General features: G+C 35.2%; 1 protein-coding gene across 1 annotated transcript; it reads right to left on the bottom strand.

The window, feature by feature from the left end:
• Positions 1-55,460: 55,460 nt before the first annotated feature.
• Positions 55,461-117,455, bottom strand: TECRL (trans-2,3-enoyl-CoA reductase like). Its single transcript, XM_016202978.2, has 12 exons — positions 117,222-117,455; positions 95,991-96,042; positions 79,176-79,220; positions 75,035-75,138; positions 69,460-69,575; positions 64,801-64,906; positions 63,329-63,401; positions 62,926-62,969; positions 59,736-59,793; positions 57,149-57,234; positions 56,567-56,612; positions 55,461-55,588 (listed from the first exon to the last, which is right to left on the bottom strand). Exons 1-12 carry the CDS (start codon positions 117,453-117,455, stop codon positions 55,461-55,463), a joined length of 1,092 nt encoding a protein of 363 aa, XP_016058464.1.
• Between the last annotated feature and the right edge of the window lie 26,724 nt (positions 117,456-144,179).

Raw genomic sequence — 144,179 nt, 5'->3', positions numbered from 1 at the left:
TGTATCTGTTAGGGAATTCAATCCAGGTTAGTCTTATTTTTCTCTGTGGGTTTGCCTTTTGCCACATATGTGGTATTTTTAAACTCCGCAGGGAAGAAATAGAGTGAGAATTATAGCTGCTTAGAAATTCCTGCCACCCAGCCTTCCGATACCTTAAATTACATGTGATAACTCTTTCCTCTGAGTATATATATATCTTTCCCTATGATTTTATGCTTCTGGAAATAGTACATTAACTTATCAATTGAGAATATATATGTATGTTGTGTTTAAGAATGTATATATGTAAAGAAAATTTTCTTATTTTTAATGCAGTAACATTAAATAATGAACCTCCAATTCCAACATATTTTATTCAAGGTATTATTTATTAAATTTATCTTATTATTTGTAAATATCATTGTCCCTATCCAATATGGAAAATTTAGTGTTGTACATAATTGTTTTCTAGTTACAAGTTTACTTATAAGTATATAACATTATTATATTAATTACTATCGATATATCCTCATTTTAATGTATCCCATGTATAAGAATCTATGCCTAGTCATAAAACTATTGATTTTAGATATCAATAATAGGTAGTATCCACATCTCTTGTGTAGAATGTTATATATTTACAATTACTATGGATTGGGGTGGATTTTATAATCCCTCCTGGATAATGAGTGTATTTTACTCCAAATCTAAATATTTACACATTTCTGATATTTCAAATCACATAGCTCCAAGTCAGGCCAGTCCTCTCTAAAAGAAACCTATCAGAATAATAAAGACAGTCCATACAATTAGACCCCAAATGCCATTTGCCTGACTGTAGCTTGCAGTGACTTAAGCATGACCCATAATTACCTTTGTTTCAAAAGACCACACTTCCAAAATAGAGCTCACTAATGATTTAGTCTAACCTCTGGAAAATCCATATTTTTTCTAATGATCCTTAGAGCTACTGACTATTTGCATTGAATTTGTAGTTCAAATAACTTTCAGGGCAGTGGCAAGGTGTTCAGGAAATGGGCCAAGTTTCAGGCACAGTGAGTGTTCAGATGGTGTCAAACAATCTGCTCCTGCTCGGTGCCTCAGTGGGGCAGGACTCACATGCCACACCTGCCTCCCCCCGTTTGGAGTGAGTCCAGACTCTTACCCAGCCTCGCTCACTTTTTGCTGCCTCTTGAAGATGCTCGGGAGGCCCCATGTCAGGAGTGGTACTTGGTCTTTGCCTTCTTCCTTCTTTTAGTTCCTGCTTAAGTCTCACTTTTCTCAGGAACGTATCCTGGACCACTCTGTGCAAAAGAGGAGCCTATGCTTTGTTTTGTTTTTTGTATGAAACCTTTATCTTGACTTTTTTTATTTTTTAAATTTTATTTATCTTTATTGTTGAAAGTATTACAGATGGCCAAGAGACATATAAAAAAATGCTCAAAGTCACTAATCGTCAGAGAGATGCAAATTAAAACCACAATGAGGTTTTAATCACACCTGTCAGAATGGCTCCATCAACAAATCAACAAACAAGTGCTGGTGAGGCTGGAAAGGGGACCCTAGTGCACTGCTGGTGGGAATGCAGACTGGGGCAGCCACTGTGGAAAGCAGTATGGAGGTTCCTCAAAAGATTAAAAATGGAGCTGCCATTTGACCCAGTGATTCCACTCCTAGGAATATATCCTAAGAATCCCAAAACACCAGTCACAAAGAACTTATGCACCCCAATGTTCATAGCAGCACAGTTTACAATAGCTAAGATCTGGAAACAGCCCAAGTGCCCATCAGTAGATGAGTGGATAAAAAAGCTGTGGGACATTCACACCATGGAATACTATGCAGCTGTGAAGAAGAAGGAGCTCGTACCCTTTGGGGCAGCATGGAGGGACCTGGAGAAAATTATGCCAAGTGAAATAAGCCAGGCAGAGAAAGACAAACATCACATGATCTCATTTATATGTGGAACCTAAAGAACAAAATAAACTGATGAACAAAATAGATCCAGAGACAAAGAAGCATGGAACAGACTGACGAATCTCAGAGGGAAGGCGGGGGTGGGTGGTTGAGTGGAAAGAGATTAACCAAAGAATTTAAATGCATATATGCATAACCCATGGACACAGACAATAGTGGGGTAAGGTGGGGGATGAGGGTGGGGAGGAGGGGTCAATGGGGAAAAAAAGAGGACATCTGTAATACTTTCAACAATAAAGATAAATTTAAAAAAATACAAAGAAGCATATGATATCGTATTATTTCTCTGGACACAAAAAGATCCACATTCTAAATCTGACAAGCTCAGGGGAAACCTGCCTGATGGGCTCGACAAACTCAGTGATCGAAAATAATCATAGGATGGTCTGAACATAACATTTCCTAACTAAAATTGAGTCATAGTGGCTAGGCCTGTAGCATCCTTGACAAAGGTCAGTCTTTACCTTCACTGAGCCTGTCTATTGTCTTTTTGCACCTAAGGTAACGTACCTTTGGAATGTCAGAGTAATCCCTTCTTTCTAGACCCTTCAGGGTACACCCACTGCCCTAGAGCAGGAGAGCATAGAACCCCCTCATTGCTATTTTGTTCCCCTAATACTGTCTCTATCTGCTGTAAATGTTGATTATTAACTCTCCTGTACCCACCAATGTAGAAGAAGTACACGTCTCTGTGTTAATCTTCATCCGATCTCAAGGATTCCCCCACTTCGCTTTCTCCCACCTCCCTAATTTACCACCAGTGAGTTTCACGCGACCCCCCCTACTTCTTCTCCTTTGATTCTAATGTATAAAATAAACTGTAAAGCTCCCATTCTCCAGAGCATTTTTTCAATCCGTTGAGATTTTGCTTCCTGACTTTGACCCTAGTAAACTCATAAAAATTCTCTACAGGTTTAAATATTTCTTATCCTGACATTTCTGAGTTGCTTTGGAAGAAGAAACAAAATTTTTTTTGTTTTAAGTGTACAATTCTATAATACATCATCCATATATTCCATTGTATGTTTAGATATAATTTTGTTAACAAATGTCACTCCAATAAATTTAATTTAAAAAAGAAAAAGTAACAGGCCTTTTTTTTTTTTTTTTTTTTATGAGCTTACAAAGTAGCAAGTAATATGTTTTGCAATTACTTGGCAGCAAAATATAATCATTGACTGATAGAATGAAAATCTTTTAAAAAAATGAATAGTTAAATCAATCCATTATACTTGTATTGGGCTATTTATAGAGTAACCTTCAATACTTAAAATGGTTTTTAAGGCGGTCAGGGCACATGCCCAGGTTTCTGGCTCGATTTCCAGTCAGAAGCATGCAGGAGGCAGCCGATCCATGACTCTCTCATCACTGATGTTTCTCAATCTCCCTCTCTCTGAAATCGATAAGGATAAATTTTAAAAAAAGTGTTGCTATCTACAGGAAAATTTGTGGTTAATTTATTTAAATATCTTCATTTACCAATTCATTTGACTAAATGTTTAGCGGATGTATATCGTTTTTGGTTTTGTTGACGGTGTAATAAATTGAAAAGTTATTTATACTAGTGTAATTTTTTTTATTTGCTAGAGAATATTTTCTATATCAAGAGCTTTCAAGAAGAAACTAAATTGCAAAAAATATTACCATCATTTAATACTATATTTGTATGTTAAAAAGCAATGAAAACAATATGTTACTAGAATTGGCATTTTCATCAAAATGTTTAAAGGTCTTAGTCAAATGTGTAGCTCATTAAGAACTTGGAAGAGGCTTTTGATATTTAGCTGAGAATCCAAATATTTAAATATATTTAGAGTGTGTTGTTGGAGCTAAAACAAGTTAAATTTGAGAAAAAGCGACTGATTATTTACATTTTTTAATTGTTACAAATGTTTTCTACCACTAGCTTTTTATTAACAAATAAAAATATAGCACTTAATTTATTGCCACACTCCAGACTTTACCTATGTTACTTAAGTTTAACTTCAATTGATACAATATTTGAATAAGCTTTAGGTTTTTACTAGCTCAGAGCTCATTTGCATGGCACTTTGCAGCACAAAATGCCATTTATATTCCAGTCAAAGCCAGATGCTTACATACATATTTTAGAATTGTAATGTGATGTGATTATAACCAAATAATGTTTTATTGAACCAAAATCATATTCAAAACATTACTTGCAAACAGAATTACTTTAGTAAAGTTAATGACTTTTTACCTAACAAGCCAAAATGTAGTGTGACTATTTAATATGTGCGCAGTTTTACAGAAAAGCACTGTCACTTGAACGAAAATGCTGTTACATAGGGAGGATATTTCTAGAATCAGAAAGCAGTAGGCTTAGACTTACAAATCTGACATCTGTCTTGTTCTGTAATAGTTTCCTGAGGTCATTGGTCAGTCCTGAAGTCAGGCAGCTTTCATTCACTTAACCTATGTGAATATTTGGTTCTTTCCTTTTTAGGTTTGTGGGGACAAATATTGTTATTTGTTCACCTCAAACTGATCTAAGTAAAATGGGACTGTATTAGACCTGTGCCCCACATTGCATTAATTATTTAGTGCTTACAGCAAGCCTAGTATATTTTCAAGAACTTTACATATATTAATTCAATCCATCTTTACAATTACCTTCTGCTGAGTTAAGTAAGCTACTCAAGGTCGTATTGCTTGGGAATGACAAGACTGGGATAGTAACCCAGTCAGCCTGTCTCCAAGAACTTTTCTTTAGTTTAGCCACTGCTCCATATGTCTCAAGGCTTTCTTGGATTCACTGGTTTGACGTAAGTGTTAAAGACAAAGAAAGAATAAAGTAGATGTACACTAATCACACCCTTCCCATCATATTCGTATTAACTGTGCTTTTTGTTTCATATGAAAGTCAAATTCGTCATTTGAGCAAGTTGACTTGGTATCTCAGCGACTAGCATTCCTGTCAGAAGTTTTCCTCTGTATGGGGAAGTTATAGGCACTTCTGTTTACAGCTTGTTATGAATATTCCGAAACACTCTACTTAAATCTTACATTACAAATTAATTATAGAATTAAATTACTCTGAATATCTTTCTGGTAGAAGAAAATTAGAAAATGAAAACTACTTTCTATATTTGTCTCATAGCATCTTCTCATAAATATTCTAAAAATGAGACTCACATTACTGTTGAAACTTTCACCTGTGTCTGTGAGTGTGTCACATAACATTATATCTATTCAAATGTAAGAAAATATTTAAGTGTTTCCTGACTGTTACTCATTGGTTTGCAATCTAGGATTGTACTGGTCATATCTCCAGCAACCAAATTCCTCTATCATTACACATTGCCTGCCGGCATAAGCATTAATCTTTAAAACAGTGACAATTTAACTGGTAGAATATTAGTGTCTTAATACAGGATATCTACTCAATATTGGAGTTCAATTTCCATACTCTTCTAAAATCCAACAGATGATTCTAGTGTACAGGTAGGACAGAGAACCATTACTGTTTTGGGAGGAGTTAAAAAAAATATTTGAGACTACATGTCCTGAAAGAAAAGGTTTATGGAGCCATCTGCTTGCTAGAGAAAGGATCAGGCCCCGGGGCATGCAGCCTAAACACCAGCAGTAGAGCTAAATGGAGAAGACAAATACATCTGCTGTCCTATGGTTGATGGAGCTCTTTTATACAATGAATAAAGATGTAAGACTTTTTTGAAAGAATTTACATTGACTATAAATAAGGGGTTGGGGGCGGTTTGAATGGGTGAAGGTTCTGGGGTAGGTGAGAAGTCCCTAAGAGGAAACACTCATTACTTCTAGATGGGTTGTGGGCAACAGCCCGGAAAGTTCATGCATAAGCCAGATGTGGTGGCATCTGGAATTTGGTTATGCTTTTAGATAATTGTTAAAATAGCTGCCTGAAAGTTGATTCGGTTTCAACACACATTCAGTAACGTGGGAAGTCTTTTGTTGGTTTCAGCCTGCAGCTCTGTTACCTGATTAACTCCTCTTGTCTCCTTTTCACCCTCTGGCCTGCTGGAATTTAATTTAGGACATCTCAAAGATTCTTCTTTTTGGTCAAAGGCTAACATCTGGTACGGTTCTTCTGGATTAAGTTTTAATGTTCTATTTACAAGGCTGTCACTATTAAAAAATACAGGATTTGTATGATCCTCAGTGTGCATTACTTACAGGATCCTTCATATCTCCACACCCTTCTCCTTAATTTTTGTCTCCATTTCACAGCTCTCATAAACTTTTGTCACTGCTATTTTTAGAATACATTGTGCTACCACCAAACCTGGCTGCCCTCCATCTTTGCATTTTTTTCCCTTTCCTGAAAGCTGCAGTCCAAAATATATTTTAATAATGAAGTTAAAATCTATATATGGATTGAGGAAATAGAATTTTAGCACAATGCAAAACAGCAACAGCGGCCACCTACAATACATGTTCAGAAACACATAGTTATTTTCTGTATATATGTTTTGCTTTTCTTAATGAAATTCTTAATGGTACCAGGAGAAGGTCTAAGGACATTCGTAACTGTTCAGAACCTCCCCCACCTTCTGTCTGAGTTGCATTGCACGGATGGAACAGTAGATCAATCTAAGAATGGATGTAGTTTTTCACTTTTCACTGAATACTTTATATTTTGACAGATAAAATGAATCATCATATGTAAAACATTTTCTATTATATTTTGAAATTCATAACTTAAATTTATTTTTATAATTAAGATTTTGTAAGGTGAATAGCATAAGGTGATAATGAAATATAATATTTTTTATATTCCGTTGTATGCAACTGGCTAACATCAGGATTCCTTAGTACATAGATGGGTAAAAGAGAGAACTGGGAATTAGTGAGAGTTATTTTTTAAAGTATTTAGATGACATAAAATTTAAAAGGGATTAATTTGAGAAACATATTTAACATAGTAAATTAGTCAGCATTTAAAGTTTTTATTGCTTTTTCTTCAAAGACGAGTGTTTAATATATTTGAAGTCTCTAAATCAGCATCTCCAAATGCAATTTGGTGAATTATAATTAAATTGAACTTTAATGATTATAATATAATATAAGGGCTATGACTGATGTAAAATCCAATGATTTAGGCCAAGACCAAACAGTAGGAAAAAGGAAATATATATTGAATAAATTATAAAACAATTTATTGAGACGGATGGTGCCCAGCAAGATAAAATAAACCTGTGTCCTTAAAGTATTAATGAGTCATTTACTATGTTAATTACTCAGTGTGAAGTTCAGCTTCCAGTGGCCTCCTCATTCTAACAGGAGGACGGTATCTTTGTGGAAGTACTATGCTTGAGCAGTAAGTTTACATTTTTTAAATTTCTGGGGGAAAAGAAACAAGATACTTTTTATTGACTGTGATTCATGTCAGTTCTTCCCGTTTTGCTGTTCTTATTCTTTATTTGTAATGACACTTAATTTTCAATTAACTCAGTCAAAAGCCAAAGTAATAACAGATTTTATGAAAAAAATCTTTAAGGGAACTTGGTAAGGACAGTCCAAGCCACTACAAGGAAGCAAATTAAAGCTTTCAAAGCCACTCGAGATCCTCTCTCACGACCTATTTTTTGTAGACTGTGTCTCTCGGAGCTGAAGTTTATGGTGTGTGTTTCAGATCAAGCATCTTTTCGTTATTAAAATGAAAGACAAGGCGAGTAAAATGACAAAGAATAACGCCGCGTCCGAAGCTAAGCCAGGCCTCAGGCAGGCTATGGCTCTGCACACATGACAGTTATCCGCAGGCCGCGAGCAGAGCCGGACGGTGAGCCAGGGACCAGCCTTTGGCCCCGTCGACGCACCGAGTGTTTTCCTACCTGAATTATGCAATGGCGATGGAATGGCCAATTATTAGAAAATAACATCATTTCAATATTTTTAACTTTTCTCAACAGCTCTTTGAAGATTAGCTTCTGGAAGAAACAGACAAATCCACACCCGAGCGTGGGAAGAGCGGGGGAGTTGCTGGGTGGCGTGGGAAGCTAAGCCAAGCCTCAGGCAGGCTATGACTCTGCACACATGACAGTTATCCGCAGGGCCCCGAGCAGAGCTGGACGGTGCTCCCGGCGCCCCACTTCGGCTCAGTGATTTTTCTTCTGAATCAGAATCTAAAATGCTTGGCTTTGATGGACAGTCCTTAAACTATAGTTCCATATGTCAGTCCTCCGGTAGGAAGGAAAACTGAGGAATGGATTGCTTTGTTTTGTTTTTATTTTGACTCTACATGTCAGAATTGAAGTTAAAATGCAAGAAACCGTTAACGCTTGGAAATGAAGGTGTTCAAAATATTTTAGACTGCTACAGACGGGAAGCATCCACTTCTGGATGCCCTTTAGGAGGAAAAATTAACATAGACTTTAACGTACATTCAGTTCTTAAATGATTCTGAGGAACAAAAGCAAAACTATCACATTCTTTCTAAAATTAATACATTGGGGCTATGGCTATGGTGAGCCCTGAGAGAGGTGCCTAGCGTACAAAATTTGAAGGTGCTGTCGTTCTGTAAGAATGAGCCTGAGCCTTCCCAACTTTTCAAGTTGCAAATACAATATATCTGGACTATATTTTATTCTTGGTTAGACAAATCATTGCCAGGATAGTCTATTAACTATGAAATAAATTGCAGAATTCACCACAACTAAGACAGCCTGTACTGTATGGAACAGGGAGAAAATAGAAAATAGAAAAGTTGAATTGTGAATATAATAATAAAAAGCAATAGCAGAAGAAAACACTACAGCTCTAGTTTTTGTCTCTGCATTTGATCATGAGAAAGCACTTGAGTGTCTGACTTCTTTCCTCCCCCTACCCATCCCTTGCTTCTTTGATCTCAGCTTGCACTTCCTTCCTGGTGGCAAAGATGAGAAATACTTTTCTAGAATAAGCATGTATCCCAAGAGGAACATTTGCTGTAACCTCAGTAATGATAGGTGCCAAGCACTCTATTAAGGTATTAGAATAGTTTATACTTTCTGGGAAGATTTTCTCTGCAACCCTAGGTGTCAGATTGAATATGGTGAAAGAAAGATTAGGTAACCAAGCCCTTGACACTGAGGTAACATTTTTTCATGAGCCCTTTAGCTAAGTCAGAAAAAGCTAGGATGAATCTGACATGTTTTCTACAATGGTGCTCTTTTATTTTCTCCTTAGTTGCATAGATCTGCTAGGACCTTATAAACTGGTTTGGGATGCAACAAATAACCAACTATTACTGGAATGCCTTGAGAGTAAACCGCTTCACTTACCTCTTCTAACCCTACCACCCAATCTGGCAGGCATACCATCTGGCCTCTGGTTGCTAAGTGCTTCTATCTGGCCTTTCCCCTACATTTGGGGGTCCCAATTCTAAGACAGAATCTCCCATTAACATCCCTAGCTTACTGAAGATAGTACAGAGGTTTTTCTGGGTGGTTGTTTTCCTCACCAATGCCCTTGATTTGGTGAAGGGAACATTTTCTGGTGCTTCTACAGAAGGCTAATTAAAAAATAGTGAATGGTTCATACATGATATTTTTTCTACCTATATGTCTCTTGGTGCTCAATTATTTGTTTATATCATCTCAATTTATAGACTAAGCCAACACTAAGTGTCAGTTGCCATCTAATGATTGAACAAACCATTACTGTGATTCTCAGTGATTCTTTTTTTTTAAATTTATCTTTATTGTTGAAAGTATTACAGATGTCTCCTTTTTTCCCCCATTGACGCCCTCCACCCCACTGCACCCCCAGGCCTTCACCAAACTATTACCTGTGTCTATGGGTTATGCATATATGCATATAAATTCTTTGGTTAATTACCCCCGCCCCCCCCCGCCCCCCCCGAGATTTGTCAGTCTGTTTCATGCTTCTAGGTCTCTGGATCTATTTCGTTCATCTGATTCTAACTAGTGTGTTTAACTCAGATTTCCTGGTTAAGTGCATACATCTAGCATAAGTTTTTGTATTATACCTTTATCATAATTTAGTACTTTATAGAACATCAGTCTTATTTTCCCCTACATCTGCTTATAACTACAAAATAAATTTTATTATTTCAGGCAGTCCTAGAGATTGTATGCTTTTGGAATCTCCTTTGATACAACAATAAAAAATTATAGAGTTGAATTTTTCTTCTTTATGCTTAACATGAGTCAACCAACTCATTTCTTCTTATAAACTTCATAATTATAATCATAATTTATAACAGCAAATTTTCATTCTATGAAATAAATTGCCTTGCCTTCAATATACGCATCGGTATAGGTGACCCTTTATCTGTGAAAATTTAAAACAGATGAAAACTTAAGACATGCCTTAGCTGCTGTGAGTTCCACCCTCTCATGCTAACGTGGGTGCAAGTGCTTCTAAAGCTAGTCAGGTTTCTATTTTTCTTAAAGGTTTGTTTGAAACCTGTCCTGGCTAAATTGTTTATTTATCAACACAATTAGTTTCGGGTACTAAAATTCAGTGGAGATATTTTGAACAGGAAGAAATTTTCTTAAAGGAGATTTAGAGAAATAAGCAAACAAACAAAGCTCACAGACTTTTTGGCTTAAAAAGAACAGGTCCTGCCCGGGTTTCTAGTAGCAATGTCCAGCCAGAACTCCACTGAACACTGTCCTGCTAACGGCTGAGCTCTGTCCGCCAGAGCCCTCCCGCCCTAACCAGGGTCAGGTCAGGGCTACTCCCTCTCCAAGCGAGAACTGCGTTTCTCTGACTGTTACTCGGGTGGTTACCTTATTCCATCCACGCTGCCTTCTTCTGAAACAAAGCCTCAGACTCATGGTGACAGAGCCTGTTAAAAGAATTTGTAGAGCAGTAGATAACAAGCACTAACTACTCCCATCAAACAGTAATCAATCAATACTTACAGAATTGTATACTTGCACAAGCATTATACAATACTTGTTTTCATTTCCAAGTTAAATAAACATAACACATTTTTTTCTGTGTCCAGGAGAGGAGACAGCAGTCTGCCTGTTTGCCCCGACAGTTAACACGCTTTAGGGGTGTGGGCTCTGGAGGCAGGCGCAGCACACGAGCGCGGAGCACGGAGCAGCTTCCATGAGCTTGAGATAAATTACCAGGACTGTGTAGGTGTGACTGGGTAAATATATACCTATATATTTATTTCCTTTTATTGTCTGGTATCATACTGCGGTTATAGCTTCAGACTTCCAAACCGAGAGGGGGAAAAAGGAAAACAGTGGAGTTTGGAGCTCTCTTCAACATCTCCTTTGCTATAAGTTTAGTGTGAAATGAAACACTTCCAAATACTACGGGTTGTGTTAGTGTGCCAGGGCTGCCATATTAAATGCCACAAACTGGGTGGTTTAGACAACAACGCAACTATGTTTTCCTCACGCTGCAGGCCAGACGTGCAACACCGCGCCGGGCGGCTTCGGCTTCCCTTGGGGGCTCTCCTCGCTCTGCAGACGGCTCCTCCTCGCCGCCTTCACCTGGCCTCTCCTCTGCACACGTCAATCCCGTTGTCACTTCTTTTTCATGTAAATGTACCGGTCACATTGGATTCGGGCCTCTCCTTTATTACCTCATTGAACATTATTTACCTCTTTAGAGGCCCTGTTTCCAATTACAGACATTCTGTGGTGCTGGGAATTAAGACTTCTGCATATGAATTTGAAGGGAGCACCATTTATTCCGTAATACTTGTGATCTGGCCCTGCGTGCCTGGGAAAGCTGGAAATGAGTGGAATGGTTTTAACGATTTTCTTTACAGATAGAAAATGGGTGGTTCTTCTGGAAACACTCTTTAAAGTGTCCTGAACTAACTGGTAAGCGTTCTTTTAAGCTAGTGCCTTTTCCTCCTTTATCAGGTATAAATGTAGATGAAATGACGGAGCTCAAAGACCATCTTTTGTGCAAGAACAAGATACTATTTGAGGTTGGAGTCACAAGCTCAGGATGGGCAATACGTTGCTTAAGGCAGTGCACATCAATTCCAGGTTGCCTACCCCTGGACTTATTTTACACAAAGGGCGGGAAAAAGCATAAATTTTTAAGACAGAGATTTCCACATAGTTGTTGTGGAGGCTGGATGAAATTTCTAAATGTTACTTCTCTTAAAAAATGGACACAACATCTACATTTAGAGTGAAACTGGTGGCTGTGTTTTTAGTGTTTTAATTTTTTTCTTCCCTCTTTTCCTTCTTACGTTGAAAGTGGAAACAAATATCAGAGCAATTCTTATTTCATTTTCTTTTCCCTTTCCATCTTAAACTTTAATTGTAATCCAATATATATAATAAGAGTTATTAATAACTTTTTAATTCCTTTTGTCTAAAAGATGAAATGAAAAAAATGTGTTTATAAATTTAATTTCAATGACCAGCCAAGTTATCGAACTTATTGGAGCTTGTGCTTTCAATGAAGTACAAAGTCTCCCTCAAGAAAAATAGTCCGATCAAAAGCAGTGACCAGTTGACATTATCAAGAGCAAATAAATTTTAATTATACAAGTATTTACAAGAATTTAGACCATATTTAGCTTATTCATTCCCTCTCTCTCCCTCTTTTCCTCCCCCCCCCCATCTCATCCAACTCTTACAAGAGTTTTAATCCTCTCTGTAGCAGTAAATACCTAGAATGTAAAAGAGTTGGAAAATCCCTCTTCATTTCTTGGTGCCTTCTTAGATTCTCTTAACCCATTCGGGGCTTCCTTATCTTTATTCAGAGATTTTTAAGGGTTACAAATGCTCCATGCAAAGTAGAAATGCCTGAAGCTTGTTAAAATAACTTACACATTTTACCAGGACTTTTTTTGTTGTTGTTAATTGAGTTAGGGTGACTTTTATTTCCTAGGACTAAAAGGGCTTGATCATTTGAAGTATTTTATTTACAAGAGTCAGTTTTGTTGAGCTGTTATTTATTCAGAACGCAGATGAGTTTAGCCTGCATGCGATAAACTACCGCAGTGGCTCATTAATCCAAACGGATGCCACGGCCAGGCTAGCCTTTTGAAGCAGCTAGGGCCGACCATATACGTAAAAAAAGGAAGTTTCGTGCAACAACTGGACTGTATTGTGGAGGGTCTTGTCCCTGGTACAGATAAGACGGTGTCTAAGATAAAAGTGCTCCAATGAAAGTCACAGAAAACCAGTATGCTCAGGTTAACGAATATGTTGTTTGAATAGATTTAGGACTGCCAAGGGAGGCAATTATTATGCTAGATAATTCCAAGTTATCAACAACACAGGAAACTTACGCATTTTAACCAAGTAATAAACATGCCAGAAAAGCAATTATTTTCCAGGCATGCCCTCTTAGGAATAAAATTTTTTATGTGAATATCGTCAGACATAATTGCAAAGGTTATGACTTTTAATTTGAATGAAACTACCTGTTTAAGTTACATGAACAAAAACACAGCCTTGAATATGGACATAAAAGTATACTAAAAAGACCTTATCTGAATATAGATAGACTGAAAAGCAAGCGGAATAGCCATGTATGTTTATACTGTACTTAACACTTATGTGCACATATGCTCAATGCATATACACATATACACTCATGAACATATGTATACTTCTAGTCCCATATCTTCCTTACTTTCATCTGATTCAATGCATATTATGATAATAGTCAATATAAAATAAGACAAAAATATATAATATTTTATAATTATAATTGATACATGCCATGTAACTATTTCCTCTTAAAAATATAAAATATTCAATTCATTCTTGTAGTTCTAGCTCTACTCTTATTATCTGTACAAAAATAGAGGTTCACTATAAACCAGTGCCACAATATGTAAGAATATCCCACAAGAGAGAATCATCAGGTTTTCCTCAAGCACTCAAATATTGGTTCTTTAATTAAAATTAGATATATACATCTTATAATTATTTCTCTTTCAGTTATGGTTCAATCTCTGAAAATTTCACAAGATTCCAGAATATATTCCACCAATGAGAGGCATTAACAAAAACATTAGAAGGGAGAAGAAAAGCAAATGCCATTCTTGCTTATGTACATATGACAGGCAGGTGCATGGGCCGTAGGTCCTGGCAGAAATATGGTTTTGCCAGTGACTTATGTACATCTATTGAAATACTCCTGCTGATGTTTCAGGGACCTGAGAAAACCAATGGCTACTTCCAGAGATAACTGAAATATTCTGACCTTCACAAAACTACTGGCAGATTTCACTGACTTTTGCTTCTTTGGCTTTTCCAATGGTTTTGTAAGAGTTCTGTTTCTAAATTTCTTTATCAAATTCCTTCCTGCTTGGTTTAAGAATTTTGTTTTCTTGAACAAAGCAGGCCTTATAGAAAAGTTATAAATTCAAAGTAAATAGCTATAACAAAGTTATAAAAATACTATATTTTAATTTCTGATTGGTATCCCCAGGAATGTCATGCTCTATTTCACATCTCAAACCATATAATTGGGCTACAAGTAAGTAAATATGCTCATAATTGCTGTCTGAATAAATATATATATATTCCTGTCTTTGAAATAATATTACTAATTATATACATATACAGAGTGTCCCAAAAATGTATACACACTTTAACAGCTGATGGCCCAATTTTAAAAATGAAATGTAATTTAATGAGCATTACCTTTATAATTATTCCAAGTGTATGTATACATTTTCTAGGACACCCTATACACTAGTTTAAGAACATGAATTACTGCCATTTCTAGAAAATTAACATTAGGAAATTATCTTTTCTAACAATTCTATTTCCTTTAATTCACAAGTGGCCTTACTTAGAATTTTTTAAATTTTTATTTTGTTTGTTTCAATTTCCCAAATAAAGAAAATTTTAGTCATTATTTTATTACTTTTATTGCATAATGCACATTCAATATCCATAGTCATTCTATCGTCTATCTCATTCCAAACACCGACAATGTTTGCAATAATAATTTTAGTACTGTTTATTAGGTTTTTGAAAAAAGTTTCTCCATTATATTTTCTACTTTAAACTCAAGGAAAAAATAAGTAAAATTAAAAAAACCCTAAACATTAAAATAAGTGATTACACATTTATAATCATTAATCTGCATTATTGTTTTTCTAAATTTGTTCCAAAATTTTAAATCATGCCTTGACATTGTTCAATTTTATGATTTAGAATTAGGGTGCACTTTAAATTATTCACTTTGCATCTCAAAGAGATTTAATAATTATTTAGAAATATGATATTCATGAAGAAAAATTGTGGGTTCAGAGAAGTTCAATAATTTGGGACAGAGGAGTATTTAATAATTCCGGTCTCTCAAATGGCAGTTCAATATGCTTTTCCCACACTTTAACATACCATTTTGTAACACATGAAATGTGTGGCCTAACACACAAAGTGAATTGTTCTTGAGTCAATTATTTTTCCTTTGACATTTTTATAAGATTTCAGGGTAATATGTAAATGTTGACTACTTAAAGAACTTAAATATATTCTCCTTGTTAATTCCAAAATGGTGCATCATCAGTTTCTCTATGTGAACATTAAATGTTGAGTTGTATCTATAGCTCACACAACTAAATTTTATGATCAGGTGATGAAGTATTATTTGCAGATAAATATTAAAATACTAGTGAAACAGTTTTCCTTGTGAAATGTTAAAAAAAATAGAATGCTCTTGTTGTCCATAGGCACGGACCCTACTGAAAATCAGCCAAGCAAAGAATAAATCGAGTTTTAATTGGAAATACTTGATCTGATTCCCGGGGAAAATTAGAACAATGAAGGACTCGTACATTTCGATCACTAAGGAAAGCTCTGCAGCTGCCACTTGAAAATATTTGGCACTTGAAAATTTGTATATTACAATAGAAAGAATGGTCAAAATGAGTTCATATTAAAGAAATATAATGTGTAATGTAATTGACCATGATCAATCCCATATTTTAGGAATTTAGATACTGAAGCGGATTTTAAGAAGCAGTTAAAATTAGTTATTATCCAAGAGAGTTAGAATGTTGGACTACTAACATATTGAACATTGATACTAAATACAGAAAGAAGCTTTGTTCTGCCCCTGAAATTTGGGACAGATTTTATAATGACAATTATTCGTTAACTATGGTTTTGTTTTTATAGTCCATTGGAAATCTCTCTCTCATTTATTCAGGAATTTGTTGAATACTAATATATGTCAGATACATTTTGTAGGCACTGGTGACACAGCTTGTATTCAAGAGAGGCAAAAAATAAAAAATAGAAAAGAAGCAAAATAAGTCAATTACAAGATAGGTCAGAATATGACTGTGAACATAGAGGAAAATAAAAGAAGGAGGAGGAATGAGGATTGCCACATTAAATGAGTTAGAGAAGTCCTCAGGGAGGTGACATTTGCTCAAAGATGTATATTTTGCCAAGAATAAACCATGAAAAGACCCAGTGTAACTATCTATTAGACAAAAGTCCTGTAAAAATGAAAAGCCCTGTGACAGTACTAGGCCCAGGGTGATCAAGGAACAACCAATGGCCAGTCTGGCTGGAGCTGGCACAGAAGGAAGCTTTTGGGGACAGTCTCTGCTTGACCTTTAATTTGAGTATCATAAACCCGTACTCTCTGACTTGCATTCCCTAAGTGATTTCACTTAATAAATTGTCCTTAAATACCACATATATACCAATACATCTAAAATGTATAAATCCAGCTCTAATATACCCTCTAACAATAGATAAAACAACAAACACAAAACACAAGGAGTCATTTTTGGTTTATCTCCTTCTGCTGCATTGACCTAGAACAAAGGCATTCCCACAGCAGTAAGAACCCCTCTCATCCTGACTTCAGTTCCTAAATACCTTTCCACCCAAAGGAGTTAAGTACTTTGGAGGCAAAGACAATTCTAAGGCTAGGAAAAGAAAAATACAAAATGAAATTGCAATATATATGGCCATAAAACTAAGATATGCTCAAGAATAATGAAAGCATTAAAAAAAAAAAAAAAAAAAAGGAGCCAACTTGAAGGAACTAACCAAAGCAGGCACATTTTGAGTAGCTAAAAACTAATGCCAGTAAGGTACTAGTATTATATTCTTTATATTCTAATAAATAATGTAAATATGCACAGTCTGAATTTATAGAAAGTAGAAAGGAAGAAAGAAAAAAAGAAGGAAAAAGAGAAGACCCAAAATATATTTTTTCTCTAGCAGAATACAAAATAATAAATGTAGAAAAATCCTAAATTTTGAAAATTGGTAAAGTTAGCAAAAGATGATTCAAGCAAGAATCATCAGTTGATGCTAAAATAGTAGGTAGACAAGGGAGGAAGAAGAGATGGCAGAATTTCAAATTATCTTCCCAGGAAACTCTTTGAATTAATTACAAAGGGGAAGAGGGTAACTTTTCAGTGGAGAATTAGTATAAATACCACTGCAGCCAAACTTCACCAATAATGGAACAAACGGAATTATGTGTTCCCTGATGCAGTTCACTGAGAAGGAAGAAATGCTATTCATTGTAATATTTCTGTCACATATGAATGGCTTCAACTTAATCATGACAAAACAGCAGGAAAATCTATATGGAAGGCCATACTACAAAACATATTTCCTGTTGTTCTAGAAAATGTTAACAATGAAAAACAGACTGGAGAAAAATTTTAGATAAAAGGAGACTTAAGTGAAACAATAATTAAATGTAAAGAGATATCCTGGATTGGATTCTGGGTCAGGTAATTGATGTCATAAAGATGTTATTGGACACTTGGTAAAATTAGAATATGGATTATAACATAGTTTCAGGGCCAATCATTGAAAATAACAAAACAAAATGCCTTCATAATAATAAAAATATAACCACAAATATTAAACAGACTATATACCAAATGTTGTACAATAAAAATGTATAATTTACAAAAACATAATATAGGTTCAGGAAAAGCAAGCTGAAATGAAAGATCTTTTTATTTCAAGTTTAAAAGCTTAAAAATAATTGCTAATGACTGTCCACTACTGCCAAATACTGTGTTGGATTCTGAGGATTCAAAGAATAAAGTACTGTTTGTGGCTTTCAGCACTTAAGGAGGAATTAACTTCTCTACTTTCCAAGATATTATTATGGAGATCTTAGAGATATATATAGATATAGATATAGATATAGATATAGATATAGATATAGATATAGATATAGATATAGATATAGATATAGATATAGATATATAGATATATATGTATTTAAATATATCTTTATTGATTTCAGAGAAAGGAAAGGAGAGGGAGAGAGAGAGATAGAAACATAAATGATGAGAGAGTCATTGATCGAGCCCACAACCCGGGCCTGTGCCCTGACCAGGAATCGAACCCCGATCGCCTGGATCCCAGGTTGGCTCTCAACCGCTGAGCCATGCCCGGCCGGGCTAGATATATTTTTTAAATGTGCTACTATAGCTGAGATAATATCATTCATTTATTGTTGGCTGATTAGAAAATACAGGGGTGGGTAAAAGTGGATTAATAATTTTCACAATATTAATAAATAATAATATATGGATAAACTGTGTTCTGCATACTCATAACTGTAAATCTACTTTTGCCCACCCCTGTACTGTGAAGAATTGGAAAGAACTAATTGGTAATGATGATTTTTATATTTGCAAACTCCTCCCACTCTCGAGCAGAGTGTGTCATAGCCCACTGGCGCACGATTGTACACACTGAGGAGAGTGTACTTGCACGTGGTTACAGAGGACATCCCGTTGTGAGGATGGGGTTTATTTAAAAGGGTACCAAGGTAGCTTAAAATCATTGCAACCTACGTTAGCCAGGCCGTTTAATGCCAGATTACAAGTCAATTGTTACTAATTTTTCTTTGTTTGTTTTGGCAATTACAATAGCTTGCTGTTTCAATATGTGATGAGATTTTGAGGAAATTTTTTCCAAAAAATATTTAGTATTCTTTTGGAAGTATTTAAATACATTCACAGTCAAAAGAAATATTTGAATGCCTCAGAAGTTCTGCTCAGGACAAAGTTGTTAAAGGAAGATTGATGTACATATTTGTGCAAATGTGGGAACCACAGTAGGACCATAATGATTTCTCTTCTTAAAAATGTTAGCAACAGCCCTGCACTTCCCTCCAGGAAAGAAAAGTCTCTCTGGTGTCTCCAAGAGTGACATTCCTCTATATCTTTCTCTTAGTGGGAAGTGTTAGCACATGAAACGGTCCTAAGGGGAAGAAAGAGAGCTGTGGTTTTAATATTATCTTACCACCCTTCATCCTAAAAATCTTCAATATGTAAGATAGTGTTTTACATGATCAGTCTTGGAATAAATCACAATATTAGATCATTGAGGCATTATTCCAGCAATTATGTAGAACTCTCCTAGAAAGTCTATTGCTCTACGATTAGATGGACTTGCTCTGTGTGACTTGTGGTTACTAGGGCTGGTAAAGCGAACCTCTTTAGAGGGTAATGATCAGACCAGATTGTATTAAAAAAGCAAATTAGGTGCGATGTTGTAGGAAACAGGAACATTTTGTAAATTTCTAAACAGAATAAGGAGGGGGTTCACCCTTCACCGTTTTATTTGAGCCATGGGGTATTTTGACACCTTTCTACCATCTTCAATTTTTATTTTCAAATCAAAGGTAAAATATAGAGCTCATTAAAAAACAACCACCACCACTTTGCCTCGAAGCACCACACAGGGACTTGCCCACGTCAAATCCAGGGCCAATAGTTGAAAATAATACAACAAAATGCTTTCACAATAATAAGAAATATAACTACAGGTATTAGAATTCTCTCAAAAAACCCCCATAAGAATGTTTATATTATTATCACAATTTTTCAGTGAGGAGAGAACAGTTCATGTATTATAGGCAAATCACCACATTTCATTCCGGGGTTGATATTTAATTTCAGGTTTTTCCAATGCCAGGTCCACAGAGTTTATTTTTAATATCATTATGCTTCTTACAGTGCAGGCAAAATGTAAAAATGGAGTTTCTGCAGAACTCCAGAAAATAAAACTTTTACAATATTAAAATAAATAATCCCTATGTATAAGAACATATTTATTTGGTTTAGTGGCCATCTATTGCAACTTAGACACCATTCAGAGAACTTAGAGTCAGAGATTAGTAGAGGCAATGGAATTCATTACAGTAATTGTGATGTAAAGACTATTATTTTAGCCACAGAGGCATGCCACCTTGCTTATGTGCAGTGATTCCCTTGTAGTTAATCTCATGAGGCAAAATTTCCAGAAGCACCGTCACAGATCATCTTATTTTAAACCAAGGGTGCCTTTTGCACCTTGGCTTAAGCTCCCTGACAATGCTTTTGTTTGGATTTAACTCCTGAACCGCCAAGGATGCTCTTGATGTGAAAGTTTCTCAGGAGCCAGAGTTAATTCTTATAATGTTGTTATAAATATATGAAATAAAATAATTTATAAATGACTAACACTAAACCAAGATACTATCAGCTTAAGCCACTTAATATTTTAAAGAACACACTAGGAAGATTATGAGAAAAACTGAGTGTTGAGCACAATTTATTTAAGTAAATATAAAAAACAAAACCTGTAGTCCTGGAAGTCTGTAGTGCCCCAAATGCACTTTAACTAACCTAGAGTGAGGGATCAACTCTTTAATGCAAATGTTTCTCTAGATTCTGACTTTCAGCATATGGAATTTATGGAAATAACTCTACTCAGAAAACCCAGAATATTTCAAAGACCGGTATTGGCAGAAGTGCTACCAGTCTGCTATAAAAGAGATTGAGTTTGCTTGATATATAAAAATGTCTCTGGGATGTGGATTACAGCACAGGGAGTACAGTCAATAATATCATAATAGCTATGTATGGGGCCAGGCGGGTAGCTGAAGGATTGCGGGAGCCCCTTTGTAAACTCTATGATTTTCTGGCCACTATGCTGTACATCTGAATGGTATTGAAATAGTATTGAACGTAGACTCTAATTGAAAACAAAATATATATCTGGGCACCCAAGTTTCCACAAACAGAAATCAAGCTATTCGTTTGTTTATATGCCTCAAAGAAAGGTGTATTTTCAATGCTCACTTATGTTGCCAATAAGGTCAACAGAAAAAGAAGGGCAGGGCAATGTTCTGGAGAGCTACGCACTCAAGAACTAGGGCCAGCATCTGCTACTACCTTCCATATTTCCTTTTATTAGTGGAAGTATTTACTGTGATTATTCAATTATATTCCTGGTTAGCTGAATGTGTATAGCTGTGTGGGGTGTAAGGGGACAAGAGTGGAAGGGTGGAGCCAAAATATTTGTCTTTTTAATTTATAGGCCTCTAAATAGTGTGCAATCACATCTGGATTATAAAATGTAGATTATAAAATCCTAGTAGTTGATTTTAGGTGGTGATTAGATGAGACATTTGAGATGAAGTCTTGGATGAAAGTAAATATACATTTAGGTAGAGAGAAGAGAATATCATGAATAAGAGAGCACAATGTGGTAGATCCGATTACTCTTCAACAAATATTCACTCACTCTTCCAATACCTCCCTCTAAGAAGCAGATACTTCCCTGCCCCTTTGATGCTGGGCTTAGCCATGTGATATTAGTGGGCATAAGATGAGCAGGTTCTTGTGAACCTGAGTGGTCTCTACTCATGTATATTTACCTTTCAGAATGGAGAAAACATAGATGCTATGTCCAATGACCATGGGAGACATGTGAGCATACTTAGAGCACAATCCAAGCCCAATATGGAGATTCCAATCTGTAGCCTATATAAACGCACTCCCATCAAACCTGCATATATTTGAGGGACATTATTATTATTACAACAAATGATACACAACAAATAATTATTGTTGTATGCCCCGAAAATGTGCCAAAGTTGGCTGATGTGCCATATAACACTCATACCTTACCCAGCCTGAGACTACAGAAGGGAGGGATACCTTCAAATTTAAACACATATATCTGTAGCTCCCTTATACTCACCCAAAACATTAGTTCTTGATAAAGTGCCTCTCAGACATTTATGGATTTCCACATTACCAAACATGTGCTCTCAACAACCTATGGCCCAGTCAAATACTGAACTACTCTTCAAGCACAGTTTCCTACTGGGTACATTTGCTGCACTATTGTCCTTCTCAAGTCATTTGCAGGTCATATCATGTCACTCAGCAGTCACAAATTTCTGACGGAAAAAGCTGGGGTCTATAGATGTTAAAACTGCAGGTGGTCGTTTAAAAAAAGTGGTGGGGGGAGAGCACCTCTATTTGCTTCTATTATACACACGCGAAGGAAGATTGAAACAGTTATGTCTCTGGCAAAGTCTTTCATATTTAGCAAAACATACATTTAATATTTGCTTTTGTTTTGGCTTTGTTTTATTTTGTTTCTTGTATAGTTTCCTTTTCAGATACTCAGGCCTGTGTACCACAGAGACTTGACTAGTAGAAAAATGTTCCTTTTCAAAAACAGTTCTAAAACTAATCCTTCACTTTAAAATCACATCCATTGCCTGATTCTCTCTTTCCTTAAAATAATTTGTTTCAGCAGGGCAGAAAGACTCCTAAACTTTTATATATTTGATTGTGTGAAGTCTGAAGAGCTCCCAAATGCCCTTATGTTTTTCTTATAGTTTCTACTTACTTATAAAGCACTTTTGTAAACACAGTGTGATAATAATTGAAGCATTTCATTTATTCTCCATGTCAATAATCCCCAATGTTTCACTTAACTTTTTATTCATAAATAATTCAATGAAAACTTAGACCTTAACTTCTGTCCAAATGATCATATATTTAAAATATGCAAACTTTAGTTTAATAAAACTGTATAACACAGTGCTAATTAAATATAATAATTTATATTTAAGAAATAATTATTAATTTATAATAATCATAGTATTTTATTTTTTCTCACCTAAGTTAGAATCAACACATTTTCTGACACATCCATGAATGGGCAAGTCTAATGTTAACTAAACATAATTTTTTGTTTCTGTTCATTTATTGATTAGTTAACACAGAATGCTTGTAAATGACCTGAATGGCAAAGTCATATTTTTAAACCATCTGTGGTCTATTATGAATGTTTAAACAAATGAAAGAAATGCTGTTATTTAACTGCATTTCCCTTGATGCTTACATTGAAAAGGGGGAAATGAGTTTTCTTGGCAATTTATTATTGGAGATAGTATTGCTAGTTATTTAGTAGCAAAAATACTTTTGAATTTCTCATAATACAGTCTGTTCAGTGTTTAGGGAAAAAATGCTCCGCATTATTTAGATTTACTTGTTATTCAAGTCTTGACTGTGTTCCTGTATACGTCCTATGAAAATCATGTAATTTTTCTCTATTTCTAGTTTAGATTTGTATGGCAATAGACCTTGATGAGGAAATAATGATAATAAAATAGCAGAGGCATTTACATTTGCTTTTTAATCATTCTGCTCTGTTTCTGTGAATTCAGCTTCTTAAGATTTTGCACATAAATGAGATAATACAGTATTTTTCTTTCTCTGGTTTATTTCACTTAGCATAATGCCCTCAAGGTCCATCAATGTTGTCACAAATGAAAGTATTTCCTTCTTTTTATGACTGAATAATATTCCATTATATAATATGAAATAGATACATAGAGACATAGGTGGCTATGAATGAAATTTATGTATATATAAATTTATATGTATAATTATATACATAATATATATTATATATATAATTTCCATTGGTCTGTCAGTGGAAACTTAGGTTGTTTGTATATCTTGGATATTGTGAATAATGCTGCAATTAACATGAGAATACAGATATTATATTAAGATTTCAATTTCACTTCCTTAGGAGAAGTGGTCTACTTTTTGCATTAGATCTTTAGTATATTAATCATAGTTGTTTTAAATTTCTGGTCTAAAAATTCCAACATTTCTGCCATGTCTGGTTCTGATGACTGTTTTATCTCTTCCAATTTTGTGTCTTGCCTTTCAGCATGCCTTGTAATTTTTTTCTTGATAACCAACATGACATACTGGTTAAAAAAACAAACTAGCAAACAAACCTGTAAATCGGCCTTTGCAACGCAGCGGCAAGGTGGGGAGGAGAGCTGTGTAGCCTGACTCAGCCTTTCAGTGAGCCTCAGGACTGCACCCTGCAAGTGTTTCTCTTCTTGTTTTCCGCTTCCCTTAGGTGGGACAGGATGGCAGAGCCTACTGCAGTTGTTTAATTCTCTCCCCCACCCAGGTCAATTAGGCTCTGATCATAGCTGGCAGGTCCGCCCGCGGTGAATTAGTTTCCCCTGGGGTTAATTAGCCCTTGTTAAGAACAGAGTGGTCCAGTGGAATTCAGGAGGGCTCCTCCCCTTCTCCCTGGAGGAGTCAGGAGGGAGGTTTCCTCACCAGCGGCAAACTGGTGAAGCTCCTGGACATGAAGTTCCAAGTATTGTGGGGGCCCCTCTGTGACTGGGTCCCCCGGAGTCTTTAGACTCAGAATTGCCAGCACCGAGCCCCCAGCAATTCAATTACAGTCCAGATTTCCCCTCCCCAGCACTTGCTCTCCTGGGGTTTTCAGCTTTTGAGTGTGCGCAGGTAAGCCGCGACTCCCTGCATTCACTTGTCTGTCTCTCTAGTCTTCAGGGTAGCAGTTTGCCTTGTGTCCTTCCTTCTCTTATGGATTTAAGAAGAGCTGTGAATTTTTCAGTCTGTTCAGCTTTTTATTGTTATAATGGACTGATGATTTGCAAGCTCCTTACCTATAGAACCAGAAACCAGAAGTTCTTTATCCTTTGATTCTATTCTCTGTGAGTTCTCAAATGAATATTTCAGCACTTCTATTATTTTTTTAAATATATTTTATTGATTTCAGAGAGAGGAAGGGAGAGGGAGAGAGATGGAAACATCAACGATGAGAGAGTCATTGATCAGCTGCTTCCTGCATGTCCGTGCTGGGGATTGGCCTGCAGCCGGGACATGTGCCCTGACCGGGAATCAAACCGAGTTCTCCTGGATCCTAATTGATGCTTAACTGCTAAGCCGTGCCGGCTGGGCTCTATTGTTTTTTAAATAATAATGTTTTAAATCCCTGGGGTATATGTTTGAAATTACTTTTGTTTTATTGCTTTTCCACTTTGTACTAGTATCATTTCTTGAATAAAGTGTGTGTTTTTCTGATTTCTTTATGAAATGAAAACAGTTTTATTAAAATTCTACTTGTTTATTCTCCTTGAGTTGTTTATATCTTGAGTTTTAAAGTTATAGATTTATTTTTCAATGTTTAATCAAAAGCTTTCTTAAAATATGTGGTTACCTCTGTCTGAGGTCTTAATTTTTTTGTTAGAGAGTAAAAAGTTGATTGGAAATTTTATGTGCATAGAATTTGGTTGCCAAGCCCAGCCAGGCGTGGCTCAGCAGTTAAGCATCGACCTAGGATCCAGGTGATCGGGGTTCGATTCCCGGTCAGGGCACATGCCCGGGTTGTGGGCTCGAGGCAGCTGATCAATGACTCTCTCATCATTGATGTTTCTATCTCTCCCTCTCCTTTCCTCTCTCTAAAATCAATAAAGATATATTTTAAAAAAAAAAGAATTTGGTTGCCAAGATGCAGGCCTCACCCCCGGATGATGCCGCTGGCCACTATTGGAAAGCGGGTGTCTGTTTCTTGTGCTGACCACTTCCTCTGGGAGCAGAGAGGACTCTTTCAAACTCCTTCCCGGACAGCAAAAGCCTGGCTACCGTTATTCCCAAATGACCACCTAGAGAAGTGTTTGGTATATGTTTTCTTATAGTCTTCCTGTTTTTAAGTAGCATCTCCATTTGCAGCTTGCCTGGTAACCAGACACCCTCAGGTTCAATCATTCCAGAAACCTGTAATAGTCAGGCAGTGTGAGATTGAGGAGGGGTTTTGGGGAACCTCCTGGAAAAATAAGTTTGGAGAGGGAATGAAGGCGCATCTAAGAAATCCTTATTCAGATTTTATCCAGTCCTCCTTGTTTTTTTCAGCCCAGCCAGGAAAACCACCTGAGATGAGCTCAGTGCCTCAAGTTCCTGAGCTTTTGGAGGCTCTGCAGGGCTAAGTTGCTCGCTTCATGTTCCCTCTCTCTGCAGACTTGGTTTTGGTTATACTCAACTAAGCCTTAAATCTGTCGATTTGTTCGTTTCTACAGGGAGAGTGTTTTCTTTCGGGGTTCCCACACAGTGGAACCTAAGACAAGGACGTGCTTCCAAGTATTTTATCTGGAAGGCAGCTTCTGGAAGCAAGGCTGAGAACGGGGAGAGGGGACAGGTGGGGAGGTGACGCTCATCCCGCCGGCAAGTGTAGGGTGGTGGAGGCTCGTGTCAGCTGGACACCTGCCGGGCATCTTGACACCTGCAGAGTCGCTAAGGTTTCTGCTTAAAGGAGAACCCGGAGGGAACAGAACACGGGCACCGGGCACCCGCCTAATGGCAGGACAGCCCGGCTGGGGGGTCGGTTGGGAGGAGCACCGTCCTGTACCCCAACAGGCTGTGGGTTTGATTCTCAGTCAAGGCACATTCCTAGGCTGCAGGTTCGAGTCCCTGGTGGGAGGCAACCAATGGATGTTTCTCACCCTCTCTCTCCCCCCCCCTTTCTCTCCTCTCCAAAAAAAAAAAAAAAGTCAGTAGAAACATATCCTCAGGTGAGGAAAAAAAGAAAACAATACACGGAAAAACAGCCAGATATAACCTTCACTAAACTTGAAAATTTAATGAGACGGAATAAAAAGTTCAGAAACTAATTTTATAGACATATATAAACATAATGTATGTATTTCATCAAGTTGTCATTTCAAAATGCAGAGCTCAGTGTGTTCTTTAAGAAATATTCACCCCACACTTTATCCTAGGAGGTATTAAACTTATCCAAAAGTGTAATTTCATAATATGAATATTGTATGAAGTAACTATATTAAATGCCCTGCTGCTCAATTGATTTCACAGATTTACTTATAAAATGTTCCTTTTTTAAAAAGTAAATATAAAATGAGTTTGCAGTTTAGATACTTCTAATATGAATTCCTTTTTATCATTCTTCCTTCATATCTATTTTTTTGCCTAAGTCAAAAGCATATACATAAAAAATGCTAAAATAAATAAACAATGAATTTTTATGGATATAAAAACTAGGTGTTCAGGGACAGAAAAGTATTTTGTAGTTTATTTTATGCTGTGGACTGTGGCAGGCTTAAATTTTAAATATTTTATACTTTAAGTATTCATTTCTGTACAGCCAAGGAAAAGCTGAGGATGGAGTAAATATATTTATTCACCAAGTTCACCAATAATAAATAATGTATGTTGTGGACTAACTTTAAAAACTGTCCAAATGCATCAGACAAGGGGACAAGCATCCCTGTGTGACCTGCATATTGTTTAGAAACTAATTTAACCCTAAGATTTCATTTTCCTTTATCCCATTAGGATCCAATGATTTACATTTTCAAATAATAAATATTGTTATTCTTTAAAAACAGTTCCACCCTTCAGCCACTGAGTAAAATTATCCAAGTTCACAGTTAGATACTTTATGCATATATTTTCAAATTCTTTTGCAGTGATTCTTGTAGTGGTTACATGAGATTACTTTAGCTGCTTTTGATACCTTAATATACATATTTTCAATTTCTATAAAATGATATTTGTGAAAAAGTGTATCCAAGTATGAACTTTGTATTCATAGCTATGGGTTTGTTCCATTCAATGTTTAAAATAATTTAATAAGCATGTATCATTCATGTTTAAGTAATTATATATAGTATACATTAATTATTATAATAGCTGCAAAATATTAAGTTCTGTAGCAATTTCATATTGTTTAAGAAATAAGTACTTGCCTGGGGTGTTTGCTTTAGATACATAGAATGTAGTTTTGTATGCTTCCGTGACTACATTTTTATACATTTTTTTTTCTTGATGACATATTACAGATCTGATAATTAATTGACCATTTATCACTTATATCACATTTTCTTTCAGTTCAGAATTTATATATTTGTAAATAATTTAGTCATAATATGTCAGATTGAATTCCTTCTGGCATTGACAGTGTGCTATCTTCTTTGTTCAGTTCGGCTTTCACTGAGAAAGACTGAACAAGGACAGACAAAACGAATTATATATAATTTAAAATTATATATATATAATATTCCCCGAAAAGGTGTACACACACTTTGAATAATTATAAAGGCAGTGTTAATTAAAATACATTTCATTTTCAAAATTGAGCTATCAGCTGTTAAAGCGTGTGCACATTTTTTTGGGGCACCATGTATATCTAACTATAGGGAGATATCATTTCAATTTTTTCCCTCAGAAGGATGTGACTGTATTTTTGTATTCTTTTCCTAATCCAAAGAAAAAAACTCTTTAAAGGAGTGATTTTAAAAATATAACAGTAACAATAATAATAGGAATGTGAGGAGTTGATAGTAATCGTGTGGTCTCACCAGTGCGTAAGGTTCATCCTGCTGGTGTTGGTCTCTACTTTGTGGCCCCTGCTTGTTATTTAGCCATTTCTTTTCTTGGGTTTTATCAAATTGAGTGAAGGAAAAACAAGGATATCATTTTCCTCCCAATGTGGCCACGTCATTCATTAGCAAGACTGGAACCACACAGGAGTAAATATGATGATACGGACAGACTGACATCAGCAGAGACTTCACTGATGCAATAATTAGGTGCAGACATCCATTTGCTTACAATATTGATATTTTTATTTTCTTCTGCAGCGTTTGTTGAAGAAGAATCTCAACAACTATAACACGCAAAAATTTCTCCCGGTGAGTAGCTAATAAATCAATACAGTGGCAAATGGGCTCTTTTCACAGTTGACCTCAAGTAAAACCTCACATTTTTCTGGTTGGAGATTTCTAAATAAGTAAATAATATTTCACCCGATGGTCTTGTTCTGCAATTTGAGTTACTGCAAATTCTTGGTAGAGTTACTATTTCAGAAGCAGACAGGCATTTGAATGCTACTTAATTTACATAAAACATCCCTTATATATTATTGTTAGTTCATGCTTAGTTTTGTCAAGCAATCAGTTCAGGTAAAATCTTCCTTTTTAATACAAATAAGTCATCCCAAACATGTTATTTTTTTATTTTTCTTTACTCTAACGATGCATGTTATTATAGCATAACTAATGACTCTGATAGCTATAATTTATTCATTTCTCCTGTTTTGGTATCATGAAGATAAATTATTTGCCACTATTTAGAATATATGTGACAAATACCATTGTTGTTTGCACACTATTAATTCCTTTTCTTCTGCATTCAATCTTTGTTTATAAAGAAAGGAAAGGCATGATTCATATTGTGCTAAATGTTAATGACATGAGAATTTATTTCAAAATATAAGAAATATGGGAAAGATTGTTAGACGGAAGCTGTGCATTTCAGGATGGGCAGGATGATAGCAAAGAAGTGAGGGAAAATATTAAGGTGCATGCATGTGTAATATTGACATTTCTAGTCATTACAGTCAGTGAAGAAACATTACCAGCATGCATTAGAGTTTTATTTTGTAGCACTTAGGCCATCAGAAATTAATTCATTTACTCATTCAGTTGTTGATGTATCTTGATACATGATATTTTAAAACAGAGTCCAGGGGGAGTACAAACTTCTTTAGCACAAGTTAAATATAATGGAAATCGTGAGCTACTAACATTTCCTACGCTCATCCTAACACTAAAAAGAGACTCCAAGATCACATATTTAAGAAGCTTAAAATGTAGGACCACCTGAGATTGTTACCTGCAGGTTCCCATAAAATTTCCTCGTCATAAAGCCATTCTGATCACATTTTAAGCTTTTTGTAATACTCAGATTTCCTCATTTTTACTTGTACTTATTTGTGTGTGTGTCCAGATCCCCATCACTTTACTCCATGCACAGCGCCAAAGACAAGGTGGAGTTATCAGCACAAAGATCCCTCCTGTTCTGTCAGAACCATACCCTCTTCTTTCCTGTGCCCTTTTAATAACCCTGCCCACCCTAAAATATTCTCTTCAAAAATGTAGTCTTTTAAAAATTGTATTGGGGTGACATTGGTTAATGAAAGTATATAGGTTTCAAGCATACAATTCTATGATACCTCATTTGTAGATTGCGTTGTGTGTCCACCACCCAAAATCAAACCTTTTCCTGTCACCACATATTTGATCCCCTTTGGTAACCACCATGCTCTTGTCTGCGTCGCTGAGTTTTTCTTGTTTGTTCATGTGTGGCTTTCAGTTTTATATCCCACATGTGAGTGAAATCATATGGTTCTTGACTTTTTCTATCTTATTTTGCTTAGCATGATATTCTCAAGATACATCCATGCTATCACAAATGGCTTTATTTCATCTCTTCTTATGGCTGACTAATATTTTGTAGTATATATGTACCACATCTTCTCTATCAAACCATCTACCCAAGGACACTTTGGTTGTTTTCATGTAACCTTTTTAAAAATATTAAATAAATGGCTGTGTGTGTTTAAAACAGATTCCTTTTCAGTTCCTTTGAGTAAGAAAATCTTTGATTTTCTCTTAATTCCACCCAAAGTCAAGTTTTTTCAAACAAACAAAAAGAGTTCCAAACTCTATAACAGAAATGTTTATATGAAATAATAATAGTAGAATTGCATTGGGTGACTATAGCACATGAATAAGTGAAATGAATCACAGCAACCTCACAAGGCATGGGAGGCCCAGCCAGGCGTGGCCCAGGGGCTGAGCGTCGGCCTAGGATCCAGGAGATCGCGGTTCGATTCCCAGTCAGGGCACATGCCCGGGTTTCGGGCTCGATCCCCAGTCGGGGGCGTGCAGGAGGCAGCCGATCAATGACTCTCATCATTGATGTTTCTATCTCTCCCTCTTCCTCTCCCTTCTTCTCTCAGAAATCAATAAAGACATAAAAAAAAAAAAAAAAAAGAGAGGAAGGAATTGGGATTTAAGGTATCTGCATGACACGTGAAAGGGTATAGTGTCATTTAAGTGTGGACATAGATTAGTTACAAATGTATATTGCAACCTCACTCTCGCACAAACACTAAAAGTTGTTGAAAGAAGAATATAATCAATATTCTAATAAAGAAGACAGAATGAATCCAATAAAATGTTCAATTCAAATTAGAAAATGCAAAGAAAGAGTCATGAGGGGAAACAGAACACATGAAATGAATACAAAATAATTACAAAAATGGTAGGAGCTAATCCAATCATATAATCATTTCAAAAGTGAAAAATTTAAAAACACAAATGAAAGAACAGATTATCAGCGTGGGTTAAAAAATAAATGCACATGACCCAGCTGTATGATTTCTACAAATACATACTTTAGAGACTCATAAGTTTAAAATACAGGAATGGAGAAATATGTCCCATCATAATGCTATATCTAAATTAATTTCAGATAAATCCAACTTTAAGTTGAGGCAGACTAGTTAAAAACAAACAAACAGCGGCATTATATAATAAAGGGATCAATTCTCCAAGAAGATAAAAATTCTAAACCTATATCTACCTAACAAAAGAGTTAATACACATGAACAACAACTGACAGAACTAAAAGGAGGAGTGAACACATCCACTATTATTTTTAGAGAATTGAACACTGTACTTTCAGTAACTGATATATCAGGCAGGCAGAAAAATCAGTAAGGATATAGTTTCCTTGAACATCACTATCGATGAAATTTATGTAATTGAATTTTATAGACTACTCCATCTTACAACAGCAGAACACATTCATCTGAAGCTCACATGGAAGATTCACTAAGATCGACCACATTCAGAGCCATAAACTGCTCTTAACAAATTTCAAAGTGAGAAATCATACAAATTATATCCTCAGAGCTTAATGGAATTGAATTAGAATTTTATAACAAAAAGATAGCTGGAAAATCTCCATATATTTAGAAATCAAATAACACATGTCTAAATAACACAGGTCAAAGAAGTCTTAAAAGAAATTTTAAAATATCTTGAAATAAATGAAATTGAAAATACCTTATCACAATTTGTGGGATTCAGTGAAAGCCAGAAAAGTCAGAGTGGGTGAAAATATGTTTCAAGACACATATCTAATAAGGACTTGTATCCAAAATATGCAAATGATTGTAAAATCTGAGCAACTGGAGAATACACAGCACAATTAAAAAATGGGCAACACATCTAAACAGATACTGCCCCCAAAAGATATAAGATGGGAAAAGGCATATGAAAAATGTTCATCATTTTTAGTTGCAAATTAAAAAAAAAAAAAATACCACTAAAACATTTTGGAATCATTAAAATATATATTTTTAAATAACAATACTGATGGCTTGAGAGGAAATAGTAACAAACTCATTGCTGGTGGGAATGCAAAATTTTACAGCCACTTTAGAATAAAGTTTGAAAATTTCTCACAGAGCTAAATTTTGTGATAAGATTATTGTAAGATTTTATCATAATCTTATAAAATATAGCAATTATATTCATAGGTATTTGCCCAACTGATTTGAAAACTATGTCCACACTAAAAACACAGAATGTGTACATAAAAATGGATAGATTTATAGCAACTTTATAATCACCCAAAACTGGAAGCAACCAAGATCTTTGACATATTAAGGGGTAGAGAAATGGTAGCACATCCATACAATGGGATAACGCTCAACAATTAAAAGGAAAGAGCTATCAAACAACCAAATTCATTGATGAGTCTTTAATGCATATTGCTAAGTAAAAGATGCTGGTCTAATAAGGCAAAATAATTTATGATTCCATTTATGATATTCTGGAAGAGTCAAAACTATAGAAAGTGTAAAACAGTTGGTGCTTGCTAGGTGTGGGGACGGTGGGGTTTGAATACGTGAAGTACTGGGAAGCTTTTAGGCATAGAAAGTATTCTGTATTATTATGTAGGTTTCTTTAATGGTGGGTATGGGACACTATACTATGGTAAAAGCCATAGAATTTTACAACACAATGGGTGAACCTTCATAAATGTAAATTTTTTTACAAGCTAGTCAGAGGAAGATAAGCATCATATGATTTCACTCATGTGTGAAATTTAATGAACAAACTGAACTACCAGGCAAAGTAGACAAAGACTCATAGATAGAGAGCAGGTAGGCATCTCTGGTGGTGGTGGTGGTGGTGGTGGTGGTGGGGTATTGGGGGGGGTGTAGGGATTGAGTAAAAAAGAAAAAAGAGAGATAACTCATGGACATGGAGAACAGTGTGGTGATTGTGGGGGGAGGGGAGGGGGTGGAAGAGGCATAGGTGGGATAAATGGTGATGGAAAAAATAAAATAAAATGAATTAAAAAATATTGAGAAATGCAAAATGGTACAGCCATTTTAGTTTGCAGGTTTTCTACAACACTAATCATACTCTTACTGTAAGATCCAGCAGTTGCACTCCTTGATATTTACTCAAATGAATTAAACTTATGTCCACACAAACACCTGAAAAAATTGTTCATAATCGCTTTATTGATAGTGCAAAACTTGGAGGCAACCAAGATGCCCTTATATAAGTGAACAGACAAATTGTTCTATATCCAAACAAAGAAGTACCATTCCATGCTAAATAAGTGAGTTATGAAGCTATGCAAAGAAATGGAGGAAACTTAAATGCATATTACTAAGTAAATGCAGCCAATCTGAAGGGGTACATACTGGCAAACTATGTGACTTTCTGGAAAAGGCAAAACTATGGAGACAGTAAATAGATTAGTGTTTGCCCGGGTTTGGCGAGTAGAGCTGAATAGACATTCCCATAGAATTTTTAGGGCCGTGAAACAGTTCTGCATGATACTATAATGTCCGATATTGACCTTATGCAGTTGTCAAACACATAGAATGTACAAGAACTCTAATGTAAACTCTGGACTTTGGGTATAATGATGTGTCAGTGTAATTCATCCATTGAGTCAAATGTATAACTCTGGGGTTGAATGTTGACAGCGAGGATGGCTGTGAGTGGAGGTGGGGGAACAAGGAGTGTATGTGAACTCTCTAATTCCCCTTAATTTTTCTGTGAACCTAAAACTTCTGCTATAAAAAATAAGTCTCTTTAAAAAAAAAAAAATTGCAAAGCTCAGGGGAATGACAGGTGCAAGGCAGCATGTCCCCCTCACCAAAAAAAAAAAATAAAATAAAAATCTGACTGTAGGCCCTGGATGGTTAGCTCGGTTGGTTAGAGCATTCTCACAATACACCAAGTTTTAGGGTTCAGTCCCCAGTCAGGGCACATACAAGAATCAACCAATGAATGCATAAATAAGTGGAACAACAAATCTCAATCTCTCTCTTTCTCCCATTCACTTTCTCTTGCAAATCAATAAAAATTTGAAAAGTCTAATGTATTATGAATACACAAAACAACCTCCCTGAAAGGGAGTGGGGAAAGGTGCTGATCTAAAAAAAAAAGGGAAATGAGTGCAATCTGAAAGACTAAACACAAAAGGAACTTCACATAAGCACTTTACTGTAGTTAATATGCTTTTCTCCCTGGGTACAGATTAACAATTCTCAGGCTGCTATGCATGCATATGGCAATTAAGCAATTCAGTAAAAAGACGCAGATGGTCAAAGCCAGATTTCTCACTCTTGGAGTAGGAGTTTATAGATAAGCAGGGGGAGAAAGCTAGATTATCTGTGTATGGTAAGGGCTAGAGTTGGAGACATCAGTATAAACTCATGTTTAGCTTAATGCAGATACAAATAATTACATATAGAAATATTTATAGATATGTACATATACACTGGTTGGCACTGCACAGCTATTTCCACCCTCTCTCGGCTGAGGGCCTAGCAGCACTGACCCCCAGGAGCAAGGAGCACACCTATCATCTAGATATTCACTTCCAATACTTTCTTCAGTAAGAGGAGCTAGTTGATAGTATGCACTCTTGATATGTTGTAATGAAAACAGCACTTATTTCTGTGTTCTTCCACCAAAAATACATTCCTCAATCTAATCATGAGAAAAACCTTAGACAAATTCCATTTGAGGGACTTTCTACAAAATACCCAACTAGTATTCCTCAAAACTATCAAAGCCATCAAAAACAAAGGATCCAAAACACTGTCACAACCAAAAGTTGTGTAAGGAGATATAATGCGTAACTACATTTTTGAATCTTAAATGGGATTCCCAGAACAGAAAAGAACAATAAACAACAAATAAAAATGCAGAATAAATTATGGACTTTAGTTAATAATAGTATATGTATCATAATAATTTAAGATTTTAATGCTTGGGGAAACTGGGTGAGGGATATATGAGAACTCTGTACTATCTTCAAAATCCTTCTATAAATATAAAAATGTTCTGAAAACTTAAAAAAACCTTATTTTAATTATAATATAGAGAACGGATTAGAGCACAGAAGGAGAGGAGACAAAAGTTCAGAGGCGGTTGTAATAATCCATGTACCAGATAATGGTGGTCTATCCTAGGGATATACCAATAAGGATGGAAAATGGTAAACATCTTCCAGAAATACATAGGAATTCAAGTAAAAGTGACTATTTATTGATTTGGGTTTAAGGGAACGGTGTCAAGAAGTAAAGGATTACACACAGATTTTGGTGACTGAACCAATAGTAGTGGCATTCATATTTTAAGTGGGGTTTCATAAATCTTCAAAAATTGTTTAAAAATAAATGCATTTGAATAATAGCCTTACTATTAGGCAAGTTGAGACAAAGAGCAGGTTAATGAACCTGGTCAAGGTCATTGGTTTGTAGTGTGTTGACACTAGACTTACCTCTGTCATGAACACATATGTTCATAGCAGCGCAGTTTACAATAGCTAAGACCTGGAAACAGCCCAAGTGCCCATCAGCAGATGAGTGGGTAAAAAAGCTGTGGGACATTCACACCATGGAGTACTATGCAGCTGTAAAGAAGAAGAATCTCGTACCCTTTGGGACAGTATGGAAGGACCTGGAGAAAATTATGCTGAGCGAAATAAGCCAGGCAGAGAAAGACAAACATCACATGGTCTCATTTATACGTGGAATCTAAAGAACTTAATAAACTGATGAACAGAATAGATTCAGTGACATGGAAGCATGGATGAGACTGACGAATGTCAGAGGGAGGGAGGAGGGCGGGTGGGTGGAGGGGGAGAGAGTAACCAGAGAATTTATATGCACAACCCAAGGACACGGACAATGGTGGGGAGAGGGCCTGGGGAGGGTGGTGGGACAGGGTGGAAGAGGTCACTGGGAAAAAAAGGGACATCTGTAATATTTTAAACAAAAATAAAATTTAAAAATTAAAAACAACAAAAAACAAATAAATAATTTTTCAAAGCTCTTTCCCTGTTTGAGATGATTAGCGTATTTTTAGAATTGTGTTCCCATCCAAATGTTTCTAGGTGGTTTCAATGGTGAAACTTTTAGATAAGAATAAATAAATAGCCAGCGTGGCTCAGGTTGAGCATCGGCCTAGGATCCAGGCGGTCGGGGTTCGATTCCCGGTCAGGGCACATGCCCAGGCTGCGGGTTCAGTCCCCAGCAGGGGAGGCAGCCGATCCATGACTCTCTCATCATTGATGTCTCTCTCTCTCCCTCTCCTCCTCTCTCTGAAATCAATAAAGACATATTTTTAAAAAAGAAGAAATAACTGATTGGAATATAAAATATTTTTATTGAGCCCTGTAGGTTCTGAGTATTTTTTTTCTGGGCTTTACATGAGACGATAATAATAAATGATTGAAATGTTAAGTGCATCATACTTTCCCTCGAGAATAAGTTTAGGCATATAAAATTAACACCTCCATTCTATAAGGGCACACGCCTCTTACTCCAGATTTCATAAATTAAGTGAATGTTATGTTTTAGTTTTATATATAAATCCATTTTAATGCCAAAATGTCTTGACTAGTTTTAGATACATAAGGTCTATTTTCTGACCCAAACAAATGGAATAGAAAATGATTTTATTGTAAAATACATGACTTAATGATGTGAATCTCAAATAATTCCTCCAAATTAGCTTTTGTCAGTCAACATCTCTGACACACAACTAGTGAAAATTCACTAAGGTTATGATGGAAAATATAAAACCTCCCTTCAATAAATAAAGCTATAAAGCCAATGGTATCATTAAAGGCAAGGCTCTCATTTTCTGAGTTTTGAACTATTTTGTTAACAGTTTTAGTGAAATGGAAACATCAAAAATGCCACATACATAATTGATATGTCACAATTTTTCTACAGTAGTTGGACTTGCAGATGTGTTTCTTGATAATAGTACATTTTTCGCTTTAGGGAGTGATAAACTCTCACTTGTAAAGCTGATGTCAGCAAACTCAACTACTTTGATCTTCATGAGGTTATGCTTTGAAAATTAATGGGACAGCTACATGTGAAATCAAAATCAATTGACTATTTTCTACAGTGGGGCAGGAATGAATTATCCAGTATAAAGTGTGGAGCACTTTAAAGGCTGCCATCTCGTCTCACCATTCTTATATGTCTTTAATAAACTGCTCATGCTTCTTTCTTGCAGTTTATGTCATCAAAGAGACTCTTCTGTAAAATTACAGTAATAAATTTCACCCTACATTGGACAGATTTTACTTCTCTATCTGTCATCCTGCTTTCCAAATAATCAAGACATGACAAAATTGATTAAAGATTTTTCTGGGCCTTGTGAAATACAATAACTGCCTTACACAGCTAAAAAAAAAAAAAAAAAAGGCAATGTAAAAGCAGAGCTAAGTTTAGACCAAGTTGCTATTATTTAGCACTACACCAACAATAAGTGATATTCAAGTAACCTAAAATAGTTGCCTTTATTATCACTGAATATTTAATTCCTCGTAGTCCAAGATAAAATGGATTTCTTTATTACCACTGACATTTGGCAAAAGTTGTTAATCAGTTATTTAAAAAATGCATTGTTTACTACCATCTGCTGTCACATCTGTTTCACAAACGCATAGCTCCAAAGGGATTGTGTGTAGGTTGAATACAGGGTGGGCAAAAGTAGATGTGCAGTTGTGAGTACGCAAAACACAGAGTTTATTCTTGTATTATTATTTATTAGTTATTGTGTTATTTTCCATACAAATAACTGTAAACTTACCTTTGCTCACACCTGTATATAATAGATATTTCTGGATGCACTTCCTCTAAGTGCTAAAGAAAGATTTTTTTTTTTTAAATCAAAATGTCTTATAACTGAATTTTGGGGACTTTTGCCAGAACACTACAAAGCATTATCAATTTATTTTACAAATCATTGCTATCTTAACTATTTCCTCCATGAACACTGGCATCTAATTGTTGTTATGACTTGTTTAATTAAGTTGATTTTTTTCCTAAACTTCTACTTATTACAAAAATTAGATTTTTCTCCAAAATTCAGTGTTTATAGTTCTGCCCTTTTCCTATCTCACTTACCACTCTGAGATGATCCCCAAATGCATACTCCTACCTTTGATCTGCTTTTTGTATAATTATTGCACCTAACTTTACCTTAATATTTTCCCTATTAACTTCTAACATCTCCAAAATAAGCGTATGGATATGAACATCTTACCTGTAGAGTCACCTTTCTTTTGTGTTTTCCTGTTTTATTTTTTTTAATTTATTGACATGTCTGTTTATTCTCAGACCAAAAAATAACAAACCCTCATTTCTTCCTCATAACTATTTGGTCACTAAATACTGTTCCTAATTGTTGGTCACTAATCCTAGTGAAGGCTCACCCTTTCTCACACACTGTTCCTCACTTTCAGTGGTACTGACCCCTTGGAATTCTCCCGGCCTCCTACCTGGTCTTTCTCTCTCCTACTTTTTCATTTCTGTGTTTTGGTAATTACCACAGTCATACCGATCTTTATACTAATAGTTTCATTGTCTCATTTTCTTGCTTAACAACTCAGATAAAAAACTCAGATTTCTTATTTTTCTATTTAAATTTCTTCCTGTTATTACTCTTGTTTATTTCCTTCTGATTTTTCAATCTTTTAACTAAAATTAGCAAGAAGATATAAACATAATATAAAATTTATCTATACTTTTATAGTTTTATTTTTTTTCTCTCCTCTTTATCAATATTTAATTCTCTATCCTGGAAAAATTCCATTCTCATCTCTACTGTTCACCACATACAGACACTGTTAACTTCTTACTTTTCTCACCCTCTGAATATATTCCACCCTTCGTGCCCATTACACTGAAAATTTCGGCCTTGTTTTCTATATTGCAGAATTCACAGCTAGAGGGAGACTGAACAGGCACCCCACTCCTCCCCAACCCAGCATGCTCTGCGTAGGCACAGTGCACACCAGCCTGGTCTTTAATCCTTCACTCTTTTACCTGGTTCTACTTTTAACCAGCCCTCTGTGTATTTTAATGCTGAGACACAACTGCAGTTCCCTGCAATCCTGCCACGAAAGAGCAGGGCATTCAAGCGAGGGAATAAAGGATGCGCAGGCCCGACACAGCTCACTGTGCTGTGAGCGCTCTTATTAAGGGGCCTGTTTCAAATTAGAACATTGCATTTTATAAACTGGCAAACTTCCCCAGGGCTTAAGGGAAGCCCACCCGGTTCTGAGATCTCTATGTAACCCTGCCCACGTCCCCCGGGTAAATGACACCCCCGTAGGTAATCCATAAAGTCGGCCTACAAGATCTTGGACTATGAGGCCCCCAAATTTCTTCTATCAGGTCCTCAAACAATCCTTTCCCCAAACATTTCTGAACAATCCATATCTCTACTAAACAGGACTACTTTGTCACTCATTTATCCAAGCATCCCTTCATGGCCTAAGACTTTTTTCTACATGTTCCCTTTTCGCCTTTTCTCTCTCATACGTGGACAATGCTTCCCCTTTGGCACTACCAAGTATCAGGTATTTCCCCTTGACTCACTGCCTACCATTTCTGCTAGCGGTTAAATATGGGCCCTTTTACTCACATCACTATGTTCCCGATGCTTCTTAGAGGTGAAAATATAAGAACTGAGGCTACAATTTTCCAGATTTAACATGTTAAAATAATATACAAATTAATAATCATGTCTCTGGTGCAATAATCCAAATATTACCAAATGCTAATTTGCCCATAGTAAGAAGTCTTAAACATAAAAATAAACAGATCTTTAAAACGGTCTATGAAAATTCTTTGCAATGCCTATGCCTGTCCACAAGGTCAGCTGAATGAGAAATTTCCATGCACTCTATTTGAATTTTTCAATGCCTTCAAGGATTGTTACCGAAATTAATTATTATGTAATATAGTGAAGTTTTTCCACTGGTAATAACAATGTTAGACTGACCCTGATGCTTCAACAGAAATGTCATGGAATTTAAAACTGTCTTTTTATAATCTAAGTATTCAAAGGCCCTCACATTAACAACCGATTTAAAATGTGTGGCTCTCTTGAAGGTTTTAGTAGCAGACAAGTTTGATAAATGCAGAAAGCTCATTACAGAAATAGGTTCACAGCGTTCCTTAAGAAATAACACCTGCTTTTGTTTAAATTCTAGTTTGCTAGAGAGTAAATTTAGTTGACTGAACAACTAATCTGGTAACTAACATGCATTTGTATGAAATATAATACATAAAAACCAATTATGTAAAATGGTGACTGAAATATGCATGTCTCTGTAAAGCTTTGTTTTTCAGTTTGAAACAAATGTGTTCTTAGTGCAACGCTTATCAGAAAAAGTAATATCTCATGATGATTTTATTTAAATAAGAAACTTTATAGCTGCTTTCTAGCTTCATTTTTATTTTGAAAAACTTTTTTTAAAATTTAAATAAGGTGATGATTTTCTAAAGAAATTAACAGGATTATGTACCACTTTAAAAATGGAAAGAAAAAAATGAAAAATAAATCAATAAATAAACTTATTTCTGGATAGTTCCTGAATAATACTTACCACCTATATCCAAATATAAATAGGCAGGTATAACTTCTTAAACATAGCCCTTCTTTGTACTTCTCTGTAAGAAATCTGAGTCCTCAGAAAGTTGGGAAAAATTATACAGCTTGTTCCCAAAAAATGTATGCATACTTTAATAGCTGATAGCTGTTAAATGAAAATAAAATGTACTTTAATAAAACTGCCTTTATAATTCTATTCAAAGTATGTATATATGTTTTGGGACACCCTGTATATAACTGACAATTTTAAGGATTAAATGAGGCACTTTATTTGCGTGGTTTGGAACATATTTTAGTACTTTAAATCCTCTTTGGCTTTGTATTCTGCCCTGCAGACCCACAAAGGCTGAGAGACGGGTGGACACTGGGCACTGATGGACAGGTGGGCCCTCCCCCAGCTTCGGGCAGAGGTGATACGGTCTGCTGAGGGCCAGGCAGTGGCTCCTTTTGAAACTAAGGAGGTAGCCCTGACGACCTCTGAATTCATTTGGGAGCATGTGTGTCTTTCTTCCTTGTCTAGGATAGAGTGTGTTCACAGCCAAATAGCATTATTGTTCTTTCCTGTATCATCCAAATAGCCTGACACCCTTCCTTCATTCCTTTTGATTTCCTTTGCATTCAGGTTGAACTGGCAATTTTCCTGCTGGGATACTGATTAAGTCCCTGGTTCACACACTAATCTTATCACTTGGTTGCTTAGCCGCACTCCTAATGTTGTCTCGTAAAGATGCTTTCTCATTTTTTGCAATATGGATGGATAGGCTGAGAATTTCCAAATTTAAGTTCTAGTTCATTTTTGCTTAACAATTCTGTCTTCAAGTTACTTCTCTCTTCTCACATTTTCCTATAAGCAGACAGGAGAAACCAAGCTGTTCCTGCATCACTTCTGTTTAGAAATCTCTTGAGCTAAATATCCAATTTCATGGCTCACAAGTCCTCCCTTCCACAAAATGCTAGAACTTGGATACACTTCAGCCAAGTTCTTTGCTACTTATAACAAGCTTCGTAGTTCCTTCTGTCTTTAATAAATGCTCTTCACTAAAATTGTCTTTGTAAATTGGTTTATGATATATATTAGGCAATATAAAGCATCTTTCCATCTAGTGGTCCATAATTTATAGGAAAAAAAGGATACTATCACATTTTACTTACATGTGCTCTCGGAAGATGGATGCACTCTTCAGAGCTCTCCTCTTTTCTTTGAGTCCTAACCTGGATCTCCTTTAAATCCCTTCACAGCAATATTGGGTTTTTTTTTTTTTTTTTGCTTACACTTCACCACTCTTCAGCCTCTACTCAATATTCAGTTCTAAGGCTGCTTTCATATTTGGGGGTATTGGTTACAGCAGCACCCCACTTCTTAGAACCAACCTCGGCCTTAGTTCAGGCTGCTATAACAAATTATCAGATTAGCTTGAACAGCAAACATTTGCCTTTCACGGTTCTAGAGTCTGGGAAATCCAAGATCGAGGTGCTGGTAGATCTGGTGTCTCGTGAGTCTGCGTCCTGCTTACAGACGAGCTCTCTAGCCTCATTTTATATGGGCACTGATTTCATTCATAAGGCTCTACTCTCATGACCTAATTACCTCCCAAATGCCCACCTCCAGGTACCATTGCGTTGGGGATTAGATTTTAGCATATTAATTTGGGGGGCACACAAACATTCAGTCAATAACAATCTCCAAATCTCACCCACATGTCCAACCACATGCATACGCGTTGGCTGTGTTCCGCTTGTTATTTATTCTGGGAGCCCCATTAAGGGAATGGAATTTCTGTCTCATTTGTGAAGCAGAGGAGTTTCATGGTGAAACCAAGGGAAGGCTCTTAAAGTTTCTGCTGCAACAAAGCACAGAACAATTTCCTTATTTCTTTTGACTAAAGCAAGTGACCAAGGCGGTCATACCTTCTTCAATAGGGTGTAGAAGTGAACTTCTCCCTCAGTGAGGCAGTGCAGGCCGCCTGACAGTGGGTGGGAGGCATCTCTCTCCCGAGAGAGCAGGGAATACATTATAAATATATACACTGGTTAGGGGGAGCATTGACATGTTTTTCTGATAACTGAGTCTATCTTTCCAAAACTCTGGTGCTTTTAAAGATTTGTTCAAATCTACTTCATGTGCTTTTGGAGATTTTCTCATTTATGTTGTAAAATATTTAGTTGTATTTTTTTCATTGTCATGTTCATTGGGACTTTTATGTTTTTAATTTGAATTAAATTTTAAATTTATTTTTCTTCTTTAACAAATATTTATTAAAGACTCTAGTCTGGGAAGCAATATAAAATGTGCTAAATAAATAAGAAGCATTCCTGCTCTTAAATAGCTTATAATGATATCAGAGATGAAACATATTCAGATAGTGGCATTTTAAATAGAATTGTTTAACTTTGAATGTAATGGATTTAGGCCTATGTTGGCTGCTCCACTGAACAATTAATTTAATTGAACTGAGTAATTAACATTATGTGGCTTCCTTATTATTCTCCAAGTCTCTCCTCTGAACCAAAAAATGTCATTCAATAACACAAACACACATGTGAAAGAAAATTTTTCTCTGACCCGTGGCATGTTACTAAATATAGATCTACCAAGTGAATATAAAACGTATAGACAAAATAGGGCAGAACACAGATGAAAACGTGATTAAATTTAATTGGCATTGTGCTAAAGTTTAAAGCAAAATGTTTTCAGTTTCATAAAGATAACTTAAGATTTTGATCATGTTAAATGATGGAAGCACTAAATCACCAGTGCTTGAAATCTACTCCAAAACTGAAATGTGGTTTAATTTTTTGGGAACATAGGTGCTTGAGCAAAATAGTAATTAGTTAAAATTTAAATGTATAGGTTTGGTTAAAGTAATAAAGCCTTTTGGCTTTGATTTTAGTTGAATACTTGAGTGCTAAAGAGACCACAGTTCTGCAAAAATATTCTGACAATAACCACTACTAAATACACTATTAATGTTAAACATTTTATTATCTATATTACATATATCAACTTATTTAATATTTAAGAAACTCTTATGATATGATGGTAATTAGTTAAAATTGCAGACCAGAAATCTGAGATGTAGAGAGTTTATGTAATTGGTTTAAACTCTGATCTGCCTTTAGCCAAAGTAGAAGCAATAAATTCTACACCATGGTTGAGGAAAAGAACTTTTGTGTGAATCTTATGTGTTGGATAGTTTGGAGGATGAAACTGGAAGATTGAAAACTGGCTAGGAAGAGATAAGAATTAATTAACTGTTTCTTAATTAGAAATTTTCAGTGACGCATTGGTTAACACCTTAAAGGGGAGTAAATTTTTACGTGGTACACAGTGTTCAAGTATTTTGGAACTACTGTTGCAAACAGATGCCAGAGAAGATAGGCAAGGAACATTGAATCATAAAGCTAGAAAATTATGCAAGAAAGGAATTGTAGATACTAATATGATGGAGTTATAAACATGTTACCAAGTTTAGAAGTGATTTTAATCTAATTAATTGTTGACATTTCGGTAACAAACCAAAGGGTATAAATGATAATAAACTATGTATTGCCATTTTTTCGGTTGGTAAATGACAGTAAGTGAAGCTTTTTATATGGAGTTGAGAGGCCTTACATTATATAATTAAAATCAAAGAAATCACACTTAATTTTCAGTTGTGCTTTCCCATTCACTAAGGAAATTTTCGTGCAGAGAGAGACACCTAGTTTACATTTTTTCTTATCTTTCAAAATTAAAGAACCACAGAAATATTTTAAGAAATCTCTCTAAAACCACTTACTTTGTATTTAAGTTTAATAAATATTATGTAAAAATAAAAACATTTTTAGCCTACTCTATAGATAAAGGTATTTTGTAATTTGGTATTTTACATAGTGTGATATAAATGAAGGGTATTTTATCTTTGTTTTATTAATATTGCACATTGACTGTGTCAAAGTGATGATTTTACCACAGCTGGGACGTGTTGGATTTACATGTCCTCCCAGCGGAGGCAAAGTTTGGGTAGTCATGCTAGTAAGGCTTGGCAATTGTATATGCTTATGTTTGCTTTAAAAATTCACTGAAACAGGAAGCTTTGTGCTTTTTATTGCCTTAAAATCTAATATAAAAACCTATTAGTGAAAAAATGTACAATGAAAGAAATGCTTCTATAATTCCTATTAACATTGTATTGAAAATGTTTTTGGCATGAAGAACACTAGCTGATAAGAAAAAGCTTTAAGGATGTCATTGCTGAGAAAGAAAGGAACGGCCTTCTTATCTGTACATAAATAGCAGCCATGCTGTTGCGTCCCACTGTCCCTGATAAAAGGAGAGGTCATTTTTGTACATATTTTCTGACAGAATGAGGACATTCATGTTTTCCTGATTACTCGAATAATGCCCCATGGCATTTTCTCCATTGATTCAACTTAGGGATGACAGCCTCATTTGCTGTTCATTCTGACCTTCCTTCGTTCCTCTCCTGCACCCCTCTCCTCTAGCAAACAGGCTTAAAGCAATCAGTACGTTCCAAGCTCTAAAAATAAAATGCAACTTTTTCAGGCTTACAATACAAAAATGGGATTATTCCCATTACCATTCCCACCTACATTTTACTTTTAAAATGTGTGCTTTTCTAAAAAATGTCATTCATTACTGTAAAAATTAATTACCCACTTAGGTAAGGTTTTAGTTTGGATAAAATTTTACTGAATTATAAATACACTTTATTTTCATTACATGTTTTATATATAAAACTAGGTCTTTATCCATTTTTAAATGTTTTAACTGCATTTACTTAATCTATAAATAGCAAATAAGGTTTTGAAGTATATTTGTAAGAGAAAAATATATGAACTCAGTATTTATATATTAGTAAGCTAAATAATCTCTTCACAACATATCTTTTAACTTCTATTTTTATCATATAAACTAATTATTGGGGGGGCTAAGGCAACTTTGAGAATTTTACATTCCCATAATAAAATTACATGCATTACTTTCACCAATATGAGAACATGTTTGTATTTTGAGTTATGATGGAATATAGCCTACCTTCTTATTGATATTATTTAATATCAATTTAGAACAAGGGGTCTTTCTATGTAGTCTACACAATTGTTAAAAATACATGATATGGCCACATATTAACAAGGGAAAGATAACATGGTTATCTTTTCCCAGTTATGTCTCATAGGAAAATAGTTATATTGAATGTTTTATGTATGGTGTCACAAATTGTTTTTGTTTCCTGGTATATTTATTAAAATACTATCTTAAACAAACAAATGTATTTATTTCTGCCTGATTCAGCAGCAATATTTAATGTGCATTGTGTTTACCTATTTCTATAATTAAGCATAAAAAAAATTTCCCCAGGACCCCATGGAACTATAACCACATATTTTTTGGAGGGAATAATAATTTAGTGGATCTTAGAATATTTTTAAATGATAGAGAACAACAAAATAAACATAAATGGAAACTCAGGTAATAAAATTATGGTTAACCTTTAACTCAAATAATTAATGTCCAAGATAGAAATTACATATTCCTTTTTTTTTAAATATATCTTTATTGATTTCAGAGAGAGGAAAGGAGAGGGAGAGGGAGAGAAACATCAATGATGAGAGAGTCATTGATCGAGCCCTCAACCCGGGCCTGTGCCCTGACCGGGAATCGAACCCTGATCGCCTGGATCCCAGGTCGACGCTCAACTGCTGAGCCACGCCCGGCCGGGCAGAAATCACATATTCTTATTTAAAATGCTTGAAAACAGGACAAAATTACTAGTAACAAGAAAATATAAATTTTTAAAAAGTTGAATGTCAATTTGTAACCATCAGGTGGCTGTTGCTCCTGCCTTTTAACACCCACGGAGCTAGTGACTAAACAAAGGAAAGAACAAATAAGGAAAAATAAACAAATAGATATAAATAAGTAAATAATAAATACACTAGAAACAAGGAAGTCATCTAGAACTAACCTCACTGAATCACAAATACATCTGGTTGGAAGAATTTATATACATTTAGAATCCAACCTGTAAGAGGCACTTAAAGCTTCCCATACTTTGCAGTGAAGGGCACGCAGGAAAGAGGGCGGAACGGAGGAGAAAGACAATCCACTACATTGAACATAGGCACTAGTGACCAAGATCGTGAAAGTTTACTATCAAAGGCAAACATAATGTAGGAAACAGTTATGGGTTGAATTATCACCTCAGAATTCATTCATTGAAGTCCTAACCCCTAGAACATCAATTTTCCAAATTGTTCTCTCATGTATATTTTTGTTAGTTGGAGTTGAACAAAACAAGAAAATGAATCAGAATTGAAAGTGGAAAATAAAAAAGAAGTCATTGCTTTCCAAAGGTGTCAGGAGTCAGTCAGGTTGAAAGAGAGACATAGAGGTGTCCAGTGTCTTCAAGAAGAGTGGTGGTGGTTCAGACTACTGGCCCCAGCAGCCAATAGTAGACTCAAGTCAACTGCCAGGCCCTTCACTGATGTCCCTTCAAAGCAACAAATTCCACAGATTTCTCCACCAGTTTTCCTTTCATGGTTTCACTTTGACAGCCAGACATGCACAACTTCTAGAATTTTCCTGAAAGCTCACATCTGCCCAACTACTTCAGTGACTCAGCCCGTTGTTGACAGTGATCTTACCTTATCTTTCAGTTCTTACCTTTGTGGCTTTCTCTTGGCCAATTCCTTTCATGTTTATGTAAATCCTAATTTCTAGAGTAAACTCTTTAGCCCTATCACAGTTTTAGTAGTTCTGTCTTAATAAAACTTTGCCTAATACAACTATGAATTTATCATTTACTATATTAAAATATTTGTGGCAAATATAAACCCATTTTTAACTTTCGAGCTTATATTAGAGGCTATATCATTAGATATGAAATCATGAACATAAGAAATCTGCAAAGCAAATAACAAATTTATCCTTCAATAACTTACATACACATGGAGTGGGGTTAACAAACACTTTTTGTAAAGAGTCAGATAATGAATTATTTAGTTTGTAAGCCTTATAAGTCTGTTGCAACTACTATACACTCAGCAGGAGTGTTTGTCACTGTGTTCCAATAAAACTTTATTTACACACAAGCTGTTGGCAGTCCAGAATTGGTCCCATGGCACACAGAATCACATCAAAACAATTAAAAAGAGAAGAGCCTGAGAAGCAATTTGACTTTGGAGCCTACTCAATTTAACTTACAAAACTGATATGTACAAAAGCATTTTATTACACTTTCCTGCTTTAATCATTCATTACTTCCTAGATTTTATCACACATGCACCTTCCTTCTAACTGGAAATAACTTAGGTACTACCTACACTCCTGCTTTAGATACTACTAGACTTCAGCCCATTTCCAATTGAAGTCTAATTTTATACAAAATTGACAAACTACATTGACTTACACTCTCACAGTCTCTTGTGTGTCAACTCATTATATGCTCCAAATATTCTCCCATATTTGTTATGGAAACCTGGTAAATGTGTGGGATCCCCTTACAGCGAAATGTCAGGGGAAATTGTGGTACATGAAATTCAAATCGTTGGAGCCTCACAGTACTGAACTTTAGCTTGTCAAACAAATGTGAGGATTTTATTCCCTTTGCTCCATGTTAATAATACAGCGCTTAAGGAATGAAAAATAGAAAGAATAAGTGAAACTAGTGTTCAAAGAGCCTGAAGAATTTTTTAACATTCACACTTTGTGGACTTCACCTCTTTTAGGCAATGAAATCTCAGATTTATTTGGTTACCCTTACAAGAAAACAAATTACTGTGACATTCCCAAAACATTTGTAATTGCATCTGCAGGCAGGCAGCTTTAGAGCTGCTCCTTCATTAAGACTCTGCATTCTGTAGCTGCTGCTGTCTGTTAAAGTCACAACAAACACTGCTCACAACCAGCCGTTCCTTCGTTCCTTCCTTATACCTTAACCAAACTGCTCAAAATAGATCCTTAGTTGGCTTAAATCCACACATATTATTTATGCCACTCAAACTATAAATATATTCATCTCCAAATATTCCTAATATAAATTTTGAGCAATATGACTTACTTCTCTGATGGAATTACATTTCAAAAGTCACAAAATCCATTCTTGACAATACAAAAGACTTAAAATAATATTGAATATTTACATCACTGTGTATTGACTTTGAGCAGTGACTGGCTAAGAGGATTTTTTTTCCTCCATGAGACATGGAATTATTAAAAATTTTAAATCATTATCAGTCAACTGCAGCTGTTGATGGTTCAATTACAGTGAGCTTCAATTTTAGGTATTTAAAGTGAATGTCATGCTATTCCTAACTAAATAATGATATTTTCATCTTTGAATTTAATTCAGTCAGGTATTTTTTGACCTGTGATTCACTGATATATATAGATATATTTTAGCATCCTTAAAAGTGTTGAGATTGTATGCACAATTGGGTATATGATATTTTTTTTCTGCTGGAAAAAGGTCTTTAAATACCAGTAGATTAAAAAATAGAACCTTGAACCAAAATGATCATTAATAGAAAAATGATTGTTGCTATAACATTAGGATTAAAAATATATTTTTTTTCTGTTTTTTTCTCACTTCCTTTAATAATAATAACAACAACAACAATATGTCTTGACTGTGGTAACTTAGACTCTAAAACTTTTATTTCTGGATGAAAAGCCTTTAAATTAGCATTTAAAGAAAATTTTCATATCGCATGCAGAAAACTATTGAGTAAGATTTAAAAGAAATGACAGTGGAACCCTGCCTTTCATTAAAATCAATAAATAACATATGTGACATATGAATATATTGTAAGCCAGAATTCTTCATTATGCTTCTAATAAGAACATGTGACCCTGTGACCTAGGACAGCTACAAGAAGTTCTTTTCAGGGTTGTCATGTAATCAAGCTTTTCAAAGGTCTGTGCCAAGGCACCAACTGTATTTTACTCTACGTCATTTGTAAAAGCCCAGACAAGTTTTGCTGGCTGCTTGATTGATTTTTGTTGTTTGGGTGGCTTTGTCCTTCAGAGTATTTTTAAACCACAAAATCAAGCCTTTAGAGCATGTTCATCTAGCAAATAGGTCTGAGTTAGGCTAGAAGAGACTAATAGGGCATATTTCCAATTATCTGTGTATAACATTGAAGTTAAAAATAAAGTAGAATTCAGTTTCAGAAGAAAGAATAAAATAGAAGACACTTAACTTCCTATATATTTAGTTTCATCATTTGCAAAATCTCTTCTAGCTTAAAAAGCTATGATTTAGTTTCAAGAAAGTCTGGTAAATGAAGCATAAAAACAATACTGCATTGATCAGTGTAATTGTTTGAATGAGATGTAATGAGTATCAGTGATTCCATCTCAGAAGAATCAAGCTATTCAACACCAAAAGTCCATTACAGGCATCAGCTACTCAGATATTTTCATTTCAGATACCAGGCAAATGAATTTGAGCAGAATCTGGGCATTTGTACTTGAATACACAAATAATGGTGGGGAGAGGGACTGGGGAGGGGAAGGGGATGGGGTGGAATGGGTCATTGGGGAGAAAAAGGGACATCTGTAATATTTTAAACAAAAATAAAATTAAAAAAAAAATTGTACAAGAAACACACCTAGTACTCTCACATTAATGAGCGAACAGCCCATTGCTTCCTCCAGCTTATTGAGTTGTCCTAAGAACAGTATTTGTTAAGTATTATAATTGGAAGGATAATCCACTTTCAGTGCCAAAGAACAAGAGGAACAATAGGCTCAAGTAGAGGTGTATCTGAAGTGAAATAAATATGTGAGGATATTAGAAGTGAGCAGCCCACCGGAAGGCCCTCACCAGAACCCGACCTTGCTAGCATCCTGATCTCTGACTTCCACCCTCCAGAACTGTGAGAAATAAATTTTTCTAAGGCACCCAGTCTTTTGCATTTTGTCATAGCAGCCTGAACTAACCGATGCACTGAAATTGTACCAGAGGGATTATTTCTCAGGCATCATACACGTAGTTATCCTTTCCAATAACAAATGAGAATAGATATAACAGGAGTTTTTTTTTTAGTTTACCTGTATTGAAAACAAATTACTCTTTAACTATTTTACTATTTTATATACTTTGTTTTAAAAAATAGCTGTTTCTTCCTGCCAACTGAATCTCCATACCTGTGATTAATTAGGGATGAATAGTTATATATACTTGTAAATGTTAAGACCCTGATTATAATTATTTGACACTGTTCAGCACTTACAACTCAATTAACATGTAGATTAAATTTTAAATTAAATGTAAGTGAAAATAATGCTCTGCCTTCTGGTAGTGGCAGGCTCTGAGCCTACTGAACAGAACAGTATGGGGCCACATTTCACAATTCAAAACTCAAAGGTGTTTGTCTAATCCGACTTTCACCAGCCTTCATGTTCATTCCTCTGTGTGTGTGTGTGCGTGTGTGTGTGTGCATACATGCACACAACTGTGTTTACACCAAAATGGCAAAACCATCAAGCTATGAGATCATCTTTAAAAACAAGCTGAATTGGCAACTTCTCTATAAAACTTTCCATAACTTGACTCACTCTTTTTCTCTTTTCTTCTGGCAGGTTCTGGTTGTTGTTTCTTTTAGACTCCCAAATGTAATTATTATATATTTTATTCTATTATACTCAGTATACTCTATTATAGCAGTTTATATACCATTTATCATATTATATACACTTATTCTCTTCCTGCCTTAATAGACAGTATGTTTTATCCATTTTTGAAGGTAATAATAAAGTCTTAACCATCCTTGTTTCTGCAGTGATGAACAATGACTTCAGGGGTTCAATCTATAGGTGACACAACTCTAAGAGTTAAACTTTAGGTTCCTTTCTATCAAGTAAGCATGTTGAATCTAACCCGGCCAGCGTGGCTCAGCGGTTGAGCACCGGCCTCTGGTCCAGATCGCGGTTCGCTTGCCAGTCAGGGCACACGCCCGGGCTGCAGGCTGGGTCCCTGGTAGCGGACGTGCAGGAGGCAGCCGATCGCCGACTCTCTCCCATCACTGATGTTTCTCTCTCTCTCTCCCTCTCCCTTCCTCTCTCTGAAATCAATAAAGATATATATATTTTAAAAGATGTTGAATCTAAAGTTGTGAATGTAAAATCAGTTTCTATTCTATAAGGAAAAAAATCCAGTTTTAAAACACTGACAACTAGAGTGTTATTTAGTAAGTACAGAAAATGGTCATTTCCTTTGCCTTGAACTTAATTCATGAAAAAACACTAAGTTTGGACACTTGCAATAAACTAATGGGAAATACTGAGCAAAGTAAGCAGTTTTATGTTCTGAAGGCTATAAAAACATATATCATGTGAGAGAGAAAATTTTAAATGTTGACATTGCTAGAGAGGGCATAGTGGATGATCACGTTGTTTCTACACTATTAGTTGTGCCTAGTGCTTTATAAAACATGATGCCAAGAAGCTTGCCGCAGGGAGGCACTGAAAACATTTTTCAGAACAGTTTTATTTCTCAGGACATCCAAATATCTTGTTGACATATACAATCTACAGATAATATATAACAAAGGAAAACATTATATTATCAAGAGAAAAGAAAGTAGAAAAAGGAGAAGAGTCATTTATGGGGTTCTTGAATAGATTTGATGGACCAATGGGCTGGTGTGTGGTGTTGTTTTTTTTACGTTCCACATATCAGTGAAGTCATACAGTATTTTTGTCTTTGTCTGTCTGACTCATTTCACTTAGAATAATGCCCTGTGTTTTATGTTTTGAAATATCTCTGAGCATTTTCCTCACATGTTTCTGTTCAGTAGCATTATAAAGCTACAGTTAAATAACAAAATCCCATTTAGCAGGGAACTTCTGCCTCTGGAAATGCTTTTGTACATTTCCACCCCCACCCCCCTCTGAAGGAAGCTAATTATAGGCTTCAGGATGCACCTGGGTGAAAACTAACTTTTAAGCAGCCTTTAAAATAGATGGGTTTTAATTATTATCATTATGCAAAAACTGTATAAATGCCTTTAATTGTACTTATAAAGTAACATTTGCTATAATCACCTCTAATATCTGGGAGCAACCAAAAGGTTTTTCTTTTTTTATTATTAAAATAAAAATAGAAGAAAACCTTATTATTGACTCACAGGTCATTTTATTTTATTTTATGAGCACAAATGTTATAATTGAACTACATCAAGTGCTAAAATTTAACATGTATTGAATAGTAGTTACTTTAAATATAAAATATCTTAAAATATGTTTAATTACTAGAAGATTAAATGTCAATGTACCAAATATTCAACTATAATATTGAATTTTACAATTTGATTAGGCTTAGATCAAAATGGGCATAACATTTTTATAGAGAAGATTGAACCTGCACATTTTAAAAATAATGTTTTACTTATTTGAAAATTATTTGATGCTACCATATTTTTCTTATCTTGTTAAAGAAATTATATAGTTTAAAATTGCTATGTGTGTCTGCAAATGAGTCAGAGAATAACTTTTCACACAACTTTTGCTAAAAGACAAATGCACTACAGGCCTATTTTTATCTGAACTTAGCCAAACAATTTTTGGAAAACACTTGCAAACAAACCAAAAACACCTTGAAAGCTGCAGCTTGAGGTAGAAAGGATGGAAGGAGTGGGGGGAGAGGAGGTTTGCTGTGATAACATAGGGTGGCGTGGCAGCTGATTCGACTTTATTTTTTCCCCTTCTCTAGCTACTTTGAATAAGAAAGTTGTGAAAAGATGTGTGAGAGAGAAAGATGTGGTATTTTACTAACACTGTTTGAAAATTTTTATTTAAGGCTAGTAAAAAGTATTATTTTAGACAATTATTTGTTAGGTTAAATGAGCTATAAGGTTTCTTTTTAATATTATATGTATCCAAAAATCTAGTAACAATCAGAAAATTCTGATGTTAGTTTATTGAATTGTGTATGGTTACCTATGGTCTCAAAATTAAATATCTACATTATTGACTACTATTCATAACAAACTCCAAATGGAAGGTGCAAAGCTATGTCTTGTCAGGAATCATAATACTTACTACATTAAGAGATTTGGAGGTTGAAGCTGAGATCTGTGATTATATCTTTGCACTCCTGCTGAAAACTATCCCCGGCTTTCGTTTGGAATAGTATACGTGTCACATCCATTCTGGCTGCATCAAAGATGTTCTAGTTCTGCAACTGTGTGCACCCTTCCTGGTTTGGCACCAGTCAGGATCCAGTTAAGAAAACAGAAATTACTCTTTGTCTTTTTACTAAGGGTTATTTATCACAGGTAGTTAATTACATAGATGTATTAGATGTATGTGGTTTAATACATTAGTGCTTCCTTTAGACTCTGCAGGATTCTATGCTATTTTGCTGACTGGATATTTGAGAGTTAGAGTTTGTTGATGTCTTTCCCTGCAATATTCTTTTTTTTTAATTTTTTTTTTATATCTTTATTGATTTCAGAGAGAGGAAAGGAGAGGGAGAGAGAGAGACAGAAACATCAATGATGAGAGAGTCACTGATCGAGCCCGCAACCCGGGCATGTGCCCTGACCGGGAATCGAACCCCGATCGCCTGGATCCTAGGTGGACACTCAACCGCTGAGCCACGCCCAGGGAATCATAACAATGTTTCAAAGGGTTGATTTGTTCATTCTTGAGTAATTGGCCACAAATTTCAATAATCCCCCACAGAATGCATATAGACTTACCTTTACCAAGGATATTTTGTCAAATACATATATAATATAAACTTTAACGAAGGTATTTTGTTATGTATATATCTATATCTACAGTATATACAGATATTGGAAAGGTCATAGAAATTAACCAATCTAAAGAATCCCAATTTTAAAATGATGAAAGTGAGAATATCTTCTAAATATTTAACTAATGTGTTCTTGATTTTTGCCATGTCAGCCTTTTCCTTGTCAAAATACATGGGCATATTCATATTCTTACAAACACACACACACACAAGGCTTGAGAGGACATCAGAGTTTTAAATGTAAAAGAAAAAATCTTTCATTCTATATCTCAAAAATTCTCCAATGAACTCTCTCTTCATCATTAAATATAATTCATTTGGAATGTATATATTTCAATATATATATAAATAAATATATGTTATATATTAAAGTGATTTAATAATGTTTAGAAAATATTTATTATAATTTTAGAATGATAGCATACAATGTATGTATTAGGAATAAATAAGATAAATGACTAATCACAAGTATTTCCATTTTAATATAGGAAAAATTTTCACACTAATTGAATTCCCAACATAAGACATTAGATACTTGTCAATAACATAGTGAACAATAAGGAAAAAATTTAATTATTATCAAAATAATATGTAAAATTCAAGTGATTTAAATGTCACAACTTTTAAAAATATTTACTCTAGAATTCAGATATTTTACTTGTCTTAAGCAAATAGTCTTATGGAATATTTAATGAAATAAGAAAATATTGTCCAAGGACCAATCTCTTGCAAATATCCTAGATGCTATTTTTCATCATTTATTTCTATAACTGCTGTTTTTCATTTACCTCAAATTTATTACTCTAAATTTAACTATATTTTACCAAACCATCCTTGACTGTCTGAATTAGCGAGATGATGTATATTTTTTCTATATATGAGATAAGATAATTTATTTTTTTCTTACAATATGAATGGAATCATTGCTGATTTTCTATGCATATAAGACTTGAATTTCTTCAGATAAATCTTATGTTTCTTTTGTGCCCACAAAGACATCTGGATACTCATCAGAAGTGTGAAAATTCCAACTAGAAGAAAAAAAAAAAAAATTATCCTTTCTTATTTCTGTGATGGATGTAGCAAGCTATATTAGAAAAAAAAAAAAACTGTCATATATTGCTCTTAAAGTATTTCTCAAATGTTTTCTATCAATTTTATTTACTCATATTAGTTGCCTAGCTTATATATGTTCAACCAATATTTATTGAATGGTTTCATAAGCATAGAAAGTAGATACCAGAGATCAAAATAAATCCACATTATTTATATTCCTTTGCCACAAAATACTACCAAATAAGGAAATTTTTATCTCTGAAATTTTCATTAATAATTTCCATATGTATATAATATACCTCTACACATATACACACAAATACATATGATAAACCACATTAATTATGATTCAAAATTTTTGTACAGTTGAACAAAAAATGGATGTAATGGATATAATAAATATCCCTTCTAATACATAAAATTTGGCTTCCTTGCATGTGTTAAAATGCCCAGCATTCAAGATTATACATTCATGCTCTCAGTCTTCCCTTCACAGATACTCATGGACAATTGGAGAGCACATATATGCTCTTCTTGTGCACATGCATAAGAGAGGGTTTCAAGTTAAATGCATTATTACCATTACTTTTTTTAAAAACTACATTTCCTGGCTTGGATTAGGCCACAATACACAGCAATACATAGTAAATAATGTGTGTGTGTGTGTGTGTGTATGTATATATATATATATATATACATACATATATTTTTTTTGACACTATTGCAGATGTCCCTATTGTCCCCTCTTTGCCCCCTTTCACCTAGCCCCCACCCACCTTCCCTCAAGCCACCACCATTATATTTTAAAACTGCTTAGAAATCCAGAATAAAAATAAAAATGAAAGCATAAATCCTTCTGCAAACATGACAAACTTTAGTACTATAACAACTGATTCTGAGAAATCACTTCTAAAAATACATTTACCTCCATTGTTAATAATCGTAGGTCTTACCTGGCAGTGTTTGTGTCATTACTGTGAAACTAATCCATGATCCAATCTGTTAGATTAAAACATAAATTAACATTTATTTATGAGTAATCTAGTAATTTGCTCACTTGTCACATTAAACAGGTAATTCAAAGCTTCAAAGACAGTAGTAGAAAAATTATTGATAGAAATAAATTTCCCCAAAATTTTTGTGTTAAATATGATTAAGTAATAAGAAATTCTATAAAACAGTATCATATTCATAAGAAAAATGGAAGACATCATTCCAAAAACTTTCATAAAAAATAAGATCTTACAGCATCTCAATACATTTTACATGAAGATTACAAAATTTTATTTAAATATAGATAAATATATGCACAAATATTTTTTTCCAGGGAAAATTGTGGTTGAAATGTTCCAATTTTCTATGCAAATAACTTGAATTTAAATACATATCATAATTTATATCTCTGACTATCCTGTATCTACAGATAGAACATATTTATTTTCATATATTAATCCATAACACAGGTAAATACAGAAATTCATGCATTTATTATATCATCAAATAAAGTTCAATTATTTACATACATAATAGCGTACCTCATAGGTATAGTTAGGACAGGAAACCAGGAAAAACATCCATGTGAAGGGGTTATAGCTTGGACTTGGAAAACAGGCATTGGTTCCTTTTAGAAAGGAGAGTAAAATGCCAATGATGCTACGTATTACAAATTTGAACACATATTTATTAGATAATTCTAAATTCCCTAGAACAACTATGCCACACGAAATGCCATCATATATTTATAGAAACCTATTTCACAAATTGCTCAGAAGAGAACCATTTTCAAATGCTATGACCTTTTGGCTCAAATAAAATAACTGTCATTTTCTGACCATGTCTATAGCTATGTGGCTGTAAAATTACAGAATACAGCATAATAATCAACTCTTTAAGAGTATAAATAAAACAGTATAAAATGTTACTGTGACTACCATAGTTGTGGCAGTGGCTTTGCCACTGAGATTAATAAGTGCATTTTAATGTTTGCATGCCTCCTCCTAGTCTCCTGTAATGTCAAAGAAGATAATTTTGGTTGAAATTATTAAATACCTCAAACCTCCCTTTCTATTGAATTAGTGAAAATCCAAAGGGAATTTTATAAGGATGTCATGTATGTAAGGAAATTGTAAAATTCTCTTGTAAGAGGATTACAGTGAATATCAGTGTAGTTAATATTCAGAAATAACACCTAACATTTCTGTTCAGCAGTCAAGATTGTTGTTTACCGCTCTCATTATCCTTAGCATATCGTCACTTGATTTTTGTTAGTTATTTTTCACCGTTCAAATTTTTTCAAGAAATATTTTAGATAACAAATTTATAATGATTTCAAGTTGAACTTTGAGACATGACATTTGTAAAAGTAAAGGTGAATTATAATATTACTGTTTATTCTCCATAGCAAGATTTAATCAGATAAACACATACACTAATCTCTTTAGTTAAAATTCTAAAGTGATAATGAAATGTCAGTATGTTTTCAAAGTTGTAATTATTGTTGAAATATCAAAGTAAAAATATATTAGGTTCTGTGCAGATTTCATGCACTGCTCATTTCAAGATAAGAGTAAATATGTATGCCATTTAATATTACAGATTTTTCTCGGTAACATTTATATAAACATCTTTGTGTAGTGCCCACATATACATCAAAAGAAATAAAATTGAGAAAACTGTCCATGTTGCAGTAACTGAATTTCAGAGGTGGAAGCTGCATACAAGATAATCTCGGTTAAAGCCTCTACTTTATGACTGATCAGCCTCTGGAAGTAGTGGATGATCAGGGGTCCACAATACAAATTTTTTCCAGAGGTAGTTTGTAGATTAAATAATCAATATGAGTAGTGACACAGAAATATGTATATAGATATCATCTCAAATGTACATAGCTGTTGTTAGTTGTAATTATTGTTAAGTTTAGCTATTACTAATTTAATTCATTTCAACCATATAGTTTCTCAACCTATACTTACTATTTATAATAGAGCTTCTACTAAATAAAAGTCTGAAGTTTTTTTACATTACAATGCCAGACCACCCAAATATTTCAAGCATAGAGTTTATTCCACAACTTCAGGGAGGACAGCTGACAGGCAACCTTCAACTCTTGACATGCCCCATGAAGGGAACAACCTCACCCAAGGTTACACTCACTTTTTGGTTTAGTCCTTTTTTTTAAAATTTATCTTTATTGTTGAAAGTATTACAGATGTCTCCCTTCCCCCCCCCCCATTTACCCCCTCTACTCCAATCCTGGCCCCCAGGCCTTCACTGTCTATGTCCATGGGTTATGTATAAATGCTTGTTCAATATTTGATCACTATGTCAAATTGACATCTCAATAGTACAACTTTGTCATTTCATCCCAGCTTTGTAATGCTCCACAGGTTCATCCGAGACTCTCTTTGATACTGTATTGTTCTCAATTTCCTACCCAAGCATGATTTCTTTCTTTCCATACATGAAATCACTCCCTGATACAACTCCTGACTGGTAATTTCCATCTCATCTGGAAATTCATCGAGGAACTTCACACTGCTTTACTTCTAAGTCATAATCACGTGTTTATTTTATCACATTTTAAAGTGAAATTTTTGTTTGAGGTGGGGGGGAGTGTGGGTGTGTACATATAAACTTTATTTTAGAGAAACCACTATTAAGGCATATGATTTAGCTCAAATATTTGGAAAACTTAGGCATTAAAGGTTAAGGATTGGGGCATATCTTAAATATTTTCAACTATTGCTATTTGCCACTCAGAAACGGTTTGTTTTTAATTATGTATAGTTTGTGTTCAATCTTATATTGGTTATACTAGCTTCAGGAGTATAATATAGTGATTCAACATTTTTATACCTTACAATGTGATCGCCGTGCTAATTCTAGTAATTATCTGTCACCATGTAAACTTATCACAATATTATTGAATATATTCCCCATCCCCTCCCTTCTGATAACCATTTCTTAGTTTCTGTTTCTGTGAATCTGTTTTTTCTTTGTTTTGTTGTTTTTTAGATCACATATATGTGAAACCATATAATATTTGTCTTCCTATTTAAGGCTTCTTAAAATAATAATTAACATAATTCATTCTAGAAAATATTAAAAGAAAAAGGGACTAACCTGTGTGATTGGGATGAGCCAATACTACATTGATGAAATGATTTCCAGCTTCACAAATCTGAAAAATATTTTATTTATGTTTTAGTGTGATATATCAAAATACATAAAAATGTATTCTGTGGATATATAACCATCCATGTAATATATTAATCCCAAAGATTCAATAGATATTTTATTACTCTGTGTAAGGAGAGGAAATTTTGCGTCATAACAATAAAATAAGTTGTTCATGGGTATATAGAATTAAAATAATGTCACATTGAGTTGGAAATTCTGAAGATATTCTTGACCGTTTGTTAAGTAGGTTCAAATTGCCTGATGAATCAAGTTGTGCTGATTATCTGCTTTGTACTTGTTACAAGGGGTACATTTTAATGTCATGAACAGACAAATCATGATGCTGAAGATAGACTTGACATGGGTTTATATATTCTAAATTTATTAATACAGTAGCAACCCTTCTACTGCAAGGTTGGTCGTTTGATTCCTAGCTGGTTTCAGGTCAGTTTAGAAAACCCTTTGTGAGCAGTGCTGTCCCACACAGACTCTGGCTACTTGTCCGTCACCTGGCCATTGCTCATGTACACTCCACTAGTTGCCCTTGTTAGGAGGCACTATGACCCTCTAAGAAGCTCAAGCCTCACCAGCATCTCCTGGGCCTAATGCTCCAAAACTGCAACATAAATTCTAGGAATGTAAGACCCTTTTCTTTGGCTGTCATATACGCCCTGTCCTATAATAGAGAAGATGCTCCTAGCCTGGTCTTCATATCTTTTGTTCATCTCTCAGTCCACACAGTTTTTAATACTTATTTTTCATCACTTACAGTGTCAAACACAGAATGGGATATATAATAAAAATATTTATTAATAAGAAAAGCTACCAACTGTATGCTAGAAAATATGGTTTTCCTTCTGGTAAAAAACATTTACTTTGTGATTATCAATATTTTATCTCATTCAGTCATCAAAATATTTCCTTCTTCCTACTTACCTCAACAGAACTAAATATTAAAAAATCAATCTTCTACCCATACGATGAACCATGAATAAAACAGCATTTTGGTTTCAGTTAGACCAGTATAGTAGCCTTATACTAATGTCATAACATCATTAGGTGCTCTTTCCCCAACGTAATCAGGAGTTAATAGTGCTGAAATGCTTATCTCATACATTCTGATGTGGGGAGGAAAAAACACCAACTTTGGCACACTTTGCTTCTCTCACTCATCTCATCCACAAAGACCAACTATGCACAAGCAGTTTCCCAGCCTTTCTGTGGTTTCCACAGCAGGGCCCCACTCTCCTCTGATTCAAAGCTGTGATTTATTTCTCCGAGCATCCTCTCCCCTAATCAAAAATATCTGTCCTATGCTCAAGGTTCTTCTCAGCTAAATGTTACAAGAGAAGGTGTGACTATTTGATAAGAGAATTATTTATTACTCTCAAAGAATATTTGCATTTTAATAAAAAATTTAACCTAAGTGAGCGGATAACAAATGATGAGACTAAAGACACAGAGGCAAAACCAGGGAGAAGAGTTATGTGCAGTACTTTACAAACTTATATGTTATCATCTACTCCTCCCATTTCCTACATTACTGAAGAGACAGTAAGAAAAAGAAGACAAAGTATTTTTTTGGTGAAATGTTTAATGTATAAAGAAATAACAAACCATAATTGCTTCTGGAGAGCAAAAATAAAGTTGAGAGGAAGAGTGGATAAAGGGAAGAGAATTGTTAGTTATAAAATAACAGAATATTAAAAATTATAAACTATATTTTGTTTTGCAATTGCAACTTTGGTGCTTTTATTTGTTGTTTTGAGTGGAGTTGGGTTCAGAGGATGAAGAGGGGACATAGAAATATGAAGAGGCGGGATCAGAGGGAGCCTCCACAGTGTATACAGCAGGAAGACCAACGTCTAAAAGTTGAGGGAAAGATATTCTGATGTCTTTATAAATTTGCCAATACTGTATTTGATTCTACTTGTTTGATTTTTTTTCTTGTAGATTTTGCAATAGCAGACGCATTTGAAGGAAAAGGTTATATTGAAAGGAAGAATTTACACAAAGGGAAAGGTAATGATGTAGTTCTCTTAATATAGTATAAACATTGCAAAACTCATCAAAATAAAAGATTTTCACAAAGTACTATTACCTAACTTTTGAACATATTAAGTATCCATTGTAAAGTGTTTTTATTTTGTGTTTATAATATTTGACTTAGTATATTAGAAAACTCAGAATAGCAACAGAAAGAAAACAGAGGGAGCGGAAAAGAAAATTATGGTTGTTAATGATTAACCAAATGAATGTGAACTAATCACACGTAAGCAATTAAGAATTAACTCCAATCATATTTAACAGGGTTCTAATAGATCATCTTCTCACCAGGTGATGATCTGGCTTTATACAACAGCAGAAGCAAAGCCAACTCTTTTTTTTTTTTGGCAGTTAGGTCAGTTTTTTTCGATTATAAGAGTGGGAATGATACTCCTTCCAATGCTCTATGCTCTTTAATGAAAGGCAGAGGCGCTTCATGAAATGTGGTTTTTGTGTAGTTATCTTTTTTCTTTTCATCTTTCTTTTTAATAAAAAAGAACCTTCTAACAAAGTACTAAACATAAACCAAGGGTGTGAGGCGGAGCCTCAAATACTTCGGTTAAGGTGCATTTTATATGTTACACCAAAACCTCATGTCTGAGGTTGAAATATTTAGTTATCACTTATCTCTGGTTAGAGAAACTTGTGCCCTCTGGGTCTGGTAGTTGGATTAAATGCCAAGCACAACAAAACACAGTTTGTTCTCCACAGCATGGAGTGGTGCACTGTTTCTGGATGTTCATGTGTTAGGCTTGTAAAACTTTTTGCTCTTAGATGTTTATAAGATGGTAAATTTGCAGACAATAGGAAGAATTGCTGAGTATAATTTTTTTCCCAAATCTTACTATATTTAAAATAATTCTAATTGTCCTTCATACATGAATAGAACATTTTGATTAAAAGATTTAGAGAACTAATGGCTTGATAATGAGAAGTTATTTGATTTACTTCATTTAGTACCATTATGTATATTATATAAAAATAGATCATATTATCTAACAGGCAAATACTCAAACATAATCTGTTTTGCATTTTTAACAACACCACAATTAGAGCATGACTAGCAAATAATATAAATGATACATACCAGAAAATTGATAGCAGATACTGTGATTTGCCTGTTTCCGTATGCTAGAAAGGAGAAAAAGATGTTATGCAAACACTCCTATTTTGGGTTGTCACATTATATACATAAATTCAGGCAAGGTTCATTGGGTCACTACCCTCTAATCAAAAGTACTATGTGTTATACATTGACCTTTTGAGATTATGCTTTTGCAGTCTAAAAGGATTTGAGATGGAAGGTAATACAGTGTCCTAACGTCATATTGCTCATGGTGGGGAAGTCAGAATTTACCAAAGTACTAACAGATATAATTATCTGATAGCTCGCCATCTGTATTAACAGTTCCATTTATTTCTTTTAGTTTTATGGCAGTGTGTATACATGCAATTTAGTATGGGGTTAGTTAAGAAGAAGCTCTACGTACATGGTGGTGTATACCGCGGGTGATTAATGTAGTAGGCAATCCAAGATGTGAATCCCCAGTAAAAGGCACAGCCCTACAAATAACCCAAAATAAAAGTCATATATATAATATTTATATCCCATCATTTTAAACCGTTCCATGCATTTATATGCCACACTGCAATAGATTTACATGAAAAATGGTACACATTTTCTAGCTGGATAAATGGAATGCTTCTTCACCCAGTACATTAGAATTTTAAAAGTACCTATTTAATAGCACTCAAGTAATGCATTCCTTTGCTCACCCTTATTAATATAAATGGGTATTGATGATATAGGGTAACAGTATATTTTGCAAAACTAATTTTGTCTATCTAGTAAGAAACATGAAGTAATAATAAATTATTTATTAGTTAAGATATATTAATACTCATTTCGCAACAGTAAATGAACAAAAGAATGGATTTTTTAACCATTAGTAGTAATGAATGTTGATTGATTAGAAAGGGTAATGAGCTAATTTTAGAAGTCCTAGGCTATGACTCTGATCTTGCCCTGTATAATAAAATTTAGTACTTTCTGTCAAAAGAGAAGCTAGTCTAAATGATTTCTGAGGTTTCTAAGAATTCTAGAATTCAGTGTTTCTTTACAATGACAGCAATAGAATCGCTGCCTTGTTCAAATTTTTAGAAAACAGCTATTTGAGGGGGAAAAAAGGAAGATTTTAGTAAGGACATATGGATATTGAAAATATATTTTAGTCCAACTGGGCGTGGCTCAGCGGTTGAGCATCAACCTAGGATCCAGGTGATCAGGGTTCGATTCCTGGTCGGGGCACATGCCCGGGTTGTGGGCTTGATCCCCAGTTGGGGGCGTGCAGGAGGCAGCCGGTCATCATTGATGTTTCTCTCTCTCTCTCTCTCTCTCTCTCTCTCTCCCTCTCCTTTCCTCTCTCTGAAATCAATAAAGATATATTTTATATATATATATATATATATATATATATATATATATATATATTTTAAATTGGAAAATAAATTTTAATTTGAATTGTGGCATGTTATCTAATGTATGTTTCCACTTTAATGTTTCAGAAAATTTTGTATTTTCTTGATAGTTATTTAATGGTTAATGACTGTTGCATTTACCATTTATTTGAAGAGCAGAGACATGATAAAAATGGGTGTAGTATCGTTATTTTAGTCACCCAAATGTATATTTATAAGAGGGTTCATGTATGAGCTTCTTCCTCTTCAAAGAATCTGAAATAATGCTAAGTATTTCCAAAATAAAAGGTTTCTATGTATTGTTACTGGTTCAAGGAAGCTCCAGGAAATGGAATTTCAGAACTGAATGTTTAAGATATGCTGATAAATGGAATACAAAAAACTAGGCTTGAGGAAAATAAACATGACTGAATTATTTTGCAGATTATTTGATACACAAAATATTTCAATATTAATTAAGATTATAAAACATAATAATTCCCACCTTTATCAAATTTTTCAAAGGTGTATGCCCTGCAGAAACTTTGTGAACAAACAAGGTTTCCAAAAGATATCGGATATAGTGCAAACAATGACAGAAGCAGGCCAAGCTGGAAAGAAAATAAAACATGAACACATTAAATTCCCTTCCAAAAATCTGGCTTTTTTAGTTCACTATGATATTCTGTATTAGAAAATATTGCTTCCAGTAATCAAAACACAGGTGTTTGTTTTAATACTTTTATTCTAGAAATTTAAAAAGTCTGTTTAATAATGAAAGTACTGTTACAGCACTCTAAAAATTTACTTCTGATGACACTAGAAATATGTTATGTACCCATCATTCACTATATGCTCACACCTGCTCCAGGAACAGATAAAAATATAATAATTGCAAATGTGCTCATCTCAAAATGACTGTAAATTAAAGCAGATCATTTATAAGTTTTAAAAATATCCAAAACCTACTTAGAATGCATTTGACATTTTATAATAATCAGAGTAACTTTTTCATTGTCTGCTTGTCCTTTAGCAAGTACCATAAATTAAAAGTTGGAATTTCATTTTCTGTGGAACCAGTGCAACCTGTGTTTTGTTTAGTCTGCTTTATGTTTCGTTTTTGCCAGTCTAACATGTTGCAGTATTTTGTTTGTCTCTCTGTGTGTTGTTTTTTGTTTCTGTTGTTTTAAGTTACCACTCTTCTTGTCATTAATATAACTAATAATTTTAAAGTAAATGTCAAATGTGATTTACAAAAGTGTATTTTATTTTTATACTTAAAAATGTTTTCATTAACATATGTATCTATTTTGTTATAAATAAAATGTAAAATTTCAAAAACTTGGGCTATTATTCAGGGAAATCAATATGGATCAAAGATTGCGCACGCCAGCCGACAAAGGCTGAGTGTCACAATCAGCGTGCCAATCGCTCTATGTAAAATAGAACGTTGAATTTTGCCCTAACTGGGTTGGCTCAGTGGCTTCAGCATCAGCCCTTGGACTGAAGGGTCCCGGGTTCAACTGTGGCCAAGGGCACGTGCTTCGGTTGCAGGCCTGATCCCCGCCATGCTTGTGGCACATGCAGGAGGCAACCAATTGATGTTTCTCTCCCTCGATCCCTCTCTCTCTCCCTTCCGCTCTCTCTGAAAAGCAACGGGGGGAAAAAATCCTTGGGTGAAGATTGAAGAACACACGAAAACATTGAGTTTACCCTGGGGGGTTATTTTAACATAAATAAATTACTTATTCTATCATGAATAATAACGACTTTAGGGAAAACAAACAAACAAGCGCAAAACTACCTGGTTCAGTCATCAGGGAATTACTTATTATTCATTAATTCATGAATATATAATTGTGCACCTATTATGGGAGAGGCATTTTATATGTGTTGTGTATATCTATGAACAATAGACAATTTCTGAATTACGTGAGAGAACAAACAGTTTGGATTTCTGGGGGCAGAGTTCTAGACACTAAGACAAACAAAAACAAAGGTCCTGATGTAAGTGCTTGCCTTAAGGGTTCAAAAGACTGATGAGGAAATTGGTATCTCTCCTAACTTGTTGGTTCTTTTGTGTATTTGTATAAATCCTTCAGTCATAAAACTTTTCATTTTGTAAGAGAGCAGAAATACTAAATTATGCCCAGCAATGTAGCAGAGTCCTAAATTAGAAATTTTAGTTCAAGCTATGATACCTCTCAATTAATTCACTTACTTATTTTATACTATACTATGAGAGCATAGAGACCAAAATAGCAAGTACTTTTATGCCTTTATAGTTAAATATATGTCACTTTGTACATTATTGGTAACTCAGTAAGTTTCATTTCATTCAAAACATTCCCATTTTATTTTATTTTGATTGATTTCCCTTCAAATATCAACTCTTTCTCTGTCCTATGCTTAATTAACTGAACATCCATAAGTAGGTTTGGTTTTAACACTTCTTCTGGATCATATTTGAAAATATATTATTCTTTCTTAAGTAAATTTTAAGATAATGGGGCTGTGAAAGAAAACATGGTCTCGTTTACAGAGCTGCAAGGGAGGCAGTGTATCAGGTTTCTGTTGAGGAAGAATATGAAAGCAATATTCAGACAAAGGCTGAAGATAGAAGATATTTTGCTAATAATGGACTGAATTTTAGCGGCACAGTGGAAGGATTTCAGGACTTGGGAAGGACTCAGGGAAGGCAACAAATAGAGGACAGTAGAATTTATTGAGATGGAGTATGAGAGATGAGGGGTGACCTGACAATGTGGGGCTAACGAGGTGGGCAAACTAAAGAGATAATGTATCTAAATACTAAAATATCCTCTTGCATTGAAGGCAGATCATCAGACTGAATGGTGAGTTCAGGAAAGGTTTCGTTGGCTACTTTTCCATCTGGGATGATGCAGTTAGAAGCTGTAAGGAGGAGTGGTCTTAGCCACAGCACAGCTAGTTCATTCAGTCCCTCTGGTGGGAGGGACCATGGTAATTTTGAATATGTAGCCTCTATCTTACATGCCATTTTTTGAGAGAAGGATGACAATTACAACAAGCTGTGGACTACCTTTCACTGCAGATGGGGAGAAAGATCCTGCAAGAAATTCAGTCTTAGCCCTAGTGTGTAGAGGCTTCTAAGAGATACAAATAATTTCGTGGCTGCTCAGTCACATATAGATCTGAACCTACCTGAAAAATACTTTTGACTCTGATTTCATTCAAAGCACTTTTCGAAAATTAACATTTGAGTATGTGGCAAGTGGATATAGCATTTGAAATTTGATCTTTTTAACCATGAGAAACGGCATCAGCCATCCTGAAAAGGCATCAGCCATCTGGGTGCCTTAGAAGCCTTGTGATTATTTTATAGAGCTCTCCTAGACACTTACATTTCAGAAGTAGTTGGTGTGCTTGTGTGTATCTGCTCTAGAATGAACTCATTGTATTTACTACTTTAGAACTATGTTCAACAAATACATTTATCACTGAGAAGTTAATAAAATATGCTGTTTGTATTTAAGAATAGTAACCAACGGTCAGTCAATTGCTTTGGAATTGGGGGAAAAAGTGTCCCTTTTTCATGCTGTGCTATAAATCTTGTACATGTAATATCTTTGGTCTAAAACCTAAGTGCAAGTGCAGTGTCCTCATGAACTCTTTACCCCATAATCTTTCTAAATGAATTGGGCATTCCCCTCACTTAGGAAAAAGACAGACAGATGTTCTCGTCCCAAAGGGTCCTGAGCAATGGTTCCATGCTGACCTGACCACCCGAGAGAGCCAGTGCCCGTTGCCTCTCTGCAGCCCTGCCCTCCTAGCTTGCTCTGTGCTCCTGCAGAGCATACGAAGAGGCACCAACTGCTTTGTACCCAGAGAATTCTCACATGGAGCTTTCCCAAATTTGGTACTTAAAATCTCATTCATCCTCCCAGAAAACAAAGAAAAAAGTTCCAATGCAGCTTTCTTAGAAAAGCTATCTCAGAACTCCCGTCACTGTCATGTTTTTCTCTTTTATTCTCTGAAAGTGCACCGTGTAAAATAAATACGTATGTAATCTGTTCCTCTAGCTTACCATTCAACATGTCTTTATTGTGTGCTCCCTGTAAACTAGGCAATGTGTTCACAGTGAAGACAGACATGACATCAGAGTGCATCGTTATAAAACTTTATAGAGGGAAAGACAAATGATTGTGAATATATAATTTTAAAGGAAAAGTTGCATAAAGGAGAAACATTTTAGTTACATGCTCATCGTGGAGGAACAGCAATGGCCAGCCGAGTAGGAAATGCCGAGCTTCTATTGGAAGCCGAATCAGAGATTAGAAAGGGGGGGAATGAGGACGGGGGCAGGGGTGGCCTGTGACTGCCCTGGGGAAGGGGCCCGGGCCTGTCAGCGTGGGGAGGGGCCCGTGTGCCGGACTGCAGACTGCAGGGGCAAGGAAAAGCTCCGCTCGAGGTGACAGCGGTCAAATCATCCTCTGTCTTTTAATATCCCTCCTGTCTGCTTCTTTACTCAGGAAGTTTTCATTTAACCAGGTTCTTGCTTGAAATTGCTAACCCTACCTTCCTCTATCTCAGTGTAGTATTTTGAGCAATATTTCTCTTTAATTTGGTGCAGAGAGAGAGAGAAAGAGAGAGAGGAGGTGGACTGATTATTCCACAACAGGCTACCACAGTTATCTATTCCGCTTACTCTGCTTTTATGACTGTCCTAGTCTTTTTTTTTCCTGTCTTACCTCAAAGTAAAATTTTATTTTGGATTTTTACTTACTAAAGGAAACTTGTAAAAACATTTTTCCTGTTTATTTCTTAGGTAATCATTTCTTTCCTTTCCAATATTGCCCATATTCTTAGAGAAATATTTATATTTTAAGCTCTATACAAGGCCGTTCAACTTTAGAATTTTAAGCTTTTTTGATACTTCTAAATTTCCAGATTTCTCTTGCTAATTGTAATTATTAACAACTTAAATTACCTCTATTTTTAAAGTATACTTAATAGTTCCTTGTTTATAAATTTGCAAGTTGGTGTGCACACATTATTCATGGCTACCTAAATATATACTTCCCTAAAACTGAATGAACTTTAACTGGCTGTACAATCTTTATTAACATAATATCTGCATCTTAGTTCAACTCCTTAATTTCTATGTACTGTACATATTACTTACTGTACCACTGGGTGGCGGGGTCGTCTAGAGCTCTCTTTCGTGTCATATATATATGGGACCCGCAAATAAAAGAGGAGGTACACTAACAGAGGTCCTGTGTATTCAGCCAAAAATATCTGAAAATAAGAAGATGATTTAGATTAAAAAATACATTTTTTAGATGTTAAACTTTATTATACCTGAAATAAGAAAGTGATTTAGCTTAAACAATAAGTTTTTATAGATGTTATTAGGTTTGCTTATGACCGTAGGCATATCTACAGACAGACTACTGCGTGAATTGGTGAAATGGGCAGGTGGACATGTTGCTTTGTTTTTGTTTTTTTAAGAATTAGACTAGGTGCTGATATAAATAACAAGAAATCTTCCTCAAAAGAAATAGCCAAGAGATAGGGGGGCAAATATAAAAAGTTAACTTAAACCTAATAAATAAACATTAAACCTAATATAATGATTTCTTCATAAATAGTACACACAGTTTTTATTTGAATAACCAAACTATTATAAATGTATTTCCTCATGTCTCCCAGCCACATGCACACATTCTCCATCTTCTGTGGGAACTGTCCTCCCTGGTCACTGAGTAGCGTGAGCTACTGTGCCCGTCTTGTGTTTTTTGGGGGGTAGGGGTGGGGTTGCTTTTCAGTCTTTTTTATGGCAGAATAATGCGGAACTCAATTTTTTTAACACTGATTCTAGTTGAAATAATTCAGTCCTCTCTTTTGGGAGTTTTAGATTTTAATTCTAATGAGTCTAAGGGGTAGACATTAAAGGGTTACCCTCTGATTTCTGGAGCTGAGGGGCAACCATATATGTGGAAAGAAATATCTCATCTACAGAGAGACAATCAGAAGATTTGGAAAGATTATTGGAAAAAAGACCACGTTACTGCAAAAGATTATTCATCTGCATGCTTTCTGATAGTTTTTGAATCTGCTAACTGCTCACTATTGGGTTTGGTTTTTATGCTAAAACCAGATTAAAATTACCCTCTGGAATTTTCAGCCAGAAAAGGGAAAGTAATTTACCTCCGTACATTCATGGAGAAAAAATACATGCATGACAATGATAAATTTGACTGCCATTACTACCTTGTCCTTGCCAATTTTCATTATTTTCCAAGAAAGAAAACTTACACATGTGTATAGGTATGTGGTTAGAATATATGATATATATGTAGGTTATGTGTATATATATATGTGTGCACATACATATATGTAATTATATATGTATATATGCACACACATATAACTATTTATATATGTTGGTTTCTTTAGTTATAATTCTTCCTTTTAACAATATTTATCATCTCAAAACCCAAGGAAGACTTGACAGGAGGGTAATAACAATGTAACATCTGGGGTCCCTGGCAGGATAGCTCAGTTGGTTAGAGAATTGTCCTAATACTCCAAGGTTGCCAGTTCCATTCCTGTCAGGGCACATACCAGCATCAACCAATGGATGCATAAATAAATGGAACAACAAATTGATGTTTCTTTCTCTCTAAAATCAATAAATAAAAAATGTCAAATAATGTAACACTTGAGAAATTCAGTATATAAGCAACTTTTTTACTAAAAGATAATATTAATTCAGGGCACACAACCTGCCTGATTATTCAGATATGAAGAAAAATGTTTACAACTTTTGAATGTCCACTCAGAGAGTCTAGTTAATATTCTAAAATAATGAGGAAAGTGTTTGTTTATTACAACAAAAAGTTTAAAATAGTTATTTCAACTCTATCTGATCTAGTCCAATCAAATTTGAGTAAATTCTTTGTTACTACGCCAGATATGAAAAATGTTGGGAATAGCAGTCAACCTGGACCAAATGTCACTCTTTATTAAATTAATAAAAATGCCATCACAATATGAAGTTTCTTTGGACCAGAGGAAATTAAATTACAATCTTCTCTTCATCTACTAAAAATAAATTGACAGAGACTACCAGATTATAATAATATGTTCTAGGAAGCCCAATATTTTATCAAAAATATTGTCATGCTGAAACAGGGAGGCTAAAACAGTACTGAAGAATGAAGAATAGATTCTGACCTTAACACACTTAAAAATGATAAGAAATAACTTTTGGAGAACGAATCCTTCAACAACAAAAAAAAAGAAGTCTATTTGGGCACAAATAGAAAGAAGGGGAGATATTTTAATAAATGTGAAATGTAACCAGAAAATAGTTTCAGAATAAATAAAAAGAAGGACCAGATAGACAAATATTAATGACAGCCTTCTGAAAAAGCAATTGTTCTTTCTCTACAAAAGGAAAGAAAAACCCAAACCAAAATAACCAGCAAATATACCAGCTTAGTCCAAGCAAGTCAAACAAAGTTAGGGACTAGGAACTCCATTATAATCCAAAAATTTATCAGACTTTCTATAATCAAAATAAGCAGATATACTTGCTTTTTACTTTGAAGATCTTTACTACTTCTAAATTGCAATTTATTTCCAATGTTGGTTTACTTCCATGCTTCCCTCTTATGGAAGTTCTCTGTATTAAACTAATGTCTTGCTTTAAAGGTAAAATTTACTACTTCTACTAGGCAAACTAGGTCATTGTGATGTTTTTGGAACTTCTGTGGAATATTCAATTTGCTATATGTCTAAATTGAAAAAGGAAGTGGGCAATAAGCCCACTTTTAGAAAACAAAGAATTAAAACATGTCACTGCAATTGCAATTCACTAGAACCCTTGTGTTTAGACTGTGCTTGATGCATTCTGTCTTCTTTTAAAAATCTTTTTAATTATTAGATGCTAGCTTTACCTATTTTCTAAAATTGCAATTGGTAGTGGATAACAAAATGAATTTCACATTTTACAGTTATTGAAAATTACCAATAAAAATAAAGTAATGCCAGCTTAACCTTCTAAAGATAGGAGAGCTGCTAGCTAAAAATATAAGAGCATTTCCCAATAGTAAGATCACTTTGTACTCAGTGAGTACTGTTGAAGCTACTGTGATAGTAGAAGTGTTTTTTGTTTGTTCATTTGTTTAATTTAACTGTTATATGAATAATATACAATGGATAATTTTTTTCCAGATTATTCAAACAAACCATCCTAATGGGATCAGTGAGCAAAATTGAGCAAAATATTTTTTTAGGCTTCAAAGAGCTACTAAGTCATTGAAAAATTAGAACGTTAAGAGTTTTTAAACAGAGCTTTAGAGTAGTAATTGACCTGAGATATGACGACTAGTAATAGCCTGATAACAACACTAAATCTTTTGAGGGTGCCTGAGAATGCAAGAAATAAAAGTTGTTTCTTGTTATCTTTCAAAGGTAGAGGTGACCTTATATAATCTACAGAATTGGGGTTAGGGCATAGAAGAGTTACACCCTGGGAATGAAGATGAAGCAGAAATAGATCTATCTTTACAGGCACAGAAGCTCAGCCTGAATCACCGATTGGGTTGAAATGACCTGGACCCAATAGTGCCATTAGTCCGTCTGTAGGATGATAAATTATCTTTGAAGGAAGATAACATTATTCTAAGCCTCATGCTATCTTTAATCTTTTTCACAAATTTTCCTGCACTAAGGCTGAAATATGCAGATATATAAGGAGTGTAGATATTGTGACTAAAACCAAGAAAAACAGCAGACATTCAGAATAGATGAACTGAAGATTCACCTAACAGAATTATCAGAGACACACTTACAAAAAAATTGTCTTTTATATGTTTAAAAAAATAAAAGACAAGGTTGAGAATTTTAGCAGATATTTGAAAACCATGAAACAAGAAGTATGGAAATGTAATATGAGCCCCAGAAGGACAGTGGAAGTAGAGTAATAAAAGAAAGACCCACTATGATGATGCTTTTATTTTAGGACTGCATGTTAATATTTTATAAATATACAAGAATGTTATGTGTGGTAAAATATTGCTTTTATTGCATAATTTAGTTAATATAAATGGGTGTGATTGCAATGTAATGTGTATATTTTTAGCACTTAATAGGACTGACTCATTTGGAGGAAAAAGGTGTGTGAACCATAGGATTGATTTAAAAATATCTAGTCTATTTCCAGAGTCCTCTTTGTCACCTAAATGACTTTCCTCTCAAGCTATAATTTTCTAGTACCATATTCATACAATTCCACCTTAGCAATTTTTCTCCTCAGTGCTTATCCAAAAGATGCAGTTGGGGTTTCTAAGGAACTCAGTTAATGCCGCTTACTCTGACACATCTTCTGTAGACAGAATTCCCTTTTCATTATAAATGTAGACAAAGACTGAATATTTTAACATTTGGAGATCAAAATCTGCTTGTCTAAAATCTCTTTTAGCAAAGGTCTGTAGATATCACATTTAAGTATGAAACCCTTTGCTTACAATGTCTGCATCACTAGGTTGTTTTGTAAACATTAAGATACACTTCACAAAGATTCAGAATATTCTAAACTCAGTTTTTAGTGCAACAAATTAATATGAGAGAGCTCAACAAACTTTGGAAACTAAAGCAACTACTTAACAAAAACAAACAAACAATATATATATATATATATATATATACACACAGTAAGATTATATATGTTAAAGGAAAAATTGTTAGAAAAGTAGAGAATGTGACAATATATCAATGAATGAATGGAAATTTGAATTTTCTCTTTGAGAATTAAATAATAATGCATAAAATATCTCGTTTGTAACAATTTTAAAAATTGATTGCTGTTATATAAAGGGAAAACTCAAAGCAATGTAGATGATAATTTTGATTGCTAATGCCTGCAAAAAGGAAAGCCACTATGAATAGAAATTATTAAAAGTGTAACCACATCACAGATATATAATGGAATACAATCAGAAAAAAAAATTTTTTAAAGTCTAAACAATATAAATAAATTGTATTTAACTGAAAAGTAGAATGATTGCACTATTATTTGTATACTGATGTCAAAACTATTTATTAGATAAAACATTTCATTGCCTGTTTCTGAAGGTCACACCGCATTTCTTGCTACTGAGTGTGTTTCACACTCTTCAACGGCTCATAACTTGTGAACTGGTGACAAGTATGTTGTTTCTTAGCCTTCCACGTCTTTTAATGGAGTCTTCATTCTTTTAGTGCCATTGGAGTCAATCACCAAGTAGAGCCAAAGCAACACCCTCCTCCCAGCCCAAAGAAGTCTTACTACTTTACTCTTAGTTTCTAAAATGTCTCCCCCTGTTAGAACATTTCTATTGCATATTTCGTCTCCCTTTTTTCCAATGTCCAAAGGTTCTTTGTCACCACCAGACTCCCAGAAGGAAAGTTGAAGAAATACCATTAAAGTGACAAGGCACAGGAGGAGCCAAAATGAGGTCATCAGTCACTGGAGAGTCTGACATATAGAAAGAAATTCATCTTCCTTCTTTCAACTGTTTCTTCTTCCATTTCTCTGATTCTTGAATGGAATTTTAGCCACTGATCACAGTAAAAAAGGGACAGTTTGAAATACCCTTTGGTACAAAGTTTTGTTTCACCATAAATTATTTAAGAGAAATGTTTCACATCAGCAAATATTTCACATCAAAATTTGAGGCACATATATTTCATGTTAAATTAATACTTACTGTAGTCCAACTGACCTGCCGGCCTAGGTCTGTAAAATAAAGTGTGACAATGGAGGAGTCTGCAACACTTTGAATGGTTATGTAGTCCTTCAAAAAAGGCCCACCTTAAATAATAAGAAAATATTATTTTAATACAATTTCAAGGCATAATGATAAATAAATTTTAATGAGGAACCAATAAAATCTAAGATAAATTTTACATAGAAATTGTGATGTACAATAAATTTTTGAAGTAAAATAAACTGCCAATATACCCATTTTATAAAATATATCTAGGAAATTTTCAAATACACAGTGGTTTCCCAGTGCTATCTCGGCTACCAATAGCTAATATCTTACTGTGTTCTAAGAAAATGTAATATTAGATAATGTCATACTCAAATATGATACAAGGTACTCTTATAGTATAATTTGGGGTGTCAGTACATATACATCTCAGCTGTTCTCTAAATAGTTTTATTATAGAATAAATTAATTGGGGTAAAGTTATTTCAGTGGTTATTGCAAAGCACCAGGGGAGAGGCAGGGGTTGCTTTTTAAAAGACCACTGTGATACTGTGGAAAATGGGAAGAGAAGAAACAAGGAGATTATTCAGGAGGCACTTAGAATTTGTCAAGAGGTGAATGACTTTTGTTTGGATTAAAGTCACAGTGATGGAAATGTTAAAAATTCATCAGTTACAGATATATTTTGGATATAGAGTCAGTTGAACTTGAGAAGAGAGGATTCAGTGAGATAAAAGCTGATCTTATATCTTTGGCATGATCCCTTAGGTGCATTGCAACCTCATTAACTGACATGAAGAAGTCTGAGGAAGGAGCAGGGTTTGTGGGTGACAATATTTCAGTTAGGGTACACCAGGTGTGTGGTAGCCATCAGACATTTAAGAGAGAGCTGTCAAGTAGGTAGTTGGGTAGATGTGTCCATAAGTACATGAAGATCATTAAAATTTAAACCCATGGGACTTGTTATTATTTATGTATTCATTTTAAAAAGAAGACAATGGAAACAGTTAGAGCTTTCTCGCACTCCAGAATTTTGAAGTAGTTAGAGAAATATGCAGCAAAGATTACTGAGCAGAAGATCTAGCCACACTGTGTCTTCAAACTAATGAATTAGTGTTATTTTAAGCTGCTAAATTTGTGGTAATTTGTTGCACAACAATAAGAAGCTAATGAAACATGGATCAAGGTAAAGACTTTGATATCCAAATGGTCAATGATGTCATTGTGACAATCATGTATAACAACATTAAATGTTAATAGGGACAAAAAATTCTGATGGCTTTTTACCGCATGAAAGTGCACTAACAACATCTTTCCAACATGTACCTATTGACACCTTTGGGGAGTCAATTAGTTTCTACTCTTTTATCACCCTTGCTAACTTTAAAGTACAGAGCACTGGCATTATATTTTAAAATGTGGCTCCATCAAGATGATATGTGAATAACACAATCTGACAGAATCCAGTCATGTCATGAATTATACCATTCTTAGACTCTGTTATCAGGGACCTCTGTCTTTGGTCTTCCATGCCTATGTCCTGTTCCAAAGGGAGAGGAAAATGTAGGGCCAAGAGAACATGTCTAATGTGAGCCCATGCCATTACTTCCTGTGTCACACTTCAGTCATTTAAGGCCTTGAATTTTCTGCATAATTAACTCAAGCAATACATCTTCCTTGGGTATTTCCTCTCAAGAATGAGCCAGATATGCTAAGTGTAGGGGTTTGTCAAGGCTGTTGTATAATGGGTGTAGATGGTTGGAGCAGATATATAAAGAGAAGGGCCAGCTCTACCCATACTCCATCTTTATATTGTAGAAAGCCAATGATTCTAAGAATCAGAAACCCAACCCCCTACTTCCAGGACATTATGAAGTCCTGGTAACTAATCAAGGTGGGAAGAGACAACACATTTGAGTTGCCAGTTGGTATGACAGATTTGTTGCATTCATGGCTGCAATTCTTCACAATTTTCATATCAGACCACTTACAATATGACTTTTAGTTCCCCCTAATAAGAATTGGTGTCTATTTCCTCGCTCCTTAATATGGGCTAGCCTAATGACTTGCGTTAGCAAACAGGGTGCAGGGCAAGGGATCAGATGCCAGTTCCAACCCTGGCCTCAGGAATTCTTGAGTGTTTGTGCTCATTTGTTTATATCCCTGATTCCACCATGAGAACAAGCTCATAATATTCTTCTGAAGCATGAGAGACTACAGAGGAGTGGTTGCAGCTGTGACTATCCTAGAACAGAGAGAAGTGGTTGTAGTTGTGACTATCCTCAACAGTCAGTCCCCAACAGTTCACCAACTTATTACAGCTGCATGAGTAGGCCAAGCCAAGTAAGGGCAATTCCCTCCAGCCAAATTCAGCAGAACCATTGAGCTCAATAAATGTTTGTTGTTTTTCACATAAAAATCAATGCTTGCAATTTTATTTATGTTTTTGTGATGACTTTTTGTGTGAGAAAACTGTAAAAGACTAAATTCACATGAGGTCATTGTTTGTAGTGCAATCATTCTGGCAAATATATTCTGGTAGTAAGTATATGTAAATATTCAGGCCTTGAATAATTTTGCTGTTAAGTCTTTTTGTCTTAATATTATAAGTGCATTTATAGTTGTAACTATGATTGTTAAAGCATCTACCATGTGCAAATCATTACAGTGTTCTATGAACACAATCTTACAAAAAAATATGTTAGGTTCTTTATCAGTTCCACTTTACAAAAGAAGGCCCTGTAGATATGTAAGTAGAGGGTCAGGTTTAAAATTCTGAGTTACCCCAAATAAACTCTCCTTTGCACCAGTCTGCTTATCTCACTAAATTAATTGACTCTTCTTTTTAAATATGTCATCGCATTCCTATGCAAGGATACTTGGCTGTATTTCGTTCAGATCACACACTGGTACAGTCAATAAGGTAAATAAATGTGAGGGGAAAGTAAAAATTCACATTTACCAGAAAGTTTGAACTAACAAAGTTCCCCAATCCCTTACAGTGTCCTTCAAATTGAAATTACATTTGACATTGATGTCTGTGACATTCTCAGCATCTTCTTTATATGAGTCAAGTCCAAAAAATACAGCTATTTCATTTTCTATTATTTCATAATCTATGTGTTGAAAGGTATTTATGTGCTTGGCACACATTAAGCCCTGCAGAGACAAAAATAAACAAGACAATGATTTGTCTCTTTTAAACTCTACCCAGATGAGAATTCACCTTGAAATTCTGAACTTGGAAGAATTTGAGACCATCAAGAAAATGTGACTCTAAGAATGCCATGAATTTCTGTGTTTTCAACATAGAGGTCTCAGACAAAGATGGGATGTATAAGATAACAATGAGAGCAATTACATATTAGAGAGATACAAGAAAATCATCCTTTGTTCATATGTGAATGTGTTATCTGAAAGATTATAGTCTGAATATTTAAAAAGCACCACAAAAATACAGTTCACCATTGTATGGAAAACTTTAAAGGTTGAAATTTCTTAGTAGATGCCTCTTGTTACTATTATGGACTTTGACTAAGTATTCCTCTAAAATTTACATTCTACCCACAACATTTATTGAACAATTCCAATTTCAAGGTCAAGCTGATCCAATGTCAATAACAATGATTCTTAGCAGGACTCATTTTTAAGTATATCTTTTTATAAATTTTCTGAACAGGGAGAATAGGAATAAAAACAAGGCTTAATAATGGACATAATAATTCTCCTTGTAATTCATTTGTTTCTGTTCTTACTTACCTCACTTATCCTGCTTTAGTATAGCAAAAAGTTGGGGAGAGGAAGAGAGAGAAAGGTAACCTAGATTCCTGAGAATATATTAGAAAGCAGAAGCATGAAGGAGCAGATCAGTAAAAGCTTTTAGAGACGGAAAGATGTTAGTTCAGATCCTGCCTCCAATATGCACAGACAGTGAAGGGCAAAAATTATCTCTTTGAGAGTAAAGTTCTTCATTCATAAAAGTGGAGCATTCGCACTCATTGGAAGGATCACATGCAATAATGTATTCATGGCATTTACGACAGTGCTTCCATTTAATAAGTGATAACTATTAGCCATTGGTGACAGAAAAGGGATTCCAAATTAAATAAATAGGTAGGTGAAAGTTGGTTCTTACCACATTCTAGCTGCAGGCCAACTCGGGAAGGGTACCACTTAGGATCTATTCAATGAAAAATAACATTTACTGTCAGCACAATGTAAACACATTTTAAAATTTAGAAGTTTTCATTGGAAGACAGATTAGATCTTAGGAAGTGAAAACAATGATTATCCAGTGTCCAAAATGGAGCTAGTGGTTACCCTTGGCAGGGTGTAAAGAAGCAGCGGGGGATAGTTCTGAAAGAAAGCAAGATGGGAGCTTAAGGGGTGGTAATTTTCTGCTTTTTAACCTGGAGACTGGTTATGTAGATGCAGTCAATCTGTGGACATCTACCAAGGAATGTGGCCTATGTCTGACTTATGCTCTTTATGAGACTTATTCTTTAGTGAAAAGCTTAAACATCTTCATTTAAAACGGGGATGGCTCAGTTGGTTGGAGCATCATCCCATACACCAAAAAGATTGCAGATTCGATTCCTGGTCAGGACGCGTGCTTAGGTTGTGGGTTCGATTCCCATTTGGGCCTGTATGGGAGTTTCTCTCTCACATCTCACATTGATATTTCTCTCTCTCTCTCTCTCAAAACTCAATGAACATATTATCAGGTAAGGAAATAAAGCAAAACTGGAGGACTTTGATCTCATGTAAGATGTATTTAATATTGCATGTGAAAGTAGGTTATTGTCTCTATTAACATTATGGGCATATTGATTACAGTAGAAACATCACTTTTGTATCTCCTATTTATACTACCATTAGGAATAAATAGATTACTAAAGAATTTTATCTGGATAAGAAAATCAAAACATCTTCATTATATACTGCCATAATAAAAATGTTGGCTCACAATTACCAGAATATAACTATTTTCTTTTAAAAGAGATCCTATGTTAAAGTCCCTATTGAAAATTTAATCTTGACTGTGAGCTCCACTTTTAAGCAAAGAAACTTGATAAATAGTAAATTAAGAGTATTGTCAAAGGAATATTTCACAATTATTTTATTTTCAAGACTACTTTTTAAAGTGTCAGTAAGAGTGATGATGTGACATAACTAGACTATTGCAATCAATTCTCTCTAAATTTACTGCAAAAAGACAATGTATACATATACATTCTAATGAAAAAAAATAACTCATAAGTCAAAAATTCTAATCATGAGTTAAAAGCTATTTAGGATTATATATAAACAAAACTTAGTAATAGCATGGCAAATGAGGACGGCATAAATATCTAACTCTGTCATTTGATTTTTTTAAATTAGAAAATATGCAGATAAAGGTAGGTCATTTTTCTTTTGTTTTTATATTTACTAATACAATCATTATTTATATAGCCATTTGTTGTCCTGAAATGTAAGCTAACATTATTTGTTGAAAAATATTTTAAAATAGCCACTTTATTACTCATAATGAAAATCTGCTTCCCAAGAAGGTATGATGCAAATGAATGCAATAGAGTCTTCTACAGTTTTAATTGCGTTTCCAACCTTGGGTATTGGAAAAAATACAAAGCTTATGAGAATCTATTTATATTAGACAAATAGTCATCGAGCACCTGTGATTAGTGTACATAAGTTGTCATATTATGACCATTCTAATAATCTTCATGTAAGACATCACTTTCGATAGTGCTTTATGATGCCGTTAATGGTGGAAATGTCTGTGCAAAACTAGCTATCATTCTAAGCAAATATGTGTGTCAGTGAGCTACATGAGTGACTATTGGCAGAATCCACAATGACGGTGAATCAGAGAACTTAGAAGCTCTAAATACCTTCAGGAAAATCCATGTCCTTCCAAGCCTTTCAACATGGATAAACTATAAAACTACTTATGAAATGCACTTGGCATTTATAGTTTGTGATCTTTGAACATTTGTGCTAGTAAGGGAGAGTTACTAACTGCTTATGTAAGCCTTTAGATTAGTTTCAGTTACCTTTTATCCCCTCAGTTTCCTTTTAAAAGAACAAAACATACATTTTCTGAAATGCTCTGTACTTACTGGAATGAGGTAGCATAGGCTAGAAGAATGGCAGGAAAAAAGACAATTTATCAAGGTTAAAGGACATAGGTTACAAAATGACTTTTAGCATGCATGAATAATCTAGAAGATTATTTATAATGCCGAGTATATTGAACTTGAGTAACTGGCTCGGAGCTGAATTATGATTATGTAGTAGGTATAATGCATTGTCCAGGATCTTAAATTATCTAAGATGCTGAACTTGATTTGTGTAACTCTTATCATATTTTAGCCAAGTTTTAGGGTTTTTTTCTTGATAAATGGAAGTGGTCATATCATTATGTAATAACATATGTAATTCAAGTGTATTTATTTTAATAAGGTGGCATTTTCCAAACTGCTGGCTGTGACCCATTAGTAAATTTAAAAGTGTAATCAGTGTGTTATTCTCAGCATTATATAAAGGAAAAGAAGGGGAGGGGAGGGGAGGGGAGGGGAGGGGAGGGGAGGGGAGGGGAGGGGAGGGGAGGGGAGGGGAGGGGAGGGGAGGGGAGGGGAGGGGAGGGGAGGGAAGGGAAGGGAAGGGAAGGGAAGGGAAGGGAAGGGAAGGGAAGGGAAGGGAAGGGAAGGGAAGGGAAGGGAAGGGAAGGGAAGGGAAGGGAAGGGAAGGGAAGGGAAGGGAAGGGGAATGAGAATAGTTTAGAGTAGAAATGGATTGGCATAGCATTGGATGCAACATATTAGAATAAATTCTAGATAGATTAAAGTATTGTTTCTTTAACGTTTGTTACAATATTTAGTTTTTATAAGACTAATATTCTGAATCAGAGTAAAAAACATTTTAACTCCATAGGTCTAAAATATATATATATTTTAAATTTCTGAAAGCTATTTATTATAGAGCTTTTACATAAAAATTACCATCAGTGATCGAATTAAATTCTGTACGATAAAACATATTTGAAGGATTTAAATATTTTACTTCTTCAAAAATATCTTTTTAAAATTTTGAATGATTAAGAAAGAGGGCAATGATATAAATGATATCAGATTTAAATCATCTAAAAGATTTTATAAGCCAGATTCACTCAAGTACATAGGCCAGATGCCTGCCCTTATTTTCTTTTAACCTGAGCATATTAATTACTATCATTTTGTTTATGATTAGAGTTTCTTCTATAAGAAATTGGCCAACAGTATAAATTTTAACTGCAATGCACAACTTGTATTTTCAAAGATCCAATTTTAGAAATAATAAAAGTTGGCAGTAGACAAGTGAAATATTTTATTCTTGACTTACTGGTGGCATGCATTTGATCTTTGCATATATGCAGATATAAAGCCAATTAATAATCAAAACATCCAGACTAAAGCTTACAAAGATTAAGTTATTTAGTGTGGCATATAATTTGTATGATAATAATTATTATTGATAGTTCTTGATTACAGATGACATTAAATACTTAACTGAAACCTATGCTTCATATTATTGCTGAAAAAAGAGACATCTAGAAGAAAAATAGTGGAGACATTTTCAGAAATGATTAGTGTCCTTGATTACCTAAAACCTTGAATTCCTCACTTAAAACTCTAGGTGAAACTTGCCCACTGACCTCTACTTTTTCTTGATATCACCAATCTACTAGGAAGGAGAAGTTCTAAGAGCAGTTATGAGTCAGTTATGAAGATAGTCATGTGGATATAAAGTAGAGCATGGGAAATATAGTCAGTAATATTGTAATAACTATGTGTTGTGTCAGATGTGTCCTGGGACTTACTGAGTTGATCAATTCATAAGTTATATAAATGTCTAATCACTATGTTGTACACATGAAACTAATATAATATAGTATGTCACCTGTAATTGGAAAAAATTAAACAAAAGACACTACTTAATTTATGTGATGGAATATTCATAGTGAACCATGGAGAAAGAAAATGGTGACCAATTTTTATTGTTTACATCCTGAGCTGAATGTGGCTGGTATGGTGAGATGGGATGAACAATAAATAGAAACAGAATATAGTTCTGAGAGGAATGCTATGCAGACCTGGCTCTGTTCAAATTTAGTGGAAGAAAGATAAAACAATGTTCTATACATTTCTACACAGCTTAGTTCAGTTCCTCAAGATTCCAGAACTCCATGTAGGAGATAAGCGAAATGGAGTGTCTTTCAATGAAAATGTAAATTAAAGGCATTATTAGTTAGACCACCAAATCTTACACCCAGTAGAGCCTTCTATTAGTAGACGAACATCTAAAGGATCAACTTGGAGAAAAACAAATTGATTCCACACTTAATAGGTGAGATAAACTAAACAATACTGAGCAAAGAAACTTGTGGGTATGTGGATAATTCTATATAAAATAATAATGAATATAATAATGATGATTTGTATTCATATATGAGAATAAGACGCTGGACAACAGTAATGTACACTGGAAGGTGTTTGGATTTAAAGTATTCTGAATAACTTCTGTCTGTAGGAAGAAAATAGAAAGAGTGATTAATCTTAGATTTTTGATAAAATGATTTTTAAATAGTTGTATTAATAACATACTTCAGTGAAGCCAAACTTTTCTGAATAACTTCCATCTCTTATCCTTGTTTTGGCATCCAAAGATGTATACAACTTTCTCCTTCCCTGTCAGATAAAAGCTTGCTCCCATGGGAAGTTGCCGTGTGTACAAAGCAAAATTAAAGGGACAGGAAGCGTTCGCCAGGGAACGGAATTGTAAAGAGGAACGTGAAGGCCTGACAGAGTGCTGTGCACTTGCATTATCACTTCGCTTATATTGCTTTATTAGTTAGTACAGTTCTGTTACACTGTTTCCAAAGGTTAAAAGCCTAAAAGTCTGAACAAAAAGGAAACATGAATTCTGTTTCCTTTTTTATAAGAAATAAGCATCAAGTATTATTATACGAAACTCTGCCTTGATGTACTAACATACCTGCTGCTGACTTAGTATTGCTGAATCGGTTGTTTTATTTCTTAGAAATGATTCACTTGTTACATTACTTCACTGGAACTAAATGAACCATTTCATTCTCTGTTAACCGTTTCTTTGCAGGCTTATGATGCCACCTAGATAATTAAGTGATCAAGTTAAAATGGAATCAAGAAAGCTGGTAAGATAGGATACGTATGATAGTGTTTATGCATCTGAAAAATAAGAGAACCATCTCCAATACCATACCCAACAATGATGACAAAAAGTTTTAACACTCAAACCACCAACAACCAACATGTATAATTTTGCTGACCTTGGAAAGAAAATCTAGAGTCTACAGTCATGAAATACGCAGACAAAAAAGACAAAGTGCTATTACACTGTATAATCAGCACCTGCAAAGCAAGACTTCTGTAGGAAAACAGACACGGTTCTAAAATTGGGAAATTTAAAAGCTGTATGGACAGATATTTAAAACTATAATATAAAAAGTATGAAAGTAAGAGGCATAAAGTGACAAGCCAATTCCACAAATGAATTTAGTAAGATGCAAGGGGCAAAGCAATAACGTGGGACAAGAAAGAGCACATGCAGAGGACAGCAAACCACTTCTCCTCTTCACTGGTCTAAGTTTGTAATCAGTTTGTTCACTTCGTTGCCAACCGTAGTTCTAGCGAACTTCCAGGATTGATCATAATGCCCACATTACCGTTTACATTAGACATGATAAGCTGTCCCAGTTTCTCAGAGCATCCATCACCACAGCACACTTCCTCCCGCAGAACACATACCCGCATGCACACGCACTATGAGAACATTATGAGGACCTCGTATGCCATAAGGAGCTTGAGCTTGGTATTGGAGGTAGCAGGGAGGTAGGGATAGGATACAGAGCAGGTCCAAATACGAGAAAATGTATTGAACAGAAGACTGGTATAGGTATCTAGATTAAGAATTTCAAATATTTGAACTGTGGTTGTGAGATCTCAGAAATACCAATGTCATATAATTGGTAATTTTTTAAATAGTAGTCATTTTCTTAATAGTCAGAGACCCCTTTCAAGCAATGACATTGTGACATACAATCTAAGAGTTTTAATAAATATACTTATAATATGGCTATCTACACACATACCTACACAGCTGGGTGTATATATACACATATACAATCAGTTGTGCTTATAACTGAGATATTTCATTTGTTCTGGGATTAGACAAGTTTATATTAATTTGCCATTCCCCAAGTCCAATAGATTCAAATACAAAACAAAACGCCTAGGGTGACTATGGTTTCTCATTATCACAGTAATTTAAGTACTGATAAATCCACAAACAGTTTTCAGGGGAGGCAGATGAACAGTTCAGAAGTTGAAAACCTTCCACATGAACCTGAGGGCATTTTAATGGCACTTTTACACTGCAAGATAATTTATTATGAAATACATTTTCCTATTTATTTTCCCAAGAATTACTTCATTTCAATTTTCATCAATTCTTAGAATTTGGAAAAGAAACTTGAATGTTTTCACATTGAATCTATTCCCCCAGCTTTGTGTGTCAAATTCTAATGAATCCCTGCAGAGGTGTCTGGAAGATATATAAGATATTGAGATGCCATGTGTTGCATATGAGACTATATCAAACTAAAAAGCTTTTGCACAGCAAAAGAAAATAGCCTCAAAATACAAAGGAACCCCACGGTCTGGGAAAACATATTTGCCAAGGATGCATCTGATAAGGGGCTAATTTCCAAAGTGTACAAAAACTCATACTACTCAGCAAGAGGAAGACAAACAACCCAATTAAGAAATGGGCAAAGGACCTGAATAGACACTTCTCCAAAGAGGACATACGGATGGCCAAGAGACACATGAGAAAATGCTCAACGTCGCTCATCATCAGAGATGCAAATTAAACCCACAATGAGGTGTCACTTCACACCTGTCAGAATGGCTCCATCAACAAATGAACAAACGACATGTGCTGGCGAGGGTGTGGGGAAAGGGGACCCTAGTACACTGCTGGTGGGAATGCAGGCTGGGGCAGGCACTGTGGAAAACAGTATGGAGGTTCCTCAAAACATTAAAAATGGAGCTGCCTTTTGACCCAGTGACCCCACTTCTAGGAATGTATCCTAAGAATCCTGAAACACTAATCAGAATGAATATATGCACCCCGATGTTCATAGCAGCACAGTTTACAATAGCTAAGATCTGGAAACAGCCCAAGTGCCCATCAGTAGATGAGTGGATGAAAAGCTGTGGGACATTCACACCATGGAATACTATGCAGCTGTGAAGAAGAAGAATCTTGTACCCCTTGGGACAGTGTGGATGGACCTGGAGAATATTATGCTGAGTGAAATAAGCCAAGCAGAGAAAGACAAACATCACATGGTCTCACTTATACGTGGAATCTAAAGAACTTAATAAACTGATGAACAGAATAGATTCAATGACATGGAAGCATAGATGAGACTGACGAATGTCAGAGGGAGGGAGGGGGAGAGAGTAACCAAAGAACTTATATGCAGATATGCACAACCCGACGACACGGACAATCACGGGGAAAGGGACTGGGGAGGGGGGTAGAACGGGGTAGAAGGGGTCACTGGGAGAAAAAGGGACATCTGTAATATTTTAAACAAAAATAAAATTAAAAAAAAAAAAAGATATTGAGATGCCACAATGGCCGATTAATACAGAGTTGAAAGTTCTAGGAAGGAAACAGTTTTTATTTCGTTCATTCACTAGTGATATTTTCTAGACCATGGGAATTATTGAAAGCACACAAGAAGAGAAAACTGTGAGAATAAAACATAAATCAACATTCTTAAAGACCAGAGGTTGAAAATAGGTTTAAATAGGCCACGCAAAACAGAAAGTATAAATCATTGATTTATTTAGATCCATAAAAACTAATTTTCCAGTAAAATAGGAAAAATGTGTCTGTGACCTGTCCACTAATTTAAAAAGACTTTATACGTATAACAATGAAAACATCTAAATGGAGAAGATGTGTGCAAAGACAACGAACAGACAATCTCCAGAAAAATGCGTACAAATCACAAATAAGAGTATGAAAAAATTAATTTACTAGTGATCCAATAAATGGAATCTAATAATAAATGAAATATTTTTCCACTCATCATTATCAAAAATTAAGTTATTGAGAACAAGAAAAAAAGACATCCTGATATTGTAAATTAGGAAAGAAAATTTGTCAATACATGTTAACTGCAAATGAGCTTATTCTCTATAACGGTTTTTTCCCCTATTATTCTTACAAATACAATTAAAGAAGTTCACAAACATATATTATTCAGGTGAACACTGCAATGCACGGTACATGGTAAGCATTCCATGAGTATTTTTTAACATTTACCAAACATTGTTGAATAAATAAGCATATATTGCTTTATGATAGAAGCAATTAGAATGTGTGTCCAGGGAATGTGTATTACACACCAAGTAAAAGAATAGCACATCTCCGCTAATATTGATCATGTAGATCAATACATATTTATACAAAAATATATCAAGAAAATACGTTTATAGGGAAAGCTGTTAGAGAATAATGCTTAAAATATGTAAAAGGTGTATATAGGAACACAGAGGTATCTCTAGACATTAGTGAAAATGTCAGTAATAGGTGGATAATGCTTTATTCTTTGTCAGTTTTTACATTTTAGAAATATATCTTGGACCCTGGCCAGGTAACTTAGAGTGTCATCCAGACACGTCAAGGCTGCAGGTTCGATCCCTAGTCAGGGCATATTCAAAAAGCAACCAATGAATGCATTAATAAGTGGAACAACAAATTGATGTCACTCTCTCTGTCCCTCTCTCTAAAATCAATAAATAAAAACTAAAAATAAAAAATTCTCTTGTATTTTATTATAGTAAAAAGTGAAGCTATTATTATCTTGCAAAAATAATGTAATTTAATCGAATGCTGTGCCAACAAAATATATAAAAGTCAAAAAATCATACATGAAAAATGAGACATTGGAACACTATTATCTTTTGGAATTATAGAAAATAGCATGATACAATTAAACACATCTGGATTTACAATGAGATTATTTGTATTTTCAAGAAATTTGTAATAGGATCTCAGTAACTATTTGAATATAAATTGGAAATCAACAATTTGCTGCAGATAGACTACCTGTTCTAATATTTGAAGCATCTATAATGTACGTATTTGTTCAATTTCAAATGTTGCTAACCCAACCATTTTGATGCTTGAGGATTATAAACCAAAATTATTTTATAGCATGAGACTTGGGTAACATTACAATATCATAAAAGATGATCAGAATAACCCTGACATTGCACAGCAAAACACAGGTTCAAATGCTGTGCCGTGAGTCACAAAACAATTTGCAAACAGGATTACACCTCATGCATTTTAGGAATTGCTATTAGTTGTGACAGTTTTTTTACACGAACCTTGACTAGCAAAACAGCCAACCCTTCCTAACAGTTGGATCTCCTAAGAGTCTGTAAACAATCATATATCGTATAGGTATTTAGAACCCTCAGCACTTCTGTGAGCACCTGATGACATTAAGTATACAGTAATGTGAATTTGACCAGTATTCTATAGTCACAGTGAAAAGAGGCACATTTTCAGTACTGGGACATTGATATGTCCCGATGGTTTATATTGTGATTTAGATTAAAAGCACAAAGAACACACTGGCTTAAGTAAGAAATTTAAGAGATATACTATGGCAAGGGACTTTTAGTTAAGAAGACTTGGAGACAACAAAATTGTATTATTCTATACATCTTTAGCTAAATTTCAAATAGAAAGCATTAATGAGATGTAGTAAGAAACTTGTTTTGAACAATGTATTATTATACTTTGAGATTCACAGTACATATTACATAGCATAATGAGATAGATTTGAACTCACCTCTAAATATTATTTCAGCATGTTTGCAGCTCTTAATATTATGTTGATGGGTAATACATCACTTAGTTTTTTAATTTTTTTATCTCAACTTGCCATGTTAAGAGCAAACAAATATTTTTTTTTGAAATGTTAAGATTAAGGAAGTCATCTTCTTCTAGCATTACTTTTGTTTTGTTTTGTTTTTGTTTTAACATTCCTCTCTATTAACATATAATTACTGAACCATTTTGAAATAAGCTTAAGAAAAAGAGAGTTGGAAATATCCTGTCAATTACTTTTAGCCTCAAGAGAGGATTTGTGCCATACAGAGTAAAACTGATTAACTTTAATGTAAAATATAATTTTCATAATTCTTAAGTAATGTATTCAACATTAATCAATTCTAGAATGTCATTCAATTTGCGTGTGTGTATGCACATGTGTGTGTTTCTGCATGCTAGAAATTTTTTATGGCTACGTTATAAATGCGCATCTTTCAGTAGTATAGCATAGTGCCTGATCATTTTATTTAATTAATCAGTACTTGTTGAATTAAGTTGAATTAAATAATTTTTCTTTGCTGTTCAAGTAACATAAAAAGGTTGTTTTAAAAATAAAATTGAAAATACAAACAACTTAAACTGTTATGTTGTAAGATAATCATGTGGAAACTTAAACGTTTTCTGTGAAATAAAATTTTGTCAGTTAAATATTGGGCTTCAAAATTATAATGATCTCTAAAACTAAAGAAAAATTAACAGTATGTGGCACAGAGTGGTTAAGTTTTGGATACAGTATGCTACATGAATTAGATATTTTTTTAAATCCTGTTAAAACTTAAATGGGTAGAATGTAATTCATGAAATTTCACTCTCTTCCTGAAATATTTTGGCTCAAGGTCATCAAGGACGCACGTAACTGATGGAACTCTTGTTATTGTCAACTGGGGGTCAGGGCATATAATTCAATTTCTTTGTGTTCAGTGGCCTATTTGTTAGAGGGATTTTTCAATGGCCAGAACATCAAAATTTACAGGTTTTATTAAATTACCTTGTTCTTAAAACTCACATGTAATATTAAAAAATGGTGACATTGCTGTTTACTAGTAAAGGGTCTTATTTAGACCTCAGTGATTAAATTAATTGTAAGTGAATAGCCATTTAATTACCATAGTTTTCACAAAAAGGAACCTTGACCATTACCAAAGAATAAATAACCTGCCAAATTATGACATTTCTCTGTAAATTATTGACAAAGCTCGTAATTCCTTTTGCCAAAGAAACTATTAGAGAATGTTAGCTACTTCTTGAGTTAGCGACAAGGGGCTTTTTCTAAGGAAAGCATTCTGCCACTTCTCTCTATGGTTGCGTTTATCATTTTTTGAGCTGCTTTGTTGAGAGAGGAGGAAGTTCTGCAGCCTGGTGCAGGAGGCTCCTTTTAAATTGCCTGCAGAATGGTCATTATTCTACACTATGCATGATAAATCCTTCTAGTCTGTTATCTTTGCTCTGAGTTACTCTCCCAGAGTCTTTCACAGTTTAGCATTGTTTATATTCCCCAGGCTTTTTGGCAAAGATTTATATGCATTTCAATTGTCATAGTAAATTATATATACCTTCATGTGGCTAAAACTACATTCAGCCTGCTAGTGTCATGGTTCTTTCTCTTGCTTTCTTCCCAAGGCATATTCTGGGAACTGCAGAGACAAGTATCCCAATAGATTATAAACACTGAAACTTTATGGTGGTGTCAGCTAATAGATAACACACGTCACAGGCAAATGATTTTGCTTTCTTTCAGAGACTTTTAGGACACAGTTAATGGAAAAATTATACTTTAATTGATTGCCATTCTTTTTTTACTTAAGTCCATATACTACTAATTCTTAGTCTCACAAGAGAAATTTCATTAGCACTTCCTAGCCATATTTGCATTATTAAAAAAAAAAAATTTCAATCCTCACCCGAGGACATGTTCATTGACTTGAGAGAGAGAGGGAGAGAGAGAGAGAGAGGTTGACGTGAGAGAGGAACATCGGTTGGTTGCTTCTCGTACGTACCCCATCCAGGGATCAAACTGGCAACCTGGGAATGTGCCCTGACTAGGAACTGAACCTGAGACATATTGGTGGACAGGACGAAGCTCCAACCAGCTGAGCCATACCATCCAGGGCTAAAACAGTGGTGTTAATAATAATTACAGTATTTACCGCTACTAAACAATCATATTCATAATAGCTGATTGGTAGCTAGTTACTTTCTAGAGATATGCATGGTATTGGAATATCTTTCAGGGTCCCATGTTATGATAGCAAACCACTGATAACTATAAAATCAATAGATGTTTTTAAAAATTAGAATAAAATTAATTAAAATAACTATTTGGATGAAATACTACCTTTATACAACTTTGCACAACAAAATTTTCCAGTTTCCGGTAGAGATTGCTTAGATTACAAGAGTAAAGACACAGTTCCTAAAGGGTATATTCATTCCACCTTTGCTTTGAAAATTCTTTATTTTTATTTATATATCTTCTATTTTATCAGTACAAACTATCCCATTATTTATTCTTCTCTTTATAGGTTTAAATTATACGAATTTAAATAATTTTGAATATCATAAGGCATAGCGAAATAACTTTTAGCATTCAGGCAGATTTTTCACTGGGATGTATTTGTTATTTTGGCAAACATTTTGATTTTTGATTGATTAAATCTATAAAATGGAATATATCATTACAGATTTAAATTACTATGTATACAGTTGGCTGTAGCTCTTTGTAAGCTCTGTTGTTGTCCAAAAAACATAATTCTTATTCTACTAGAGTCATATTGTATCACAAGATAGAATAAATTTCATTTAAAATGAAGAATACATGGAACCATTTTTTAACTGAGTAACGTGAAATAGGGTAATGCTTGTCAGCTAGAGTTTGTAATAGTATACAGACATGGAGATTTTTTTTAAAAGCTCTCCTGAAATCTTAGAAATTATTCACATTCTTTTAGTCAGTGCCACCTGGACTTGTATAAATCTCTTTTTCAGCTTGGTTTTGACGAGGTTTACTTCCTCTGCAGCCTTTGTGAGAGGTGGGACTGAATGTGGGGTGAGAGCTGGAGGGGTGGGTGTGAGGATCGGAGGCCTCCAGGGGAGACTTCAGACTCGGGCAGCAGCGACCCTTGCCTTGCACACGAGTGGGAGGCGGCGAAGGAAGACGAGTGGAGGATTTGCAGCTGAGGGCATTTCACCACTTTTTGGTACATTAAATGAGCTGAGGAAAAATAGGTGAAAGTAATACGTTTATGTGTGTGTTGGTGTGTGTGTATATGTAATGTGTAGTTTGGTAAGTGTCTCTCTTTTTTATGAAAACCACCGCTCTTTCCATTCCACCTGAACAGCTAAGGTTGTAATTGCATTTTCCTCCCCTTCCTGCTTCCTCACCCGTCTGATTGCTGGTGCTGCCGGGGTGATCTAAAAATGATCCTCAACAAAACAGAGCTGAAAATTATGAACCTTGGAAGAACAGAAGACAGTCATTTTAGACAAGAAAAATCATGGTAAAAAAGTTCCAAAGTAACTAAGAAAAATGTAAAGCTGGCAGGAGTCAGAGAAATAGTAGGCGGCCAAGAAATCAAGATCAGTGAGAGCACCTAGGAGCACAAAGGCTGGAGATAAAAGACACGCGAGGTGCATTCTCCCTCAGGAAACCAGCCTTCTGATGAGCTATTTTTTTCTTATAAGGCTAACAGTTTTTATTATAACTCCAGGGCCTGAAAATAAACAGCATCAGACATGTCATAATAAAAAAATGATTTGGCATCAAAAAGTAAGGAAGTGTGTAAAAACCTAACAATTGTAGTTATATAAATACAACAATGTGTTAATATATATATATATGATTATTTTTAAAATATTTATAAATTCAAATAAAGTATTCAATGTTACATGGTCTAAAATATGCTAAAAGGATAAAATATGAAGACAATCGTGCATAACTTTTTAAAAATTATTGTACATACAGTCACATATTGTTAGTGTTAACATTTTTTAGTTTTCTTTTACGATATATTAAGCATAATGTCCAATTTAATTAACTTTGAGCTACTTCCATGTAATGTAATACAAGAAAACATGTTTTGTGTCTGTATTTAATAAAATCAGGAGATCAATATGTTTTTAAAATATAAATGCAAAACTTTCTAAATATCATTTTTCTATAAGTGGTGGATATATTTTCAAAGTAAAGGTACTTTTGAGAAAGTAAATAAAATTACAATTCATAGGAAGCTGTTAAAGATTAGAACTGTGCTTAGAGAAGTAAAATAACAGTTGTCAAGAAATCCCTGCCCGGCAGGGCGTGGCTCAGTGGTTAAGCTTCGACCTAGGATCCAGGCGATCAGGGTTCGATTCCCAGTCAGGGCACATGCCCGGGTTGCGGGCTGCAGCTGATCAATGACTCTCTCATCATTGATGTTTCTCTCTCTCTCTCTCCCTCTCCTTTCCTCTCTCTCTGAAATCAATAAAGATATATTAAAAAAAAAAAAGAAAAGAAAAAAAGAAATCCCTAAGCCTTGATATAATCAGCTCTTAAAACTAACAGTATTATTGTCATATCCAATTTTCCATTTCTGAAACTGGACATTTCTAGGATTTCACACAGACTAACTTCACTTGCCTAATTGCTCGAAATAGGCCCTGGACCACATAAATATAGAACTTCTGTCTGTACAATTTTAAGATTCCATGTAATTTTTATGTATGTCTGTATGTAGATGCAGACTATCACAAAGCAGCCATAGAATCGCATCAAGGCAACTGCACATTCTTTCTAAACATACATTAGCCTTTGATTCATTTCATTTCCAGACATATATAAAAATAACACATTTCTTATATGGTCATATCAATTTAAATGCAAACATTTTCTTACGCCTTTCCAACTTACAGTAAAAAATAGTAATTTTCAAATATCTCCTTACTTGCTACTACAATCTTAATTTTCTGAAACCATTTTATTAGAAAAAATGATCTAAGTCTTTCCAAAGATGACAATACAATTACCACTTTAATGAGAACCGTACTTTAGGCAAAGAAAATATCTCAAGTCAAACGCATTTAGAATGTGAATAAACTGGAAATACTTGTGCAAATAACCGTGGTCACATGGTTCACATAGACTATGTGATAAGATACACATTTGGAATTAGAAAAGATTTTCAGTAATTTATAAAATACTGGCATAATGCACGCAGAATCTGATTGCGAGAAGCGGAGAACGTGGCAGGCCTTTCGCTTTGATCGCTATCTGATTTTGTTCCTTTTTCCTACTACAGCCTCTGGCTCTCCTCCCTCCGCATAGTCAGATCTTACATGTCCGTGGTGTGAAACATCAGAACTCAGCTTCTGTAAGAACTTAAGCATGTTGCAAATAATTCTGTCCTAGCCTGTTTATGCTTTCTATTTCTATTAAAAATTCTAAATAATTTTCTCCCCAATGTTTACGAACTTTGGATACATTGATTATTTTATTCATCTTCCTCCTGAGGCTGTTTTTTGAAGGCTAACGGGTGTCTTCTACTTTCATTTAGTCTTTAAGCCTTGCATAATGTCACATGCACAGAAAGTATTCAGAAAAAAAATCTGTATTTTTTTCCTGAAATAATGAAAATAATAAAACAATTCTACCTCTTTTACTCTAAGGTGTTATTAAACAGCTTAATGTTCTAATTTGTGAGCTTCAGAAATATTTTCAGGAAAGGAACATTGTTCAACTAAATTCAAAGGGTTGAAAATGCTGTATATACATGCAATAGAACGTTTTCAGCATTAAAAGGGAGGGAATTCTGACACATGCTGCAGCAGGGATGGATCTTGAGGTACTAAGCTAAGTGAAATAAGCCGGTCAAAACCAAAACAAACAAACAAAAAATACGGTATGATTCCACCTATATGAGGTATCTGAAGTAATCAAATTCATAGAAACAGAAAGTAGGATGGTGGTTGCCAGGGGCTGGGGAGGAAGGAATGGGGAGCTGTTTAATGGGTACAGAGCTTCAGATCTGCAAGATGAAACAGTTCTGGAGATATTTCATAACAGTGTAAATATAGTTAATACTACAAACTGTAAACTTAAAATGGTATGTTGTTGTTGTTTTACCACAATAAAAATGCATTTAAAAAGGAAAAAAGTAAAGGAAATTCTCCCAAGCAAAACCCATAGATTGTAGACCACCAAGAATGGACTCTGATGCTAACGATGGACTTCGGGTAACAATGATGCGTCAGAGTAGATGACTGGGCTGCAAAAAATGTACCACCCGGATGTGGAATACTAACGGTGGGGAAGGCTGTGCATGTATGAGGACAGAGGGTAAGTGGGAACTCTGTATTTTCTGTCAGTTTTGCTAGGAATCTATAAAACTGCTCTAAAGAAAGCTTATTTAAACAATGCTTCCTAGCAATGACACGCAGTTTCAGAATCTTTAAGTTATGAGTAAACTTTCTTAAAATGTAAAAATAAAAATTCAAATTATACAAACTCCATGTAAATATTTCCTAGTCAGTAATAATGAGATCTCTTAATATTTAGCTATTAATTAAACTAAATATTATAATTTAAATATATAAAGAATTTCTATGCAAAAGCAATTTAACAACTATAAATACATAGAGTAAAACCTTTGCTTAATATTTTGCTTAAATATAAATTAATGCTTTTTATATGTAGGAAGTATCCTGTTAGAATGAAAATTGTTCAAATATTGACTAGAAAACAGCTTTGTGAAAAACCAAAAGCATAATGAGGATTAAAGTGTCAGAGGGTAAAATACAAGAATGTTCATGGTCAAGAGCTATTTAGCACAGTGTTATTTCTGAGTTCCATGCTAAAATATGATTTCCACCCACATACTCTTTCCATCATAATATTGAACATTTTCTTACATATATTTCTGAACAAATTTGATAAAAATAAGACTAATATAAATTTTAAAGTATATATAAAACTTACATGTTTTGTGAAATTTTTGTTTAACATCCTGAATAGTAGATGTTTGCATCACCTGCAAAGGAAAAGAAAATAGAGAGAATTATAAGGAAAAAGTTTTTATCTGTTTGATTTATATTTATTTAATAAGAAAACATAATTTAACATGTTTGAAGTGAAAATTATTACAAAATAGCCTCTTTGTTTTGTTTAGCTTTTTAGTCATTGTTGCTGACAACTTGAAACATTGCATCTAAATACATTTTTCCAAAATTTTAATTTAAATGTAGTAATAATGGTGTTATTATATGAGTTCATCCTAATTTATATCTCTAAAATTAATTTTTGAATTTTCTCTGCTCATGATATTCACTTTCTGGTTTTCAAATAAGTGAGATTACGTATTAAAAGATGAGTACATGCAAAAGACAAATAGAAGGTAAGGAGCTTATACATATATAGCAGAGGACCCTGAAGATATGAAATCAATTTATATGGACAAAAAGAATATCATGAGAAAAAAGTACTATCTAAGCCTCATAGTTAGTTGTGCTCTTCAAACTCCCATCTAAAGTTATTATTGGTACGCCAAAATCCATGTCAGATATATTATTTGGATTCTTTATGTGCATAGGGCTCTGACCAATTATTTAGTCCAAATTTACTAAAATTAACCCTTTATAGTATTAAAATAAATTTTAAAAGTCCTCATCTAAACTGGAAAATTCATGAGGTTATGTAAATGTTCTATCAAAATACTACAAGACATTATAATATTTTCTGATTTTGTCCGTATCAAACTTGAAAACTAAAATTCCCTTCCACCTCAGTTCCCTTTTGCTGGCTTATGAAAATCCCAACTGCCCTTCAAAGTCTACATCAAAGGACATTTCAATGATCATGCAAGGAAAATATTTTTCCTTCTCTAAACATGTATAGCATATTGAATACATTATTTTTTGCTATACTAAGATCTGCTTATGGTTATTTTTGGAGGGTGAAATGAAAAAAGTGCACAAAGGGATAATAATAATAATAATGCCCAGGCAAGTCTTATTAACTTTAGTATATTATACTTAATATTTTATGATATATTAAAAGTATAACAATGAATACGTTTCTTTTACCATATTTCACTTACTGCTAAATACAACTATAACCAATGGTGTGTCACACTATTCAATTTTTTCCCCTGATTTCTCCTATGTATATGGTTTACTAACTAAGAAAGTTCTAAGATTTAAGCCCTGAAGAGTGATATTAATTCTTCTGTTATGTTGTTAATAACAAAAGGACCTTAAATAATTTTCTGAGTGTAAAATTTTCAAGTATTTTATAGAATCAGTCTTCTCTAGAAGATGCTAGGGAATATTTAAAAACAGTTTTTAGAGGTGGTTATATATTTGTATAGACATAGATATGTTCGTATAATAATTTTGATTATTTAGTTTTTGATATGTGAATTATATTTGTAAAACCTGGTGGTTGTTTTTAACAGTGTTCATTATTTTATCTCACTGTTACTTAATCACAAAGCACTCTTATATGTTGCTTCTTCTAACAGGGATGCCTAAAATCCACATGCAGCTCTCTAGTGGAACAACTATTTGTATATCAGTTACTTCAAGGACCATCTAATTTGGAAAAACAAATAATATTCATGATCAAAAACTCCTTCATTAGGGTTTTCTGTGTGCTAGTTGTCACTTTATGAAGGCATATATCCTGTGTTTGCACACTGGCTGTTCCAACAATCTAGTGTCCTTGAGGACAATAACCTAGTGTTACTGTCGTTTGCTTTTCACAGTGAAGGGCACTGTAACCCACAGACACAGACAGCAGTGCGCTGTTGGCTAAAGGGGAGGCTGAGTGGAGGGGTGCAAAGGGGATGGAAATGGGAACATCTGTAACAGTGTGAACAATAAAATAAAGTTAAAAAATAATTTTAAAGTAAGTTTAATTGAAGTGAAAATTAAAGCTGAGAATGCAAAGTCACATGAAAACAGAAGTTCCGTAATCTCATCTGAAATTTCTTTTACAAGTGATTTCTGTGGGAAAGCTGTATGCTTTTCTTAAAACTAGAATAATTTAAATGATAATTTTCTAATTGATGTATAATTTCTCTCTGAATTTATCAACTATCAAGACTAAGATTACATGTTCCTGAAAGAAGCCTACTTGTGAAAGAGTGTTGTTATTACAACCTTTTAATGAAGTTTTTAATTTTATTTTTTTATTTTTAATTACATTTGACTTTCACATGTTAGAAATGTGCTGATTTTGAATAAATCTTTGAAAGGTGCCCTTTCTGGAGCATTTTTAGTCAAATACAGCAGAAAAATGTAATAACTAACCATTAAATGATTTAAACAAGTAAGGTTAATTAGCCACAAGACTGTGCTTGATCAACTCTTTCATGACTTTAGTTGCATTTAGAGAACAAAGAGAGGAAAAGATGATAATTAATAGAGCATGTAAGACTTTATGATTACTAAATTGATGTCTCAGTAGCTTCATCAGGAAGTTTATTCATGATAACTTTTACTGTTTAGCCAGTTTTACAACCACTTACAAAGGACAACCTATCATCACAACAATTTATTCATTTTTATATATCACAATTAATGGTGCAGATGGGAGAAATAAGTATTCCTAGATTTCAAATCCTAAAATGCTCATTAACATTTTTCTCATCAGAAAAAAAATTAATCTTAAAATGTTAAGTAGACAAGTAATGTATGTTTCTTAGTTGAACCAAAAATTTACTTCTAACTTTACACTGATTATAGCTGAAGTTTGGGTCATCATCATTCCTCCAATCATCCATCCACCAACATTTAAGATGATGGGTTTAGTAAAAACTTCACAAACTAGATTCTGCTTGAATTTGTCCCATACAAAGGTACTGCAATATTCCACACATAAAAAATAAAATGTACTATTGCCACTATTAAAACTTAGCCACTTTCTTAGGAACTCCTTGAAATAAACAGATGTCTCCAGACACTCTTTATCCTACTTAAAGAAATGAAAATTACTTGATAAGGAAAAATAACAAACACTTAAAATTCACTTGACAGAGAAAATGCCACGTGCAATACAAAAATTGTCAGTAAACACTGGGGAGAAAAGAAATGTGTCCACCACATTTCACCAATAAATGTGATACATCACATAAACAAATTGAAAGATAAAAATCACATGATCATATCAATAGATGCAGAAAAAGCATTCGATAAAATCCAACACCCATTTTTTATAAAAACTCTCACCAAAGTTGGAATAGAGGGATCATACCTCAACATAATAAAGGCCATATATGACAAACCTACAGCCAACATTATGCTAATGGGAAAAACTAAAACCATTTCCCCTAAGAATAGGAACAAAACAGGGGTGTCCACTTTCACCACTCTTATTCAACATAGTACTGGAAGTCCTTGCCACAGCCATCAGACAGGAAGAAAACATAAAAGGTGTCCAAATTGGAAAGGAGGAAACAAAACTCATTATTTGCATATGACATGATATTGTACATAGAGAATCCAAAAGACTCCACTAGAAAACTACTAGATTTAATAAATGAATTCAGCAAGATAGCAGGATACAAAATTAACACCCAGAAATTGATGACATTTTAATATACCAATAATGAACTCTCAGAAAGAGAAACTAAAAAAGCAATCCCATTTACCACTGCAAATAAAAAAATAAGATACCTAGGAATAAACTTAACCAAACATGTAGAAGACCTTTACTCAGAAAACTATAGGACACTGAAAAAAGAAATAGAGGAAGATATAAACAAATGGAAAACTATACCATGTTCATGGTTTGGAAAAATTAATATCATTAAAATGTCCATACTACCCAAAGCAACCTGTAAATTCAATACAATCCCTATTAAAATACCAACAGCATGTTTCACAGATCTAGAACAAACATTTCAAAAATTTATCTGGAACCAAAAAAGACCCTGAATAGCCCCGGCAATCTTGAGAAAGAAGAATAAAGTTGGAGGGATCACAATACCAGATATCAAGTTATACTACAAAGCCACTGTAATCAAAATAGCCTGGTACCGGCACAAGAACAGATATATTAATCAGTGGAACAGAACAGAGAACCCAGAAATTGACCCACGCCATTATGGTCAATTAATGTTTGACAAAGGAGGCAAGAACATACCATGGAGTAAAGACAGTCTTTTCAATAAATGGTGTTGGGAAAATTGGACAGATACATGCAAAAAAATGAAACTGGACCACCAACTTACACCATACACAAAAGTAAATTCAAAATGGATAAGAGACTTAAATATAAGGCATAAAACTATAAAAATCCTAGAGGAAAACATAGGCAGCAAAATCTCAGACATTTCTCATAGCAATATGTTTGCTGATTCATCTCCTAGGGCAAGAGAAACTAAGGAGAAAATAAACAGATGGGACTGCATCAAAATAAAGAGCTTCTGCACAGCAAAGGAAACCATCAACAAAACGAAAAGGGGGCCCACTGTATGGGAGAACATATTTGCCAATGACACATCTGATGAAGGGTTAATGTCCAAAATATATAAGGAACTCATACAACTTAACAAAAGGAAGACAAACAATCCAATTAAAAAATGGACAATGCACCTAAATAGACACTTCTCCAAAGAGGACATGCAAATGGCTGAGACATATGAAAAAATGCTCAGCATTGCTAATCATCAGAGAGGTGCCAATTAAAACCACAATGAGGTATCACTTCACACCTGTCAGAATGTCTACCATCAACAAATCAACAAACAAGTGCTGGCGAGGGTGTGAGAAAAGGGTATCCTAGTACACTGCTGGTGGGAATGCTGACTGGTGCAGCCACTATGGAAAACAGTATGGAGGTTCCTCAAAAGATTAAAAACTGACCTGCCATTTGACCCAGTGATCCCACTTCTAGGAATATATCCTAAGGAACCCCAAACACCAATCACAAAGAACTTATGCACCCCTATGTTCATAGCAGTGCAATTCACAATAGCTGAGATTTGGAAACAGCCCAAGTGCCCATCAGTAAATGAGTGGATAAAAAAGCTGTGGCACATTTACACCATGGAATACTATGCGGCTGTGAAGAGGAAGGACATTTTGGACTTTGGGACAGCATGGAGGGAACTAGAGAGTATTATGCTAAGTGAAATGAGCCTGTCAGAAGGACAAGTACCAAATGATCTCACATGTGGAATATAATAAACAAAATACACTGATGAACAAAGTGGATCCAGTAACATAGAAGCTTGGAACAAACTGAGGGATCTCAGAGGGAAGGCGGGGAGGGGGTTGTGAGTGGAGAGAGATTAATCAGGGAACTTGTATGTTTATGGGCATGGCCCATGGGCGTGGACATTGGTGTGGGGAGGGCCTGGGGGTGGGATAGGGGTGGGGTGGAGGGGATCAGTGGGGTTAAAAGGGGGACATCTTTAATGGTCTCAACAATAAAGATAAAGAAACATTAAAAAAAAAAAAGAAATGTGTCCACCAATGAAGACACAGAAAGAAATAAAATACAAAATAAATTTAATAGAAATAATTAGCTGTCGAGGTGTGAGAACACACACACACACACACACATGCACATGCACACAGAGTATCCAGTGCAGAGCTTTAGCTGGCAAGAGTGCTTTCTTCCCATTGTGGGGACACAGGGAAGAGAACTGAACTAGCCTAGAGAATCATATTTTAAGATTGATTCTGGAAAGTGGGGAAAATTCCTCTGAGAACTTCCATTAGACTGTTGTACATTATAGTAAACAGAATATGTAGTTGCCCTTATTTTACTCAGAATGGTGGGAGTTTTCTGAGTAAGCAAATATTATTTTACTAGTTGGTGATCTTCAGATTGTAACTAAAACATAAGTTAGCCATCTATATAATTTTTTAAATAAATTCTGCATATGTATGGTATTTTGTAGAATATCAAGGATTTTCACTATGAATGAAATGGATACCACAGTATGAGTGTCCAAAAAAACCCAGTCAGTATTAATAGGGTTTAAATATTTTAAGTTTAACTGGATTGTTTTTTACAATTTAAGAAACTGGAAAATTATATCATATAAGTTTTATTTATTTATATCGCAGTGAATTATTTAAAATTAGTTATTTGTTTTATTCAAAATTATATGTACTTATAAACACATACACACACATACATTTTAGATTTTTTAGCATAGCAAATGTTTCTTTATATACAGCAATAACACATTTGTTTATTGTCCTTTCAGTTCAAAAAGAAAATGGCATTAGTATATAAATTATTTTTTATAATATTCACCATGTATTTTTTTAAATATACATCTGAATAATGTATATTTATATAAATATTTTTATTCCCAATAAATTATGTATAAATTTTATGTAGCAATATAGCCCAGGCATTATTGATATTGTAATAAATATACATATATAAGAAGTTATAACATATTTAAAATATTTATAGTTATAATTGATATTAGAATTGAGATAACAAAATACAAAAAAGAAAAATGTTTTATAAATTAGAAACTAATGTAGATTTTGAGAACACAAAATTTTTCTTGGTGAATTCTCTTTGCAAATATTTTAGAATATATGTTTTATAACTTAGATTAGAATACTTTAGTACTGGATAAGATCATAAAGAGCACAGAGTTAAAAGCATATTTTTAAGAATAAAATAAAGCCCAGTGGAATTAACACTTATACTTACTTCTCAGATGACCTCTATTATGCTTTCCTATCGTAAGTTTGTGAAACCAAGAAAATGACGCACTCAAAAAGTTTACATGTAACTGGGTATTACTGTAATAAGTAAGGAAGCCCAAGCCATATTTAAATGAAATGGTTTCTGTATAAACACTGAAGGACCGTTTCAAACAAAATAGTATTACCTCTACAGAAACTAAAAAGTAGTCAGTAAAAAATATGTTAAAAATACTACTAATCAGCCCTGTCCGGTGGTTAGAGCATCGGTCAGTGCACAGAAGGGTTGTGGGTTTGATTCCTGGTCAACGGCAAATACCTGGGTTGCAGGTTCAATCCCCCACTGGGCTGGGCTCTTGCAGGAGGCCAATCAATGTCTCACATCGATGTTTCGCTCTCTTTCTTGCTCTCTCTCCCCTCCTCCTCTCCCCTGCACTCTCTATAAGAATCAATGGGGAAAATATCCTTGGTAGAGAATTAACAACAACAAAAAAACCCCAAAAACAAACAAACAAAAACACTAGTAGTCAAACAGTCATTTTCTTTTCTAAATATTCACAGGTATTATTATAAGAAAATGAACTGCAGTGTGAAGTAATTAAGAAATGGCTGGGCCTATTCCCCATTGATCGGTTGTGGGGCTTCATGATCACAGGGGAAAGACTAAGTGATGTGCTTTTGGTTAATTTACATTTACTTTGTTGAAAAAGTGATGATTTTTAAAATAGAAAAATTCTACATCTAATATAGTTCATTAAAGTGCGAATACAGATGAAACTGGAGGGAGAAAATCTCTATGTGGTAAATTTTAAATCTAGTTTGAATTTTCTTAATTATAATCTGTAAAGTATTCACGGTTCATATTAACTGATATAATTGCCTAGTGATGACCAGAATAAAAAGACTTGTTCAGAATAAGAAAGGATTTATAAGTGTGGCGAAGACTTTATTAGTTAAAGCATAATCAATTTCTACTTGCTGATTTGCAGGGAAAATGGCAGGGACATTTGCCAAAGCCACTGTACCTGCAGTTGAATAAAGGAAAGATAACATTCATGTACACCTTCAATTAGCATTGCCATGAATTATATTTTGAGTAAAGGCACAAATATAGTGAAAATAACAATGAAAGTGATAAGTAATAATGGGCTCAGTTTTAATAGGATTAGCAAGGAATAGTAAAATCATTGTTACAGTATTATCTAGCAATGTTTTGTGTTTATGTATGTATACTATTTATTGGTAATAAAAGTATACTTTATACACTATACTATACTATTGTGGTGATTGCAAAAATAGCCACCATATTTTGCAGATTCTCCCGTCAAGAGGTAGAATTTTTTTTCTCAGACCTTAAATTTATCTTGGCTTCTGATGTGTTTTAATTAAAAACATGTGTTGAAAGTGAGATTGTACAAGTCAGATCTAAGACACAAGAGGCCATGTATTTCTGCTCTTTCTGAGAACACCTTTGATCAGGCCATGTAAAGAAGCCTGAGCTACTTCCCAAGTGATAACAGACACATGGCCCTGTTGCTCCTATGCACCCCCAACACCCTGATGAGGGTCACTCAGCTACTTGGCAAATGGCTGCAAGTACTCCAGTGAACCCAGCAAAAAACTAAATCACAAAATAACAGATTAATGAGATAAATCAGTGGTTTGTTTTAAACTACTAAGCTTTTGACTAGTTTGCTATTAAGAACTAAAGAACTATTAAAAATATCAATCATTTAGAGCAGCAATTTTCAACCTTTTTATCTCATGTCACATATAAATTACTAAAATTCTGCAGCACACTAAAAAAAATTATATTTTTTGCTGATATGACAAAAAATGGCTGTGATTTTGATTCTTTCATACCAGATGGCTATTGTGTTGGCTGTTGTCATGTTTTTCTTTGACAATCTTAGGGAAAAGAGGTCAGTGCCCCTGACTAAATAGTCAGGTATTTCTCATTTTAAAAATTCTTGAAAATCGTTAATGTAGAGGAAAAAAGTAAAAGTAAAACACAAGTCATGTGCTATATAGAGAAATTTCAATCAATGATGAACTGCATTTGGATGGTGTTCCCAAAAAATTGTAATGGAGCTGAAAAATTCTTATCACCCAGCGACGTAGTAGTCTTCCTAAGAACACAGCACAACAAGTTACTCATTTGTTTGTGGTCATGCTGGTGTAAAAACAAACACAAAATGCTGCCAGTCATATAAAAGTAGAGCACATACAATTACGTACAGTACATAATACTTAATGATAATGACTATGCTACTAGTATGTGTATTTACTATACTATACTTTTTATCATTAATTTAGAGTATGATTTTTCTTCATATTAAAAATGTGCTGTAAAACGGTATGCCTCCTACCATCTCATGTTTACCTAGCCTCTTGATTACGTCATTTTCTCTTGTGTTTAATATAATCTCACATTACCATGTACAGCAATGTGCTGTGTAGGTCGGTAGCCTAGGAGTCACAGGCTATACCATGCAGTGTAGGTGTGGAGAAGGCTATACCATCTAGGTTTGTACAAGTACACTCTATGATGTTCACACAACAATGAAATCACCTAATGACGCATTTGTCAGAAGGTATCCCCGTACTTAAGTGGCTTGTGACTGTGCTCAATTACTTCATTGTACTAGTTAGAAACAAATTCAGTTGGGTAATTTTTACTTTCTAAAAATTTACACCAGGCTTGTAAATCACCTGAAAGGTTAACTCTGTTGTATAATTAATCTTTTTACGTTTGGTTCTACTGATGATATTTTTTTAGAACTATGTTGACTAACTTTAGCTTTAAAAAATACACTAAAAATTCAAATTTTATGTACAAAAATGGTACCACTGTGAAGCATGTCATGCATTTAGTTTTATAATAACTATTTGCAACTCACAAATATTAACATTAGTATTCAAGATACTTTTATGTTTGCTTTTGAAAAATGCATGATGCTATTAAACTGAATTTCAGGCAACCCCCCCCAAACTTGTTATGCATAAAATATTAAAATGTGAAGTTTATTTTCCTGATGGCTCAAGGAAATGCTCATTCTAATACAGAGTATATTTTAGGAAATGAGTTAATATGGGTAACCATTTTTCTCAAGAAGTAGAATTTTTACCAACCTCTTTAAACATCAGATATTGTTAATCCATCTAATTTGAATACTTCTCTTCCAAAAATATATTTCGTGTCCTAACAAGAGAAGAATACTTTAAATGGTTCCTGGAAACTGAAGCTCTGTAGCAAAATAGATTATTCTGGCAAATATTTGTTGCATTCCTCACCTCCCCTTCTCCCAGGGATCGCCATGCCAAGAAATGGCCAGGGGCTGGCGTATGTGCAGGGGAGGGATGTAGGGACAGAGTAGTTAAATATATGACCAGAGAGATGAGGGTGCAGAGATAATGCGTGACCTTTCAGAACAGGAGACCTGAGCGATACGTGTACTTGTTGAAGGGTTTTCATCAGAGAAGTGACATGATATCTTAGGTTTTAAAAGAATCAATATGGTTTCTGTAAGTTAAACAGATTTGAGGTGACAAAATGACCATGCAAAAACAAAACCATTTCATCTGTAATAACAAAGTCTAAATTTTATCTTACCTGGTGATATTGTGGAGCCTGTATGGACTATAAGTACATCTGATAGAAACTGCAGTATATGTGTTCATGTTCCTACATTCACTGTGGGTGGCCAATGAAGACCCACTGAAATCAGTCTGTATTTTAGAGGTGATGGTGACTTAAACTAGGATGGTAACAGTTCAGTGAGGAGATGTATTGTGTACAGAATAAAGTGATTTATTGATTAATATAATATAGTACAAGCAAGAGATTCTAGAGAGCCAGCAGCTTAATAAACTATGGTAGGATTTTTTCTATAGTCCATTAAAGAGTTAGTTTCTCAGGTGAATCCTCTATTGAAGGGGACACTTTGATCTTGCAATCACTTGCTGTGTCTTGGCCTCTTCATCCACATAGATAAATGATTGTGAGCCTACAGCATGGGCAGATCTGAAAAAAAATTGCTCATTCCATTCCATATACATTACGTATTATAGAGCTGCACACATTGTCTCCTCATGTTAGGACTGATTCAATTGTGTGAGTAATTAGAAGAGACAATCAGGCAAAGGGGAAGTGGATATCTTTGTGTGCAGAAGCAAAGGTAAAATCTGAGTACAGATTCTGTTTTTATGATAGCACTATATAGCCCTAACAACAGTTAGCTTGGAAATTAGGAACTTTAGCCAAATTGTGCCTACATACTTAAATAACTATGACATGCAGGGACCATTAAATTATAAGGATTCTATGACCAACAAAGGCCTAAGAAGACATTATATCTGTACAATGCCAGAAAGGCTGATTGAAAACTAAAAGCAAGTAAATAAATTTATGAGTCTATTTTTTTAATTATCAAAAAATTATTTGATTTTTTTCTTCCCATTTTAAAATGCAGATTTTATTTTAGCAATCAACAGCTCAGGAATTGTGGCTGTTCTGTTTATGTTTGTTGGGTTTTTTTTTAAATCATGTCAAGAGTTAAAAAAATTACATAAAATAGCTCTAAGATAAAAGTAATGTCTCAGGAATTTTAGAGTGAGCACTCTTTGAAATTGCCTATCTATAAAAATGAGGAGCATATCATCTGAATAAAGGCCTCAGGATTCTGTGTTAAACTCCTGATTAAATTAAGTTTGGATTATAGCAGAATCTTATTAGATGAAGTTTATGAGAAACAGATAATAAATCTATATTCAATGACAGAGAGACCAGTGTTGACAAATAAAGGACTCAATTAGTCAACCAGTAACTCATCAAAAGTTTTGCCAAAATAAATTACTAATTACATTATGTGTTGATTTTTTAAAATCAAATAACCAATAATTGCAAAGCTAGAAACACCTAAACATGAAGCAATATTAAATGTCTGTTTTGGAGGCAGTAAAAGTGTGAAATGAATACAGTTAAATTGCAATCAGAAAAAAAGGACAGGTGATAATGGATTCGCTCTTTTCACAGAATGATGTTAGAGTGATGAGTTTATAAGAAGTCAGGTATAGCATCCTTTGATTTAGGACTAAGATCAATTCTCAAATAAAATATCTGTTATCTAGATGTAGTAGGCAGTTCAAAATAAATCTGCCTAAAAGAGAATTAACTTCTCATAAGGAAATAAACGAGTATGATATCCGTAGGCTTTATGTGGCTACAGGCTGGTGGTCTCAGATTACTCAGCTGAATCCCAGTAGATCAACAGGGATTGAAAATTGTTTGATGACTGTCAGTTTAAAAAATCCAGTAATAAAATATAATATACGAATGGGATAGAGCCTGACATGTTTGCGCCTTTGAAAGCCTTAAGTGAGCAGGGAATCCATCTTCCTGTTCCTTCCTAAATTCTCCAAAGGTGCCTCTCTAGCAGTGTGCCTTCAGTCAAAGCCCAAGAGGCTAGGGATGTAGGGGTTCAGAGGGGATCCTTTCTGCTTTAGGAGATCACCCTTCACTCTCAGCGGTATCGCCGTCATGGCCCTTCAGTGTGCTGGCACTGTGGGCCTGGGAGAGATTTCTAGAGCCACTCTCGATTTCTCCCACAGAAAAGAAAATTACCCATCTGGGCTCAGCACCGCTTTGTCCATACCTGTTTCAGCTTGTGTAATATGACCTTCTGTGGGACTGTTTACACGTCATTATCAATCTCAATACTCTGAACAGCTGAAGGGAAAGGAATATACACGATGTGGCAAAAGTAGGCTTACACTCGTTTGCATGGAAAGTCATTCAATGATTAATAAATAGTAATAGAAGAATAAACTGTTTCACATGCAACTGTGAACCTACATTTGCCCCACCCCGTCACTGGTTTGGTTGGGTTGTTTTCATCCCAGTGTTCCCAGGGTCTATTCCAGTGCCTACCAAGTGGAAGATTAGCATTCTTCAGTGTATATTAAGAAAAACAATCAGGAAAGAAGACAAGGAGAGAGGGCAGGAGGGGTGAAGGATCAGGCGGTGTTCTAGGATTATGTCCCTGGACCACATTCTTGTAGGTAGTATTTAATCAGAATCAACTAAAAGCATTTCAGGGGCAATAGCTTCCAACAATGATTGCCCTCTGAACCTTTGAGCTTTTGCAACATAGTCATGCGAATAGCATAATTTTCACAGCAGAAAGTAAGATGCAATGTAAATATACATGAATCTAAGATCACTCACATTTATGTATAATTTAGGACTGTGTTAAACTTAGATGCTGTCATTACACAAATTCTGACAAAAATATCAATTTCATTATGCCTGTGCTTCTAATACTGCAGACTTAAGACCTCAGGGAGCACACATTTGTGTCCAGAAACATGAGGTGTGAGGATATTAAAGGTCTTAATGTGATATAAACTTCAGTATCCACTTGCTGCATTATCGCCTCTTCAGACCTCTCTTCCTGAAGTCTTTAAATAATTAAAAATATAAAGCAATGGAATTTGTATTTCTTAATGTTGCCTTAATTTATTGCTCATTTTTTAAATCCTAATTTCATGAGGAATAGTTATAGGGAAGCTGTCAGGAATAACTTTGAGCACTAAGGTACATGAAAGGAATGGTAAAAATGTGTGTTAAGGACACATCAAGATCACAGCAACAAGTTAGGTAATTATTTTGTTAGTTATTTGTTAAGCTACAAAAATGTATGAGTAAAATGTTAATCCTGACAAGGTACATGCTTAATATATAATTTGCCTTTAATTTCTCAAAAAATATTTTTACAAAATCAAATGTTCAAACCAAAATTATTTCCCAGACATACATTATATAAGGACAGTCTTTATCATTTTTGTTTGAACTGTTAGATCACAAAAGAACTACAAATTCCTACATCATAAACTTTTTGATAATTGTACAGCATGCACGTCTTCATGTTTTTCAAGAGTGTAACTAAGCTCCTCCACGGCTTTGCTGCCTTGGCATCTGTTTAGTTTGACCAGCCGCCTGCAGTGACCTTAAACTGACATCAGCCCTCATGTAAGTGTGTGCGCTAGATAGTGGCCCTCAGAGTCACAAGTAAATGTACATTCCTGATGCAATAGCCCTTGTGGCCAACAGTCCCCTGTGTCTCCCAGTTCATTTTCCTTGTGTGAACCTTAGATAAGAGCCCCTTAAAGTTTTCTGAAATCCTGCTCTTTTGGTTTGAATTGATTAATTCAGCATTGGCCTGTGAACCCAAAAGCTCTCCCTGTCTGGCCCCTCAGGGTACACGTGTACTTCCTCCAGGACCTGCGAGGAAGTTGTCTGTTTCAGCTTCTCTTGGCCAACCACAGCTGCCATCTGGCACCCTGTGCTCCACTTAACAACTATTATTTTGACAAATTCGTAACAGTTTTACACACAGAAAGATTCATTAATTACAACTCATTAAAACATTACACATCCAAACAGTAAGTCCCAGTTAGACTTAAGTATAATGGTAATGGAATATCATACTCTTTTCACCATGAAGTTATCCCTGTGTTAACCACTCAAAATTGCCTGCTTTTTTCTCTCACTATACACACACACACACACACACACACACATATATGTATATCAAGGATATATATTTATATATATTCCGAGAAAATCATATCAGGAATAAATATATCTCTGTACCTTAAATTATATCTACATTGTTTGACCTCCACAAGAGACAGTAAAATTATGAAGATATGAACAGCATCTATATGAGTTAATGCATTATCTCAAACACCTAGTAGAACACTAGACAACTATCTCCACAAATATCTATTGAATTAATAAGTACTTGATTGTGATATTCTAAAGTCTCATAATAGAGAGCTTGAGAAACACTGAATCTGATAAATTTCAACTCTTCTTTTCTAGATGCATCCTCTAAAACTTATTTATATATGTAAACTTTTTAAATGGCGTATCATTGCATCTCATGAATTAGTACATAGAAATGACATCTTCTTTATAGCTTAAGCATAAATGAAAATAGTTTTCTATATGGTGATATATTTAGATGAAAAATGTTGGTAAATGTAATTGAATACACATAGCAGCCTATATTTGTTTTGTAAATATTATTCATACATAGTTTTCTAGAGTTTATTTTTTTCCCTACTATTACATTGTGTGCAATGCTTCTATCATCACTGGCATCTTTCATGGTATACCGTGGTGTAAGTAACAGATTCATATTATTTGGGGTTTGATAGTTGGATATAGGCTGCTAGAAACTGATGCTAAAAAGATTGTCTCTGACTATGCTTTCTAATTCTAACATGCTTCCGAATCATTTCAGAAAAAGTTAATAATGACTATCATTTTTAAAATGCTTAAACTCTAATAGTCATATTAGAAACACATTAATTCCATTATTTTCCTCACTTTGGTGGAATAATAATTATTTCTAATTTATTGGCACTATCTAAAATATTACATTCATTTACAGACAACTAACCATGCATAGGCATGGTGCTGCATTTTACTTACAAATATAGAATCCTTATTTACTCCTGGAAGACAGATATTTGCCCCACTTTTCATAGAGGAATCCCAAGAGTCAGACTAGTTAAGTTACATATTCAGATGATAAAACAATAATTTTTAAATTGGCAGAATAATTGGCAAAAAATGATTTAGGTCTAACGCAGGCACAAATATGTCTGACCTTAGAGAATAAAACACTGTATCACATTTCCTCTCATGACATGTATCCATTAAATATAATAAAACTACCTTTTCTGAGAGAAATCTAAATCAGGGCAAATAAGATTAATGAAAGTACACTGATTGTTTTTAAATTAGAACTGCCTGCAGTATTATGAAATTCCCAAGTACATCCAAAAAGAGGGGTGGGTGTTAGAGCACCTCTGGTTTCACAGAAAACAATTATGTTCATTACCTCTTCTGCAGAAACATTCTCAATTTTGTAATTTTTAATGATATAAAATCTTGATATCACATTTTATATTTAATTTATTATCTAAAGGGACTTTAAACACATTTCTTAACTTCTAGGTTTGAATGTTAACTAATGCAATTTCATGTCTATATATATAAAATAGAAAGAATGCTTAAGAACTTTCCTGTGTCTCAAATAGAAGGGCAAGTAGACATCCCTGAAAAAATCACCTCTGTCTTGAAACACATTGTCTGTGTCAGAAGTCAGACACCCCAGTCATGAAATAAAAGCGAACAGGGGGATTTGGGCTGATGACAACTCATTATCTGTCAAGTGGGTGTATGATCGTCAAGAGCAAGGCACAGGACATGCATTGGCCAGGTTCAAAGCTTGGTTCTAACACACTGCTTTCTTCATTTCAGCTCTCTGTCCCACAAATTTCTCCTCTGAAAAGGGCAAGGATAATAATACTTAAATCCTTTTACAGGAAAGAACAATAAAGGGCAGAGATATCGGACCATGTCCAAGGAAGAAGATAAAGCAGGTAGACTTATATAGACTCTGCTGTGTCTCAGTCCAAGGCTTAGACGCTTTCAGATATTTCACGCAACAGGATAGGAAGTGGGGGGGGGCACGGAGGAAGGAGGGGTGTGGAGGAGAGGGGGAAGGAAAAAGAAGGGCCGAGGAAGGAGAGGAATGGAAGGAAAAGTAAGTAATGTCATTTATATATACACAAAATTCAGAAACCTGTCATGAGGCCATTTTAAAACAGGGGCCATTATTCTCACTTTACAGATGAACAAAGGGAGGCATTAATGTGCTAAGGAGCTTGTCCAAGATAAAAGATGAAAAGTGGCAATGCCAGAGATTAAGAATTCTCAAGATTTCTAACTAAATAGTAAAAGTGCAATTTGTTTGCAGCCTTACTACACTATAAGTCTCTCTTCTGTTTTCTGGTAAAAACAGGTATTGTTACTGTAAAAAGGTTTGGAGAGTTGTTGAGCACTTTATTTTATTGGTAAGAGTCTTTGAAAAGCTTTTAGGAGTTTTGACACAGAGCAAATTAAACAATAAGAGAAAGAGGGCTCTTGTGGTCAAGCTCCTTGGAGAAAAGATTAAAGATTAAAGAATGGGATGATATTGGCAGAGTTTATAAACCCCAGCTTTTAGAGATCTAGCCATGCTCTCGAATCATCAACTTATCACAAGATAAGCTTCTGACATTTTACAAAATAGAAGTGAGACAGGAATAGTTAGCAACTAGAAATAATTCATTGTCAAATTTTGAAAATTTATATTTCTGATATATTTTTGATGTTCCAAGAAATACTTAAGAATGCTATTTAACAATGTATTTTAAATATATTCTTTACCTTATCATGCTCAGTTGGCCATATTACTTTAATCATTTGTGGGAAATAACTAAATCAGTTAAATATCCCCATCTATACTGTCTTCTTTATGAAAAGCTTGTTAGATTTTTATAATCACACGTGACTGTTTAGTAAATTATACACTATTCAGTAGAATGGATGATTTAAATGTTGTTGTTTTTCTATGAATACGCTTACATTCATTCCAAGGATAATTTGATTTAGAAAACAGTAAAAAGTATTTTCAAATATCATACTCCTCTACCTTAAAACTGTCAGTGCTAAACATGAGTGCACTGTAAAATCCACGTCTCTTGAACAGGCATTGATGTAGTTAGTACATATTGGTTCAACGTTTTCTTCGTGCCAAGCACTGTTCAACGTTTTCTTCGTGCCAAGCACATATCTGAATGTTGGATATACAGGGGTGATTAAAACCAAACCCCTGATTTCATGACTTTGGCATACAAAGGGTAGACCAAATAATAAGCAAAATTAAAAAGAAAATAATTGCTAGTCAAAAAACAAACAAACAAAAGAGAACAAAGAGCAAAGAAGGGTAATAGAAAATATTGCCAGTTGTTGAAATTTAAATAAGTAGTAAGGAAAGCCCCAGAGGAAAAAAGTGACAGTTAAGTCAAGACCTAAAGGAGAGGGTTGATGACTTTTGAATTGTAAATGATATTATCTGACACAACTTAACAGGTTAGTTCTGTTGCTGTGTAGAGAACATATTGCAGGTACTAAGAACAGAAACAGAGGAAAACTTTAGTTCTAGCATAAGAGGTGGCTAAAATCTTTCATTGTCTAGATATATGTGAAGGCAGCACCGTGCAGATGTGTTGTGAAATGAGATGAGTTGTGATGCCTCTAAGTGTTTGGCTTGAGCTATTTGAAAAATGTGATTCCACTGTTTTCCTGAAAAAAAATATTGTGGAAAAATTTTAGGGGAGGAAGCCTTCAGTTTTACTAAATTTGAGATTCCAAGTAAACATTTAGGTAGATTAGATGATAGGTGATGGTAGTTAGATGATAGATGCATACATACATACATGCATACATGGATTTACAATTTAAGAGAGAGTACAAATTGCAATCGCATGTTTTTGAGTCATCAGTAGGCAGATGATATTTAAAACTATGGGACTCAATAAGTTAAATAACCCAGTAGGGGGAGAAGTGCTGATGACTGAGTGGGTGACAGTCCACACCTAGTAAGGCAGATAGAGAAACGCAGCGAGAACAAAGGGAAAAGCCAATAAAGCAGGAGTAAAAAAATGTGTGGAGTCCCAGATAGTAAAATTGTTTTAGGGAAGATGTGCTTAACAGTGGCAAATGTTCCTGATACACTGGGTAGGGTAAGTGTGAGAAGTGACTTTTGCATTTAGCAAGGTACTTACCGCTGCCCCCAGTGACCTCGGCTAGTTCATGTTCTGGAAAGTAATGGAGGCAGATTGAATGGAGTGCGTTCAGGATGAAATGAGAAGAGGAAATGGTGGTCAGATGAAATGAACACGGTGACGTTAATAAGAGAAATAGGACACAAGCTGGAGAAGGTATTTAAGGCAATGGAAAGTGTTTTGTTTGGGGTGTGTGTGTGTGTGTGTGTGTGTGTGTAAGTAGAACATGACTCAACATAGTTTTAATCACAGGAATTCTCTCAATGGTTTTGTCTCATGAATATCCTTAGTCCATACTTTGTTCATTAATGTTATAATATTTAGATGCAAACACAATTTCTACGAGAGCGTAGCATATATTACTAAGATACATACATCCCATTCAAGATACCTAAACATTTATATCTAAACTAAGCACTATAACAAATTATATGAATGAATAATTATTAAAAAGTCAATTGAAATTCTGTGCCAGTATCACAAGATTCATCACTTATTTTTTCTTAGATTTTTATACACATTAAATTTATCTCTCCAAATGATTATTATAAAACTACAAAAATATTTTCCTATTATTTTCAAGGCACTATGCTAAGCCTGTTACATACCATTTTCCTCCTCTTTACTATACACTTACAAAATAGATTTATTTTATTAACCTATCTTCTAAATAATGATCCTGGGATCAGCAATTCAATGCCTTTCCTGAGCCTTGATAAATATGATTGATGTTGCAGGGGTTCAGTCTAGATACGCTTTCTTCCAAAGTACATGACCTTTAACTTTTACAACTGTGTTAGACAGTGCTTACTGAAAGATAGGGACTCCGTCATAGGCACCACTTCTTTTGTATGCTGGATAGAGCCAAACGCAATGAAAGGCACTTACCATGACCTTACTGTTAATATAGCTATTAATTTGTCTAAGAAAAACAATATCTTGAACAGCTAACAAAATCAGTCTTTCTTATGGTTACAAATTTGAACTGTTAGAAATCATGAAGCAAAAAAGAAAACAGTAAATTAATTCAGTTTTTTTCTTTTTAATGTCATGTCATCACTATGAGACAATTTACCATATCACAAAACTAAAACAAGATGAAACAAAATCCAGTTCTACTGAAATCTAAAAGTTTTGGATGTAGTAAGTTGCACATCATATGGTGTTGATTGTCCAATAAAGGTTGGTGAGGAATTCAGAATAAATCCCCTATCTAGCCTACTAAGTTTCCCTAAAAGTTTGTTCCTGGAAATGCAAATACCAGGAATATTACAATTCAAGTATGAGATTTCCTGAGCCAAATCCATATCTCTAAAAAATGCTGGATTTCTACATGCTTAATGTTTTTTGCAATTTAATTATTACTAGAAAGTAAAATGCCATGCCTTAGCTTCAAATAAAATCTCAATAACATGAGATATAAATGTATAAAGAAAATAATTAGGAGCCCACCTGTTTTTCATTATTTTAAGGTAGAATTTTTTGTCAAGGTTTAGATATTTATCAGACAATAACTAGTCTCATTTTAGGATCGTGATCTTTCTAAATCCTTAATCAATTCAACATTCATTCTATTGATTGCCTTATTTCATTAATTTAAATGTATCATTAAAATTTTTTTTGAATTTTTAATGGTGAGATATTATAAGCATCAGCAACTTCTAGATGATAGTTTTATTTTTTGTCTTATTTTTGTATGATACAAAAAATATAAAATCTTTACCGAGGTGGTAGAATAGATTATACCATGTATGAAATTCATAAGTTAAAATTCTTTATACATCACTTATATATGGCTCCTATGGTACCATATAAAAATGAAATATGATTTCGAGTTGCATAAAATGGTTTCAAATCTATGTCCCACTTATGTCCTATATGAACTTATAAAAGTGCTTTATTTTTCATTTCCATCTGTTATAATTACTAAATAAGAACATAATTATTACCTTGGCAATTAAAACAGTAAACAAGTCCTTCTCTTCCCTTCTTATCTAGAAACACGGCTAGAGCTTAGTTAAATGGAATCAGTGGTTCAATTTTATTTTTAGAACAACAGCAAAAACTTAACATGTCAGCAAAGAAAAATAAATGAAAGTATATTTTATTTAAAACATCAATCTTTCTCCTAATACATTAAACTATTGAAAACTAGTGTCTTCAAACTTTTGAAGGACTAAAAATGCTTGAAATATTGTACATACATATGTGTACCTACAATGTATACATGATTATGTGAGCTAGAAAGTATATATTTTTATCTTTACTTATTAAAACATCTATGATATGAATATAAGTGGGTAACATAAAGCAAAAGAAATTTTCTTAAACACTGGGGGTTTGAAATAAACAAACTTTTCATAAAATGTGAGATGTTTGTTTCTCAAGACAAATAATTAAATCAATTCTAAATGTTTTTTAATGATGAGATTTCATCATATATGCAAAATATAATTTTTAGAAACATCAGTGGCTTTTGCTTGCTATTTTCTACAAATACTATTAGAACTCTATGATAATATGAATATACAACAAACTGCATGAGGAGAAAATGTAGAGGCACCTTTTCAGGTTCAATGAGACGGTGAAGAATGGGAATTTTGCCTCTGACAGTGGTCAATGTTAGTAGGAAAACCAGAGCCTAATAATTAGCTACCATTTAAATGGCCTGTGAGAGACGCAGTGAATCTCTTCTGCTGAAACAAGGTATAAAGAAAGGATCTATCCAGCTCATAAAAAGATTGACACTAAAAGCTAGGAATGCATTTTACTACAGTCTTGTCAGCATTTAATCAAGAGATTCATAATCTTTGTGGCAGAGAAGAGAAATTTAAATAAATAAACTCACCTTATCCACAATACATATCTGCTTTCTTGTTTGAGCATCAAGTATTTCGATCTCAAAGTGAGCTGTTTTTGAGTGTTTAACTGCTGGAGTTGATTTTAGGGGGCCTGCTGAAAGTACGAGTTTCGAAAAAGGGTGAAAATTTCTCATGTCATTCTTCGGTGTGGACCGCGCAGCTCCTTGGGAAAATAATTCTCTCTTGCCTTCTGAAGCAAGGGACTTTTGCCTTTGGAACATTGTGTGAACTAGCAGGAGAATCTGTCATCTCAACAGGAGACACTTTGCAAGTGTTTTTCCTTCGCACCAGTTAAATACTGCTCCTGAAACCAGAAAGGTCAAGTGGCATGCCATTCCAAAAGTTCAGTTTTATTTAGCAGGATTAGAAACAATGACTGATTTTATTTCTATATATAACACAGCATGGTGAACTGCTGCAGTGCAGAGGATTACTTTACCAGCATTCGAATTATTTCTTCCGTCCTCCTTTTATCTCTGCTTCTTAATATGCCCACTGGTATCTGAAATTCCAAAGCCAGAAAGGAATAGACGGTTTTATTATCTCTGAATTCTGGATGCACTCATCTTCAAACACATATATTATTATGCACATATTCATATATAAAACTTTAAAATTAGCTTAGTGCTATATCATACTTAAATTTATAAACACCTAGTACATTATTACATAAACTTTTTATAGACCCTGCCTAAGATAAAGACTGGTGGCATGTTTTTAATATATATTTATCTGACAGAAAATGGATAAATTATTTGTTTCCTACAGGGATCAGAAAGATGGCAAGATGTCTATAAGATTGGGATATGTAGAGAGCAATTGAAAGGGATATTACAGAAAAGTATTCCGAGATGGTATTTTTAATGAAAACATTAGAAGGAAAATGGCTAAAATTATAGGGGGTGAAATCTATATATTTAGATGTGACTAATCTTTACTTTTATAATTAAAGAAAATACCGTATTATTTATTTTAGATTTTACTGCCCATTATGCACTGGAGAGTCACTTGCACATTGTTCCGTAGTCCTTTTCATACTCCAGGTCAACATTACACTCAATATTTAACATTTTAAAAAATGAGGATATGTGTATGTGCATGTATTTATACACACACACATTATGTAATTTTATTCCCTCGATTGTTCAGGGCACCAAACTTGTATCATCCTTATGGTTTCCCTTTTCCATACCTAAGATCAAATTTATCATAAATGTAGAGCACAATCTTCTCACCATCCCCACAGCTACCTTCAAAACCCCTGTGAGAATGGCTCCATCAAATCAACAATCGACAAGCGCTGGAGTGCATGTGGAGAAAGGGGGGCCTAGTGCACTGCTGGTGGGAGTGCAGACTGGGGCAGCCACTGTGGAAAACAGTATGGAGGTTCCTCAAAAAATTAAAAATGGAGCTGCCTTTTGACCCAGTGACTCCACTTCTGGGAACATATCCTAAGAATCCTGAAACATTCATCAGAAAGAATCTATGCACCCCAATGCTCATAGCAGCACAGTTTATAATAGCCAAGATCTGGAAACAGCCCAAGTGCCCATCAGTAGATGAGTGGATGAAAAAGCTGTGGCACATTCACATCATGGAATACTATGCAGCTGTAAAGAAGAAGAAGGATCGTGTACCCTTTGGGACAGTATGGGTGGATGCTGGGGTCCAACCCCAGCGGTCCAGGGGTCCCCAAAGGTGTGGACGTCAGCGAAGAATGAAGGACACGGAGACAGCGTTCAGAGCACCATGAGAATCAGCTTCACCTTTCTTGCCTGTTACAACTGTATTTATACTATTTGATTTTATTGCTGGTTAAACAACATGACATCATGCTTTGTTCCGGTTTCTGCTTTGGCCTTTCACAGTTAATGAATATACCTTCTTATCTGACCTTTGCTAAAGAATTTACACCTGTTTAGGTATGTTAATTTTAGTCTTACCTATTGTTTATATTTCTAAGGCTATTCTACATGTCAATCTCTAGTTTGTTATTTATATTCTGAAGTTGCTATTTTATTGCTCTACCACCACACAGCTAAAAGGAGAATAACTAAACCAGCTTTTCTTATGCAAAGGTTTTGCAAGTCCTAAGGGTCTGTAGCTGTGGTGACTGACCGCCTGTCTGGCACCTGCCTCAGTCTCTCCGTTGGCATTCCCCTCAGCACCCCGCAGTGTGATATCCTGTGTATGATTATTCTGTGTATGATTATTCTGTGTATGATAAGGGTCTAGGTGTAGATTGAAATAATCTCTTTCCTAGACTGCTCTTTCCTTGTGGGGATTCCCAGAGTTTTCCATGAATATAAACATCCCCCAGCAATACATTCCTCACTGGGAACTCACTGGTGGCTCCCTGTGGATGGTCCTGCGCCCCGAGTCAGCAGGGGCCCGGCCCAGGCCCCTCCCCCAGTGGGGAACACCCTGCGGTAACGGGCCTACCGAGTCCTACACTTTCTGCTGACAGTCTGAGTTCCTCATCAGCCGCACATGATTTTCCCATACTCCTTGGGGCTTTTACTGAATCATTGTCTTTTCCAGTTCTATCTGACTCCCCTGCTGGGGAAAAGTTTCCAGCTAGGGCAATGCCCTTTTCTGGTGCAGTGACTCCGGTAAGGACGCAGAGCGTTAGAAAGGGGAACAGGCATGGGAAGAGGGATCTGCCACACGCCAAGTCCCATGGAGCACTGGCTGTGCAGATGTCTCTTCCTGGAAGGACCGTGTCAAGCAGCAAGGATGGAACGGCTTCCGGCAGGTGGACTTGGAGAACATTATGCTGAGTGAAATAAGCCAGGCAGAGAAAGACAAACATCACATGGTCTCACTCATATGGAATCTAAAGAACATAATAAACTGATGAACAAAATCTATCCAGAGACATAGAAGCAGGGAACAGACTGAGGGATCTCAGAGGAAAGCGGGGGTGGGGGAGTGGGTGGGGAGAGGTTAATCAAAGAAATATATGTATAAATGCATAACCATGGACACAGCCAATAGTATGGGGAAGGCCTGGGGGTGGGGCAGATACAAGGCCAAGGAGATCAATGGGAGGAAAAAAGGAGACATCTGAGATACTTCCAATAATAAAGATAAATTAAAAATACCTAATAGATTTAATTGTAGAACAATTTTAGTTTAGAAAAATTTACAGAAAAATTGAGTAACTGAGAGTACAGAAGTGCCCATAGAACCCCTTTCCCCATCCCCCCAACACACAAATTCTCCTATTACTATTAACAGCTTGCCTTGGTGTGGGAGATTTGTTACAACTCATGAACCAATACTGATAGCTATTTATTTTATTAACTAAAGTCTATATTTTAGAGTTTAGATTTTGTGTCTTACAGTTTTATGGTTTTGTCAAATGCATAAAGACATGTATCCACCATGATGTACCACCCAGAATAGTTTCACCTGCAAAGGCACTGTGATTCACTTCTCCACCCTTCCTCACCCCTTCCTCCTGAACCCCTGACAGTCACTGATCTTTTTACTGTTTCCATAGTTTTGCCTTTTTCAGAATCTCACTAGCTGGAATCAGACAGTATGTTGTGTTTTTATACTGGCTTCTTTCACTTAGCCATGTGCATTTAAGGTTCCGCTATGCTTTTTCATAACCTGAGAGCTCTTTTCTTTAATTATGTTTTTATTGCTAAATACCCATTGCATGGATGTTCCACAGTTTATTTATTCATTCATCTATTGAAGGGCATTTTGGTTACTGTTATAAACATTCCTATTCAGGTTTTTGTGTGGTTATATATTTCAATTTATTTGGGTAAATAGGAGTGTGATTGCTGGATTGAAAGGTAGACCTACGTTTAGCCTTGTAAGAAGCTGTCAGACTGCCTTCCTAAGTGGCTGTACCATTTGGCATTCCCATCAGCAATGAAGGAGAGAGCTCTACTGCTCCACATCCTCACCAGGGTTCCGGATTTGCACCATTGTGATAGTTTTGATATGATATCTCAATTTTTTTAAAAATATGCAGTTCTCTAATAATAAATGATGGGGGGGCATATTTTTTAGCAGCTTTTCTTATGTTTATTTGCCATCTGTATATCTTTTTGATGAGGTATCTGTTCAGATCTTTTGTCCATTTTATAATTTATTTTTCCCTTACTATTGAGTTTTTAAAGTATTTTTCCTCCTGATTTTAAAATACATCTTTATTGATTTCAGAGAGAGGAAAGGAGAGGGAGAGAGAGCTAGAAACATCAGTGATGAGAGAGTCATTGACCAACTGCCTCCTACACGCCCCCCACTGGGGATCGAGCCCGCAACCTGGGCAGGTGCCCTGACCAGGAATCGAACCCCGATCGCCTGGATCCTAGGTCGACGCTCAACCGCTAAGCCACGCCCGGCCGGGCCCCCCTGATTTTAGAGCGAGGAAAGAAAAGAGAGAGAGAGAGAAAGGGGGAGAGAGAGAGAAAGAAACATTATGTGAGAGAGAAACATAGATCAGTTGCCTCCGGCATGTGCCCAGATGTGGTATTGAGCCCTCAATCAACTGAGCCACACCAGCCAGGGTATGAGTTTTAAAAGTTTTTGTATATTTTGTATATAAGTTCTTTATCATATATATGTTTTCCAAATACTTTCTTCCATTTGTAACTTGTCTTATTATTATTTAAGAATACCTTTTGCAGAGCAAAAGTTTTTAATTTTAACAAATTCTAACATCACTTCACTTCATTCATGAATCGTGCTTTTGGTGTCGTATCTAAAAAGTCATTGTCAAACCCAAGATCACCTAAACATGCTTTTATGTTATCTTCTAGAAATTGTGTGATTTTACATTTTGGACTCTGATCTATTTTGAGTTAATTTATGTGAAATACGTAATATTTGTGTATAGATTAATTTTCTTTTTGAATGTGATGTCTGGTTGTTCCAGTACCATTTGTTGAAAAGAGTATCTATTCTCCATTGAACTGCCCATTATGGGTCGACTATATTTGTGTGAGTCTATTTCAGGACTCCCTGTTTTGTTCCACTTATATGTCTATTGTTTTGCCAATACCATATTGCCTTTATTACTGTATGTACCTTTATAATGAGTCTTGATGTGGGTTAGTGTCAGTCACCCAACTTTGTTCTTCTTTAATATTCTGGGTCTTCTGCTTCTTAGTTCTGTTTTATTTTAGATACCCCAGTTGTTTCCAAAATTGCATTATGAATTTTTTAAATTATAGCTTCTCAAATTTGAATAGCTGCATGTTAACAGTGGTTATTCTCATATGGTTATAGTACTGGGAATTTCCAGAATTGATACACCTTTGCTCTGAATCACTGGCAAAAATGAACAAAGTAAAAGGCCATATGGCCCATCACTGAATAAATGCTTCTTGGTTTTTCCTCTAGAGCATAGTTTAATTCACTATACTTATATTTTTTTATTAATAGTCTAGTTGAGTAATGGGGATTCTAATTATCCATACATGTTTGTGACATTTAACCAATGACTCTGTCACTTACCAGACCATAAGGTTCATGAGGCAGAGGGTGTATGTAATTTTGCCCATCCCTCTGCCTTCAATGAATGCTATAAGTCCTGGAATAGAGTACATAATATTGTATAATTCCTAGCTATAGTACACAATATTGTTTATTGAATGAATAAATCATCACTTGAATGGATTTTGTTAAGCTAAAGTATTAATCAATGATTTCATAGGAAGGTGATCACTGAGGTTTAAGAACATCTTTGATAGTAAGAAGGACCTCATAATAAAAACTATGCTTTTAATCTGTGCTATATGTCACCAAAGTAAATCCTGGAAGACACCAAACTTGGGGTGAAAAAGAAAACAAATTAGGAAGCCAAAGACAAACCAATTGCCCTAGATTTTTTTCTCTCGATGCTCATGAAAAAAATCTTATATATTAGGTACAAAGAATAGGAGTTTAGGAAGTTAAAGTGTGAGCAAAATATAAAAATATATATCAAGATGCACTATGTTTGGACCTAGGCAAATATATAAAAAAGAATATATGTCTAGGAAATAGCATTGTTTAGTGGAAACAAGGTTTAAGAAGTTCTTTGTTTTAACTGATCAGATATGTGGTCTCCAGCTTTCCATTATCTGTCATTTTGATCACATTATGAATTTCACAAGACTCATGAAATCTAATAGAACACATACAAAGTTAATAGATAGGTTTCTTAAAAGTAGAGGGCATTCAATACATGCATACAATGTACTTTCTAAATGTTGGCCTCCAAATTAGATTTCTGCCTCCCAAAATTAAGTCTATGCTTTTCTTCACCCAATCACCTTACTCAAGCATTCAGATTATACCTGTTTTCCACCTTTCTAAACCCAAATGGTTATACTAGTTCACAGAAAAGTGAAATTTACATAATAGCCACACTGACAGGCAGACATGGTCCTAACTTAGTTCCATTGCATCCCCCAAATATTTGCAAGTATATTATATACTCTTCTAAGCCCTATAAAGTTTATATTGTCTATTTTTTTCTTTCATGTTCCCAATTTTAGTGATACCAGTGAACTATGAAATGGGCCCTGAAACAGCAGGCTTAAAGTGGATAAAAAGGACCTTAGCAATACAAAAATAAATTATTTTCTGAGTCTCCAGAGAATACGAGCTTTCCCCAAAGAATATTTTATATCCTGATCTGTTACACAAGCTTTTGAAAGCCCTGCAACTACAAAGTGGTTAAAATCACTGATGCTGACATTTAAACTAATACATAATAATTGAAAAATTATACATAATAATTGACACATTATTTTGGTTACATAAAATAAACCACTTGTAATAGAAAGAAAGGGATGGAAGTGAAAAACAGATTTCTTACCATGACAAAGTTTCAGTTTTACATTTTTGGGAAATAGATTACGATAGTTGATCTAAAACAATCATGAATAAGAAATAATGATGAATAAATCACATTATAGATAAATGGTAGCGGCTCTGTTTAAAAAGACAGTACAGCTGAAATGTAGGGGAAAGAGCTCTGGCGTTAAAGTCTCAGATGCAGGTTCTTGTTCTAACTCTGCCCGAGCGTGCTGTGTGATACTGCGTAAACTGAGAGCCTCTCTGAATCCTAGCTCTATTGTTCACAAAATGAGCACATTCTCAACATGATCTAGTGACCCTTGTATCTATGACTTCCAAGTCATACTTAAAAGTTTGTTTCCTGTTTAAAATCAAGCATAATAAAAAAGGAAGTAGGAATGAAACTTGCATTATAGTCCTTCCCCAGAAGGTTATTGTACAGGTAAACTAATGGATGTAAAAACGTACTGTGAATCCTATGACATTATTAATTGGAAAATCAGACTGAGGTGGAAGTCTGTACCTCACCAAGACTACGGTGAAAATAAGGTTTCCTGACGAGCTCAAAATTGGGTTGAGATTTAATCTTTCTTTAGAAAATTGGGGAAAACTTAGTCTCATCTTATATGTGTATAAGGTTCAAGTTTCTTATAAAATTAAAATATCCATGGAAGAGAAAAAATTAAAAAATTACAGAACTTACTTCATATTCAGTTTTAAGCAGACCGTGTATTTATGTTTATGTTAATTGTCTTTTATATTTCATTTTGATTTGAATATTTACTAAAATGTTTTCTTTTGAACCATGTAGACAAATTACAAACTCGCCACTGACCATTGGGGGGTGAACACACAATGTAATATACAGATGATATATTAAAGAATTGTACACTTGAAACCTATATAATTTTATTAACCAATGTCACCCCAATCAATCTAATCAAATTTTTAAATATTACCATAATAAATTTAGAAAGGACACCATTCAATCTCAGCCTTTAGCTCAGCTCTGCCGCTTCATACTCCTTAGCTCCGCGCTGTGCTTTTATTAGGGCAGTTGTCTGCCTCCCTCCTGTTCTCTAAATCATCCCTGGAGAGTTTCCAGATCACCCAGGCCTGCCCCTCGCCAGGGTCTGCTTTGTGATTACTGCGTTCTCTGATGAGTGCTGGCACATACTGCCCTTTATTTTGGGAGCTGAGGCCATGCCGATTTCTCCTCCTTTCAGGGATTTCCTGCCTTGAATAGTGTGGACTGTAGAGCGCCTTTATAAAGGTTGAAAGAAGAACTTGGAAAAAAAATTCCAATATGCGGGACCTATTTATTTAGAAACTAAATTAAACGGTTTCTATGCAGTTTTCTCTGTACTTTGGTAAGTTGTGGGGGCATCATGGTCAAACAAAAAGTTAAGGTTCAATTTGATGAGTAACAGCTTTACCTTTTATTATATGTAGTTTTTTTGTTTTGTTTTTATGGTGGGTGGGGGGGGCTTGGGGATTGAGGTCAGCTAATTTCTTTGATTTTATAGGTTGTCAAGAAAACTTAAAATACATCAGAGAGGTATAACTGAAACAATAATTTGAAATTCAGTAATATTATTTTTATTCAGATTTTTAATGAACATTTTAAAGAAATAATATGACCTGAGATATTTACGGCATATTTTCACCTGGAGGCAGAGAGATGGACTATTTCAGTATTTGAAATAGCATCTCTTTTTATAATTCTCTGGGATTGTCATGTTGTTTTCATTTTGATACATTTCTACCACAATTTGCATAGCTTAATCTACCTAGGAAAAAAATTACAGCTATGTTTAAACTAAAGTACTTGGTACTCACAGAATAATAGCCAGTTCTCATCTGAGGCATATTATTTTCTAGTCAAGTACTCAGTGCTCATACACAGAGCAACTGCAGAAGGTGGTTTATGTTGTTATGTTATGTTATGTTATGTTATGTTATGTTATGTTATGTTATGTTATGTTATGATGTTATGTTATGTTATGTATAGAAACAGAGCTTAAGAAACTTGATCAAAATGATACAGTCAATACGTTGCACAATTGGTCACAAACTAGTCTAAGTTTTCTTTTTTTAAAATATGTCTTTATTGATTTCAGAGAGAGGAAGGGAGAGGGAGAGAGAGAGAAACATCGATGACGAGAGTCAGTGACCGGCTGCCTCCCGCAGGCCCCACTGGGGATCCAGGCTGCCAGGCACTCAATTAAGTTTAATGGATAAGTGGTAATATAATAATTATGCTTCAAGCAGCATCAAAAGGATGGATAAAGTGTAGCCTTATGTTAATAAGTACAGCGAGCACCAATCTTGGGCTGAAATGTGTGTGGGACCAGAATACTTTCATTATATTAGAAAAGAAATGTCCAGTCACGAGGGGTCGTACTAACTGCCTGTCTGTCTGCTGGCAGGAGGGACGGCTGAAGATGACCTAAGATGCGTCGCTTAGCAGGAAGTCGTACTTTTTGAACCTACTCTCTTATCTGCCTTTGCAGTCACATAAATAGTGCAGTGTTTTTGCAGCAGAATACCAGCTGAGAAGGAATGACACAGTCACAGACACCATTTCGCTGCCATCACATCAAAAGTTTTTTAGGCAACACTCTTCAATGCACATCAAAACAGGGTACTTGCATAGTTTCCAGTGTCCACCCATAAAATAATCACTAAGCACAGAGAGAAACAGGATGCTATTCCACCGATGAACCCTGGGAGCCATCAGTATCAGTGATCTAGGACAACACCGAGAAAAATATGGCAAACGTATCGCGCCTCCGGATGCAGTGAAGCGGGGAGGGCAGGCTCATTCTGTAAAACCGCCTCCGAAACGAAGCGTTCACTCTAATCGTCAGGAAATATCAAGTACAAGTAGGTGAGGTATCTGGACTAAGTTACACTGTAAAGGACTGAGTAGCTAAATGTTTCGGAGGAAGGGAAACTAAAGAAACGTGAACGATAATATTTAATTCTTGATTGAACAAAGGATCGGGTAGAAATGTGTGTAATGTTATAAAGGATGAATTTGAGACAATTGGAGAAACGATGAGCTGTATATTAAATAACAGTTTTATAAATATGTAATGGGCTAAATTGGATAATTTTATCATAACTATGTAAGAGACTACGCTTAGGAAATAAATGAATTATTTAGGGAGAAAAGACCACAGTCTCTGGAATTAACTGAAATACTCAGAAAAATAGGATATATTCATTTAATTTAAAAAATGGTAAATTGGGGTTAAAAATGTTCTTTGTATTACTATTGTTACTCATTTTAAGTTTATAACTATTTAAAAATAAGTGGGTTTTTTTGGTGTGTGTTTTTAATAAATGAAGGGACCCTAATATGTAACACTCAAAAGAGATTAAGGATAAGTTAAGGATGAAAACCTTTAAAAGGTATTCCTTATCTGCAATGAGAGATGCAAAAAAGAATAGTAGGAATCTAAAGTTTTTGTCCAGAAATACATAACATCTTCCAACTTTTAGCCTCCTGATAAATATTTTAGAAGCTTCTCTTCCTAGCTAATCTTTCAAGCAAAGAGTTTCACTGTTACGACCTGCATCGTTTATCTTTTAGCTTAGTCTACCCATAAAGGGCACTCAATTAATTAAATAAATTAGCATTACCATAAAAATTACTATGAAATTCACATTGTACCAACTACCTCATATCAGGGACTATGAAAAAAATGCAATAAAATTATTATTTTCTCTTAATTTTATAGTTATTTCATAAATCTGCAGGGTGATTTTATAATCACCCTAAAATTCAGTTCTATTACATAGGTCATCTTCTAAGTGATGAATATTAATGTGCTCATTATTTAACTCTTGATTGATATATTTTAGTATATTTCTATAAACATTTATGTTTCTATTAATATTATTTAAGTCTATTTGAGTTTATACACCAAGTAAGTATTGTTTATTAATGTTTTTGTTATTAAATCTGATTATTATACCTTTTAAGTGCTTAAAAGCACTTAAACTGAATCAATTCACTGAAAATTAAATTAAAACTTTTGAAAGATAAATGCTAATAAAAAAGAAAAATGTATTTGTGTGTGTGTTATAAATATTGACATATATCAAAATATAAATAGAAAAAGGATTTCTTAATAAAAATTTTTAACAGAAAGTTGTTAGGTGATATAAAATAAACTCTCTTCTCTCCAATATGTATGGGAAGGAAATTTGTTTGCCTGGAAAGGGCAAATCCTTTCCCACGATACTTGACTTCCTGCACATCTGTATTTCCCTGAACATATCTCAATGTCTGAGACTTTCTCATTGCTTGTTCTTCCAACACTTTTACCCCACTGTTCTCTCCACATATCAATAAGAAAGTATAAGCAGAGGTAAGGAAAGTTCCATATCTTTCTATAAACCATCTTTGTGCCTATATATTCCTACGTCTTTGCACTTATATTGTAAGACTGACCATTCTTCCAAGTAGGCCAAACCCTCTAATCATGCCCTGAATCCCACTTCCCCTTCCCTGGCTGAAAACATTACTCCGGCAATTAACCCCTTCTTTACTGCATTATAATATAATTTTATACTCAATCATTAATATCAACTTATGGATATAATAACACCACTTACATTAAAAACATCTTTACCCCATATCTTTTTTCAGCTAGCTACTCTTTAGTTTTATGTTCTTTTTATACAGAAACTCCTGCAAATTTTGTCTGGGATCTCTTTCCCGTTTCCTTTACACTTACTCCCTTTTGGCATCATTTTAACATGTCTCTTGCTCATGTGCAGTCGTTTTTAACAGGATCACCATCAATATCTGGTTTTTGCCAATCAGATCTCCATGTATCAGCCTTGAGTTTTGGAGCCAGTCTACGGTCTTCAACCTACTTGTCCGTCGGCCTCCAGGATCCCATCTTCCCTCCTTCTCTTTCTTCGACCTTGCTCAGGTCACTTAATGTAGGAGACATGTCAAGTACAACTCCCAAACAAGCAACTTTTTTAAGCTTGATTTTCTCCAATAAATGTTCTCCCTATATATTTACATTTAAGTAAATGACAATTATTCTCATTTTTTCTGGCCCAAACTCATAAATCAACCTTATCTCTCTCCTTTCCCGCACCCCACTGCCAGTCTATATGCAAGTGCTGTTGGTGTTAGAATTTGAAAATATCTGAAGGCTCAGCACTTTCACAGCCTTCACAGAAACATCACCATTTCTCATTTTGGATGTGACAGTAGTCTCCAGACCACTACCCCCTGTTCTCATCTCGATTCTCTAAAGCCAAGCCCTGCGTAAGCCAATGCCCTCGCCGTCTCCCAGTGGAGTAAACATGCAAAGGGCACCCTCCTCACTGGGAGCCCTGGCCCCTGTCCTCCCCGTGGCCTGGGCCCGGTTCACCCCACCGCTCTGGCCTGCCCGGCTCTAGAAAACCCCAAGTGCGCCTCCCCCTCGGATTTGTAACTGTCTTCACTCTTCTTGGAGTACAGTTCTCAGGAAACTGCAAGGCTACTTAAAACTCTCCTTCAGGAGTCTGCTCAAACATGGCTATTTCAGAGAAGACACTGCCTAACCGCTGCATTGGTCACAGGGCTGAGTGCCTGTCCTTCATTTCTTCTGGGCACAGATCACCATTTGAAACAATCAGTGAGGAAAACAAGGCTACAGGCCACCCTGGTTTTAAAAACTGGGACAAATACTGACTGGCTAATCATTGTTAAAAAATGATTGTAGAGGGAAAACAAGCTGGCGGCGTAGGTAGCAACTGCACCCGCCGCCTCCCGCAACCACATCACAATCACAACTAAATCCAGAACCACCATCACAGAGCCTCCTGAGATCCGGCTGCACAGAAGCCCCACAGCCAGGGGGCTGAGGAAGCACCGAGACCGGGAGGAGGGGCGGAGACACAGGCGGATCAGAGCTGAATCGCAGAGACGCAGCCGCCGGCCCACACCCGGTGCCGCGGGTAAAACCCGGAGGGAATCTTGGCAGCGGAGATTTCCCGGCGGAGGGAGGGGTCCCAGCCCCACAGCAGGCCCCCAGCCCAGGGCCGGGAAGAGACGTCCCCACACCTTCGGGCTGTGAAACCAGCGGGGACTGTCCCTGAGGGTCGGGAGGCTGTGGGAGCCCCAGCAGCTCCTCTAAAGGGCCCGGCGCGGACTCACTCGGACGCTCCCTCTGAGCCCAGCGCCGGGCAGCAGCCTGAAAGGACCCGGGACACTCGGGGAGGAACTAACCTGCCTGAGATCCGGGCGAGAGGCGGAGGGCGGCTTCCTCCAGGCAGAAGGGCTGGCGGAGGCCATGGCTCCTCGGCGAGTCCTCCCCGCACAGCCGGCAGGCAGGCGCCATGTTTGAGTCGCCAGCACCTGACTCCCACCTTTGGCCCCGCCCCGTGATTCCCGGAGGCCCCGCCCCTCCCCACCTGCAGCTCATCCAGGCCATTTCCAGGGGCTTTTCTGTGCAAGTGGCCTCTCGAGCCTCATGCTTAGGACTTTCCTAAAATCTCTCAAACAAGCAGCAGCGGGCCCCATATGGCTTGATAAGCGGCCCCAGGCCTGGCACTAGCGGCAGCTGCATTGGCTCATAGCTGGGCCTCTCCTGGGCACCTCCAAGCCCAGCACAAGGAGCAGCCAACTACGGTTTGCTGTGTAGCTCATGCTGGGTGGCCCTGGGCAAGGCACTGGCACAGGCTGACTCTGCACCTCCCGGGAGGCCCCAGAGACAGTGTATCTGGTGGTCAGACTCGACCACACTGGATTACAACCCTACCACATCCACGAGTGACACACTCAAGGGGCGCACTCGGTGAACACCAAAGCCTCACTGAAGCAAATCCTGCTCCATAGGGGTCTCTCCAGCACAGCAGCTCTCTGGCTGTAGCTGCAGCTGGTCCTCACAGCTGATTGGCCTGAGGGTCAGTTCCTCCCAGTGACACCAACAGCAACCAAGGCTCAACTACAACAGGACAGTGCACACAGCCCACACAGGGGAGCACCTGGAAGGCTCAGCTCAGGTGACTGGGGAGGCTGAGCCACTGGGCCCTACAGGACACCTACTACACAAAGCCACTCTACCAATTCCAGGAGACACAGCAGCTCTACCTAATACATAGAAACAGACACCTGGAAGCAGCCAAAATGTGGAGGCAAAGAAACATGTCACAAAGGAAAGAACAGAAGAAATCTCTAGAAGAGGAACTAAATGAAATAGATCCAAGCAAGCTAACAGATACAGAGTTCAGAATTTTGTTTATAAGGATGTTTAAGCAGATGGTTAGGGAAATAATCGATAACGTAATAAAGTACCAATTTGAAATGAAGTCTACAGGAACTGAAATAAAGAATAATTTACACGGAATCAACAGTAGAGTAGAGGATGCTGAGAATCAAATCAGCAATTTGGAACATGAGAAAACAAAAAACACCCAACCAGAAGAGCAAAAAGAAAAAAGAATCCAGAAATATGAAAATAGTATAAGGAGCCTCTGGGACAACTTCAAGGGGCCCAACATTCATATTATTGGGGTGCCAGAAGAGGCAGAAAGAGACCAAGGAATTGAAAACCTATTTGAAAAAATAATTACAGAAAACTTCCCCTACCTGGGGAAAGAGATAGACTTTCAAGTCCAGGAATCACAGAGGGTCCCAAAGAAGAGGAACCCAAAGAGGCCCACAGCAAGACACAGCATAATTAAAATGCCAAAGGTTAAAGACAAAGAGAGAATCTAAAAAGCAGCAAGAGAAAAGCAATTAGTTACCTACAAGGGAGCACCCATAGGACTGTCAGCTGATTTCTCAACAGAAGCTTTGCAGGCCAGAAGGGAGTGGCAAGAAGTATTCAAAGTGATGAGAAACATGAAACTACAACCAAGATTGCTCTACCCAGCAAAGCTATCATTTAGAACTGAAGGTCAGATAAAGAGCCTCTCAGACAAGGAAAAGCTAAAGGAGTTCATCATCACCAGACCAGCACTACAGGAAATGTTGAAGGGTCTTCTTTAACAAGAAGCTAGTGAACAAAAGACTCTGATGAACTAAATAGATCCAGAGACATTGACACATGCAACAGACGATCATATTTCAGAGGGAAGAGGGAAGGCGGGTGGAGGGTGGGAAGAGATTAACCAAAGAAGTTATATGCACATATGCATAACCCATGGACACAGTCAATAACAGGGTGAAGGCCTGGGGAGGGGGTGGGAGCGAAGTGGAGGGGTCAGTTGCGGGGGGAAATGGTATACCTGTAATACTCTCAACAACAAAGATAAATTTAAAGAGTAAAAAAAAAATTAAAAAAAAAAGATTGTATGTGACAATTCATAAAACAAGTTTTTAATGATTACGAGATAGTGTTTCAAATTATGTCATGCATATTTTAGTCAATGCACCATCTCTCATCCCCTCTTTTCCCCCTAATCCACACCATAATTATGTAACAATTACTTTACCAAATTTCTAAACATTAATTTTGCTGTCATATACATCAGCCTCGGTCATTCTTCAGTGTTTTATATTTTCAACATTGGTGCTTATTGGATTGGCAAAACTAAATGATCTACTAATGCAGTTACTCTGATAAAGAATAATGAATAAAATATTGACATGAAAAGTTAGAATCCATATAGAATGGAAAATAAATATACTACCTGACACAATAAGTAGCACATGGAGATATGAAACTATTCCCTCAGCACTAAACTGAGATTGCTTGCGTTTTTCAGTGACAATGTATTTAGTGTGAAAACTAGTAGCAATGGCTGCTTCAGGAGACTGAGATTCAGAGTTTTCTCTTTAAAATTCCTTTCCCTTATGAGCTAATCTCTACTGGTTTTATGGTAGATAATGGTATTATCTTAAAGTGTTAAAGATCTATATCAGTAAAACCACATATTTATTATACACATATGCTGTTCAAAACCATCATTTTATTCTACACTACTTTTCATTTCAACTTTATAAAGTCTGGCTACTTTTTTTAAAAAGATATACTCTTTAGATTATTAAAACAGTAAATAGCCCTTTATATTGTTTTTCATAAATTCATAAATTCTGTGTCTGAAGAGATTTCAAGAGAGACTTGTCAAAGTCATAGGATCTTACTCTTCTGGTTCTAATTTAATTAAGAAAAAACTAAGCTCATTTAAAATATATTGTTCAATCATCATACTTGATTCTACATGCTATTTCATTGATCATATATTTTTAAAACTGAAATACATTATTTTTCTATTTTATACTTTGTAACTACATATTTTGATTGAAGATCCCCTGCCAACATGAAACAGATAAACTGACATTTTTAACAAGTTCTCGGGCACTATCTTAATCAGAATCTTAAACTGTCTATGGCAGCTCATGTTGCGCTTTGAAAACCCCATTGTGTGGAAATGCTCCCGGCACATTGCTTTATTTTGATGTGTCATTGTTAGTTTAGCAAATGACTAAGTCATATGCTGTAAGATAATGCCTGCTTTTATATAGAAGAAAGGGGAATTGCTATGTTCTTGCTTCAGATTATGCGAATACAATTTCAAAATGTCCTTCAGAAAAGCATATAGGTCGCTGAGTAGTGCCTGTTGCTGAGGTGTCCCAGCATCGGCAAACAGAGAGCAAATAAAATCTCCACGCTTGCTGCAATGCCATTTCCTACACCTCCAGAACAAACAGTCATGTTTATTGCTCCTCAAAGCAACCGTGTGTAATTGGCTTTATGTTTATTAAATAGAATTAGACACTGCAATTTGACAAACGTATAGAGAGGGCACACCTGGGCCTGACACAAAGTTTTCTGAGAAAAAATTTAATGACTGCCTGATAAAAAGCATTTCAACCCAAAACTTTGTTCAGTAGAAGATAAACAGAGAAGTGAAAAATGTTTATAAGCAAAATGAAGATTTCCCTATATGATGGAAGATGCATGTTAAGGACTTAATCCTAAAAGTCTCTAATCTTTGTGTTGGTGCATGTTTATACAGGTATATTGTAGATATAATAGGGCATATATATATGTATATATATGTACATATATATGCACACACACATATATATGTGTGATTGCACATGTGGCTTTCAATTATTCCTGGAATATATTCTAAATACAAAATACTATGTAAAACACAGCTTTGAAAATTAATGTGTATTAATAAAACAAAAACTCAAGTATGATGGCATAACATTTTAAAAAATACAGTGTTGGGGAAAAGTAGATTTACAGTTGTTTGGATAGAAAACTGTATAAAATTAAATAATAATAAGTCAAGGATAAACCGTCCCAAGTACTAACAACTGCAAACCTGCTGTTGCTCCACCCTGCACTTTGCAGGCTCTCTCTGTGCTACTCTGTGAAAGCTTCTTGCTCTCTCCTTCAGTTACTCTTTCCTTACCTTTTTATTATTTATCCCTAATCAACATCTGTGTGGAATCTGGGGGCCACTTTTTGATATTTGTATGAACAGTACTCACTCTTCTGTGATTTGAATGTCCTCAACATTCCATTTTGAGAGTTAGAGTCCAATAGAAGAAAATGATCACCAACTATTAGACCTGGCATTGTCAGATTGTGTCATTTCATTTTTGTATATAGTAAAATTTATTTAAGTATGACACAATATTTTTACTTTATGTTTGTCAAAGTTTGGTTTTTGTTTCCTTTTTGTTTTTCTTTGACAAACAATTCTGCAATAAAAATGCATGCACATGAGTTTTGGTACGTGTGTAAAAGTATTTCCCTATGTTGAACACCCAGAAGTACAATGACTGTGTCATAAATTGTAATGATCAATTTTAAAAAGTGAAAATTGTTTTGCAAAGTTGTTGCATAAATGTAAACATTCAGCAGGGGTGTCAAAAATTGCCGTTGCTGCATAGTCTTTTCTGCGCCTAATATTATCATATGCTTTATGTTTTTCAACACAGTGTATGTAAAATAACCTTTACTGTGATCTGAATTTTTGTTTCCAAGACAGTTTATGGGATTGAGCATAGTTTCTTAAAATTTTGATGTATTTTGTTAAAACAAGCTCAAGATCCTTGTTTATGTTTTCTATTGATTCGAATGCTCCTTCAAATAATTTGTAGAGGCTCTTTATAGTTTCTGTATTTAAAGCCTTTATTGATTATGTGTATTGTTAATACTTTCATTAGTCTTGACTTGTCACATCTTGCTCTTAATAGTGTGTTTATTAGACACAAATTCTTAATTTCAGACTAATCTATCTGTGTGTGTTTTTTTCCTTTGCCTAATTATTTTGGGATCTCTAATAAATCTTTCCATTTGCTGAATTAATAAAGCTTTTCTTCTAAGGTTTTTAAATTTTGCCTTCCAGATATATCTTCACAATCATTAGATATTGATATTTTTATGTTATAATGAAAATATTTTTTTACATGCATGGCAAATGGACCCAACACTATTTATTTAATACTACACTATTGCACTGTAATACCAGCTCTGTGTATATGAGGTTTCCATATAAATAAAGGGTGACCTGATTCTGTGACCTGGAGAATTGCCCATTCTTGCATCATTACAACGGTATTTTTATTATCATAGCCATATAAGTAGTTATAATATAAACCAGGACACATCCTCCCCCTTGGTTGTTCTGCAGGTGTACCCTGTATATGTTTGGCTCCTTTCTCTTATATTAATTTTTGAATTATATACTACTAATTTTCTTGGAAAATTTTGTAAACTTTGTAATTAAAATCACATTTTATTAATTTTAATAATTTTTGTATAATTCATATTTTTTGTCTGAATTTCTTCAAACAATAGTTTGAGTTCTTACATTGCTTTCCTTTTTTTTTTCTTTCTTAATTTGCTGACTTGGACATAAGTCATTTTTAAAAAGAAATGGTAAGAGTTATCTCAGCAAGAAAGCAAAATAAGAGGCTCCTAATTGTCCTTTCTCTCACAGACACAGAAAATAAACATTCACACATGAATTGATTCCCTCTGAGAAAAATCCAAAACTAGTTGGGTGATTTCTACACATTGAGAGACTAAGAAAATACCCACATTGAGAAAGGTAAGAAAAGCTGAGACAAGCTGGTACTATAATGCCCCCAACCCCCACAAAGAGCCTCACAATCAGAGGGAACCCCCAACTTCCAGATTCTCCCTGAGAAGAAAATGGTTGGACTGCAACTTTAGCACCTCAAATTTTATGACTGGCTCCCAAATCACCTTGTTATTGGTGGGGTGACCTCTGTGCCCCACCTGTCACTGGTGGAAGTGGGCTTCTTGGGGTGACAAGGGAACAAGAATTTCTTGAGACCCCCATGGAAGGATGAGGTACTATGGAGAACTTTATTGATGAGGTAACAATAAGGGGGTTCCCCTCCAAGGTCCCATCTCACCATGGAAAAAGCTCCATTATGTCTTTAGCAGAGCTGTGATCAAAGCCACTGTCCCGAGTCTTTGCTCTGGATTCAGATCCGCTCCAGTACACCCCCTGGCTAGCTTAGCTTGTGTTCCCAGCTGCAGTCCAACATGTGCAAGGTCTTCATGACCGTGGGCCATGCGGCTTCTAGGACCTCATGGTGGGCTGGTGTGGGTGTGGAGCAAGCGAGTGTAAGGAAACAGGAGCAAGCAAGAGGAACGAGAGAGAGAGAACTCTTTTTCTTGGGATTATAACTAGGAGTTTAATTAATGAATCATTCAGGATTTCACTGCTTGCAGTGGCTCCACCCCTCTAGCCAGTTATCTTTTCCCCAGGTTAGAATCAGAGCCAAGCACCTTCCCTACCTCACCCTGACTCACTGTGCATAAGTCCATCTCCCTTCCCCCAGTGATCTGCAGGGAATGAGCAGGTGGTTCCCTGGGCAGGGTGAAAATGCAGCTGTCTGGTGAAGCTCCCCAGATGACCATGCTTATAACGTGGCCTTCCCTTTGCTTCTAACAAGCCTGCAGCTGGGAGCTGATTGAAATCCTTCGGGAGCCTGAAAGGCTGTGGACACCTCCCCTGCCTTCGGCTCCAAGTGCTCCCCGGTAATAAAACAGTCTTTAGCTTCTTCCTGATAGCAGAAAGTCCACATAGACAGAGCCCCAATTTATAAGGCTGTGACCCAACAGACTGACTAGCTCTGGGAGCTAACAGCTCTGTAGCTTTGAGTCCCCCAGGACACAAAGAACAAAGAGGCAGTTTTATATGGATACATAAGCACTCCCAGTGGCTAATCCTCCAGGCTTAGCACAGACCTAGTAGGCAAAAACACCCAGCTCCTGGCTCCTCCCTGAGAGAAGCTAGACTGCATATCTAATGTCCTGACTTTCCGGGCTGCTACCTTACAATCAGGTTTCCAATTAGCCTGTGTGGGAGCTGACAGGGCAGGCAATCAGCCCTCTGGGAGCCTTCCTGTGCTGGGATTTCCCCTGCCTTTGGCACACCCTACTCTTCTGGGGGCCCACAAAGAGCAAAGACAGGGATTTGAAAAATCACGAGGCACCAGAATCTTGGGTCAGCCTGAAGATTTTGCATCTATATTATCAGGAATATTGGCCTATAGTTTCTTGTAGTGTCCTACTTATGTGGCTTTGGTAGCAAGGTAATGCTGGCCTTGTAAAATGAGTTTGGAAATGTTTTTTCCTTGTCAATCTTTTTGAAGAGATTGAGAAGTATTGGCATTAATTCATTTTCTATAAGTTTGGTAGAATTCACCAGTGAAGCTACCTGGTCCTGAACTTTTCTTTGTTGGGAGATTTTTTAGCACTGCTTCAATCTGTCTATTCATTATTGGTCTGTTCACATTTTCTATTTCTTTGTGTTTCAGTCTTGGTAGTTTGCATGTATCTAGGAATTTAATTATTTTTTTAGGTCATCCAATTTGTTAGTGTCCATATAGTCTCTTATGATCCCTTATAGTTCTGTATCAGTTGTAATGTCTCCTCTTTCATTTGTATTTTAATTGAGTCTTTTCTTTTTTGCTCAGCCCAGCTAAAAACTTGCCACTTTTGTTTATCTTTTTATAAAAGACAAAATCTTAGTTTTGTTGAGCTTTTCTATTGTCTTTCTAGTTTCTTTTTCATTTATTTCTGCTCTAAATGCCTCCAAGTCCCACAGTCTGTTAACCAAGAGACTCCCAAGAATGATAAATAAATAAAAAATCCACAGCCAGATATATCTTAGTGAAACTTTGGAACCAAAGATAAAGAGAGGGTCTTTAGGGCACCCTGAAAGAAAAAAGATGGGAGAGGGAGAGATAAATCCCTTTGAAAAAAATCAAAATAGACTTTCAGTTTTTTCTTATCAGTAACAATGGTAACATAAACACCAAAACACATTTTGCTTTAAATTTAAGCAAAATTAATCAATACATAAATTTTGTATATGTTTTTATATAAGCTTGTATAATTTTACTAATAAACATTTGACTTCCTGCCCTTCTATTTCTTTACAAATAGGTTATCTTCTGGGTAAATTTAGAAGATAAGCCACTTGGCTACATTCTCAGAAAAACACAGCCTGTGAGAAGAACTCATTACATCTTTAAAAAAATTGATCATGTTCATTATTCATATATTAGTGATTTTTTTCCAGTTGAGATTTTTTCCATCATAATCTTAGCACAGAAATACAGATAATATGTTTAAGTAAATGCAGGTACCAAAAATAGCCTCTTACAAAGTCTTTCAAAAAACTTTATGAAAACTTCTTAAAAAGGAAAAATGTATTCTAACACTCAAAAAGAGAAATGCATATTTTAGCTTCCAACAGAAATTCATTTTGCATTTCTTATTAATGTCTAAAACTTAATTCTTTATGTAAGCTCCCTCACACCCAAGTCCCATTTCCATTCTGAGTGTCCATAAAGTCACTCATTTGAGTTCATTCGTATTTCAGATCATCAACATAAATTGCGAGGATCCTTACACAAATGCTAAATTGGGTAAGTTTATTCTCATTATGTATTTATGTACTTTTTTCATGCTCAAACACGCTCTTACAGTTAATGGTATTATTTACTTATTTTTGTATTTATGTACTTTTGTTCCAAATGGTTGATGGAATTACATAATTAAACCCTATAGTAATGGGGAATAATGTTATATCAGAAATGACCAAATTTAAAACTGGAAATGAACACACATATACACACCAAAAAAGAATAACAATATCCCACAATAGGTATTTTTATTGGAATAGAAAAGTCAGGTAAATATTTATATTTAAAATTACATACTGTAGCATTAGAATTAGAATGTATAATTCTGAGGTATGCAGAAGAAACATGTTGCTTCACTTTGACATAACAAGTATATTTTGTAACATGTGACTCATTCATATTATGGATATAAAATGATCGGAATTAAAATCTTACTAAATTGTATGTTAGAATTTCTTTGGTAAATATCACATCCTGTGATATATTCTCTTCTTTCACAGTGGGAAAAGGGAGATACTTATTTTTAATCTCACATCAAGTCGAGTCAAAGGGGCTTTATGAAAAGACCAAACAGAACTTGCTATTTGTCTGCCGCAGTCTGCTTACTGAACCAGGAGCCGTCACGAGGACTTTAAGAGTTTCATAAAAGGTACATTCACGATGACAGCTCCTCGAGTTTGTTGGGACAAAGAATGCCTAAGCTGTATCTCTGGAGGGGAAAAAAACACACACCAAAAAACAGGGTGGGGGGGCTGGAGGGCAGCTATTTTTAAATCTCTCTTGATTGCCTTGAGAAGGCTTATCAGAAGAGATGGGGAGGAATTTTAAGTAGCCATCGGGTAAAAATTAACTTCCCTTCAGTGAAATACAGGTGAGGGATCCCCAATGGAAGACAGTGTCTGAAAGTTCACAAAACTTTCCACAAGAGATAGAGTCTGCTTACCAGGCAAACTTAGAGAACATCAGGGACAGATCATGACACAGCTAGTCAACTAGGACCTGGCCAGGCCACTGCTCCAACACTGACGGCATCACTAGCCATGTTTGACAAGTTGGAGGACTTGTAAGGAAAAGAAGCATAAGAGCAGGGAAAACTAGAAAGAAAACGAATGACACCCGTTTCAGGTGCCCAGAATGGAGCAGGTAAGGGAAGAAAGAAAATACAAACTTTTTTTCAGATGGAATTGAGCCCAGCCAGCGAGGCTCAGTGGTTGAGCATCGACCTATGAACCAGGAGGTTGGGGTTCGATGCCCAGGTTGTGGGCTCGATCTCCAGTGGGGGGCGTGCAGGAGGCAGTCAATCAATGACTCTCTCATCATTGATGTTTCTATCTCTCTCTCCCTCTCCCTTCCTCTCTCTGAAATCAATAAAAACATATTAAAAAAAGAAAGAAATGGAATTCAGAATTTGCTTATTATATATGAGTCAGATTTCTTCAGAGAAACAGAGTATAGGATGTGTATGTGTACATGTGTGCATATATCTGTATATCTTTGTATCTCTCATGTATCTATCTATCTACTTACCTCTTTATCGAGAGAGAGATTTTTAGAAATTGTCTCATGTAATTGTGGAGACTGGCAAGTCCAAAATCTTCAGGCTAGGCCAGAAGGCTGGAGACCCCTGCAAGAGGTGACGTCTCTTCTCCAGAGAACTGCCATTTTTGTGTTAAATGCTTCAAGTGATTGAAGGAGAGCCACCCACATAATCAAAGGTAATCTGCTTTACTCAAAGTCTGTGGATTTAAGTGTTAATCTTATCTAAAAATACCTGCACAAAAACATCTAGAATGGCATTTATGGGTATCATGGCCATATGGGTAGCTGATTTAATGACTAAAATTAATTTATTTTGAACTAAAAGTGAAGTGATTGGAGAATTTTACTGTACACAGGTAAAAAGAAAAGTCTTGAGATTGATCTTAAATTCTATCAATTAAATTAGGAAAAGTAGCAGTATATGCAAAGTCAGTCAGGGGAAGGATGATTTTGCTTCAGTCAAACCTTAAAATAACACAACATTAAGAATGGTAACAGAGGGAAGAGGAATCTTTCTCTCCTGTCTCTCTCTCTCAATCTCTCTGTCTTTCTAGTCAGGCTTTCATGTCTACTAGTCCAAAGGAAACTTCTTGTCGTGGTCACAAGTGGCCCCTATATGTCACCAAATCCAATGCAAACCTTTAGCACTCATCTTCCAAGAAGTGTCAGAAGCATTTGACAGCGCCCATCACTCTCTCCTTGAAAAACTTCCATGTCACTCCTGAAACATCAGTCTCCTTCGGCTCTCTTCCTATCTCATGAGGCACTTTTACTCAGTCTCTTCCATAGGTTCTTACCCAACTTCTCAGATACAGGTCTCTACATGTTAGAGACGCCTAGAGTGAAAGAGGAGGCCATTCTCTTGTTTTATTTCCACTCAACACAGAATTTACTGAGTCTCATAGCTGAAAATAGCATTAGCCCACTGAGGATTTCACACTTTGGGCCTTCGACCTAGAATCTCCCCTTCAAACTCAGGTGAACGTGTCAATCTGCAAACATGACACCTCCATTTAGAAGCTACAGTAAACTTAATAAATCCCCCAAAGAAGATATCCTTTCTGTAAAACTATTCTCTCTGTCGGCCACATCAGCTGATGGAAACTGCATTAACCAGTTACTGTGGCACACACATTCATACACATATAAACACACAACTACACTTACACAAATTGGAGCTATCTTTGACTACTTTCTCTTTTACCCCATTTGCAAATCATCTTACTATCCAATAAATATTTCCTTCAAAAATTTATAAACACACACACAATCTATTCTCTCCCTCCGTCCTGGTACAATCTAAGGTTATCTGTCTCCTGGGTTATTTCAATATTCTCTTAACTGTTCCCCCTGCTTCCAACATGCAGTCTCCACATATCAGTCAGAGATCTTTAAAGCAAAGGGAAGTCGTATTAAGAATTTTCACAGAGCATTGCAATGGCTTCCCATCTACTTACATTGTAAGTCAAAGTCTTTACAGTGACCTACAAAGCTACACGAGACCCTCCCATCACCTATGCAGCTCTGTGGCTTCATTTTTAACCTTTTGTCCCATTGCTTATTTGCTTCCAGTGATATTAGTCTCCTTTGTGGGCAGAGATGACATGGAGCAGGTTCCTATTTCAAGCCCTCTGCACTGGCCCTTTCCTCTCTCGGAAACCCACCCTGTGCTGCTACACAGGCTCACTCCCACACTGCTTTCTGTTCTTCTGCTCCAATGGGACTTTGTCATAGAGACTCTGACAAATCATCTTCACCCACGAATCCCTATCCAAGTTACCAGGAATCACATAACTGCCCTTCTCACATGATTTGTTTGCTATCATTTACTCCTCCTGAATGTGAGACCCATGATGGCAAGAACTTTATCTGTTTGTGTAACGATGTAGCCCCTGTGACAGGAACATCACCTAACACACAGTAGATGTTCAACAGATGTTGTTAAAGTAATGGATAGAGGGATGGATGGATGGATGGATGGATGGATGGATGGATGGATGGATGGATGGATGGATGGAGAGATGAGTTATGTTATGATATTAGAAATAGTTACTTTTTTACTGCTCCAGGGGCCAAAAACCCTGTGCAATTTGAAAGCTTTTAGAAAACCTGTGCAATTTGAAACATGTGGTATTTCTAGCTAAGTCTCCAAGGATAAAGCAAGATTTTACTATGCATTTATGAAGACAGAGCTTAGCCTTGCAGGCTTACCAGCACTGGGCCAGGAGAAAAATTATTTTAAGCCTAAGGGTAGCATGGAAGTAGCAGAGGGAGCTGGTGGACCTAAAGCAGCTGGGGGTTGTATTAAGGGAAATCCATTGAGATTTTTGTGGCTACACAATGGAGGTAAAGGAGTGGAGGACATGAGAGGTGACAAATTTCTGAGACTGTCTTTAGGCATTGATAGTATACGAAGAGTTGAGACTTTGCCTTCAAGATCTGGCACAATAAGAACAATTTTTTCAGGACATAAGAATGATTAACAACTGACTTCCCATGTTTTTTCTTACTGTTAACTTTCCAACCTCTTTTCGGAGGCCTAAGTTGTGGGAATGTTTCTAACTGGCTTGATAAAAAATCTATCTATAGGCTTACTCAATGTTAATACATTTTTTGAAATTCCAGAGATAGAAATCTGATATTACTATTTAAGCTTTATCTCATGACCACTAATATTATCCATTGGCCTCACACTTTGGTTTTTTTATACAGTTTGCTTAATAATATTACCTTTAATATAATGAAATGATCTAGTATTTTCTTATTTGTCCACTTTCTAAATCACAATTATTTCTGTAATGAACTTGGAATGAGTCATACATATGTCACTTAATTACTTTGATATAATATTGAAATTATTGTTATAATCAGGCACAGGACACTCTACAGATTTAATGTCTATCTCATTCAAACATTTGTCAGTCCATCTCAAAATAAAGACAAAGAATATGCAGGAGTTTAGAAGGCTATCAACTTGAAATAAGTATGTCCTTACAAATATATTCTCCCACCAAAGACATTAATAGGTAGTATTCTTTAGTCAACAGCTAGCTAAACTACTTCACCCACGAACACACAAGGTTATTAGATAGGAAATATTACTATTATTTTCTCTCCAGAATTTTTCAATATGATTAAATATATGAAGTAATACTGTTCTCTCTACTTTATAAGTTGTATTTTCTCAATTATACTAAAAACAAGGGATTTATAGACATAAACATATTGCTTTTCAGCATTCTAGCCATGCTTTAGGGATAATAAGCCTGCTGCTTAAAAACCGAACAAGATTTCATTCAGAGTAGGTTGATTTCATACCAACAGAGATGGATGAAAACAATTTAATGAACGAAATCAGACTAAATAAATGAGCTTCTGCATCTTCAATCTATATAAATACCCCAGCCCATATCAGACAAAACTTAAAATTGTGTGTAGTGGGCAGGGGAGCTTATGATTCATTTCATCTTCATTGATTAATAATTTTTCCCCAGCAGATAGCTGCAAAAATGCAATCTATGTGAGTAATTAATTGGATGGTCTTGTCATTTCCCTATCTAACAGGAATGAACAAATGACACTAAGTTCAGGTGGGATAAGTGGGCTTCTTGTTTGTCATCTTACTAACATTTTCCCACTATTTTCTTTTCAATTAACATGCAAATGAGAGTAGCTTCCCTAGCACAGCAAAGCAGATTTTATAACAGGA

The sequence above is a fragment of the Miniopterus natalensis genome, chromosome 1, assembly GCF_054644295.1.
Source record: "Miniopterus natalensis isolate mMinNat1 chromosome 1, mMinNat1.hap1, whole genome shotgun sequence".
Classification (NCBI taxonomy): domain Eukaryota; kingdom Metazoa; phylum Chordata; class Mammalia; order Chiroptera; family Miniopteridae; genus Miniopterus; species Miniopterus natalensis.
The sequence above is the reverse complement of the archived record's forward strand: the minus strand, read 5'-3'. Positions and strand labels throughout refer to the sequence as shown.

Bases quoted from the DNA above. Each gene is read 5' to 3' on its own strand.
- TECRL (XM_016202978.2), bottom strand. From the start codon at position 117,455: ATGTTCCAAAGGCAAAAGTCCCTTGCTTCAGAAGGCAAGAGAGAATTA. The intron at 69,576-75,034 runs GTAAGTATTAAT...TCTTATTTTCAG, and splicing joins GGCAGGTCAGTTGGACTACA to ATATTTTTGGCTGAATACAC. The intron at 62,970-63,328 runs GTACGTAGAGCT...TCTCCTTTCTAG, and splicing joins CCCGCGGTATACACCACCAT to CATACGGAAACAGGCAAATC.